The sequence below is a fragment of the Prionailurus viverrinus genome, chromosome C2 (assembly GCF_022837055.1).
Source record: "Prionailurus viverrinus isolate Anna chromosome C2, UM_Priviv_1.0, whole genome shotgun sequence".
Classification (NCBI taxonomy): domain Eukaryota; kingdom Metazoa; phylum Chordata; class Mammalia; order Carnivora; family Felidae; genus Prionailurus; species Prionailurus viverrinus.
Window position 1 is genome coordinate 70,783,848 of NC_062569.1, and position 144,179 is coordinate 70,928,026.

The following is a 144,179-nucleotide window of genomic DNA, read 5'->3' on the forward strand; positions in this document are numbered from 1 at the left end:
ACATTATAATTTTTTCAAAGTGTCACTAAGAATTTTTGTGAGATTGGTACTGTATGCATTTGAATATTCAGTATAGTCCAATATTTTACACAACATCTGTTGAAAATATCATTATGTAACATAGTGAAATTCTAATTGATAGCATATTTTTAAAAGTCAAATCTAAACTTAAAATTTCTTTTTTACATAATGGACAACACCAGCTTGACAACAAGGATTATGTTCAAGGAAAGTAGAGTACAGCACAAAGTAATAAACAAAATGTACCAAATATCAATATACTCCAAATTATTGATATTGGTCAAGATATTTGACTTATGAAACCCTGGAATCATGTTAACAAATTTGTAAAAATTAACATTAGAACATTAACAAATTTTAAGTGGGTGATGGGTACTTATTAAGGAGGGCACTTGTTGGGTGAGCACTGGGTGTCATATGTAAATGATAAATCACTGGGTTCTAACCATGGAACCAATACTACACTGTATGCTAACTAACTTGAATTTAAATAAATAAAGTAAAAAAAACATTAACAAATTTGTGTAAATTACAGAATGTCAAACTTGGACTTAATACATTCAGGTAAATGCTCTCATTTTATAAATGAAAAACTGAGGTTCACAGGCAAATTATCTCCGCTCCCAATGCTAGTTAGCAGTAATGTTGGGACAATGCTAATATCTTTGACTCAAAGCCTACTTCTTCTTGGGGATCACCATGCTATCAGCTTTGTATTTCATAGAAAATTAAAGGGGCACATGGGCGGCTCAGTCAGTTAAGCATCCGACTTTGGCTCATGAGTTTGAGCCCCGCGTCAGCCTTTGTGTTGACAGCACAGAGCCTGGAGCCTGCTTCAGATCTGTGTCTCCCTCTCTCTCTGCCCCTCCCCTGATCATGCTCGCTCCCTCTCTCTCTCTCTCTCAAAAACAAATAAACATTTAAAAAAAAGAAAATTAAAACTATTCCAAGCAGACTTTCAAATGATTTTTCTACCATTTTGAATGCATGTCTATGTTTGCCTACTTTGTGTATAAAGGTAGAAAAGATAACTTACAAGTAAAGAAAATTAAAATCATGTTGACCATTGCTTTTGATCTTTGTCGGTACTAGGATGGTTACTAAATAGTTTGCGAGTCATTGCAATGATACCTTATGATCCATCACTGAAGAATAGGAAATGGACAAAACTAATAGGAAGTAGAGTTATCAATGTTCTTAATTACTCTGTATCTATCTGTCCATCGATCCGCCTGCCCGCCTACTATAATGAGCAATATGCAAAGAAGCTGAAATTATTGTATTGCTATGTGTAGAGAAACAATTACTATAATTATCTAAATGGAGTAGTTAAGTCATTTCTGTTGATGGCTACCATTAGTGCCAGAGAATCTCAACTTTTTTGGGGGGTGATGGTGGTGCATACCACACGTTAGCAGGCTATTTGGTGTGTCTTTACTACTGCATGGAGTGAATAGACACAGCTCTAAATCAGATCACTTCAGTCCAGAAAGAGGAACACTCAGGATCTGTCCAAAGTATTGACCTGCAAGTTGTAACTGCTGTTAGACAAAGATCATCCTGAAAGTTGACCTGCAAAAAGTGAACAACAAAGAATTCAAGATAAAGTAGCAGAATAACTTGCATGCGGATGGGAAGAATCAATGGAGACGTCAGCTGGCAATACTGTTCTTAGAAGACCTTTCAGATAGGTGGGCAGAGCACTGTATTTGTAATAAGGATGCAGCAGAGGCCAGTCATCAGGCTGAAGGAGGGCAGTGTGCATGCCTGGGACAAAGACTTGGCTCATATCTAGCAGGGACTAGACATAGGAAGCTATAGAACAAGACATCAGATGATGAGTTATGAGACAGAAGTCCAGTTACTAGAACTACAGTACAAGAATAATAATTAAGGGGGAGGTGAGCTGAGGTTTAAGAAAACAGGAGAGTTCCTAACGATAAAACTGCCTGAACCAAGCCCCAGAGCAAAGTATAAACTCAGATAGGAGGGATTTAACTTCCTCTATCTACCTTTAAAACTTTGAGTCTAAGTCATAGTGCCCAATAATGTTGCCTGGTCCTAAATCTGTCTCCATTTTATATGCAAGTAAGTCATTTGGATATGTGTTTGTGTGTGTATTTGCACCTAGGATTATCTTTCACATAATCTCAATTTCTTTTGATTTTTATAAATCCCCTTTCTGTTTTATATTTGACCATAGTCACCATCTAAAAACATCAGTATGAAGATGGGTTCCAAAGCTATCCCGTAATTCATTTTGTGAATGGAATTTTCTTTACACCCACTAGTTATTTAGCAAATTAAATCTGGTAACTGGGATGATACAAAAAAAAATGACTGAATTCAGGATGACTACATATAAAATTACTCTCTGTTGTGTAATGTTTACTGACCACAGCCTAACAAATGCCTCAATGACATATGCCTTTAAGCAGATACCTTAATTGTAGTCTTTTTTCCCTAACATGAAAACTAGAAGCAAAACACACAGGAAATAGGAAAACGTTTTTGAGATTGAGTCATACCTTAATATGACTACATTATATTTTAAAATTTGTATGTGAGGTCAAGGGTACTAAATTGTAGAAGGAATTCCTACAGCAGGTTGGTCCAACAAAGTAATAACACATTTCTCCATAGAACACAAAACAATTTTTTTCACTGAACTAAGCCCTTTTTGAGAGATGTGGGAAATGAATATAAGCAATCTCATCAAATGAATAAAAAGATGAAACACACAGTGTTTATATAGTAAGAATTCCAAATCTAGATAAATGCATGAGCCTAAACCAATTTAAAATGTGACATTCATACTGCATTTTTAAACCTTTTATACCTAACTGATTTATAAACCACTGGATCACACTGCCAATTGTAGGGAAATGTGACATTTCTTTTCATGCTATCATTCAGACTCAATGGGAAGGATAAAAAGGAAGTATCCATTGCAGTGAAAGAAATATATGAAGTCAAATAAAGAGATATCATTTTTCCCATTGAATTAGCAAGATAGTTTTAAGTCATAATAACGTAAGAGCATGAGAAATATATTCAAATATAATCTTGACTAAAGTGTAATTAACATTTTTTTAAAAGAGCAAGATTCTTTACAAGCCCATAATGTTCAATTCAGTAATTTTATGTCAGGATGTAACCTTAGAAAATAATTAGACATATGGACCTGGATCTATATACAAAGATATTCACTGATGGGTTATTTAATATCTAACACTAGAGGTTTGGTTAAAAATTTTCTGAAACATCCATGTGATGGAATATCATTAAGACATTGAATGTTTGTTTTAAATGCTTATTTATTTTGAGAGAGAGGGAGAGAGGGAGAGGGAGAGGGAGAACTAGGGAGCAGCAGAGAGAGAGGGAGAGAGAGAATCCCAAGCAGGCTCCACACCATCGCCAGGGGCCTGACTTGGGGCTCAAGTTTCACTAACTGTGACATCATGACCTAATTCAAAACCACCTGAGTGTGGTTGAGAGTCCACACTCAACCAAGTGAGCCACCCAGGGGCCCCAGTGAACATTTTTAATACTATGTAATAAAATTATATAATAACAAAAACAGGATACAAAACAGCATATCCAGGAGTTATGGTTGGGTGAAAGTAACAGAAACAACAGTTAGCTAATTTAAACCAAAGGATATGGTGCAAGATATGGAAGATAAAGAGGAAGTTGAGAAGGAGAAGGAAGAAGGAGAAAGGGAAGAAGATGAAGGGGAGGGGGAAGGGAGCCGATGAATCAATCTCAGAGGAGACAGTTTTTGGGATACAGACAGTGGAAGCTAATTGTCAGCCTCATCTGCTTACCATTACATGATTCAAATCTTCTTTCCTTCTCCCCCCCCCAATCTTTGAATCACTGTATTCAAAGTGTCAGGAGAGATTTGGATTGGTACCACTTGAGTCAAGTAACTCTCACTTGGCTAAAAAACTTCACTGTAGTTCTATCAATCCAGTATATTGTAAACCAAAGATTTCTTTTTAAAAATGATTGAAAAAATAATTTAAAAATTAATGAGAATTAATATAATCGTTTTCTTTCTTTTTTTTCTGTTTCCAAGTTTTATACATCGAGAATTATTTTGTTTTCAGAAAGTAACCATCAATTTGTTTAAAAGAATGGTTCATGGAAAAGAGCTAAATAGGCCTAGGTAGGGACCTTGTTTTCCTTAAAACTCACCAATTTAAGCATACTAGTAGCTATGTCAACCAGTTTTCTATTCTTTAGTGATGGAATTTATTGTTTTGTCTAACATCAGTACTACATAAAATGTCTCACTTGTAAATGCTTTGCCCTTTCTCTTATGATTTCCCAGACTGTTCTTTTTTCCTTTTGTTTCTAATGTACAATAGAAGTAGGTTTTGTTTTACAACTAGCACTTTAGCCTTTCATTCAACAGTTTTACTACTAATCTGATATACACTAAAGTACAGTTTCTTTTATCTTTAAAATGTATCTTTTGTTAAATAGCAATTTATTAATAGAATATTTTATGGAAAATAAAGTTATCTTTAATTAACTGTGGGCAGTCTTTTAAATAATGCTACCTTTTTTTCAGTTTTAAGTTTAGGGCTGAATTTTGAGTTGACTTTGATACATTTTGATTCTGATACATTTTCTTTTTTCCATTAAACAAGGAACAGAGCAGTCAACTTGAAAACAAATTCCAAAAGAATCGAACAGGATTTGAAAACTGTTTTTGAGGTTTACTGGCAAGGAATCTCTTCATCCATGGTCATGGCCTTAGGTGATTGTGAAAAAAAAATGACTAGACCATAAGGAATCTAGCCAGGGTAGTAATAAAAAGGTTGTTTCTCTATCTTTTGAAGGATTGGAAGAAGGAAAAAAAATATTTACCAGGGACAAGTAATTAGAATCGATCTACAGGAACATTTTTAGTTATCTTTTTTTTTTTTTATCTTTTAGACTTATAAAATTTGCTCAAAGGCAGGAAAGTGATCATTAATAGTAGTCATGCTATCAGTTAAGATGTTTTTAAAATTATTTTTAGCTCTTATGCATTTTTAATCCTTTCATTTGTATAATTACAATTTTTAAACATTAAAATTCTTCATGGTATTAGGTAAGTGTTATGTTGGTAGAGGAGAGGAATCACAGACCAGAAGTCCAAATAATTTCATTTTTGTCCTTATTCTTTTATTTTCTGGCTTGTGTTGGATTACTTAATTTTGCTAAGTATAGTTTCCTTTAGTGAAGAAATAAATTCAATATCAGCTGTACCATTCACAACTCATAGGGTAATTTTGTGGATTAGATAAAATGTAAATATGAAGATTCACGGAAAGATGTAAGTTTTCATAGAAATGGAAGGTGATAATACTAATATTGCCGTCATTTTATTACAATAACTGAATTATCTTCAGTTTCTAAACTATTGATATTTTTAGTATAGACTCTAGCACATCAAAACCAAAGTAATTAAGCATCAATAATACTATTCTTGATATCAATAAAGGAAGCCATGGAAATCCTATAAGTTTTGACTTGAAACCATTATTTTTTAAATTGATTAAAAAGCTTTCTTTCAAAAATGTGTGATGTTTACAGCAGCTTCCGATGAATTCTTCATGATTTTAGTGCTTGTGAAAGGAGACAGACTGACAGCACCAGTCACTAAACTTCCAAAGGCCTTGGCAAGGTGCCGTGCCTCACAACACGAAAGGATGGTGGTCTGGTCTTCATGGGTTGTTTCATTCTGTAGGGACTCCTGGAAAGGGCCTCATCTGCACATGTGGTTTTCATGTCACCATCCATTAAGGGTTGAAATGGGGTCTACCAATTTGCATAATGGGCTGTGGGACGATGCCCGAGAGCACTACTTGAGAACACAACAAGCCTGGGAGGGGAGAGGCCTCTTTTTAGTCAGGCTGTGTGAGGCTGAGAAGTAAACCAGGCAATCCATACAGAGGTCTGTCTGACACACCAGGACATGGCAAACTTATTCTGTAAGGGCCAGAGAGCAACTATTTTAGGCTTTATAGGCAACATACAGCTTCTGTCTCATATAGTGTGTGTGTGTGTGTGTGTGTGTGTGTGTGTGTGTGTGTCTTACAACCCTTTAAAAATATAAAAATTATTCTTAACTAGAAGACCTTACACAAAGGCCATGAGTCAGATTTGGCCCACTGGCCTAGTTTGTGGATCCCTGTGGTAGACAAACAAGACATTTACTCATGTAAGGTATGATTCAGTGACTGCTAAAATAGGCTGTATCTCCCTCCGACCTTCTCAAGCCTCCTCAAGTTTCTGCTCACAGAGCCACATAATTAATTATTAGAGCTTTATACCTCAGGCTTAAATTTCCCGTTCTAAAATGAAAACTGTAAATCAGTGAAATTTTTAAAAACTTCAACTTTATCCATGATTTAAATACATCCATTTCATTCTTTTATTTTTTTAACATGTATTTTTTTTGAGAGACAGAGAGAAACAGGATGCAAGTAGGGGAGGGACAGGGAAAGAAGGAGACACAGAATCCTAATGTGGCGCTTGAACTTACAGACTGTGAGGTCATGACCTGAGCCAAAGTCAGAAGCTTAAGCGACTAAGCCACCCAGGCACCCCATCCATTCCATTCTTTTAAATTAAACCTACCTACATCTCATACTGTCTCATATTATGCTCCAGTTGGGACATAAAAGCAAAGCAAATCATATACACTTATTAATATTCTAGGCAGTTACCAAGAACTCTTTTCCTTTGCTCCCTACTGAAGCCTAGAGCATGCCCCCTTTCTACAGGTCCTGAAATCCTGAAACTTTTCTTCCCGTATCTGAAACTCCTTTGATTCAATTATTCTTTGTCTCCTATGTTTTGGCTTTTGGTCCTTGGCTCCTGAGCTATCTCATTGTGATCTATTTTGTCTTCTCTGGATTGGAATCCCCTAACATCCCAAGGAGATTCAAATAATAGAATCTACCTTACAGAATGAGGATTAAATGAGATAAACCAAGTTAGGGGGTCTAGCATATCGGTGCACAAAGATCAGTATTTAACAACAGGTAGAGGTAAAGGGAAAGAACTTCACAGTTCCCAATGTCTGATGAGATGGGGGTGAAGAGGTTGGGAACTTTTCTGCATTCACTCTTCCTTTGTTGGGTGCAAGAGCAGAGGAACATAGAAAACTTATTATCTCTACATTTTTCTCAGAGAGTCATCCCAGTCTCTGGCTTTGTTATCCAAATTAGCACCAGTAAGTTCTGTACAAAGACTATGAAATGTTTTGCCTAGTCATCTGAGGAATATAAATACATACTTGTAAGGCCCTACAGGAGCAGCAGCTATGATGTACTTTAGTTAAAAAGGTCTTTGTTATCTCTTCAAGATCCTGATTGCAATTATTTTGGATGTGTATCTGGAAGTGATATTGCTGGATTGTATGGTATTTCTATTTTTAATTTTTTGAGGAGCCTCTATACTGTTTTCCATAGTAGCTGCACTAGTTTACATTCCGAGAAACAGTGTATGAGGGTTCTAATTTCTATACATCCTGGAAAACACTTGTTACCTTTTGTTTTTTTTAATAATAGCCATTCTAGTAGTTGGGAGACAATATCTCATTGTGGTTTTGATTTGCATTTTGCTGATCATTAGTGATGTTGAATACCTTTCCATATACCTGTTGGCCATTTGTATGTCTTCTTAGGAGAAACATCTATTCAAATCCTTTGTCCATGTTTAAAATCAGGTTATGTATTTTTATTGCTATAGAGTCATAGGAGTTTCTTATATACTTTGGATAATAACTCTTTATCAAAAAATGATTTGGCAGTATTTTCCTCTTGTACCACCATGTTCATTGCAACATTATTTGCAATATCCAATATTAGGGAAATAACCTAAATGTCCATCAGTGGATGAGTGGATAAAGAAAATGTGGTACCTACATATAATGGAATATTACTTGGCCTTTAAAAAGAAGGAAATCCTCCCATATGCAACATGATGAACCTGAAATACATTATGCTAAGTGAAAGAAACCAATCAGAGAAAGACAAATACAGCACTATCCCACTTATATGAAGTAGCTAACATAGTCAAATTCATAGAAGCAGAAAGTGGAATTGTGGTTGTCAGAGGCTGGGGGTGGGGAAGAAATGGGAAGGTATTGTTCAATGGCTAATAGTTCCAGTTATGCAAGACGAACAAGTACTAGAGACCTACTATACACAGTATCTATAGTTAACAACAGTTACGTGTTTCAGTTAAAACATTTGTGAGGAGGGTAGGCTTAATGTTAAGGGTTCTTATCACAAAAGAAACAAAATCAAATGAAAAACCAAAGGGGTATGAGGAAGCTTAGAGATGGTTGATAGCTTTACCTGTGGTGATGGCTTCATGGGTATATGCATATATCCAAACTCATCAAATTATATACATTAAATACGTGCACAGTTTTTTTGTAGTAATTATATTTCAATAACCTGTTAATTAAATAAAAAAGATCTTTGGTGTTTCCCACACAGTCATAAGCTTCTTTCTTCCCTATCCTGACCCAAATGCCTTAGACTTGCATAAAACCCATCTCACAAGGTAGTCCTCATCACTTTTCTATATCCCCTGCCTTTTCCACATGGACCCTGTGGTCTTCTAGGAGTAATATATTAGTTCTTATTGCCAAGGGCCCCATGATCCTTCATGCTGCTATTCTCTTGAATGTTATCTTCACGTGAAATGCTTTTCCTCTCTTTTCACCCATTATGTGATATTTATCAGCAACTCTATGAATCCTTAACTAGCTGTTCCTTTTTCTGGATTCAAGTAACATTGTGCAAATCTACATTAGCATTTTATTCACTGTTTCTGGAATTATCTGCTTGCATATTTCTCTCTCTCTCCAGACTGGGAAAACATCCTAGACATGGATATTGTCCTATACATCTTAAACCATTAGGATCCAGTAGAGTATCTGGTATATGTTGAACAGATTAATGAGTTCTTTATTAATTTTTGAAAAATTTCTGACAATTATTTTTGAGATTTTTGTTAAACTTGTATTTAACTCTAGATGCAAATCCCAACTATATTTCTAGGATTCTATGTCTCTAACTATGTTTATAACGTTATTTCTGATCAGATGTGAAGAGTCTCTATATCGAATATTGTAACAGGGGCATGATGACTTCAAAGAGCTGGATTTCCAGAATTCTGATGTGGTGACAATATCTATCCATTTAGAAAATATTTAATGCCAATCAAATGTATGGCAAATGCTAGTGCCAAAGATAAATTGAGACATTTCTCACCTTCAAGGAGCTCTCAGAAGAGGGAAAGAGGCAGACAAGTCAACAATCCAATGTGATAAAAAGCCATTATACATGGGAGCACAGAAGCCCTGGGGGCAAACTGAAAGGGCCTATAACCCAGAATAAATAAATAAAACATAGGAAGACAGTGTTCTTTATTTTGGCACATGAATAACATTAGATGCTTTCCCATGGTTCCAGGAAATGATGGAAAAATCCCTCCAGGAAAAGGCACCAAACAGAATATCCTCTGGCAGGTTTTCTCCCATTCCCACGAGACTGTTGACCAAGGAACACTCCTTTAAAACCACTGGACAGAATCTTACTGCTAATTCCTCAGCGGCCATTTCTGAAAAATTTGTTCTTTAACATGAACAGGCTGTGTTGTTACAATTTAGAAAAACTTATGGGACAAGCTATACTCAAGTTAGCAGTTATAAGTACCCATGTGTATAGGTTTTATAATGATTGTTAATTCCCTTCTTACTTTTCTCTAGTACACATTCAAGGGCTATTTGGCTCAGAAATCAGGGTCTCTAAGGAAAGAAAGATCTATTCTTCATTTCTAAGTTAGAGATCATTTTCTTGAAGGTAGTTGATTCAAGCACCATTGGTACCTTTGTGGATTCTGTGCATGAAACCATCTGCCACCTGGCTGCACTTTTCCAGAGTCAGTGTCTGCTCTCTGAACTGCTTCTTTGAAATGACTTGGTCTTGAAGTGTCTCTGCCACTCAGCCTTATTCTCTGTGCTTTTAGGACTATATTTCCTTCTATTCCAGTAGGCTCTTCATTCTCTTTTGTTCTTTCTCTGAGAGATTCAAGCTTCTTCATTCATCTGCTTTTATAGCATCACCCTTCAGGGTTTTCCATTCTCATTAAATCAAAAACCTTGGAGTTAAAAAGGACAACTTCTCCCCAATCCCAGTAATTCCTCTTTCACCAGTCTCCAAAATCTTCTCTGAGCATGCCTGTGAAGAGCACTCCCACCTACAAAGTAGCCTACATGATTGGTCCCCACTGGTCCTACCCCAAATAAGCCATCCTCTTTCTTATGTGGTAGCTTTCAGATATTTTAAATCACCTGTCACATCCACACAACATAACCTAACTTACCTTAGCCATTTTTCGCATTAATTTTCCACTAATGACATCTATTTCTACTAGATCTCCAATGCTAGAGGCTTAGTTTGTTCCTCAGGAAATGTGATATCTTTGCACTATTCCCAAGAGATGGTTCGAGATGGAGTATGATTAGAACAGATATCAGATGGATTCTTATCACCCTTTATCTGGTCACTGTAATTCTATTCATCAGATGCCATATAATACATTCATATATTTGGCACCATTTGTTTCTCCAAAGATTAATCTCATTTTTCTTAACACTCTTTCATGGAGGCTATCATTGGGATTAATGATGAGGATCAGGGAACATGCTAAAACATACATATGTGGATTTTCATTTACTTCTATTAATTTGTATCTTATTAGTTTTGGTTTATACTCAGGTAACGAGATCTTCTCATTTTTTAAATTCTAGTGATTCTAACCTGTAACATAATAGCTACTGTACACTCTTAGATTTGAGAGTGATGTTTCTATATGTTCATTAATGAGGACTTCCCTCTTACCCCACTTTAATCACTCTGAAACCTGGGTCCAGGCCCCATACACACTCATTTTGAACAATCTATCTAAGCGTTGGTATCCTTTTTAATTCTTCTGGTACCTACATCTACATAAGTATTAGCACAACTGTTATTCTATTAACCATTAATCAAGCTCAGGGGATAAAGAGTTAGGGACATGTGCTTGATAGCTGGATATAAGCATCACTGTGGATCTCACCCTCAGTGTGGCAAACATACCCTAAGACAACCTCTTGTGTATACAGTCTTGTATTATTTCCTCCTCTTGAATGCAAGAGAAACCTGGGATTTTCATCTAGCCAATGGAATATTGTAAAAACAAACAAACAAACAAACAAACAAACAAACAAACAAAAAATGATAGAATAGTCACCTCCATGGTATGTGTCAACATATATAACTCCATTTTAGCATACTGGTGAAAGAGATTCTCTTCCTGGCTTTGAATGCGGAAGCTGCCGTATTGTGGGAAGACTTGTGAGAGAGACATGGCAAGACTTGGAAGTGTCCTCCAGCCGATGGCCAGTATGGCAATGGGTACTTCAGTCTTATAGCCATAAGGAACCCAGTTCTGCCAACAACCACATGACCTTAGAAGAGGATCCTCGGGGTGCCTGGGTGGCTCAGTCAACTAAGCATTTGATTCTTAATTTTGGCTCAGGTCATGATCTCATGGTTCGTGGGATCAAGCCTGGCATGGGACTCTGCACTGACAGTGTAGAGCTTGCTTGAGATTCTTTCTCTCCTGCTTTTTCTGCACTTCCCCTGCTCATGCTCTCTCTCTCTCAAAATAAATAAATAAACTTAAAAAAAAAAAAGAAAAAGGGGCGCCTGGGTGGCTCAGTCAGTTAAGCGTCCAACTTCAGCTCAGGTCATGATTTTGCGGTCCATGAGTTCGAGCCCCACGTCGGGCTCTGTGCTGACAGCTCAGAGCCTGGAGCCTGTTTCAGATTCTGTGTCTCTCTCTCTGCCCCTACCCTGCTCATGTTCTGTCTCTGTCTCAAAAATAAATAAACGTTAAAAAATTTTTTTAAAAAGAAGAAGGTTTCTTAAAAAAAAAAAAAAGAAAAGAAAAAGAAGAGGACACCAGATTCCTTAAAGGAACATTCTGGCTAATACTTCACTGGAGCCTTGTGAAATCCTAAGTAGAGGTCCCAGCTGAGCCATTCACAACTTCTGCCCCAGAGAAACAAGGAGATAATATATGTATGTTGCTTTAAGCCACTGGGTTTGTGGTAATTTGTTCTGTAGGATAGAAAACTAATAGAGTTACTGGTTTTGTACCCCTCAGCCTCACCCTCATTTGGGCCTGAGAGCTTGATGTGTTGTTCCTGTAATGTACCTTTAAAGTCATGTCAAGAGTCGAAAGATAGGTTCGAGATGACAGTATAGGAAGATTCTGAGCTTACCTTCTCCTGTGGATGCAACAAATCTATAACTATCTGTGGAATAATTCCTCTTGAAGGGGACCAAAGACTCCACAACAAAAGACAGCACCAAGACAGGTGGAAGAGGTAGAGATGCAGTACCCTCAAGGAACAAACCACATTCCATGTGTGGCAGTCTACAGTTGGGAGTGATCCCAAAGGTATGGGCTTTTCCCTGAGGAGTGAAAGATTTGAGCTCCATCAGGCACCCCAACCCTTAGATCCTACATAGGGAGATGAGCCCCCAGAACACCTGGCTTTGAAAAACAAAAGGGAATATGACCAGGAAAACTATAGAACTGTAGGGAAAGAAAATTCACTCTGAAAGGGCTCACACGCAGACTGTCTTGACCTGGAAACCAGTGTAAAATCACCGTATCCAAAAAAAATGTATAGACCATAGGTGAAGGAGTCCCACTTACTAATCTTGGGACACTCACATGAAAGGCAGGAAGTAACTGGTCCTCTCCCTGAGGACCGATGGCAACCATTTTTGCTATCTTTTTCTGCAGGCTGCTCCATATGCTGACAGGCATTTTGGAATCCTTCCTCCAGACTGCTAAGGTCAGAGGACATGTCCTGCTAAGAGATCCATGCAACTCTGTGTCTCAACTGGACCTCCCAGCAGACAAGACAATACCCCCACCCACCATCATGCCCAAAACAGTCATGGTGAGGCCTCACAGGCAGCCAAGTCAGGGACCAGCCCTCTGCACTAGCACACCTGCAGCAGTTGCAGCCAGGCCTTGTGGCTGGCCAGCTGGGTCAGAAGCCAGCCCCACCTACCAGTGCACTTGCAGTAGTCATAGCCCCACTACAACAGGAAGGCACAGACAGGCCACACAGGGGACACCTGTGGAGCACCTGGCTCTGGTGGTGAGGGAGGATTATGTTTCTGGGCCCCACAGGACATCTCCTACATAAGAACATTCCTTCAAGACTTGGAGATGTAGCTGAGCTACTGAATACAAAGAAATAAACACAAAGAGTTAAGCAAAATGAGGAGACAGAGGAATACATCACAAATGAAAGAAAAAGAGAAAAACCTCAGAGAAAGAGTTAAATGAAAGGGAGATAAGCAATCTATGTGATGGAGAGTTCAAAGTAATGGTTATAAAGATGCTTACCCAACTCAGTAGAAGAATGAACACAGTGAGAACTTGCAACAGAGAGAATATAAAAAAATACCAATCAGAGCTGAAGAATACATAACAAAAATGGAAACTATACTAGGGGGAATCAATAGCATTTTAGAGAATGCAGAAGAATGGATCAGCAATCTGAAAGACATGGTAGTGGAAATCCCCCAAACTGAACAGCAAAAAGAGAAAAGAATTTAAAATAATGAGGATAATTTAAGAGACCTCTGGATAACATCAATACTAACATTATGGTGGTCTCAGAAAGAGAAAAGAGAGATAAAGGGACAGAAAACTTACTTCAAGAAATAATAGCTGAAAACTTTCCTAACCTGAAGAAGGAAACAGTATCTGAGTCCAGAGAGCACAGAGGGTTCCAAAGATGAATCCAAAGAGATCCACACCAAGACAGACTACAATTAGGATGTCAAAAAACAGAGACTCATAAGAGCAGCAAGGGAAAAGAAATGGTGTGTGTAAGGGAACACCCATAAGACATTAACTAAGTGTTCAAGAGAAACTTTGCAGGCCAGGAGGGAGTGGAATGATACCGTTAAAATGCTGAAAGGGAAAAATTTACAACCAAGAATACTCCACCTGGCAAAGTTCTCATTCAGAAATTAAGGGATGATAGTTTCCCAGACAATCAAAAGCAAAAGGAATTCATTACCACTAAAATGTCCTTATAGAGGGCATTTATTACAGGGACTTCTTTAAATGGAAAAAAAAAGTTTGTAAGTAGAAATCAAAATATACATGAAAGAAAAAAACCTCACTGTGAAGGCAAACATGGTACAGGCAGTGGATCAACCACTTATAAAGCTAGTATGAAGTTTAAATGATAATAGTGAAATCAACTATGTCTATAATAATCAGCCAAAAATACTCAAAATAAAACTATATAAAATATGATATCAAGGGGCGCCTGGGTGGCTCAGTCAGTTGAGCGTCCAACTTCGGCTCAGGTCATGATTTTGCAGTTCGTGGGTTCGAGCCCCACATCAGGCTCTCTGCTGACAGCTCAGAGCCTGGAACCTGCTTCAGATTCTGTCTCCCTCTCTCTGCCCCTTCCCTGCTCATGCTCTGTCTCTCTCTGTCCCTCAAGATGAATAAACATTAAAAAAATATGACATCAAAAACATAAAATTTGGGGACAGAGAGTAGTAAAAATGTAGTACTTTTAGAGTGAGTTCAAACTTAAGTGACTACCAAACTTAAAATAGATTACTATACACATGGGTGTTACATATGAATCTCATGGTAACCACAAACCAAAAACCTATAATAGTACAAAGAGAGAGAGAGAGAGAGAGAGAGAGAGAGAGAGAAAGAAATCCAAACATAACACAACAGAAACTCATCAATCACAAAGAAAAATGTTCAATCTCACTAATCAGCAGGGAAATTAAAGTCAAAACCCGAATGAGGTATCACCTGACACCTGTCAGAATGGCTATTAAAAAAGACAAGAAATAACAATTATTAGCAAGGATGTAAAGAAAAGGGAACCCTTTTACACTGTTGTTAAGAATATAAATTGTTGCAACCACTTTGGAAAATAGTATAAGTGTCCCCCCAAAATTAATAAAACTAACATGTGATCCAGCAATTACATTTTTAGGTATTTACCAGAAGAAAATGAAAACATGAATTTTAAAAAGATATATGCACCCCTATGTTCATTGTGATGTTATTTACAATAGCTAAGATATGCAAGAAGGCTGTGTCCATCAACAGATGAATGGATAAAGAACATATTTTTTATACACACACACACACACACACACACACACACACACACTGAAATATTACTAAGTCATAAAAAAGAATGAGACCTTGCCACTTGTGACATTAATTGAAGGTATTGTGCTAAGTGAAATAATTCAGAAAGAGAAAGGTGCAGTATGGTTTCAGTTATATGTAGGATCTGAAAAACAAAACAAAAACAGACTCATAGATACAGATAACAAACTAATGGTTGCCAGAAGGGAGGGGATGGGTGGATGGGCAAACCAGGTGAAGGGAATTAAGAGGTACAATATTCCAGTAATAAGATATAGAGATACAATGTACAGTATAGGGAATATAGCCAATAATATTGTAATAACTTTGTATGGTGACAGATTGTAATTAGATTTATTGTGGTGACCATTTCATAATGTATATAAATATCAAATCACTATGTTTATATCTGAAACTAATAAAACATTGCATGTCAATAATTCTTCAGTTAAAAAACGGTCACGCTGAGAACTTTAAAGTTGGCATACTTAATGTGCCTAGTTAGGCATAATGAGCATTAGACGAAGTGGCTGCTCTCAAGTAGCTCACAGCCCTGCTGTAAAGTCAAGAAGCATCCAACAACAACAAATTAATCCTATTATATTAAACATATATAGTTTTTAAGAATGCATAAAGTTAGGGGTGCCTGAGTCACTCAGTCAGTTGAGCATCTGACTTCAGCTCAGATCATGATCTCACCTTTCATGAGTTCGAGCCCCACATCGGGCTCTGTGCTGACAGCTCAGAGCCCACTTTGGATCCTCTGTCTCCCTCTCTCTCCACCCTTCCCTGGCTCACTCTCTCACTCTCTCCCTCAAAAATAAATAAACATTTTAAAAAAAGAATGCATAAAGTTATAAGATCAGCATAATACCTAAAAATATTGGGTTTGTATAAATACTACATAGAAATCAGATAATATATGAAAATAACTACTACAATGCCTGGCATAGTAAGTATAATAAAAATGAACCAAATAAGATGAAATGTTAATTTATATTTACGATGTTACAGCCCTCTGTAGTAGAGGCTGCCCAAACAACCTCTGTAATATCTGCCCTTGGATCCTAATGAAGTCAGGAGAGAGTCACGTAATGTTATGGTACCTTGGTAGCTCTCCCATGTCTTCCACTCCAAAGGGTTGATTAAAGGTATTATCGAAGACTTCTGTGGCTCCCGACAACATGGTCTTTAAGCTGGAGGAGTGTGTGCTTGCTAAGGAGCAGCCATTCACTGTGAAGAGGGCCTCTTGTGATTTTAGTCATCACTTTAAATAGAACACAAGGGTCAAGGAAGAGCAATTCTGGTTCATGGTAAAGAATATGTCCTTCAAGAGACTCTTTTTTTTCCCCTCCACCCATATGAGCTGTATGAGAAGTCAAGTAAACTTTGTGTTGAAGGGTACTTGGAAAAGAGGAGCTCTTCCTTGCAAGAGATGTTAATTTGTGATCAATAAAGGTAAAAGGGCCTCTTCCAGAATATCTAAGTGGAACTCAGTAGGTAAATCTATATGCCACTTTCTCATTTCCTGTTACAAAATGGTGAACCCAAAATATTCAATACACTCACTACATTGTCTGCAAAGAATACTCTTTTATTTCCTATCCCTTTTTATTTACCTGGTAAAATATTCTTCTTTCAAGATTCCCATGTAAATGTCTCCAATGTCTGAGAAATCGTTCCTGGACTTCTAAGACAATAGTTACCCTCATTTGTATTCATACACTATCCTATTTATATCTTACCTTACATTTTAGTTGGTACTTAATGTCTATACTTCTTCAACATTATAAAGTCCTCTATGATAGAGACACTGTGCATAATAGAGATATTTATATTTGTGGGCTGGACTCAATATAGAAACTCGGTGTATATTGGCCAAGTGAAATATCTATATAAAATGTATCCAAATTGGAGAGGAATTCCCCCAAATCTCAGAGATTCAGTCCTCATTACAGAAATGGTAAACCTCAAAGATAATTATAGTTTGCTTGCAAAAGTTTACATTGGCCAGGGATTATCTTACCCCAACCACCAACTATGACCTTAAGATAAAAACATAGCACATTTCATGATAAAATAGCTCTTTTTAGGCATGTTTATTATATAATGGGATCTCTACTGGTATGATGGTTTAGAATTGTGTTCTTATAAAATAAAATAGGACAAGTAATAAGGAACTGCACTATTTCAACAATCCAAGTTAATGACCCAGATTCTTTTGATTACTAGATATGCAGAGCAGCACCACTCAGTGAGTGCTATGGAAAGAGAAACCTTAGCAGATTTTATGCCAAAACAGGTCAGCTGGTCAATGATGTTTCAGCATCAACTTTTCCCAGTATTCTTAATCAGTTCAGAGAGTCCATTAAGCACCTGGTGTCTCCAAAGCTCTTAAAAACACTAAGTGATGGATCATCTCCTAACTTCTTGCAAGATGGGGAAGAAATATCATTCTGCCTTTACAGATGGAATATTTGAAATGTAAAATAGCATATCCAAGGCCAGACAGGAACTCAGCACCATGATTAAATAAAAACTCTGAGTTCCCAACATCTAAGCCTTGGCAAAGGAATTTGTCACATTGCCTTTTTATAGAGAGAGCATGGAAACCCAGGGGGGATGCATAAAAAAGAACTATGAATTTTAAAGCAATATCGAAATCTATTTAATTTAGGCTAAAGTTAATAGGTAATCAGCTCAATTCCTCCCCCTCCTGCCCATACGTATCTGGCTGTCAGACTACATAGCTGGCAATTTAGGTGACTTGGAAGGACCAATACAGACTGAATAGAGACAGAGGTGGGCAAGAGAAAAATTAAGGGATGAAGCGGACTTATATGCTGTCATCTGTGCTCTCATAGAATTTAAAAAAAGAAGTATTAGCACCAGTAAGACATTTACCTACATGGGGTTATTCTGTATACTGAGAATAGAGTTTTATGACCCATAGCAGGATTTTATAACAGATTTAAAGAAGTTGTTCATCCAGGGAGGTCTTTTTTGCTCTGGGCTCCTTGATTCACATTCCTGGTAGCATGTGTTTATATCACTCTGACTCTGTTTAATGACTAATCAATGAAAAAGTAGGTGTGTCCCACAAATCACAAGACAAGGGTTTGCATCATGCTTGCCTCACAGAAGGCAAAGTTCATTTTATAAATTCATCATTGAGGGATCTGAGTGCTGACAGAAAGGACAGCTTATATCCCCAGAAAGTAATTTACCTTCCCACAGACACGCTCTGGCTTTAATAGCTGAGAACAGGGTTGTGGGATAAGGAGAGCACTGGCCATAAATGAAATGTTCTCTTCTGGTGCTTCTCATTTGGGCACTATTTGACCTTCAGTGGTTTCCGATTCCATGAAATGAGGCAGAATCACTGCCTGCTGAGGGGCAGAGTGGAGAGTCTGAGAGTGAGTCACAGTGGCTCTCTATTCAGGTGATTTGCAATATCAGAAGCCCGGAAGCCGGCTCTCTCAGAATCTCTCACCTGCCTGCCCCCTTGATACACCATTACAGTCATTGCAGGGGAAAAAGGCAGACAGGGAGCTGTTGCTTCCAGGTGGCTAGAGTAGGATGCTCAGGAGGCTATCTGACCCTCAGTGACAGATAAAATAGGGATGACAAAAATAGGACTATGCCTTCATGTCTAAAAGTGGTATCATTTGCATAGCATTTTCAGACTCAGTCCTGCTGAAGATCCTCCTTACAGCCCTGTGAGGGGAGCAGGGCAGGGCTTATTATCTCCATTTGTTAGGTGAAGAAACCGAGGCCCATTAGCATTCTATGACTTTACCAGAGTAGTACAGCTAGGAAGTGGTTGAGCCAGGATGGAACTCCAGAAACTTCCAAGGCCACCTCCATCTTGTTTCTTTGCCCAGGCATCTTTGCACAATTAGCTATTCATCCTGTCCTTCTCTTCAAATCAAAGCAACCTATGTTCAGCCCATGAGAGACAGAGAGAGAGAGAGAGATGAGAGAGACACCTAGAAAACTTCCCAGGATCCTTCCAGTGCCAGGTATCAGTCACTTCACTGGTAACTATAGCCTTCTGAGAACCAACTCAAAAATTTCAGAAATGTTTTCATATCTTTTGCTGATCACTTTGGAAGGTGCAATAATTAGGCCTTTTGATGGGGACCAGAACATCATACTCCATGAGAGATTGTGAATTGTCACAATGCTAAATATTTATGTACTTATTCAAGTATTATGCATCAGGAGTGAGGAGCTTACAATTCAACAGGGAAAACAGGCATGAAATGAATAAGTGCACAATGACTTCGCGGCAACAGTGATATTTACTAAATGGCAATATCCTGGATACTGACTAATATGTGATGAAATTTTTATCCATAAACAAGTTGTAAGAGAAAATCACAGAAGAAAATAAAGCCACTTTTGTAGACAATGTATTTGTGGAGTTTACAGGGGGAAAAAAGTACTTAGGAGAGGCTATAAGCTATAGAAAAAAAAAGCTGAATAAAAGACCCTGTGGTCTCCATGCCACTTGCCCCTTCAGAAAGTAAAGATTTTTCCAGACCCTTCTATCACTCTGGGCAGTTGACTGCCTTACAGCTCAGGTGTGCATTTGCCTGCTTAAATCTGCTGTTCCAAACAGCTTGCCATGCTCTATATATAGAGATGACTTCACCCTCTGTTGGAATGCAGCAGCTGTTCAGCAGTGCAGACTGATATGCTACAAAGACTTAGCCCATATCTAATTGAGCACTTCAATGCTGCAGAGATAGGCGCCTTAGAAATATTTAGATAAAATGCCTTTGGCCAGATGGAAGCTGGCCAGAACACCAAGATAAAATCTTCATCTCACAGGACTTACCGGGGAGTCCTGGTGGGGGGCATCCATGAAGGGAGGTGGGATTAAGAGAGATGCTCTGTCCCATTCACCTCCCACGCTGCATACGTGACATGAAGAATAACAGGGAATAGGAGAAATCAGCATTTTGCTGCTGCTTCCTTCTCCCATGGCAGACCAAACACAGCCCACCCTCTGTGAAAATAATCTGAATGGTAATGATGCCTACATGTCAGGAAGTCTCCCAGTTTTAAGACTCTCCCACAAAACTGTTTTCTCCCCTAACTCCCAGGATTCCAGCCCCGGAAACTGGTTGGCAGGTATAGATAAATTGGGTATTGCCATCCTACTATTTCTAAATGAACTGATTGCTCAAAATACTTTTATAAAATATATTTTTTAAAACTTCATAATATCAGAAAACATTTCAAAAAGTGAAGTTACAATTACTTTTAAAACGTGAAAGAAAACCCTTGAAAGTCGACAAAAAATTATTATTGATCATTTTACTACCCTAAGTCAAAAATAAAGTAGTAAAGTTTCCCAGTAACTTTTTCTCACATCTCATAAATCTCCTGGTAAGTTGTTTCTCAAAGAAACAAGGAAACACTACACAATGAAGAACATGAACAGAGGTAAATGTCATCTGTGAGTGAATGTTGAGAGTCACTCAGAAGAACAAAACCCACTGAACGTTGATAAAAGCACAATGGGCTTCATTATATTAAAAAGGTCTATCGCTATTGACACTAAAGAAAAGTAAACATTTATTTTTTAAAAATTTTTAACGTTTATTTATTTTTGAGAGACAGAGCACGAGTGGGGGAGGGGCAGAGAGAGAGGGAGACACAGAATCCATGGACCATGAGGTCATGACATGAGCTGAAGTTGGATGCTTAACTGACTGAGCTACCCAGGCACCCAGTAAACACTTATTCTATCAGGAATTACTATGATTTTAGGTAAGATAAAAATACCTAACATGTGGATTTTTCAATTAGTAGGAATATATTTTGTGTCCACATATCCTCATGTAGTATTTTTTAGTTCTCACCAAACCCTGTGTGTAATATCATTTCCATTTTAAAGTCAAGGAAAAAACTCAGAAAGGTTAAATGACGTATTCAAAGTCCTGACATTTATTACAGAGTCCAGTTTTCATGCCAGGCTAACTTATTCCAGTGCCCACCTGGCCACCCACTGCCTATTTTTGTATAGCCTATTAGGCTAAATTTCTTCTTTTTTTTTTTAAATTTTTTACATAGTTGAAAAATTCATAGCAGGAGTAGTATCTTATGACACAATTATATTATTTCAGTATTCATAGCTTTATTGAAACACAACCATATATATGTATATATATGTGTGTGTATATATGTATGTATATATGTATATATATAGTCAATGATTGCTTTTGCACCAGGAAAAACTGACCAGGTGTAATAGATAGTGAATAATACATGAAAAAAGCAAAGCAAATAACCATTTTTATGGCTGAAATGAATACTAGGTTCAATAAATATAACATTATTAGGTCTTTTAAGGAAAGAAGAGTAAATGATACTTAGAATTCTTGGAATGTGATAGTGACAAAAATTAATTCCATGCTCAAAACTTGGCCATATGTTATTATAGGAGGTAAGTTCCCCAAAGAAGGCCCATATGCCAAAATAAAGCATTTCCTATTTTAAGTGGATAGATTGGCATGATTCACTACAGCTATATTTTATTACCTTATATCAGCCAAACATTTAGAGACTTAATTTGTCCAAACAAAAATTGTGATTCATGGTCCAAGTTTGAATAGACACATGAAAACATTAAATTAGTGAAAACTCTAAAAATTTAAGAACTATATGCATTTATGTTTACATATTTTCCTTTTGCAAATATTTATAAATCTAGGCTCAAGGTACTGTGTTAGGCAAGGCATCTGATTATGGAATGCCTGCCATGCCATATCAAGAGGTTTGATTTTATGTGATGGTGATGGAGAGCCATTGAAGTCTTCTAAATATTGGGAGTGACTTGGGGATTCTAATAATGAAGCGGTCAGTGGATAAGAGCAGTCTGCAAAGACCGGAGGTATATATGTAAAAGAGAAGAATAAAATGTCACCAAAAATAAAAGACTAGAAAGTTCAAGGATATAATTTGCAATGTCAAATGCAAAGGAAAGTATACAAAGCAGGATTAAAAAATATCCATTGAATTGGTCAATTAGAAGGTCATTCAGTAAGGCCAGTTTGAGGAATGGTGAGGCCAAACATTATACTGTAGTGAATTAAATAGTGAATTTAGAAGAGATTATAGATTATTTTTACCAGAGATTTGGAGGACCAGATGGATAGTCAGTAAGCAAGATCAAAAGATAAAGGGTTTTTGGGTTCATTTTTCTTTCTTCTTCCTATTTTGGATAAGAAATGCTAAAAACAGAGAGGGGGGGTGCAAACCATATGAGAGTCTTAAATACAGAGAACAAACTGAAGGTTGCTGGAGGGGGGAGAAGATAAGTGGGTGATGAGCGTTAAGGAGGGCACCTGCTGGGATGAGCACTGGGTCTTATATGTAAGGGATGAATCACTAAGTTTGACTGCTGAAACCATTATTACACTATATACTAACTACCTTGGAATTAAATAAAATTTTTAAAAAAAGAAATGCTCAAACATGTTTATTGACTGAGGAAGATGAGCCAGGAAATTAAAATAAAATTAAAAATAGGGTTAAAGATATCCACTGAAGAAGCTGAATGTCTAATGGAGAATATCTTGGCAGAGCAGGGAGGAGATGGGGCCATAAACACTGAAAGAATTTAGATTTAAACAAAAAGTGGTGTATCCTGCCCTCTGATACTAGCAAGAAGAAGCAAGATTGATGACAGATATAAACTAGTCTGCAAGGCTGTATGTGAAAGTCTATCACAGCTATTGCCTTGGATTTCTAGACGGACAAGGAAGCAGGACCATGGGATGAGAATGAGAGGTAAGAGTTGAATGTGGCTTTTTGAAGACCAGTGATTTTTGTAAAATGTAGACCCTCCTAATGTGCATGCAGGTATTTCTTTCCTCTATTCTCTTGTCACTGTTATTTAAATATCATGTAGGCACCCTAGAATCTGCAAAGTGACTTTCTCAATATGATCTTCAATATCTGTTCCCACTCTATCTGATGCCTCTTCATGACTTTCTTTTGTTTAGTTTTCTCTTACATTATTTTCCACCTTCTGCTCATCATATGTTGTTCCCAAGATTATATAACTTTGAGGAAGTATTTTGTGCATGTAATTCAGTCACCAACCTCAATCACTGTTTAATTCCCTTTGGACATTCTGTTTGGGATTATCGTCATTTTACAAGTGTCTTTTTGTGGTTAGAGAGTTCTTTTTTCAGTTTTATGTGAGATTCAGATTTAAGGACCTTGTTTTTAAGATCTTATCATGAAAAAGTCTTCCATTTTTAACATTATAGTGACCTCTAGAGTAGAAAACTTGAATATCACCAACATAAGAAAATAGTGAGATCACTGTCATAAAGGCTTATTTTCGAAACTCCAATTATCCTCATTAAAGGAGTATGCATTTAGAAAAACACATTTTTACATAGATACAGAATTAAATAATTGAATTTTCATACATATTCACCAAAAGAATCTCTATCACAATATTTTTGGAATAAGATTGTCTTACAATTAAATAGTCCTAGCATTCTATTTCACATTTACAAAGTGTCTCTTCTCTAAAGGAAGCCAAAATCTTAAAAAACAAAACAAGGAAGAAAAATTGTCCATTTTTATAGAGATATAAACAAGGATAGAAAAATGAGGAGTTAGGACAGTCAAGTAGAATCAAGACTGAATAAAATAGACTCAGAGAGCTAAATTGTAGATTGGAGAACATTCTCTGCCTCCATTTCTTTCTAAGTCCCCATTTTCTAAGTAAGAAATTAGAGGCCCCATGAAGTTCTCTGTGGTTTGCAAACTCAGATCTCCAGGCTCCTAGTTCAGTGTCTTCATTGATTAATGCAACTTCTGTTGCTAAAAAGAGAATTGGTGGAAAAGCTACTGAGCTTTCTACTGACAACAAGAGGTGGTCCTAAGACACAGAGATGGTGTACAAGATGTCTAGCATAAGCTTCATGGTTCTCCATGAAAATGCCACTTAACGACAGAAGTAGGACCAATCTTATGCTTCCTAAACTCACTTGCCTGGAGCCCTTTTTCCAAGGAGTCCTCAGGTCGTGAGGAGATCACAGAATTGTCATATATACTTCTATGCCAGATGCCCCTGGAATAGATCAGAATACTTCAAGTGCCATTTAGCTAAAGGGCCAAAACATATCATTTTAATATACCAAATATATTCACTTATTCTTCTAATTTAGTCTTTTCAGCAATAAGAAAGATACATATTAATATTTCTGTTTAACAAATACAGGTTTAAAGGAATTAAACAAGGGGCGCCTAGGTGGCTCAGTTAGTTAAGCATCCAATTTCTGCTCAAGTCATGATCTCACAGTTTGTGGGTTTGGCCCTGCATCGGGCTCTGTGCAGACAGCTTAGAGTCTGGAGCTTGCTTCAGAGTCTGTGTCTCCCTCTCTCTCTCTCCCCCCCTCCCTCCCTCCCTCTTTCTCTCTCTCTCTCTTTCTTTCTCTCAGAAATAGAACATTAAACCAAATTTTAACAAATAAAAAAGAAAGGACTTAAACAATAGGTTCCACACCAATTTGAAATGGTGAAGCTGGTATTTGAACCCAAGTTGTCTCATGTTAAGACTCATTTACACACTCTTCCTTTAGCTGTGAATACCTCTCATTGAGATTACTTCCTCAGGCAAGGCTTATGACTAATGGTGATTTGTTTAGAGGTCAGTTTTGTTTCTTAACAATCTTTCACTTACTATACTTGAAATTGGTCACTAGAAGAATTTAAGCCACTGGGTCATTTGCTGGCCTTGATGGAATACAGGGATGACTATTAATATGAAGCCACTTCCCAAGGGTATACACCAAGGCTGTTCCAGCAGTTTGCCAATAGGAAGCCAGTCTTTCAAAATGATGTCAAACTCAAAGTAAGGCATATTTAAGTAAAGTCACAGAATCCTCCTCTTTCTTTCTCTACAGCCACCAAATACCACACAGGTCATATCCTTGCACCCAGACTGTTGTTTCTCCCCACACACATGTGTACCTTGAAATCGCTCATTACATAGGCTGTGTGGGCAATTAGGGATGCAGAAGCAACCCTGGGCATGACCAGAAGTGGGTGACATGTTTCAACACTCTACCACCTACATTTTTTCTTTTTTCCATATGGATATTATCCAAGGTCTCATAAACCGATGCATTCTGATCCTGACCCCCTACAAAGCCATCTCATAGAAGTTTCAATTAATGTTAAAATGTAAATGGCTGACAACAACATCAACTACTGCTCAACTCAGAAGAATCTATATTTGATAGGTATCAAGTCTTTTAGGCCAATATGTATATCCTAAAAGAGAGATAGAGATAGAGATAGAGATAGAGATAGAGATAGAGATATATAGACATATGTTATGATGATTGTGGCTTTTCTATGGAGATGATAAGACTTACTGACATTTCTGTAGGCAGACTGTCTCCCATCATCTTAATGGGGCACAAGGGTTATATCCCAATGTTCAGAAGGACAAAAGATCTTATTTCCTAAGCTGAAAGAAGACAGAGCAAATATGAGAATCCACTACTTTCCCTTATATACTTCAGGAAAGAAAGAGAGCAATCCAATGTTTACTGAGTGTCCATTTGTAGGTCATTCATTATAAAAACTTTGCATATATGCTGATTTATCTCATTTTTATCTCCTCTAAAATCCTGTGATAGAGGTATTTTATTCCCATTATAATTTTTTAGAATCAAGCAGGTTTTGAACGTCAGAGTTGGAAATGGAACTCAAAATAGTAATGTCAACTCTATTTTCATTAATGCCACTTACAAGTGAACTCTAAGTTCTCTGTTAATATTCTTACATCATGAAACCCTTTCTAAGAACTATTTCCAGGACACTGGTTCTCAATTCAAACTACCTGGATTCAGTTTCCAGCTATATTGGCATGACTATGGTCAAGGTACTTTGAGCCCCAGGCTTCACATTTGTAAGAAAGGAATGATAATCTTACCTCCCTTACAGGGTGTTGTAAGGATTAACTGAGATAAAGTATGTGAAATGCTTAGCATAGTGGCTCAATTATTTATCTTTTTTGTTTATTTATTTATTTTGAGAGAGAGAGCACAAGCAGGGAAGGGGGAGGCAGGAGAGGGGGACAGGGAGAGGGAGAGGGAGAGGGAGAGGGAGAGGGGTGGAGAGAGAGAGAGAGAGAGAGAGAGAGAGAGAGAGAGAGAGAGAGAATGAATCCCAAGCAGGCTCCACACTGTCAGCACAAAGCCCAATGTGAGGCTCTATCCCATGAACTGTAAGACCATCACCTGAGCTGAAATCAAGAGTCAGACACTCAACAGACTGAGACACCCAGGCACCCCATGGCTCAGTAATTTAAATATTATAATCTTTACCACTTAGGTGAGAGATGGTCAATAGTTTTGTTTTGTTTTTTTCTCACATGCCAACTCTGACGGAGTTGAGTAGCTGCAGGAGCACTATGCTAAGAATTCAGAGGAGGTCCTAGACAAAGAGTGCTGTGCCTGATTCTGCCATAGGAACACGATTAGTGCTAAAGGTACCAAGTGTGCAGCAAACAGGTCATTCTGAACCTAGGCGACGCCCAACTCCCCTAGCATTTTGCACAAAATGATACTTAAAAAATGAATGATTGAAGTAAATAGATAAATGAATTAAGGAGTCAATATAAAGCCAACCTAGTATGGATCCATATATTAGCTGAACCAAGTCTCATATTTTCTGACTCCTCTTTCTCAGCTTCTTATTCATAGCTCACAATAGACACTTTCTCTAAAACTTCAGTGGACGTCAGAAGAAAGCTGTTAAAAATATGTGATACCTTTCTTGATATATAGTATAATAGGCCAAGTGGACTCACAGCTCTAAAAATCCTATGACTCTAAGATTGGAACACGTTCTACTTCAATCAGATGCCGCAAGTGGAACCTGTTTGTGGAATGTGGGATGTGGCACCATGCATAGAAGCAGAACTATGTAGTTCACCCTTAGAACATCAAACACATGGCTTGTCTGCAGCAAGTTTAAGCCAGAGTATTGAGTTTTGAATACAAAAATGAAAAACATCTTTTCTACCCTTCAAGCTTTGTTCTCCACCTCTGAGAGGCGGCTACGTTAGTTTTAGAAGCAGGCATATATTTCTCAAAAGAGACAAAAGATCTTTACCCAGAAGATATAGAACCTCAAGATGCATAATGTAAAGACCTTAGATTGAAGGGACCTGGGAAAATAAAGGAAGTTAGACAAGTCTCTTATGAGCAACTTTAGAGAAAATGATTGAAAATGCTATATAAAAAAGGGGATCTAGCAATAAACTGGACTGTTAGGATAAAAAACAAATCAATAGACTACAGCTTTAGTTGCTCTTTTTACTTCTTTTTCCAAGACTAGGAAAAACCAAATTGCTATCCATATTGTCCCTTGTACTGTGTGCATACACTGGGAGGGGAAAGGGGTTATGGGAGGAGGCTAAGGTTCAAGAGAGCAGAATGCAAAAGAATCAATAGGGATGGAAGTGATCCATCCAGGAAAGACAATACATACACTTTTGAAACCGGATCTGGAGTACAAAGAGAAAGGAAAGCATATTGTGTGACCATGAGCCTCATAAAACAGAAAACCTAGAGCCACATTTCATTACCGACTGAATAGACAGACCATCTCCCAAGACTCAGAGGCTATTTTGCAATAAATAAATGTGCCCCCAATACTAAACATCCACTTTTTAGAGAACATCTGTAGCATTAAGTTTCCATGGAGCACACTTTGGGAACCATTGGTATCTTGTGATACAAATGTGGTATTGAATTTCTAGTGATATGTGAGTATAACTACTATTTGTATACTTTTTATGGCTTACCATCCATTATCATGTGCTTTTGCTCATTTAATTCTCAAAATTCTTATTCGATATTAAAATATTCATTTCAAATATGGAGAAACAAAAACTGAGAAAGGTTAAGTAATTTGCCCAAAGTTTCACAAGTAATTACAGGCAGAGCCAGGACTCAGGTCTAGAGCTTTAGATTTAAGTCCCATACTATTTCCAGCAGTGATGACAGTAACTAAGCAGGAAAAGGTTTAGGGCATATATAGCAGCTTTCTTCTAAGGAGCCTAATGATGTTATGGGTACAATCTCATTAATGTCTCAACATTTCAGAAGGGAGGCAAGAAATTATTGTATTTCCATTTTGCAGCAGCCATTCTTCTGTTTCTCTTCACATTAGACCCCAAACAGCATTTGCTGTTCCTTCAAGAATGCACAATCTACAGAACCAATTAAACTGAATGATGCTTTGGTCTACCACATATAGATTGAGCTGAAATCCCCTGAATGGCTGAAACAAGAAGTGGACGAATTTGTGACTCATGCTGATGTTATTGACAACATTCACCTACCGAAGGGACACAGCCCTGACCTGCTTTAATTAGCAGAGTAAGATCCTGCCTCTGTCGTCAAGGTTCTCCAGGAGGAGAAAGAGTTCAGTCAGCTACCTTTTAAATGATCTTAATAAGAACAACAGTTATAATTCTTTAAAGATCAGCAACAAAGATCCTTAGGAAAATAAAACCCAAACAGAATTGGTCCACCAACATTTGAGGATTGTGGACCTGATAACCACATGTGCAACAAAAGCCAATCAGATTCATCTGTGTATTTGGTCAAGCTGTTTCTCAGCCCTAGACCCACTCTCCCCCTCTTTAAAATAAGAATTCTAATAATTATTTACCTCATGGAGCTGTGAAGATTAAGTGGGAATATATATCGTATCCAGTAAATGTTAGGACCCCCTTTGTTTCATGTTTCTCCACACATGGGCTCAACATCTGAGATATCATCACTGAATTACAGCTAAATACCTCGATATGATGATGAGTTTTGCTTCCAACAGAGGCTGAATGAACTAAAACACTGCACGTTCTGGGTGGGGGGGACGGTTTACAGTGGTGGTGATGATACTTTTTCATTCTAATTTTTAGGAGAGACTGTGGCCTCTGAAAAGATTTTATAATCCCTCAGTGCTTTATGTCTAAGATTCTTTAGGTTTCTGAAAGCTATGAGTGTTTGTATCTAAATAAGAATCTGGGGGCGCCTGGGTGGCGCAGTCGGTCGAGCGTCCGACTTCAGCCAGGTCACGATCTCGCGGTCCGTGAGTTCGAGCCCCGCGTGGGGCTCTGGGCTGATGGCTCGGAGCCTGGAGCCTGTTCCCGATTCTGTGCTCCCTCTCTCTCTGCCCCTCCCCCGTTCATGCTCTGTCTCTCTCTGTTCCAAAAATAAATAAACGTTGAAAAAAATTAAAAAATAATAAATAAATAAATAAATAAATAAATAAATAAATAAATAAATAAGAATCTGAAGCTAGCCTAGAGATTCTGAACCTTAAGGAATCAGTTTTCTTCTGTTTAATCTCCATTGGGAACAGAGGAGCCCAGGAAACGTTTGCAGAATATTCTCTTTCCCTGATAGTGCAAAAAGAGACAGAAAAATCAGCAACATGATCTTGAAACCTGAAGAATGACCTTTAGGAAATGTCAAAGTGAGAGTGGCACAGTCACTGTGCAAAGATGGGTACTGTTTTGAGTAGGGCTATTTTCCCCCCAAAGCATACTTTGAAATATGAGTTAAAGCAAGGAGTTTGTGATCATAAAAATTTTATGCCAAGAGCATAGCATTCAAGGCTAAAAGTGCTGAGAATGATAGAAAGTTTAAAATAGAATTATGTGTTTCTTAGGTGTCAAGATACATAAGTTTCCATCTGATCACATAGATGGTATAGTTTCAAAATGTCTGTAAAATGGATTCTATACCATTTCCAAACTTCAGAATTTCATATTTTTATTAACCAGTGAGGTTGTATATGAAAAGAAAAAAACAAGTATGATTCTGGGTCTTTCTGTGACATATCGTATATATTTAACATACTTTTCTAAACAGCAATTGTCTCAATTCAAAGGAGTTAGGATCCTATACAGATGCTATAGCATCGTATCTTTTATTCCTTTGGTAATATTAGAAATTGATCAGTACTTAGAATTAATGTCTAAAGATTTTCTTTTACTTTTTATTTATATATTATTCAGCTTTCAAGAATAAAGAAAACATTGCTGTTTCTGCCTACCTTAGCCCCTACAAATGAAATTTTAAATATAAGGAAATATTTCAAAATATACAAATAGAGGTGATGTCAATTTGTGAGGTGATTGCTTCAGTGGGAATAGACTCTTCTTACACCTCAAGTCATGACGTGATACTTATTCCTGACTGAAGTCCCTGGAAATTAAATAGTGTCAATCTCTGAAGGTGAGGAACAAATACAAGGAAAGGGCCTTCAAACCCAGTAGGGAAGGGAGGAGAGTGTAAATTCCAAAATATCCCTTTTTTCATTTTTAATTCTGTTCCTGTTTGGTCAAAAGTCAAAGGCATTTTTCCTACATGTTTACAGTTTCTAAAATGAAGAAGAATGAGATCAATTCTCTTTCCTTTAATTATAACAGTGTAAAGCTGCACATTCACAGTGATCTTTATATGGTCAGAAGCCAGAGAAATCACTTCTGATGCAGGAGTATTTATCGTAAGCAAATTTTAAGTCTTATTTCTGTGAACGCTGAGGGTTAAAAGAATTTCAAACCAATAAGCATACAGATCCCTAATTAAAAGTTAATATTAATCAGAATAATGAACTGGGTGTCCATGGGCACAGCATGGACTTCTCTAATTCTCAGTTTCTCCACCCTTATTTTTATTTATTTTTATTTTTTACATTTGTTTATTTTGAGAGACAGAGCACAAGTGGGGAGGGGCAGAGAAAAGGAGACAAAATCCAAAGCAGGCTCCAGGCTTTGAGCTGTCATCACAGAGCCCAATGCAGGGCTTGAAGTCACAAACTGTGAGATTATGACCTGAGCCAAAGTCAGATGCTTAACCCACTTAGCCACCAGGTGCCCCTCAGTTTGTCCATCTTTAAAAAGAGTTCCCACTGGGTGGTTCTAAGTACTCAAGTGACTGTACCATTTCACATTACCACCAGCATCACATGAACGGCAGTCACTATGTGTCCTCACAGCACTTGGTAATGTCAAATTGTTTTGTTGTTGGTGTCAGCCATTCTAGTAGGCCGTGAGTGGTTTCTCATCGTGGTTTTAATTTGCACGTCCCTAATTAATGACAACGTTGGGCATCTTTTATGTACTTATTTGCCATACTTGCATCTTCATTGTTGAAGTGTCTGTTTAAATCTTTTGTCCATTTTTAAATTGGGTTACTTGTTTTCCTCTTATTGAATCTTCATCCTCCTCACATCTGCCGCCTCATATCTTCTGCTCAGTGTTCTATAATGTGGTTCTTTCTTTTTTTTTATTGACTACAAGGAATTCATTAGATATTCTAAGTACTAAAATCTTTAAATATCTTCTCATAGGCTCTGATTTTTTTTTCATGTTTGTAAGGTATATTTTGATACAGTTGAAAACATAATTGAATTTATCAGTCTTTTCCCTTGTGGTTTCTAGTTTTTATATAATATTTAAAAACTATTTTTTCTATGCCAAATCAAAAAAATATTTTCTTCTAGTAAGTGATGAATCACGGGAATCTACTCCCGAAGCCAAGAGCACACTGTATACACTGTATGTTAGCTAACTTGACAATAAATTATATAATAAACCATTAAAGCACTAAAAAAATATTTTCTTCTAAAAGTTTGAGCTCTTTGTTTTCACATTTTATTGTTTAAATCAGCTAGATATTTTTTATGTTGGAAGGTAGAAAATTAATCGTAATTTTTTCCACATAAATAACCAGTTGTCACAAGCTCTATTCATTTGGCTCCATTCACAACTGAACTACTATCCTTTCTCTGTCACATAGCATTTCTAGGTATCTCTCTCCTGATAAATTTTTCTATGACTATTTCAAAATTACATAGTCTCAATTGCTATGGCTTTCTATTCATCCTTACTTATATCTTTAAAATCACACTGACTTCATTGATCTTTAGACCATAAGGTTCCCTTGAAAATTTTATTATAGATGAAACTGCCTAAAGTTATATTGTTTATCTTGGATATTAATTTCTAAACTTTTAATTTTGAAATATCTTTATATTTACAAAAATGTTGCAAAATTAGTACAAAGAATTCTCATAAGTTCACCCATATTCTCCAAATGTTAACATTTACCATATTTTCTCTCGTCTGCTCTCTTTATGTGTGTGCACGTGTGTGTGTGTGTGTGTGTGTGTGTGTTTGTATATAATCTCCACAAATACACAGTGATTTCTCAACTGTTTGAGACATAATGTATATTTATACCTAAATATTTCAGCATTTCTTTCTAAAAAATGGTACTTTCTATTATGTGGCCACAGGATAATTGTCAAAATTAAAAATTGACATTAATATTGTATAATTACCTCAATTTCATACTTTGTTCAAATTTCAACAATTGTTCCACTAATATATTTTATGAAAAATGTATTAATGTATGGAATAGTTCCAGTTTTTTTGATCTGGTATCCAATGGATTTAGTTGCCATGTCTCCCTAATCTCTTCTAAGTTTATATATATTTTATATACATATTTTTTAAGTTACATATATGTTATATATATGTATATATATTTTATACATATAAGTTATATATATGTTATATATACATTATGTATATTATGTATCTTAAGTTATATATATTTTACATATTAAGTTATATATATGTATATATACATATACATTGGCCTTCTATATTTGGCCTTCTATAATTTCTCTCAGGAATATCCTATAATTATCAGTGAAAAGGTCATGCATGTTTTGTTAAAATTATTCCTAAGAATTTCTTGGGTGTTTTGATAGTATTTTAAGTAGACTTTTAAATATAATTTTTATTTTCTAATTGGTTGCTGTTAAATGTATTGTAATAATTTATTTTTATATGGCCTTGATAAGTTCACTTATTAGTTCTAGTAGTTGTTTCACAGATTCCTGAGAACTTTCTATTTAAATGTCCTGTCATCTCCAAGGGGACAGTTTCACTCATTCCTTCCTCATCTTTATGACCTTAAGTGTTCTGGTTGCCTTATTCAAACATCAAGCATCTCTAGCTCCATCTACATGAGAGGAGTGAAAACAGACATCCCTTCAGGTTCATGGTAATGTTGTATATTCAAATCTGGTGTGTCCTCACGTGTATTTAGCACAGGAATTATGGTTTTAATTGGATCCAAAAGCTAAAATTTCTGTGTAGGATATTTATTTAAAACCACATAAGAAATGCTATGCTCTATCAAATCCTTTGGGAAGAATTCTCAAGAGAATTACATTTCCTGCTGTGTGCTTTATCTCTTTCACCATATAAAAAATGGGACTTTTCCTTCTGGAGTGTTTTAAGATCTCTGACATCTAGTTTAGAAAGTGATGAACGTGCAACTTCAGTAATATCTTGCTTTAGTCGCGGGAAACATCAATTGACAGAGCTCTGCCTGTGATGTTCATACAAGCACACTCTATCATAGCCACATTTTTCTGTTAAAATTTGGATTTGGTCCTGTCACTTGACTTGTGGAGAATGGGCTATCTTGTTTCAAAAATATCTTTTCCAACAATCAGTCATCATTAGTGGAAACATCTTTTTTTTCTCCCTGCCTCATCCTGTGTAATAATTCAATAAGCATACTTTCTCAATCACATCTTTGTTGTCTTTTCCCCACTTATTCTGCTTTGCTCTGATTTTTCATTTTAGTATAGCTGCTCCCAATTCTGCTGCCTTTGAAAAATTGACATAAAGCTTCCTTCCTTCTATGCTTTCATTCTCTTCACTTGGCAAACCAAGGATCCTGAAATCTAGAACAGAAACTTTCATTTCCATTTGGAAAAAGGCTGCCTATGAATATCTATAGATGTGTCATGATAAACAAGAGAGGCATTTGGGGAAACGTCCATTAGCCAAGTTTCTCTTATAACACACTATGGAATACTACAGAAGTCTCGGGCTTCGACACAGGTGGACCTGGGTTTTCACACCAATTTGGCTATTTAAATATGTGGCTTTAAAGAAAGTTTCCTTTGAGTTCTGGGTATCAAGTTCCTTACATATTTAACAGTATTTACCTAAGATAATAAATGCTAAGTATTAGCCCCACCTCCTCCAAAAAGTTGGTTTCTAGACTATGCTGTTTCTAGACTATTACAGACTTTCCTTTAACAATGAGGTAGATTTTCTCCATTATTAAATATGTGAAAGAAGTTAGCCTACAAGACAGCCACATTTAGGGAATTATGCAGTCTTTTTAGCAGGGTTTACTTCAGACATTTGTGGACATGTAGGTGGCTGATAAATCATGTAATAATCATATATAATTAAAGGTGTATTCTATGTCAAGAACAGTATAATGCCCATTAGCTAGATAAGCAGATCTGGAGGTACATAGGTAGATACACAGGTAGGTGATTGGTTGGTCGGTCAGTCGGTAGATAGATAGATAGATAGATAGATAGATAGATAGATAGATAGGTGAAAGAAAGAAGAAAGAAAGAAAGAAAGAAAGAAAGAAAGAAAGAAAGAATAAGATCACAGAATTTGAAAACTGAAAAAGAACCTTAAATAATTTCTAATTCAACCCCTGATTGACAGATGAAGAGGGAAGAGATAAAGCTGAATTTGTAAGAACCCAGTTCTCCCAGATTTCACTCTTCTGCTATTTCCACTATACCACTAGGTACTCTGTAAATATTTCCATAGAATCCTGCAGTCAAATACCACTAAAGAATTTACAATCTTTTGCAACTATTTGTACAATACAGAACAGTGAAAGAATTTAAATTAGAAAGTCTCCTTATAGAAGATCATTGCAGATTCCTTGCTTTTTCGATAGAGCATAGCATTTTGCCTGTACTATGTACACACCTGCATTTGACTCCCTTTTTATAATTGTGAGTGGGACAATAAATGGTCTTTAGCTAAAAATTGGATTTCCTTCTTAAAATCATTCAAGCACACACAATCAACGTGTTGAAAGTAATAAGTACACTCACTTATCGAGTAAAATTCCCAAGGTATATAACCTTCTACAGGCCGGTATGTTAAGCCTTTCAACAAAGTTTATTAACATTCTTAAAATACTAGAAGGAGAAAAAAATCTCCCTTATTTCAGATTCTACTAAAATATACTTAATATCAACTATGTTTCAGGGATTGTAAAGGGCTCTTTCACATATATAGTCTTAACTAATTTATAACTCTGAAGGGCTAGTGGAATTTATATTTAACTGATGCTGAAATTAAGGTTCATAAAATTAGGTTACTTATCTACAGGCATATGTGTGTGTGTGTATATATGTATGATATACAAGCATATATATATGAGATATACAAGCATATATATGTGTATATATATGTATATATATGTATATATATGTATATATATATGTGTTGTGTGTATATATACATATCTGCATGTATGTATGTATGTATATATAAGATGGCGAGGCTTCCAGCCTGAATCTCAGTTCCAAGTGCAATGTGTTATACTATAAATGCCTCAGAAAGCCTCTTGGGTTCTTTGTTTATTCATTTGTTTTTTACCAAGAAAAAGTGATATTAAACAATGTTCAGCAAAATGGAAATAAATCAAATATAATGCTATTACTTTGGCATAACATTTCTATTTGTGTGTGTGTGCATGTGTATTCCCCAATAATATTTAACTAAAATTCACGATTTTATGCAGGCCTAATCCAAGTATCTGCTAATTTTTATTATCATTTTGACTTATTGAACATGTTACCTTGTTTTTGCAAATGCTTTTTGCTATTTTTATGGCCGCATAATATTTAATCACTTTGTTAGACAATGATTTATTCCATATTCCATTCATATTGGAAATTTAATACAGAGACAAATAATTTTAATAGCTTCTCTAGTTTTGTTTAAACATTTTTATAATACATTTCCACTAACTAGACTCCTGAGTTGAGAATGCATTTTTTTGTCTCTTTATATGTACTGATGTAATGTTCTCAAAAAGGATGATATAAATTTGCACTATATGATTGACTGATATTGCTCTAATATTTATAACACTGGAGGAATGCTTTAAAAAATAACCTAATATAAGAATAGCATTATGTTTTAATTTGAATAATTTTATTTATGATAAGTTTATATATTGCTTCTTGAGTAGATGTCTTCATCTGCTCTAGCATTAATTGAAACAGACTAAGCAATAGCAGAGATAGCAGAATGGTACCCAAATTGAGTATAGAAGACATTTGTGAGCAAATTATTGACATTCTTCTTTTTTACAATTAAATACGGCAATGGACCTGCCGTAACTCTGATTCAGGCAAGAGCTGAACTGTATTCAGTATATTTCATTTAATTATTAATACTAGCATGGGTAAACTATGGCATAAGTGCTCAAGAAAAACCTTTTTAACCTGGAAAATGTCTGGTAAAATGGAAAATACTTTACCAAACACTTTTGTTATAGGCATTAATTTTATTAATCAAATATTAATTCATGTAGGTCACAAAGTACAAGGCACTTTCCTTTTTAATAGGCTGTGACATACTACTAGTATTACAGTTATTTATGTACATGGTAGTTCCTCTATATGATTCTAGCATTTGTTAGACCAGAGACTCCATAATGCTCATTTTTAACCATAACTGAATTTGAATTTTTCACAAATCATAATGTCAAATTTATTAACAAGTTATTATGTATTGGTCTTGACCAGTTGCACATTGGAAAAGTCCATTTATGAATGTGCTTAATAACCATAAATCCTATCAGATGAAAAATAAGAGTCTATTGCAAATCACTCATTTCAGGTAAATATTTGTTTACAAACTAGAAATGATCCAAATTTCATATATGTCTTTAAAAAATATAATATTTAAAGGCAGAACTCATAAAATAGAAAGAAGTCTTCATAAAACATAACTTAAGATATTATCTTGAAAAAGAATATCAATACCAGATTCTGACATATAACAATTATAATATTATAATGCTATTTGTATTAGGGGATAAAAAGACACCAGAGGAAATGCCACAAAGTGATAATGCCTTTAAAGTATGAGAGTTCAAAACAATCCTAAAATTCATATGGAACCAGAAAAGACCCCGGATAGCCAAAGCAATCCTGAAAAAGAAAACCAAACCTGGAGGCAACACAGTCCCAGACTTCAGGCTGTATTACAAAGGTGTAATCATCAAGACGGTATGGTACTGAAACAGAAACAGACGCTCAGATCAATGGAACAGAATAGAGAACCCAGAAATGGACCAGCAAACATATGGCCAACTAATCTTTGACAAAGCAGAAAAGAATATCCAATGGAATAAAGACCGTCTCTTCAGCAAATGGTGCTGGGGAAACTGGACAGTGACATGCAGAAAAATGAACCTGGACCACTTTCTGATATCATACACAAAAATAAACTCAAATGGATGAAAGACCTAAACGTAAGACAGAAAGCCATCAAAATTGTAGGGGAGAAAGCAGGCAAAAATCTCTTTGACCTCGGGTGCAGCAAATTCTTACTCAACATGTCTCCAGAGGCAAAGGAAACAAAAGCAGAAATGAACTACTGGGACCTCATCAAAATAAAAAGCTTCTGCACAGCAGAGGAAACAATCAGCAAAACTAAAAGGCAACTGACGGAATGGGTTAGTATCCAAAATCTATAAAGAATTTACCAAAGTCAACACCTGAAAAACAAATAATCCAGTGAAGAAATGGGCAAAAGACATGAATAGATACTTCTCCAAAGAAGACATCCAGATGGCTAACAGGCACATGAAAAAATGACTCATCATCAGGGAAAAACAAATGAAAACCACAATGAGATACCACCCCATGCCAGTCAGAATGGCTAGAATTAATAACTCAGGCAATAACAGATGTTGGTGAGGATGCATAGAAAGATCTCTTTTGCACTGCTGGTAGGAATGCAAACTGGTGCAGCCACTCTGAAAAACAGTATGGAGGTTCCTCAAGAAATTAAAAATATAACTACCCTACAACCCGAGTAGCAATTGCACTACTAGGTATTTATCCAAGGGATACAGGTGTGCTGTTTCAAAGGAGCACATGCACCCCAATGTTTATAGCAACACTATCAACAATAGCCAAAGTATGGAAAGAGCCCAAATGTCCATCGATGGATGAATGGATAAAGAAGATGTGGTATATATATACAATGGAGTATTACTCAGCAATCAAAAAGAATGAAATCTTGCCATTTGCAACTACGTGGATGGAACTAGAATGTATTAGACTAAGCGAAATTAGCCAGTCAGAGAAAGACAAATACCATATGACTTCACTCATATGAGGAATTTAAGATACAAAACAGATGAACATAAGTGAAAGGAAGCAAAAATAATATAAAAACAGAGAGGGGGACAAAACATGAGAGACTCTTAAATACAGAGAACAAACTGAGGATTACTGGAGGGGTTGTGGGAGGGGGGATGGGGCAAATGGGTAAGGGGCATTAGGGAGGACACTTTTGGGGATGGGCACTGGGTGTTATACATAGGAGATAAATCACTGGAATTTACTTCTGAAATCAGCATATCATTATATGTTAACTAATTTGGATGTAAATTTTTTAAAAAGTGTGAGCGTTCAGAGGATTTACAATATTCTACATCTGTACATTTGAAATTCTTTTAGTCAACGTGTTATTTTATGATTAGGAAATAAAAACATGCAAATTTAGAAGAAGAGATGAACAAAAACTAGCATGTATCTTGAGGATTTTAACAAAATATTTTGTCACAGTCAATAAAAGCATTAGTTTTATATTTATGCTTGGTGATACTATTTTTCCTACCTAAATCCAAGGTCTTAAAACTGTATTATAACACCTTATTATTAAGAATTTTGTTTTAAGAGGTAGCATATTTACTACTTTTTAAAAGTACCAACTGTCTGGGGCACGTGGGTGGTTCAGTCGGTTAAGTGTCTGACTCTTGGTTTTGGCTCAGATCATGATCTCACAGCTTCTTGACAGTGTAGAGCCTTCTTGGGATTCTCGGTCTCCCTCTCTCTCTGCCCCTTCCCTGCTCATGCTGTCTCTGTCCCTCTTAAAATAAATAAACTTTAAAAAATAGGTCTCTAAAAAAAGTGCCAACGGTCTGATTTTTATAAAAAAGTCATGTCACATTCGTTGATCTATTAGGTAAGAGGCTCTCTCTTTTTGGTTTCAGAACCCCTTGACACTCTTAAAAATTGAGAGTCCCAGAGAGCAATATCTTATATAAATTTTTTCTACTGGGTATTTTCTAGTCCAAGTCACAATAGAAATTATTAAATTTTTAATTATAAATTAATTTGAAAATAACAGTCCAAGCCTAGTTCATGTTAGCCAACATAGGATAATTTAAAAATATAAATATTTTGCAAAAAAAAATCAATACAAACAGTGAAATTATTCCGTAATTTTGCAAGTCTTTTTAATGAAGTCTGGCATAATAGAAAAATATCTGGATTCTCTTATCTGCTTCTGCAATCAATGTACTGTGATATGTTTTTGTTTTAAGTATGAAGAAAGTCTAGCTGCACACAGATATGTAGTTGAAAAAAGGAAAAAAAAATATCACAGTTTTTTCAGGTAACTGTGAATATTTTTCTTTGGTCCTGCACCCAAATCAATGAGTGATAGTTTATTAAAAATTAGTTGCTATGTAGAATCTGAAACCATAGCAATGAATTCTTTGTTTTCCATTGACATTAAAATACATTGGCCTATTTTGCACTTGGAGTGGATATTTTACCCATTCATAATTATGCATTGGTCATTTGGAAAATATCAGTTCACAGCTTTATGCAAATCTCCCAAATGTTGACACATTGCATTATACAATATAAACAATTCGCATTAGTATCATCACTAATCTCATAAACGTCTTTAAGCAGAATCAGCCTTGTGCGAGTGTAGGATGCACAGAGGTAGAGGGCCCCACACTCAGAAACTTCCTGGGTTTGATTTAATAGTGTCCTGCTATTGCTATCTTGAAATTTTTAATAATTTTATCTTTGAACTTGTGTTTTATAAGTGAAGCCCAATTAGATAACAAAAGCAGAAGGGATACATGCAATATATAATATGTCAGCCATTCCTTGTTGCCTCATATACATACATTGCATACAATGCTCAAAATTCACAAAGCTCTGGGGTGCCCACAGCATGGGAATTCAGCAAGATTCAAAGTGCAAAGTAAGCTTGTAAGCCTATGATGAAGTTGGGGTGCTAACGGCCCTGAGAAACCACACTCTACAATCAAATCAGAATTTGCTTTGAATGCAGAAAGAAGGTAGTGCTTTCTAAGAAAGATGAAGCACCTAGGAACTCTATCATATCCTTTGTCATTGGTGTTCCTTTCTTGTGATAGCCAACCATTTTCCCTGAAAATGATGACAGTAAGAAAATGAAAGATCAAGCAGCCCATAGTCCCTTTTCTTTTCAGTCCTTTGTTGGTCACAAATAAGCTGAAGACTGTGTTCACAGAACATACAAATGCCTCAGAGTTTTACATCATTTCTACTCTTCTGTAATGACAAAAATATGCCCATATCAACCATGAAATACAAATTGTGCAATTTTTGTGATTTTGCATATGAATCAAATGTTCTCAGATTTGTATATAAACCTGCCATTGTACAATATAAAGGGTAAAATTCATGTTAATAACCTAAAATTTCACTTCCTTTACTTAGAACAACATTAAGTAGCAAATAAAAAATATCATGACAAGCAAAAAATAAGAGAAACTATGGAAGAAGGAAAAAAGCTTTCTATGTTAGTACCCTTAGGGGCACTTTTTTTTTTGCTCTTTCAACAAGGACCCCACATTTTCATTTTGCACTGGGGCCTATATTGAAAAGCTATCAAGTTTGTGGTGGCAGATACATGTTTTCAAAATTCTGATTTGTAACTTGAAAGCTCAAATTTTATCATTGGCCAAAAATACTGTCAGTTGTTTTCCTTCAAGTGGCAGGCTCACTTCATTCTTTCTCAAGAAAATGTCTGCCAAATACTCAAGTCTGGATAACCATAATTTCTTTCAAGCAAAAAATAGTATTTCATTAAAAAAAAAGTTCTCAACATTGGGCAATGAGTCATCCACTGCCCTTTGGTATGTAGCAGAAATGCTTTATGCACACTTTGTCACATACAGTGTTAAAAAAAAATGCGTACTCAAGAATTGAGATTAAACAAAATTAAAATTCTTGTGACACCTGGGTGACTCAGGCGGTTAAGCATCTGACTCTTGATTTCAGCTCAGGTCATGATCTCAGGGTTGTGAGATCAAGTCCCACATCAGGCTCCCCGCTGACAGCATGGGGACTGCTTGGAATTCACTCTCTGCCCCTCTCTCACTCACATGCACATGTGCCCTCTCACTTTCAAAACAAATAAAATTTTAAAAAAAATTGTTACTGCTCCATCCAAGGCATCTGTAAGTGAAACTTCCCCCTTTCCTGTACCTGCATTGCAATGAACAATACAGTGTCTACCAGAACAGTTTATTGCCACTACTTTGGTTCATGCTAAGACTCCACTTAGCATGGTTTGCCTGCTATGGCATATGCATCACCTGTGCAAAGGCAGACATAGTTTAAAAAATGGTAAATAATTTCTTATTATTAGAAAAATAATTTTGAACATGTGGACCTCTAAAAAGGGTCTCTGGATCCCCAGGTGTTCATTTACTACACTTTGAGAATCACTCCACTATCTGATTTATTGCGATGAGGAAAATGGCATATGTTCTCTGAAATGCAATTTGTATTTAAAACAAGAAATAAAGCTTTACTAAATCTTTAATATACTATTGAACACCAGTACCCTCATTTTGGCATGTCAAATGATTATGTATCATACATTATACGTTATATCCTAAGGGAGGAAAAAGCGTTCCTCAACCCAAAGGGGTTTACTGTGGTGACCTTACTCCCTTATTCGCTTATATTTTGATTTATGATATCAAGTGGATTTGCCAATTATATTATGCGTTTTAACGAGGCTAATCCCCACAAAAAGGGTCAAATGACTTTTAAATATTTCTGCCAAGAAACAAGAGGCTAAAAATAATACAGAAAACACAAGCAAACCTAAAATGACACAGCTGGCACTTGTACTCCCAAAGTGAGCTCATCATCGGTCATGCTATTAGATTAAAATCAGCGATGAACTGATCAAATGTGACAAGAAATCAGTCAAAAATGTTCAAAAGTATCAAAAAGGCAACTGGATAATGAATGATGAATCCAACCCTAAAAATGTATATTATATTTGAGATTTTAAAGATAGTAACACCTGTATATACATGCATTAGTGAATATTATTAAAAATTAAATTATGTAAATGAAGATAAAGGATGTCAATGATGACAGTGCATTAAGAACTATAAATTATTATTAATCCAGTTCTATACACATGAGATTCATAAAGAAGAAAGGAGCGTACTCCAAACTAATAATAACTAAAAAAAAAAAAACATAAAAGGCTGGTATATCAATACTAATATTAGACAAGACAGAATTTAAAGAAATTAGTAGAAATAAAGAGGAAAATAAAATCATGATAAAAGAGAAGTCCACCAAGAAGTTATAATAATCATAACTGTGCATCACTGAACATTTAGTCCTGAAATGCATGAAGCAAAATTAATACTATGGAGAAACTGACAAATCCACAATGTGGGAAATTTTTTTCTTCCTTTTTTTTTGAAACTGATAGAGAAGCTAAAAATAATTAAGGACATGGGGAAAGTGATCAATTCTATTAATAAGCAAATGTTAATAAATTAAATTAGACATATTTTTCTACTCAGCATTCTTAATTATGGGTATTCTTTTACATATAATCAAGAAAAAATAGGGGTGCCTGGATGGCTCAGTCAGCTAAGCATGTGACTTCAGCTAAGGTCATGATCTCATGGTCTGTGAGTTCAAGTTCCACATTGGGTGCACTGCTTAAGGTGAACACGAGCCCCACTTCATGTGAGCTCTGCTTCTCTCTCTCTCTCTCCCCCTTGCTCACTTTTGCCATCTCTCTTTCACAAAAAAAAAAATAGAAACCTAAAAGAACAAAAAAGCATACAGGCAACTATTAAAAATAGATTTATATTCTTACAATATTCTTAAGAAAAAATAAAGATAGGACAATGCTTATACCTTAATATGTATATGCAAAAACTCATACCCATACATATCAATTAAATGTGTTTAAAAATTGATTTATAAAGGATGTGCTAACTAAACTATTGGGAGTAGTTACCTGGAGAAAAAATAAAGAAAAATATTTACATTTTACTTACATGCATGTATACTGTTTGAATTTTTTCAAGACAAGAAGGTATTTAAATATTACTTCATAATAGAGATACAGAAAGAGAGAGAACATAGACCAATCCTGATGTAGCAGCAGGCTGCTACAGCAGAAACAGATAGGAAGCTCTATATCAGTGAGAGTGTGGGGAAAGGTGTTTTCATCAGCTGTGGAAATGTAATGATGTAATAGAAAAAAATCTGTTAGTACTGATGATGACTTATGATCTAAAAGTTTTCTGGTCAATGATCATAACTTATGATCATAAGTTAGTACTGACTTATGATCTAAAAGTTTTCTGGTCAATGCTGCATATCAAGCTGTGTTAAACTCATTTGTTATACACACAAAAGTAAAACTCAATTAATAAAAGACCACAATTGATGTGAGTCATACAAAGAGAGTTTGTACAATTGTTAAGCGTATATAGTTCTACCATAAATGCATTTTGAGAGTGTAGAGTAGGGAAGGGTTCTCCTGAGAAATGGAATGCCTCAGATATCATAATACATAAACATGATGAAATTTGGACTGATGCTGCTTTTCTTCCCAATAAATATTCCTTTAGCAGGAATTACTCATTGCTCTGAAGATGCGTAATGAGATTCTAAAAATATAGGGTTTTACTCTCAGTTGATTAAATGTACATGAATCATTTTGAAAGAATTTGAATGGTTAATATAAGAAAAGACTATTAATGGTAAAACCTTCAATGAATATTTACTAGGCCAAGAAGAAATGTCTCCAGTACCAGTGGTATAGGATGGTTGGTATTAGATTCAAAATACCTTGTAAAGAAACACACTTTTGCCTGAAGCATGAAAACAATCATCAGGAAACCTGCCACAAAGAGTGATCCAGAAAAGAGAAATTTGTAATATCACTTAGAATATTTACTTGGCTTCAATTCAGTATTGTCTAATTTAAAATGTAATAAACCAGCAGCAAAGAGCTAGGTAATTATTTTATTAATATTATTATACCAAAATAACTATTTATAATTGCTTATATTATGAGGACTATCTAGAGAATAATCTTGAATAAAACATCAAAGATATTTTACAGAAAGAATTGAAGAATGTGAGAAAATGAAATAATTGTTTTCTTCAATATGCAGAACAGGAAAAAACATTAATGAAAACTCCAGAAGAAAAAGAAAATAAGTTTTAGTACATTAGTATAAGCAAAAGTCATTCTTCAAAGTACATTCATAGACCAATTATCAGTGTTAGTAAGGACAATAAACCATAATGACAACTAGCATGTGAAGAAAGAAACACTATCTTATAAACAGAAACAATGTCAGTGTATAACCCCAATATATAGGGTTTTTAATGTTTATTTTTTAATTTTTTAATATGAAATTTACTGTCAAATTGGTTTCCATACAACACCCAGTGCTCATCCCAAAAGGTGCCCTCCTCAATGCCCATCACCTGCCCTCCCCTCCCTCCCACCCCCCATCAACCCTCAGTTTATTCTCAGTTTTTAAGAGTCTCTTATGGTTTGGCTCCCTCCCTCTCTCTCTTTTTTTTTCCTTCCCCTCCCCCATGGTCTTCTGTTAAATTTCTCAGGATCCACATAAGAGTGAAAACATATGATATCTGTCTTTCTCTGTATGACTTACTTCACTTAGCATAACACTCTCCAGTTCCATCCACGTTGCTACAAAAGGCCATATTTCATTCTTTCTCACTGCCAAGTAGTATTCTAACCACAATTTCTTTATGCATTCATCAGTTGATGGACATTTAGGCTCTTTACTTTGGCTATTGTTGAAAGTGCTGCTATAAATATTCAGGTACAAGTGCCCGTATGCATCAGCACTCCTCTATCCCTTGGGTTAATTCCTTGCAGTGCTATTGCTGGGTCATAGGGTAGGTCTATTTTTAATTTTCTGAGGAACCTCCACATTGTTTTCCAGAGTGGCTGCATCAGTTTGCATTCCTACCAACAGTGCAAGAGGGTTCCCGTTTCTCCACATCCTCACCAACATCTATAGTCTCCTGATTTGTTCATTTTAGCCACTCTGACTGGCGTGAGGTGATATCTGAGTGTGGTTTTGATTTGTATTTCCCTGATGAGGAGTGACGTTGAGCATCTTCTCATGTGCCTGTTGGCCATCTGGATGTCTTCTTTAGAGAAGTGTTTATTCATGTTTTCTGCCCATTTCTTCACTGGATTATTTGTTTTTCAGGTGTGGAGTTTGGTGAGTTCTTTATAGATTTTGGATACTAGCCCTTTGTCTGATATGTCATTTGCAAATATCTTTTCCCATTCTGTCGGTTGCCTTTTAGTTTTGTTGATTGTTTCCTTTGCAGTGCAGAAGCTTTTTATCTTCATGAGGTCCCAATAGTTCATTTTTGCTTTTAATTCCCTTGCCTTTGGAGATGTGTCAAGTAAGAAATTGCTGCAGCTGAGGTCAGAGAGGTCTTTTCCTGCTTTCTCCTCTAGGGTTTTGATGGTTTCCTGTCTCACATTCAAGTCCTTTATCCATATTGAGTTTATTTTTGTGAGTGGTATAAGAAAGTGGTTTAGTTTCATTCTTCTGCATGTTGCTGTCCAGTTCTCCCAGCACCATTTGTTAAAGAGGCTGTCTTTTTTCCATTGGATGTTCTTTCCTGCTTTGTCAAAGATTAGTTGGCCATACTTTTGTGGGTCCAATTCTGGAGTCTCTATTCTATTCCACCAGTATGTGTCTCTTTTGGTGCCAATACCATGCTGTCTTGATGATGACAGCTTTGTAGTAGAGGCTAAAGTCTGGGATTGTGATGCCTCCCGCTTTGGTCTTCTTCTTCAAAATTACTTTGGCTATTCGGGGCCTTTTGTGGTTCCATACAAATTTTAGGATTGCTTGTTCTAGCTTCGAGAAGAATGCTGGTGCAATTTTCATTGGGATTGCATTGAATGTGTAGATAGCTTTGGGTAGTATTGACATTTTAACAATATTTACTCTTCTAATCCATGAGCATGGAATGTTTTTCTGTTTCTTTATATCTTCTTCAATTTCTTTCACAAGCTTTCTATTGTTTTCAGCATACAGATCTTTCACATCTTTGGTTAGGTTTATTCCTAGGTATTTTATGCTTCTTGGTGCAATTGTGAATGGGAACGGTTTCTTTATTTGTCTTTCTCTTGCTTCATTATTAGTGTATAAGAATGCAACTGATGTCTGTACATTGATTTTGTATCCTGCAACTTTGCTGAATTCATGTATCAGTTCTAGAGGACCCAATATATAGATTTAGGAAACAAAACGTGAGCTTTTAAAATAAAGATATGAAAAAGAAAATCTTAAATAGTTGTTGGGAAAATGTATTTGCTATTTCTGACAGGAGATGCTATATAAAAACTCCATTTCTAGGAAACAGATTCTGATTTCATGCATGAATGCTTTGGAAAAATTGATAGGTCACAAATGGTTACTTAACTAAATTAGCTCTTTCTTTAATTGAACTAAGTGATTCAACTCATAAAAGTAGTCCAACTAGGTTTTGCCTACTGCAAAAGAGGACCCTCAATAAATGAATAAATAAATGAAAGACTGCAGGGATGGATGCATGGGATGGTTGAATGGATGGGATGGAGGTTGATATATCTTCAGATTCAGCCAGAAATATAAATGTAGTCATTAAAATAATGAAATTCTTTAAAATAAAATGGGAAATAATAATGAGTAATAAAAACAAAGCTGTTTCTCTAAAATAATCCCCAGATAAGAACCAAAATATAATTTGTAACATACAGATGATACAGGGCACTGAGGAAGGAAGCAAATAATTAGGGCAAAGGAAAGAACTGATTTAAATATAAGGGGAAAGTAATAGGTATTATGCAAAATAAAGAGAGCCAAGTCTGTAGTTAACCCAGACCCATTTTGTCTTATTTAAACTGATTTGAACTAACAGAGAGTTAGGACTTCTGATGCAATAACTGATCAACACAGATCAAACAAGTCATGTAAGTAATAGAACAGGGGCTGACAGCTAAGATGGTGGCCAAATATGACAGAGATGTCAGAGAGGACGAGATCAAATTTTTTGTATCTCTAAAACATTGAAATGGCTGGATGTTTCCTTCTCAGCATGAATGTGTTTAGACTGTCTGATAATTTATTTCACAGATAGAAACATTACTCTGTTTTCTCAGTCAGCATTACACTGGAGAGAATCTTTCATGTAGAGCCAATTCTGATTTTTTTTTAATCTCGAGGCAATGAGTCTTAATTATTTCCTGTAAATTAACTATTTTTTTAAGTATCATGTAATAGTGTGTGGCACAGTGAGCTAGAAGCTGAGAAGAGTGGAAGGGCCGCTGGCATGTTACCAATGAAAGAGGAAAGCACGTGGCTCCAAGTCCTTAGACTTTATCTAGCTTACTAGTGAGATCCTGTTTCTAAAAACATCACAGAAACATAGAAGCCATATAGCGTATGCAGGGAGAATATTCACAATACAATGCTGTTTTTAAATTTTCATAGGGAAAAAATAGCATGCACACTATGATTACAGAAGTGCAGAGCACATAAATGTGAAAAAAAGACTAGAAGGAAATACAGGAAATTGTTAACAGATGGGTATCATTAGTGACATCGTGTTAATTTTTTCTTTTCAGAACTTATCAAACTTTTTGATGGTATAATATAATTATTAATTTTTAAGTTACCTATAAAAGACATTTTAGATCTAGAATCATTTAAATTGAAGGAGACTATGTTCATTAAATATACACACACATACATGCACACACACCAGTATGCAGTTTGAATTCTCCTAAAAGGCTTCACATTTAAAGATAAACAAAACTAACATGTATGTGTTTCCAATTATTTAATGATGGAATCTTTAATTTCTAACTTTTGTTCATGTTACCTATAATACAACTTAGTCAATAGAGTTATAGATGTTTTGGTTTTTCTCTATGAAACTAGATATGCTAGACAAACTGGGAAACATGATTTCTCTTCGTATGGAGATATTAGGGAGAATGCAATTCATCAAATAATAGTAAGCAGTATACTAACTTTTGCAGTACCAATAGAAGATAAAACAGTAGCAATGCTTCTTTCTCAGACTTTCTGCCTATAAACTTCCACAGACAGCAGAGATCTGAGTGCCAGGGCAACTGTGTCCATCACCAACAGATTCCTATGCCTTTGTGCCTAATTGCTGTCATCTCCCTACTCATTTTCCTAATGGCCCACATGCTTGCTGTGTTTGAGCTCATTTTGGAGAACATGTTACAAACATTATTAAGTTTCTTATAAATAGTAAGTTGTTTTTTTTTAAGGCAATAAAAATCTTTTGAATTGGAGGAAGCAGAAGATTACTAAGACTTATGATTTCATAAATGGAGTTCTGAATATAGTCTTTCAGACAACCACCTACTTATAATAGGAGGACCCAGTTGTGTAATCAGTTACTCAGTGCAAAAAAGAGTTAGAGAAAAGTAAGATACAGTCTGGGGAGAATGGAAGATATGAGATATAGAAAATAAAACTAGGAAGCTGTTAAGTTCACACATGAGTGTGAAGTCCTCGCATAGGGTAATGACAGGAGGACAATAAAACGGGGAGAACATTGGGCTTTGTCATTAGAAGTACTGGTGGCATGATCTGAAATGCAGATGATGACAAATGGAGCCTTCTTAAGGACAAAAATAACAAGTTTTCTTATAGTCACTCTAAAGTTTTCAGGCGTTTTTTTTTTTTTTTTTTTTTTTTAAGTTTTCAGTTTGGAGGAAACTTCCAAAGAAGATTTCCTGTAGGATGTTTTAACTGAAGGGCTGCACCACAAAGGAGAGACTGGGTAAAAGACTAGGATATAGGAAAAATTAACTTACAGGTGAAGATTTAAAACAGAAAAAAAAAGAGGATAGTAGCCTCCAAAAAATAAAGTTTAAGAAGAACTAGAAAAAAAAGTTTGGGGACTTCCCATGGTTGAGATACTATAGGAGAAAGAGGAGCTGGTGACTGAAGGGAAAAGACACATAAGACAGTGGGAGGAAGGGCAAAGTGGAGTCTGAGAAGAGATTGAAGTTACCAATAGAACATCTATCACTGAGGTATAAAGTAATAAGAGGTCTAGGAAGCTTTTAAATCTGATCAAGAAGGGCATCTTAGTGCCATTGAAAAAACTGGGTCTAATTTAATGGTAGATGCAGAAGCAGAGGGGCCAGGTGGTCAGACACTGGATTGGGGCCTTCCAAGAGAATAATATAAGGTCAATCAATGACTACAAAGCATATCCCAGGTAGTCTTTATTTTTATATAGATGGGGGAGTTGGATTTTTAATATATAAGCATTGAGGACAGGAAACAACAAAGAAAGACTGATGATTATAAAGAGAGGAAGGTAAGTATGAGCATAATGTCCTTGAGAGAGAGAGAGATAGATGGGGTCAGGAGAAAGACCATGAACCAAATGGTTAGCTTCAGAGGGGTAAGGGCATAGAAAACAGACATGAAGACATATAAGGGAGCTTGGGAAAGGACTATTTTTTTTTAAGTCAGGAGAAGTTATCCAACATGATTTATTTATTTTGAAAGAGGGAGTGTGGGTACAAGCAGGGGAGGAACAAGGAAGGAGGGAGGGAGGGAGGGAGGGAGGGAGGGAGGGAGAGGGAAAGAGAGAGAGAGAGAGAGAGAGAGAGAGAGAGAGAGAGAGAGAGAGAATTCTAAGCAGGTTCCTTGCTGTCAGCGCAGAGCCTAATATGTGGCTTGAACTGACAAACCATGAGATCATGACTTGAGTCCAAATCAAGAGTCAAAAACTTAACCGACTGAGCCACCCAGGTGCCCGTAAATTGACTCTTCAAAGACCAAATTTATATCTTGTTTCAACTAGAAGGAAATAAAAAGTAGGATAGGGGACAGGTATGTACAAAGGCATAAAGTGTGACCAGGCCTGTGTTTGGGGTGAAATAAGAAGTTCAGTGTGGCTGGAGAATAAGGTGTGTGTCAGAATATGATGTATGTAGGGAAGAAGCACAAGACACCTTTCTTTAAAAAGATTCTAGGCTAGGGGGTTCCTGGGTGGCTCAGTCTCAGTCAAGCATCCAACTCTTGTTATCAACTCATGTCATGATCTTACAATTTGTGAGTTCAAGCCCCTCGTCAGGTTTTGCTCAGTCAGTGCAGAGCCTACTTGGGATTCTCTGTTTCCCTCTGTCTCTGCCCGTCCCTCTCTCTCCCTCTATCTCTCAAAAATAGATGAACGTTAAAAAAAAAAAAGATTCCCGGATAATGATGGGAGTCACTTTTATCACTCATCCTAGTAAACAGCTTCTTGAGAGCTAAGTCACCTCATGTGCCCCAAGACATAGCCTCACATTCCTCACCAGGCAACCCCTTGCTGTCTACTGCATGCATTTGATGTGTGTGCTCACAGTAAATAAGTAAAATTGAATCTTGGCACAGCTGGTTGGGTATCAGAGCACTTTCCATTATGCAAACTTCTCCCATTATGCTGATATTTGCCTATCCAATGTAAATTGAAGAGCTGGTTAAGCACTTATGTGATCAGTAGAAAAAGTCTACCCATGCAATTCTAAGTCTTTTTTGAAAAATATGTTTTTTAAAAAAACCAACTGAGATGGCTATATTATAATGGTTTTGAGAAACTTTCTTCCTTACATCTTCCTTTTAAATATAAAGCATCAAAGAGTCTTCTTTTGAAGGCAAAATTACTGCTTCTAGTTATAAGATATTAAAGGTAAGTTCATTTTATTTTCTGTGAATACATTTGAAATTACTGATAATTGGTAGAAATTTTTAGTTCAAGTCTTTTGTGGATTCAGGTATATATTTATTCAACAATATTTTACTATGTACATTTTACTATGTACTATTTTAAGTACCAGGAAACATGATATGTGCCTGAGATAACAGTGAAAACAGACACAATTCCTAGTCTCATTGAGTTTACAGTCATATAACGCAAATAAAATTGATAAAATCTGAAGTGTTACATAGGAAAGAAAATATCATGATTCCATAAAAGTATAATACTCAAAAAACCTGAATTGGAGACGAGTGAAGGCTTTTCTGAAAAAGTAACACAAATTAAAATCTAAACATTGAGTATGCATTTAACCAGAAAAATAAATAAGATGACTCTTTAATGAAGGAATACAGGGAATATGCCAGGAGAGTAGATTTCAGGTGCTCTGACCACACACACAAAAATGGTAACTGTAACTCACTGGGTTCAAACTATATTACAAAGCTATATTAATCAAAACAGTATGATATTGGGACAAAAACAGACATACAGATTGATGGACCAGAATAGACAGCCCAGATATAAGCCCATGCATATACAGAAAACTAATTTATAAGAAAGGAAGCAAGAACATACAATGGGGAAAAGGACAGTCTCTTCAATATATAGTGTTGGGAAAACTGGACAGTCACATGCAAAAGAATGAAACTGAACTGCTATCTACAACATACACAAAAATTAACTTAAAATGGATTAAAGACTTGAAAGGAAAACCTGAAGCCATAAAACTCCTAGAAGAAAATACAGGCAGTAAGCTTCTTGACATCAGTCTTGGTGATGATTTTTGGCTCTGACACCAAAAGCAAAAAAACAAAAGCAAAAGTAAATAATTGGGACTAAATCAAACTAAAAATCTTCTGCACAGCAAAGTAAACCATCAACAAAATGAAAAGGCAACCTATCAAATGAGAGAAAATATTTACAAATCACATATCTGATAAGAGGTTATATCCAAAATATATTTAAAAATTCATACAGCTTAGTAAAAATAAAACAAAAACAAAAAATAACCAATCTCGGGGTACCTAGGTGACTCATTCACTTAAGTGTGTGACTTTAGCTCCAGTCATGATCTCGCGGTTTGCGGGTTCAAACTCTGCATCAGGGTCTGTACTGACAGCTCAGAGCCTGGAGCCTGCTTTGGATTCTGTGTCTCCTTCACTCTCTGCCCCTCCCCCACTCACAATCTGTCTCTCTCTCTCTCAAAAATAAAACATTAAAAAAGTAAAAATTAAAAAAATAACCTATCTGATTTAAAAATGGACACAAGATATGAGTAAATTTTTTTTTCCTAAAGAAGACATATAGATGGCCAATGGTATATGAAAAGTTGTTCAGCGTCACTAATCATCCGGTAAATATAAATTACAACCCCAATGAGGGGTGCCTGGGTGGCTCAGTCAGTTGAGCCTCCAACTTCGGCTCAGGTCATGATCTCACAGTTCGTGAGTTCGAGCCCTGAGTCGGGCTCTGTGCTGACAGCTCAGAGCCTGGAGCCTGCTTCTGATTCTGTGTCTCCCTCTCTCTCTGCCCCTCCCCCACTCATGCGCGCTCTCTCTCTCTCTCTCTCTCTCTCTCTCTCTCTGCCAAAAATGAATAAACATTAAAAAAAAATTAAAACCCCAATGAAATATCACCTCACACCTGATAGAATGGCTATTATCAAAAGTAAGAAATAAAAAGTTTAGGAAATATGAAGGGAAAAGTGAACCCTTATATTGTTGGGAATGTAAATTGATGCAGCCAGTATGGAAAACAGTATAGAAGTTTCTCAAAAAATTAAAAATAGAACTATCATATGATCCAGCAGTTATTTCATAGATAAAAGGTTCAAATATTTATATATATACACAAAGAAATATTATTCAGCAATAATAAAGTGAAATCTTGCCATTTGTGACAAAATGGATGGGCCTTGAGGGCACTGCACTAAGTGAAATAAGTCAGAGAAAGACAAATACAATGGGCTCTCACTTATATGTGGCATCTAAAGAAAGAAGCAAAACAAACAAGCACATATATACAGAAAACAGAGTGGAGGTTGCAGGGGCAGGGGTTGCAAATGAATATAGTGGGTCAAAAGGTAAAATTCTAGTTAGAAAATAAGGAAGTCATGGACATATAATGTACAGCATCATGACTGTGCTTATTAATATTGTATCTTATAGAGTAAATCTTAAAAGTTCTCATCACAAGAAAACAAAAAAATTTTTGCAATTGTACGTGGTGACAGATGTTAACTGGACTTACTGTAGTGATCATTTTGCAATGTATACAAATACCAAACTATTATATTGTACACCTGAAACTAATATATTTTGTGACGTCAATTACACCTCACTTTAAATAATGGTAACTATTTGAGAAAATGATATATTAATTAGCATGATGGGAGTAGTCATTTCACTGTGTACGTGTATATCCAACATCATGTTGTGTACTTTACATATACAGTTGACTCTTGAACAGCATAGGGATGGCACAAAAACAGACACATAGACCAATGGAATAGAATAGAAACCCCAGAACTAGACCCACAAACGTATGGCCAACTCATCTTTGACAAAACAGGAAAGAACATCCAATGGAAAAAAGACAGTCTCTTTAACAAATGGTGCTGGGAGAACTGGACAGCAACATGCAGAAGGTTGAAACTAAACCACTTTCTCACACCATTCACAAAAATAAACTCAAAATGGATAAAGGACCTGAATGTGAGACAGGAAACCATCAAAACCCTAGAGGAGAAAGCAGGAAAAGACCTCTCTGACCTCAGCCGTAGCAATCTCTTACTCGACACATCCCCAAAGGCAAGGGAATTAAAAGCAAAAGTGAATTACTGGGACCTTATGAAGATAAAAAGCTTCTGCACAGCCAAGGAAACAACCAACAAAACTAAAAGGCAACCAACGGAATGGGAAAAGATATTTGCAAATGACATATCAGACAAAGGGCTAGTATCCAAAATCTATAAAGAGCTCACCAAACTCCACACCCGAAAAACAAATAACCCAGTGAAGAAATGGGCAGAAAACATGAATAGACACTTCTCTAAAGAAGACATCCGGATGGCCAACAGGCACATGAAAAGATGTTCAGCGTCGCTCCTTATCAGGGAAATACAAATCAAAACCACACTCAGGTATCACCTCACGCCAGTCAGAGTGGCCAAAATGAACAAATCAGGAGACTATAGATGCTGGAGAGGATGTGGAGAAAGGGGAACCCTCTTGCACTGTTGGTGGGAATGCAAACTGGTGCAGCCACTCTGGAAAGCAGTGTGGAGGTTCCTCAGAAAATTAAAAATAGACCTACCCTATGACCCAGGAATAGCACTGCTAGGAATTTATCCAAGGGATACAGGAGTACTGATGCATAGGGCCACTTGTACCCCAATGTTCATAGCAGCACTCTCAACAATAGCCAAATTATGGAAAGAGCCTAAATGTCCATCAACTGATGAATGGATAAAGAAATTGTGGTTTATATACACAATGGAGTACTACGTGGCAATGAGAAAAAATGAAATATGGCCTTTTGTAGCAATGTGGATGGAACTGGAGAGTGTGATGCTAAGTGAAATAAGCCATACAGAGAAAGACAGATACCATATGGTTTCACTCTTATGTGGATCCTGAGAAACTCAACAGAAACCCATGGAGGAGGGGAAGGGAAAAAAAAAAAAGAGGTTAGAGTGGGAGACAGCCAAAGCATAAGAGACTGTTAAAAACTGAGAACTGAGGGTTGATGGGGGTGGGAGGGAGGGGAGGGTGGGTGATGGGTATTGAGGAGGGCACCTTTTGGGATGAGCACTGGGTGTTGTATGGAAACCAATTTGTCAATAAATTTCATATAAAAAAATAGTAACAAATAAAAAAAAATAAATAAATAATAAAAACAGAAGAGAGAGAGAAAAAAAAAAAGAACAGCATAGGGATTAGGGGCACTGACACCTGCATAGTTGAAAATCCATGTATAACTTTTAAGTCCCCCAGAATGTAACTACTAATAGCCTACTGTTGACCAGAAGCCTTAGTGATAACATAGTCAATTAACACATATTCTGTATGTTATATGTATTATATACTGTATCCTGACAATAAAGGAAGCTAGAGAAAAGAAAATGTTAAGAAAATCTAAGGAAGAGAAAATACATTTACAGTACTGTAACTGTAAAAAGGCAGGATATAAGTGGACCCACACAGTTCAAGCCCGTATATATACACATAATTTGTGTGGAAAAAAAGAAGTGGGACAACCTTGTGGCAACAGGGAGCCAGCAGAGTGATCTTAACATGCTTAATCTCATTATATGCCCATGTAATTGGAGTGCAGAAGGATGTGCTAGAGCCCCCGCACCATGGTCTTCTAAGAAGCGTTATAAAACAGAGGTAACAGGATAAATAGTTTTCACCTTGAGCAAAGAGTCAAATCCCTTTCTGACAGGAGATCAAGGGTGAGTTATCTTTCTTTAAGGAATACCATAGTGAATGATACTCTGCCTACTTGGTTCCTTCGAGGTCTTCATTTTTTTTTTTTTTTAAGTTTTGTTTATTTAAGTAATCTTTACACCCAACGTGGGACTCAAACTCATGACCCTGAGAACAAGAGTTGCATGCTTCTCTGACCAAGTCAGTCAGGTGCCCCTCAGGTCTTCATTCTTGATAAAGGATTTAATACAGTAAAGTTTTCCAAGCAGGACATGGAAAGCAGGAAGATTTCTTTGACGTTTCCCAAAAAGGAAACTGCTAGATTGTTAGTAAGGGACCACATCAAATCACCGGTTTTAAGCATTTTAAAAAATTCTGTGTCCTAGAATAAGTAAGAATGAGGCAATGTAAGGCAGTAAACATACCTAACTGTCTCAGGTTTATGAATGAGGCCTCAGAGGAAGAAAAATAATGAATAGCACAAAGATGTATTCTAGGTCTTTTTAATGCCAAGAGGAGTCTGGCACAAAGAAACACATTACCCTTTCCTTCAGAGAGTGACAGAGAATGATATTTCCTGACGTTGCATTGAATTTATTTCACTTTCTTAATGTAGCGTCTCTCAGTATGTGGTTTCACATTTGTTTATGCTCATGTAGCCAACTGTGCATTGCTACAAAAAGGAATCTGAGGTCTAAAAGAGAAGCAACATTTTCTTCACCAAATGTAAATTCCTGAAGAAATCACTCTTCCCTGAAATATAAAATTTGAATAACAATTTTTAACGTTTTGTAAAAGTCTTGTAATAGTTATCTCTCAAGCAGCCAAACAAAACGGAGTTCTGTGTGCAGATCAAATCACTTTGATGAGCTGAGCAGAGCAGCAGCAATGTCGGTAGTCACTGTACTTCATCTCCAGTTCTGTTTTGATGGGTTCAAGAAACAGTATATCAAAGTAGGCTACAAAATCTCATCAAAGAAAATCAATCGAATATGGTAGTCAAGATCGTATTATAGAACCCATTTTTGGCAATTTTCTTAAAGTTTTACATAAAGCTGTTCAGAATCCAGACTTACTGTTACCTAAACTCTAAATTGTACAAATGCTACTGTATGTAAGAGCATGTCTGCATACAGATGGGCAGCCTAAAAGACCCCTATTTCCTATGACAAGCAGTACTATGAATTCTTAAATGAATGCAAACAAGGATTTATGTTGATATATCTGTGGTCCCAAGCCCTATTGCATCAGTACCCCATAGATTTGAAGGGTGTAGCAATCGATTCAGCTAGTAGACCAGAGTAAAACACGGTATTATTTCTCAGAGTCTTCTTCTCTTTCATACTTTTTTTAGGCTATTGTTTGGTAGTGCGAGATTTCCCTTCATTAAAAGCTCCCATTTAATTCTAGTGCCATAGTGGTAAAGATCCTCTGGCAGCAAAGCTGTTAAAAGAGGGTATAGCATGCACCAGGCAATGCTCGCTTCATTCCCTGTGAGCATCAAACAGCTGTCATTCAACTAAATGAGTTGTCATTAGCAAGCAGATTTTCACTCCAGCCTTCTGGAGCCATGCAAAGAAATCTAACTGAAGTAATAACTGTTGGAGGAGCCCCAATAGAGTTTGGAGGCGTAGGGGTCCCCTTCCCCCATTCTCTCTCCTAGTGCATTAAGCAGTCTTTCTCAAGTGTGGATATTTGGCTTGGATCTGGTGACCTAAAATTACCTCTGAAATCTGGCACAGTATCTCAGCTCTAGCATGAATGTTCTCGCCTGTCAGCCAGCATTACTGGTAGGCATCCCAAGCATTGCCAAGTATTCACCAGAGGTAGGGATAATGGATAGGCTACAGTGACTTGCAAAGAGGAATGGTTTCCTTTCTTCAGTTTAGAATTTCTGCAAGAAACTATTGCCTCAGCTTTCTTGGTCTACGTTTTTAGTTTTACTATGGTGATTTCAATACTTACCCCAAATTCAGACCTCATCATACTAATGGATTTTCAACCCCAGACTCAGTCTTTCTTTCCCATAAATGGCACATCTTCATGTGCCCTATACACCATTTTGTCATGCCAGGATGTGTCTTTTTGTGATTTAATGTTTTTCCATCGTACTCCTAAATTCAGACTAAATAAAGAAATAGTCACACTTGTGAAGCTATTGGGCTTATTTAGAGATAAAAGGAAATTGTTTCATTGATTCAAAAAACATTAAGTGGATCCCTATGAGAGTAGTTGTCCCCAGTGTGAAATCCCTCGCTACTTGGGGGCTCTAAAAGATATTAATAAAAATCTTCAAGTTGCTTTAAATATTTCAAAAATTAAAATAGTAATCAGGTATTTGCCCCAAATGAGATTATATAGGCTAACTAAAATGTCAGGTTTCTTTGCTTTGGTTGGAGTTATATTATACCTATGGCATTCCCAAGGTGATTCTTCCAAACTGTGGATATATTACATTATATAATATCTCATGACATGATGTACATTATAACCAAAGATACTGCCTTAGATATCCTTAATTTTTGAACACTTGATTATAGCTATCAGCATAAATTCCCACACATCCCCCAATAATTCTAAACTTCATTGCAAAGCATAGTCAGGATTATAACATTAACCTTGAGTATAGATGGTTTTGTGACAAAACGAAGTGTGTAATCCCTTTAGAAGATTCATCAGCTGGCTAATGAAGAGCAGGGAGCAGCAGGGTCGCCTGGAGAGGAGGAGCCGGGCAGTCACCCAGCACCCCCTACCAGCCCCTTCATCAAGAGCCTCACAACATTCACGCAAGTACAAATCTGGGCAAAATGACCATCACCATGTCATGTGCCTCTCCGAATGTTTATTTCAGGATAAGCTCGTATTGGCATTTACATTTTTGAAAGAGAAGGAGGGGCAGAGAAAGAGGGGGACAGAGGATCCGAAGGAGGTTCTGCATTGACAGGAGTGAGCCAAAGCAGGGCTCAAACTCACGAACCATGAGATCATGACCTGAACCGAAGTAGGACACTTAACTGACTGAATCACCCAGGTGCCCTAGCTTTTACATTTGTTTCTTAAGTGAGGATATGAATTATGCTAAATAAATACAACTTGTCAAACAAAATCTTTCAGACTATAAAGTCCATTGATGAGGGACGGAGAATAACAAAAGTGGTCTTAGAAGGTAGAAAGTGTGAGATTTTACATTCTAATCTATTCCTTAATGATCATTTTTATCTTTAACTTTTATTCTTGATAGGATGGAAAAAATACAGAAAACTACAGAGAAAAAGATAACAATGTACACGTAAGCCCTCACTGAATGAGTAAATGCTCATATTTTTTTAATGTTTACTTATTTTTGAGACAGAGAGAGAGAGAGAGAGAGAGAGAGAGAGAGAGAGAGACAGTGTGTGAGTGGGGGAGGGGAAGAGAGAGAGGGAGACACAGAATCCAAGCCGTCAGCACAGAGCCCAATGCAGGGCTCAAACCCACAAACTATGAGATCATGACCTGAGCTCAAGTTGGATGCTTAACTGATTGAGCCATCCAGGCACCCTGTAAATGCTCATATTTTGTCTTTTTTTTTTTTACTTAATTTTACAAAAGAAATAAAATATTTTGGTTAACACTGAGCCTTCCTGGAGGCTTTCCCCAATCCCAGTTGCCACATCCCCTTCCCAGACACAACCATTCCCATGAATTTGATCTCTATCTTCCTAATCCATGTTTTAATGCTTTTATTTATAACTCCATAAATAGCATAGATTATTGTTTTGTGGGAATTTGCAAATTTATACAAATGCTTAATACTCTAGACATGACTTGATACCTTGCTTTCTAAACTTTAACACTGTTTTTTAAATCACGTAGATTTAGCTTTATTTTACTATTGAGTAGTTTTCTATTCTGTAACTGTACCACAATTTATCTTAATGTCTTTACTTATGGACATTAAGGTTATTTCCTATCTTTTGTGATTACAAATGATAACAGACTGAACATAGTTATGCATGTTTCCTGACACATAGGTATTGGAGGCAAGATTCTTGGGTAAGAATGCAACAAATTGAAGGCTTTCAGATGGTTTTAGGGAAGGTCTATAGGATTTAAAAGATAAAAAGAGCTCATTAAAACAAGCACGGGAAAGGTACAGCAGGATCACTTTGGGATGTTAACAGAACACTTTGTTGAGGAGGAGGAGGCTAATTTGTTTTAAGTGGCATTTTTCCAAAATACATTTAAACAGAACTAAGAAAAATATCAGACTTAATTCCTGATTACAGAGCGACACTACTTTCCTAGAAAGAAAACTCTTCAAAGCAGGTAAAGTGATAACAGACACGTTTTGTTTCTGACAAGATAATGTCCTAACATCAGCCCCCCAAGCAGGATCCCACCACTCTACCCAAGCCTCCCTACTTAGCACACTGTGAACAGAATTTATATATTTCCACCTTTCCCAGGCCTCTGCTTCCGCTGGGCCCAGCCTAGAAGGACTCGGCTCTGGTTCACAGAGTTCTTTCCCTCTTCTTAATCCCTGTCATACTTAGCCAGAGCATCTCACTCAGACTTCATCACTGACATCCTTGGTGCAAGTGACAAGGGTTGTGATACGATGCCAACCTAGGTGTTTAAGATCAAGCAATTTTCACATGCTGCTGCCTCCAAGTTCCAAGCTTTCTTTAACAATGACAGAAGAATCTAGAAACAGCCTAGTTTCTTTTCTTGAGTGGCAGCTTTTCTTTCAAGTGAGTCATAACAATAATGCCCATGTTAATGAGACTATTAGAATAAAAATAGCCAACACTTATTCTAATAGTCTTGATATGTACCATCATACTTAATACACAAGTATACATACTTGATATGTATCATAACACTTAATATGTATCATCTCATTTAATCCTTACAATGACTGTGAAGAAATGAAAGGCCAGAGAGATTAAGTCACACAGTTCGTAGACAGCTGAGTCAGGCTTCAAACTAGGTCTGTCTCATTCCTCAGCTGATCATGTTAAATTGTCTTCTATATTAATAACTAGAGAAACATGTTCCTTTTGTGTATAAGAAATTAATAGAAACCACCCTGTTTTCACCCATGGGAGAAAGGAAAGGCAGTATGGCAGGGTGTAAAATGTGTCGATTTTGAACCCACTTCAACTTGAGTTCAAATCCCACCTCTATTATTTATTAGAAGTGTGGTGAGTTATTAATTGCTTACATCCCTACTTTAAAATAGAAAGTCCCCTGGGTTCCTTGTCTATTGATATACAAATGATACTTAGTCTGCAATTTTTCTTATTCTGTATTACACAGTGTTTGGTGCATGTTTCAGTTTCAGCAGCTATGTTATATTAATATTATGCTTTTATGTATTTATTCATAAAATCCATTCATTAGGCACCTGCTTGATGTACCAAGCTCTATTCCAGATGCAGGAACACAGTTGTGAAATTCACACAATAGCACTTGCTCTCATGACATTTAGATTCCAATAGAGAAAGAGAATCAATAAAATATAAGTAAGTATCTATACATAAACATCTTTATATTGTGACATAAAGCTAGATAAAGCTATACAAAGAGCTGAGATTGGGTGATAGAGAGCAACTTGGTAGCTATTTTAGATTGAGGAATTAAGAAAGGCTTCTCTGACAGAATGAAGTTTAAGCGGCTAAATGAATCACAATAAAGAGCCAGCCTTGCAAACACTATGGGAAAAGAGGTCCCAGGCAGATGAAAGAGCTAGACCAAAGAACCCATATTCTCACCTTACTAGACCATGAGCTACCCAGAACCATTTTAAAGCGTTTCCGATTACTTTCCTGTGGATGATTTTAACATGTTACTCTGTTCCTTACATATTGATGAGCCATTACTGCAACGATACTATGTAACAAATCAGACAATTTATCTGCTTAAATTCCTTCGATGACTTCTTCTCCTTGGACTTGGAATAAAATCCAAACTGTAAAGTGAAAACTTCACAAAGAAGAGAATCACGATTTATACATCTGGTTCGCCACAATGTCTCCTGTACTTGTTTTGGTGCCTGACAAGAAGTAAATGCTGTACTGGTAGAATAACGATGAAGGAATGCATGCATGAAGAACCTGGGTTCTGTGTCCTAGCCCTTCATTCCCTTCAAGGGATTGTGACTCACCTTCTCATTTATATTTTAAACCATTCTCTTACCAGTACTGGCCCTTTGGCATTCAACACATGCCTTTTTTTTTTTTTACCTGAAGAACAAAAACAACTTAGAGCAACAACAGAAAACCCTTTCTTTGATCCCTTTAGCTACCAACCTTTTTCCCTCTTAAGTGGCACACTTGTCATTCACACTTGGAAGGTCACTTCTACCTACTATAAAGTTGTAAATTGCCCATGACATATATAATTGTCAAAGTCAATGGGCATATTTTTCCTCACCTGACTAGGTGACTGCAATTCCTTTGGTGGGTAAAACTCATTTTCTTTTAAGTATTCCACACAGCACTGCTTCTGATCAAGGAACTCACTTCACATAAAAGAAGTGAGGCAAATGGGACCATGATCATGGAATTCACTGGTCTTACTATGCTCTCCATCACCCTGAAACAGTTGACTTCATAGAATGGTGAAATGACCTTTTGAAGACTCAGTTATAGGGCCAGCTAGATGGCAGTTCCTTGCAGAGCTGGAGAAAGGTTCTCCAGAGGCTCTTTATACTTTGAATCAGCATCCAATATGTGGTGTGGATTCTCCAATAGCCAGGATTCAGGGGTCCGGGAATCAAGAAGTAGAAATGGAAATGGCACCATTCACCATTACCTCTGGTAACCAATCAGTGAAATTTTTGTTTCCTGTGTTTGTTGCTTTATGTTCTGCTGGTGTACAGATGTCAGTTCCAGAGGAAGTAATAGTTCTACCAAGGGACATAATGATTCTACTGAAATGCCACCTAGCCAGTCTGGGCTTTGGATCAATGGCAAAGAAGGTAACTGTGGTGTTGGCTGGGGAGACTGATCCTGACTACCCAGGAGAAATTGAACTACTACTCCACGATGGAAATAGAGAAGAGTATGTCTGGAATACAGGCCATCTCTTGTTATTACCATGCCCTGTGATTAAGGTCAATAGAACCTACAATAACTCAATCCAGGCAAGACTACTAATGATTCAGACCCTTCATGAATTAAGATATGAATCACCCTGTCAGGTGAAAAACTGTGACTAGTTAAGGTGCTTGCTAAAGACAAAGGGAATACAGACAGAATGGATGGTAGAAAAAGGTTGTTAAAACACCAGCTAAGACTATTTGACCAGTTACAGAATTGAGAACTATAGTTGCCATTAATATTTCTTCCTTATTTTGTTCTGAATACATCACACACACACACATTTATATATGATATATATAAAAGCAGTCTTTGTTTTGTTTATGATGTAACATAAGATGTATTGATGTTATATCAGTATTTAAGTATTGTTAATTCTACATCAAAGTATTTAAGTTATGGAATATCAGGAGAAGAGTAAACACCACTAAAGGACTTTACCTCCTTTCTGAGGAAAGGATTAGTGCATTTTCAGTTGTATGCAGGATAGTTGTCTCGTGTTAGGCAGAATTATGACCTTGTTAATTATCTTTATTTGGAGATTAAGTATGGTTTAAGGTGACCTATGTGGGTGCCAAGTTGATAAGGGGTGGACTCAGGAAGGTTAATTTTGTGTGTCAACTTGACTGGGCTAAGGGATAGCTGGTAAAACATGATTTCTGGGTGTGTCTATCAGGGTGTTTCCAGATGAGATTAGCTTCTGAATCAGATTAAGTAAAGAGGATCATCCTCATCCACCAGGGCAGGCATCATCCAATCCACTGAGGACTGAGGGCCTGAATAGAACAAAAAGGCAGAGGAAGGGCTAATTTGTTCTTTTGGCTTGTCTCATCCTGGTCTTGGACATCAGCATTTCTAATTTTCAAGCCTTCAGACTCAAACCCATATTTTACACCATCATCCCTGAGATTCTTGGGCCTTTGGAATCGGAAGCATGATATTGGCTCCCCAGTTTCTCAGGTCTTTGAGCTCAGATTGAATGACACCACCAGCTTTCCTGGTTTTTCAGCTTGCAGAGGGCAGATTATGAGGCTTTCTGGCCTCCAGAATCACATGAGCCTATAATAAATTCCTATAATAAATACCCTCATATATATTTGGTTCTTCAATACCCTAATACACTCCCTCTTGCCTAATTTTCTTTCTATTTCTCCAGCCATCCCTTAATCTTCCTCACAGCCTATTTCCTCCTCATTGTTCCACCCTAAATGGTTCATTCTCACCCCTGTGTTTTCACTTTATGAATAACTCCTGAAGAAATAAACCTAAACTCATGGCAACAACTAATATCTACATGACTATAATACTCATGCCTGAACATTATTCTAAATATCCCCCAAGCATCACAGTAAGTAATAATGGGTTACTTACTGGTTGCTTACTATATAATACAGGAACTGAGCTTAGAACTTTACAAACTTTTGAAGCAGATATATAATTATTTTCATTATACTGAGGAATAAACAAGGGCTTAGACAGGTTAAGTGAATTATCCAAGGCCACAAAACAGTGACAAATCTAGGATGTGAATCTGCGTTTCCTGACTCTGGAGTCCATGATATGCAATATTATGTTATACTGCTTCATACTCAATGATTATTATAGCTAATTACTTTCAAGTATCTTAATTGCAAATTATGTTGGATATAATTCATCAGAATCCAAACTGAATTTAATGTATTAAACAGAAAATGTTTTCCTAAAAATATTCTTTCTGCCTAGAAAACTTTATGCCTTACTGTTCTGTTTGTTTAAAATTGCGTATCTTTACCTCTCTTCCTGAAGATTCTTTTGGAAAAAGAAACTTCAGGATAAAAAAATATATATTAAAAAACAGAATGCATCTGCTTTGATCAGTTCATGGTTAAAAATGTCCAGCCTCATTTTTTGTTTTGTTTAGCTTTGTTTTTGGTAATGCTCTAGTGGGCTATTTATACCAGGAAATGGTAGACAGCCAGTGTCTTAATGGTTGGATTTCTTTTCTCTGAGGGATTAGGTGAAACAGGCATATTAAGAAGAGATGCTATTAGAAAAATGGATCAAAAATTTAAATGTCTAAAGGACAGGGACAAAGAGTTGAAATAGGTGATGGTTAAGTACATGGATCTGCAGCCAGATGATTGATGTTCTATACCCACCTTGCAACTTGGCCATACAAAAAATCATTGAAATCAACTAGCCTCCTATTTCTCACTTGTAAAATAGAAATCATAGCACTACCTACCACCTGAGCTTCTTATTGGTGCTGATAAGATCTGCTGTGGGAAGGACAGTGCCTTATACACAGTAAATATTCAACCCAAGTTGGCCAAGTTATTATTGCCTATATTTTCTTCCATGTCCACTGGCTCCATATGGTCCACTAGAAGGTCACATGTCAGACACTCAGGGTTGCAGCACATAGCATTGCAGCACATTCTACCAGGCATGCTCATCTAATTTAGATAGACATTGATATATGTTTCTAATCCCAGAAGACACAAAGAAGCATGTGAGTGAGCCATGACTACTTAAGGAAAGGAAAACCACCTGAAATTCCTACACACTTGGCTAGGTGTGGCAACATCTACCAGTTTGTGTGGAGCAGAGAGAAACTGGATTTAACTACCCCTGGTGTCAGTCTCACAGGTGACTTAATCAAACTGCCTGAATACACAAAGAGTATGAAGATTGAAAGGTAAACCCAGGGGAACCCAGAAGAATAGTTTTTATTTTTACATAGAACATTTAAGGCTTTGGGGAAATTGGATGAGACAGATCCTACTTGTTTTAGAATGTGTTATAGGTAGAATACATTATGGAAATTAATTAGAAGCTTAGGGGAGATGCACTTTTAGATTCTAATTTAGTGGGGCATGGTGGCACAGCAATTCAAATTCACCTAAATAATACTATATCACGATTGTATTTTCTATGCACGGAGATTTTTATACATAGATAACTTGATCCCCCCAAAAAATCTGTTGATTACAGAAGCTGTTATTTATCTACCATCATCTTATATATTCTAAATATTGTCACTTTTTAAAGGTTGGTGTGACTTTTCTGACTCCGTAGCATACCACAAATAGCACTAACCCAAAGCTGCCTCATTTAAGAAACTAGGACTTTCTCTCAGAGGATATTCATGTTCTATTAAACTCCTAATGTACGAATCTATCCATTTACGTATAAGAGTGAAGACAATGTGATGTTGTACAAATCCTAGATCTGCACATTATGGGGAGTGAGGACCTATCTTTCCATGGTGTTTATACTCTATAGCCCCAAAGCAAATTTGGCTATGAGCTTCATTATTATAATTTGGTCTTCTAGAAAGAAGGAAGGGGTAACTGCTGGCTCAGGGAAAAATTATCTAATGTCCCCCATTTCTCCTCTTGTGCTATTATTTCTCATTTTGTACATATTTTTCCCCAGAGAGGACTTCACCTGGAAGCATTATGGCCCCTCTCCTAGACCTCATCCTCATTTAGCTGAAATATAAGATGCCCCTGAGTAAACATCACTGATGTGTACCCAGTTCTATGAAGACAGCTGACTAGGGACCATTTGACAAAATTGTTAAGGGTTCCCTCAGCAACATGTTTAGTGTCTTGCCTCTGAACCCATAGACAGATCTCTCTGGCATGTGACATCCCCTCTGGAATGCAACTACAGTTTTGTCTGTCACCTCATGCGAGAAGATTCCTCATGACCATCTGTTCATTCAGTGCTTCCCAGACCTGGTCCCTACAGATCAATGAACCCATCTTGTATCCCTGATCATATCCAAGTTCCTCGGCCACCTGCACTCAGTCATGATGGGAACTCTTCTTTCACATATTTTGAGAAAAAGTAAAACATTCAACTTGTACATAGTAAAAATAGCAAATCTTCAACTCCAATAAATGCAAATATTTCTCAATCTAACATACCTATATTTGAGAGAAGTAAATTCATCCAAATGGAAGTTTCTTTTAGAATCATTTAATGCATGGGGCACCTGGGTGGCTCAGTTAGTTGAGCATCCAACTTCAGCTCAGGTCATGATCTTACGGTTCATAGGTTCAAACACCATGTTGTGCTCTGGGCTAACAGCTCAGAGCCTGGAGCCTGCTTTAGATTCAGTGTCTCCCTCTCTCGCGCCACCCCCCAACCCACTCCTGCTCTGTCTCTTTCTATCTCAAAAATAAACAAAGGTTAAAATTTAAAAAAAATAATAAATCACTTAATGCATATGTAAAGCTACTTTTTCCCCACACACACTCTAATAAATGCCATCTATATTAATATTATCAATGTCACTTTGAGTTCCAGTTTACTAATCTACTCTTTTACATGAAAACTCACAGAGCCCCATTCTGACAAGGTAAAGGTGGGAAGTACTTCTTCTACAGAATAACCATATTTACATAAAGAAAAAGAAAACATCAGAATGACATTTTCCTCCTACTTGAAACATCACTTTTCATATCCTTGTATGTGTCTGCTTCTAGAGGTCAGTGCAAGATTTCAGATGACTCACACACAAAAGAAGTGTAGCATGCTTCAATTAAGATGTGTTAAAATAAACACATTTAAAAAATCTTATTCCATGTGATAAGATACTAATGAGTGACCTTGAGGGCTTTTTAAGGAAGCTTCCTATTTCTGGTAGTGTTTCTGCTATCACTATTGCATTCACTATGTAAGTATGGAAGTAAATGGAAGGGAAAATTTTCAATAGGGAGAAGATGTTCTCCCTCTGGCTTCCAGGACAAGTACCTACAGGACATCAACTTTTGATTCCCCAATAGGGCCATCATGGTCTCTGCCTTTGGGAACGTAATGCTGGCTTATCACACAAGAAGATCCCCACCCCAACCTTAATTAATAAAAGTAGCACATGTATAGCACTCTTATTTACAAATCTCTTTCAGCTATATTATTTGAAATGTGTCCCAAACTCTACAAGGTAGATACTTGGAAAATTAAAAATCTCTTACTTTACAGTCAAGAAAGTGAACTCAGGAAGATAATTTATCAGGTCAGATAGAACATTAGTGGTGGAGATGGAATTCAAAACCAGACATTCAGCTAGAGGAAAGCTCATCTTGCTAAGGTCCTGGCCCTTCTTTAGAGTAGCATATGCCTGAATACAGCCTATCATATTACTCAGTGTACTCATGTATTACCACCTATGTGCACACCTGTGAGATAATAAGTCATCAGGTCTTTATATAGAGAAAAAAACATAGAAATACACACACACACACACACACACACACACACACACACACGTGTGCGCACAATTTGGGTAGAAGAAATGATGTCCCCTGAATGGATACAACACACACATGCATGCACACCACACAAAACTCCATCACAGAATGTACTTCCTAGCAAGCAGTTTACTTACAAATTATTAATTGTATTATTATGAAATGTTTTTATTGAATTTTGAACGTACAATCCTTTATGTCAAGTTAATGCTAAGGAACCACCATCTATAAGTCTGGATCCCTCTCCACACACCACTTTTCCATTAGCTATATCAACCCAGTTAAAGAGTATATTGAATGGAACTGAATTAAATGCAACTAGAGAGGGGAGAATGTTCTTTATATTTCTCACATTGCTACATAATTTCTACTGTTTCCTTGGGGAAAGAGGAGAGATAGTGTTTGTTCAACATTTCTAATACAAATAGTACACAAAACCTGGTTCAATCTTCCCACTCACCAATAAAATTAAAATGTAGGTTTTTTTTTATTTATCCCCCTTTCTCTAATTAAGTTACCTGAAGCTCAAGGATGCCAAATAACTTGCCCAGTTGCCTCACATTCATAGATGCCACAGCTAGAATCCCAATGTGGGCATCAACTTGGGCCAACATGATTTCTCTCTTACCACACCGCATGCCCAGGAGCACCCGTCCAAAGGAGAGTGAGAGTAGGAAGCCAGGCTAAAGGAATTGGGGAAGGCAGGCTTGAATCTTGAAAATATGGAGCTGAGGTGGAAACTAGATTCCTGAATTCTCCATTCCATCAATGAGCTGTCTTTGTCCTTCCCAGCTTTGTCATAAAACTGGAGGAAAGCAGATCCTGGAGAAGGAATAAATGGAAGGGAGGTGGCAAGCATTTAAGAGGGTTCTCTCCCAGACCATTTAATACCAAGTGAAGGCATAGGAGTGGTGCAGAGGGCTAGCTAAGGTAATTCTGATCATGTCCTCGCCTCAATAAAGATACAATCAGTTCTAAGTAGAAAGTTTGCTTTAATGCAAACACAGCTTCAACACAACCGTCCAGACATACTCTTCCTCCAATTCTTTCAACCAGATTATCACCCCCAAACTTCTCCCTATAGACATTTTGAAACTATCATTGTTCCTTTATATTGCAGCTAATTCTTCTTCACTTCCTAGGGAAGGGTCTCATCCTACCCTGGAACAGTCCACAATATGCTACTTGGGTAGTTATGAGACAGTGTAAGGTAGAGATCCAATTCTCAGTTTTGGACAAAGGAAACCTTATACAAAAATTAGAGCAAGAAGCTGAGGTGGGAAAAAGGGCAGAGGAGAATGGGAGAAGTCACGGAGTATTAATAGAAAGCACTCCTAATAAAACTCAAGCACAAATGTACAAGGTCAGATTCCAGGAGGAAAAAAAAACTCACTAGGAAAAATAAATCATTTGAGGGAAAAAAAATTTAAAAATGGCCTCATTACAGTGACAATTTGGGGCCAAAATAAAAATCAGAAATGGCAAGAACTAGCAGGACTTCATACACTACAAAGCCTAAATTAGCTTTCGGTTTTGGAGAAAGTACACTAACAGATGCCAGGTTCAACAGATACGCCTCTGGCAATAGCAGAAACACTAACAAAAGCAACGTGCAGCTGAGAAACAAACTGCCAGGTCATGAAACAAAGAGGCGCACATCCTCTAGCACCAGCACATTTAAAAAGACCAATGTCTGTGCACTGGGACATTACAGGAACTTTCCACATGAAATGATCCTTTATGAGATACGTGGAGCTGCCACGAACCAAACCTCTGCTCTGCGTCCTAGAACTATAAACAGAATAAAAATCAAATCAAATCTGTAACACTTGAAGCTACCTAAGCAAAATCGAAGCAGGTTAAATTTATTTAACCTGTTCTAGTACGATTTTTCTCTACACATTTCAAGGAATATGGGCATATGTGCATAAGAATTGCATTCTGTTCAGAAAACACAACCTATTTTTTGTTAAAATGATCATGAAAAGGATCTAAAGTGTCCCATTGATTCATTTAGACATTCAAATATTTAATAAGCACCTATTATATACTTGTTGAGCTCTGTGCTACACACTGGGGATACAAAGAGAAATATATCCGATTTTTAAAATGATTCATTTCACTATACTCTATGTTGATTGACTCTGACTCAGAATTTTCATTTGATCTGGAGCTCCAGATTCTGATACATCAGAGAGGAAACATGCAAGTTCAGAGAATAGCACCACAGGAGGACCAGGGGCAGCCTGGAGATCCTGCAGACATTTAGTCCTTTCAAACATTTAAAGAGCTAACTTATCAAAGAGAGGGTAGGTATGTGTTGTTGGGTCTCCAGAAAATAGAATCGCAGAAGTTATAGGAAAAGCTATTTTGATCTAATAAAACTAAGGAGCAGAGAATGGGCTACCTTAGAAAAATATGAGTTTCCTGACTCTGCAAATATTCAAATAGAGACTGAATGACCGATTAGAGTTGGTTAGAGTTCTCCTAAAGGTCTTCAGCTCTTGTATAAAGTTAGATTGAATCTATTAATCTGAGGTAGTGAAGACCGTGGTTTCAGAAGAATCGATCTTATTGACTGCTTTTATATTGAAAACTCCTAAAGTTAGCATTTTATAACTTTAAAATTAGGCTATGTTATCTATACTTGGAATTGTTTTTAATAGTAAGGTTATGAGAAGGTGAATCCATAGTAAGCAATAAATATGCCCACCTTTGGGATTAGGGTGATAGGTCTCTTTAGTTCCTTAAGCTCCTAGTAGAGTCTTGGTCTCAGATATTTTTTTTAAAGTCCATTTCTCCAACCTGTGCCAAAGATTTTACTCTGATCCAATAGCAAGGGCATCGATGGCAGATCCCCAAGTACAGGCCTGGGCTTCCTTCAATATCAGGTACCATATGGTCACTAGAGGTACATTGCTTTTTTAAATGGAAATAGTTCACTACCACTGGTTGATCATAAAATATAAGGTTGAGTACCTTATGTCTGACTGCATCATTTGTATCAATGCTACCTATTTTAATTGAATATCTTGCCAGCCGTAGTTATTTTGGTCCTGGGTATTACAAGGCAGCTTTATAGAGGCTATCAAATTGCCTTCCAAATCTGTTGAAGTGGCAGTTGTTACAGGATTAACTGGATCAACAGTCTAGAGAATCTGAAGTTGAATCAGAATTGGATTCCTCTGCTAGATAAGCTTTATTCTTTTTGAAATCATCCAAAAAATCTCTGATACTTCATCTTCTCCTTCTGACAAGAGATAGTTCTTTAACACTAGGACCTTTAGATTTTTATTTTCTGACATCTTAGTTTCTTCCTGTAATTGGATAAAAATTACTGTAAAACACATAAAAATGAGTGATAGGGTGGGGATAATATCTATCATATATTAGTGTAGTTTAGAATTATAATATCTGAACGCTGTGGTAATAAGTGTAAGAACAGACAAGTCTGAAACAGAAGCACACAGAAAAACCTAGAATGTAATAAAGAAGATATCCCAATGAGTGGTATTGGGAAAACTGACTAACATTTGGAGAGAAAAAGTTAGATTCCAACTTTTTTTTTTTTTTACCATTATAAATGTCATCAGGTTGAAAGAATCATATATGAAGAGTAAGCCATACTGATAGTAGGAGAAAATATGTGTTTACTTTAAATGCCATCAAGGTGGAAAAATCTTTCTAGGCATGACACCAATAGCAGAAATGAAAATAAAAGACTAATAAATTCGGGGACTCAGTCAGTTGAGTATCTGACTTCGGCTCAGGTCATGATCTTGCAGTTTGTGGGTTCAAGCCCCACATCTGGAGCCTGTTTCAGATTCTGTGTCTCCCCCTCTCTCTCTGTTCCTCCCCTGCTCGTGCTCTGTCTCTCTCTCTCTCTCTCTCCAAAAACTAAATTAAAAACATTAAAAATTTTTTAAAAAGGTATTTGCAACACATATGATGTGAATACATAAATACTTCTTAAAAAGAACATGAAAAAGACAAAAAAGCATATCCTAAAATGGCTTTAGGACATGAAGAAGTAACCTGTAAAGAGAAATAAAAATGGCCAGCGAGCCAGTAATGGCCAGAGCCATTAATAATCAAAGAAATAAAAATGATAAGACCAAGAAAATTCAACATTTACCTATTAGGCTGGAAGGGAAAAATACCTAATGTCTAAAAGATGAAGAAATAAGACCTTCATACTCTGCTGGTGGGGATATAAATTATTCAAACATCACTCAAACCATCAATTTAAATGTTTCAAGGCATTCCTGGCATGCAGATTACAAAATATATTGAATCAATTAATATGTGTATATCCTTTGACACAGTACTTCTCTTTTAAGAAGTTTATCCTAAGGAAAAAATCTTAGACACACGTAAAAGCATAAAATGAAATAGCATCCATTAAGGATTATAATGTAGTTATACGTTATTTTCATGGAAGATATGTATGTGCTTTCCAACAATCTCCTGTTTTAAAAGATACTGTAATGAATTTGTTTCTAGATAAATTGGTATATTTCTGCTTCTATATATACTAGTATATTTATTCACGAATATTGAGTTTCATCCTTAGGTAAGATTAGTCATTTTATGCCCTAGCCTTATCTATATATAGATGTCTCATTTGCCTCACAAATTCCAGATATTCTTCCGTTTGATGTGTTGCTGAGAACTTCTTTTCTTTTTCTTCTCCTTTCCTCTCCTGTCTATCCTCTATCTATCTTAATCTGGAATTAATGGTATAATTAGTGTGCTAACCAGTGTCCACCCTGAGCCACAACAATCAGATGAAGAGCCAGCAGAATGATACTAGCATCTGGACCAACAAACCAGTTCAACCACATGTGCAGATAGAGGAGGAATACCTCTACCATTACGTCTGCCAACACTCAGGACCATTTAAAGGGCACGTTAAGAACACAGATCCATTTCCCCATCTAAATAATCAGCAATTAGAGCCATCCAGATGACTTCTGCAGTTCCTTGTTTAACGCACCATCCCTTAAGATTTTACAATAGCAGTCCCTTAATGCTTTACATTCAGATATAATTCTTAGCCAAGAATTATTTTCAGCTGTCACTGGAGGAGGGACTTGGGGGATTGGAGGAAAGTTTAGTGAGGAACAGTGACAAAAAGTTTATTCACCTTCCCACAGTATCCATAAAATATCTTGGTACCTAGGATTTGGGTTAATGACTGACCCCCTTCCTTCACTTCTAATCTCTGCTTTACTTCACTTGAGTCTACTTGTACACTGGTAATGAGAATTTTTATACATTCAGTGCCTCTCCTCTTCTCATTAATCTTCTCTTTTATCACCTCTGTCAAATCCCCAATTCCCTTAATCATCCTGTGTATTCTTTGATGACAGAGCCCTGTTTCTTAGTGCTGCCTTACTAGCTGGCCCAAGAATGCTCCTTCTATATCCTACCATTATGAAGAAACTTCAGTAAAGCCAAGTTTAAGGGTAAGGAGACACCTAAGATACCCAATAATCTGAACTATCCTATTATTGATAATGAGTTTCACAATGGGAAAACAAAGTGTGAGGACAAAATGGAATGTCTTTGAGATGTCCTCTTTCAAAGAGGGTCAGGATAAAAGAAACAAGTGAGGTACAAATATATCTGAATCTTAAAGCTCAGCACCTAGGGTTTATCTTTCTGTGAAAGATAAATTTCACCCAGTTGAAATTCTCCTTCTCTGAGTTTCTCTTTCTCTGAAATCTTTATTCTAGTCTTCAAAGACAGAATTCTTGTCAAATCTGTCAGGTAAGTCCAGTCCCTATACAGAGCCTTGGAAGGCAACATGCACTCAACAGTGTTTCATGAATGAATTAATGTGAAGGAATAAGCTAAGCTTCCTCTTTTCTTTTGGGTCTTCATAAGAAGATCAAGATCCAATTTTGTAAAGATAATTATAAAATTTGTACAATTACTAAGGAGCGCGGTTGAATCTAGACTCCATCTTCCTTTCCATGAAGGTGCAAGGATATACATCAGAGCAAGACCCATGTGTCTAAGTACATTGGACCCTGAAGATAGTCTCAAAGATAACAAAAAGTACAGGCTGTGTTGAGGAGGAGATAAGACGCAAGCAATTTACAAACACATACATGACACAGACAAAATAAAAGAAGAATACACAGAAATAGGTGTGTTCAGTTTTAAAAGGAGGTTGTTAGAATGATTAGGGAAGTTGATAACTAACAGGCGAGGGAGACAATCCACACTGTGCACTACTCTGGGCCCTGCTTCTTGGCTGTTTTCCACTGTAATTAGTTATCTGGCAACCTTGCAAGATCTTAATAAAAATAACTCATAAGGTTTAGTCACATCAGAAAGGCCATCAAAATGAGTGATCACAAATGTTTGGAAAGGGTCACAAGCCAAGTCAGCATTTAGGACATGCTTTTTAAAAATTACCTTATCTCTTTCATCTCCAAAGAAAACATCAGAAGGATGTTGTCACAAGTCCGACAATCTCACTCCATCCCCCTTATCTGCTAACATCACATTGTAAAGTTTGTGCCGCTGTCAGGGGTCCAATAAAATCCCACAGTATTTCTTGTTTTCCTTTCTCAGAGGTATAACTTTCTTCTAATCTGCTTATACACATTTCCATGCTTTGTAACAGAGTTCATACTAGACATATTTTTACCTGCAATTACTTTAGTTTTCATGACCAGAAAGACTTTAAAAGGAAATAATTACACTATGTATACAAATAATTGCACTCAAGGGATCATGTAAAGCATCTCACAGTTCACACAATCCATTTACACTTAATTGTCATTTTAAACTTAAAACCACCCTATGACTTGTTTGGACAGATTATGGTGGTGTTTTGTTTTGTTTTGTTTTCCATTGTGAGGAGGAGAAAATTGAAGTTTAGAAAGGTTAAGGGAAATTCTCAAAGTGAACAGCACATAGTGGTAAAACAATTCTTGAAAACCATGTGGCTGCCTCTAAAACCATGATAACCCTGTACCTATATAAGGGATCCACAGCTGGGAAAAAGGGAGAGAGGCAACAGTCTTTCCTAACACCCATGGAATGGAGGGAAAATGATTTACTAAACTCAACATATCATCATACCAAGAATTCCATTAATTACCTCTCCCTTGTAATTCTACTTTTTCTCGCTAGAAAATGGCACTTCTCAGGTAAAACTGGCTACATAATTTTCAGGAACCAATGCCCTGTTCTCAGTGTCTTCTGATACAAAATTAAAGAGGAGATAAAACATGTTCTCCTGGGGCACCTGGGTGGCTCAGTCCATTAAGCATCTTGATTTCAGCTTGGGTCATGATCTCATAGTCACAGGATCAAGCCCCACATTGGGTTCCTCACTGAGTGTGGAGTCTGCTTGGGATTCTCTTTCCTTCTCTCTGCCCCTCCTATGCTTGTGCACATTCTCTCTTTCTCTCTTTCCCTCTCTCTCAAAAACAATGAATCAACTTTTAAAAAATAATGTTCTCCTAAGATTTTATTATTAACACTTCAGGTATCCTTGTTAATTTTGGATACTTCTGTTTAACTCATACCCCCCACTTCCAGGGCTCCCTTATACTATCACTATCCAGGGCAATCCACCTGACCTACCTTCTCTGGGAAGAACCCTACACACTTGGTTTCTACCATCTTACCCATGACATTAGAAAGAGGCAAAGAAATGAGTTCACAGTAAGACATTAATGATAGTGATTTGATAAAGGGATTTCTCCTCTGATGGCAAAGGCATTTCTCTTGTGAATCTCTAATGGGGCCATTTCAGACATCAGTGATAAGTTGCAAGAAGAAAAAGGGGATTTCTTTGGGAACAGTTTTGCTAGCCACTGCTAGCCCTAAACCTCACCATAAATATTAATCTGGATATTTTCAAGTCTAAAACCCTAGGTTTACATAAATAATCCATCTATACTGCTTTTAAAATAAAGAATTACATTTCTAGGATGTTTAGACTATTATACTGAAATACTGTCTTGCTGAAAATGATAAAGAGTTATTCACAAATAATCACTTTTACTTTCAAGACGTTGGAAGAGGAAACTGTCAAAGATGGAGTAAAGGGATTGGATTCTGGGGAAGTTCCCTGGAGATCTTCCAAGGGAAATAAAATGGCTCCCTTCTCTGAGCCATTTTAAGCCTTGATTACATTAACTTTTAGAAAATGCACAGAGGAAACACTATTTCAGAGAAGACCCTGAAATTAGCATATTTCTTGGAACTCTGGTACCTCACAGATGACAGCATATGTCACTGTTAACCTTGTGTTATGTTTCCTAACCAGTGTCCAGCACAGCCTCTGAGGCCATCTGCTTTCTGTGGTTGTCAGCTCTGAAAATAACCTAGGACGCTGAATCCCTGGAACACATTTTTCCTACTGTTTTGATTAGAAAAGCATTTCCAGCCTAATCAATCTTTCTGTTTAACTCAGGCATGTATTTGACAAACTTCCTGGTTTTAATTTTCTAGTAAACATGATAGATCTTAAATTCCCAGGTGATATTTGACATTGGGGAAGTTTCAACGCACATGCAGCAGAACCACTATAAAGTAACATTTGCTTTGCTCCTTGCTCCTGGAGAAAAAAACATGTACTGAATAAAACCACAAGGACAGGATACCAGGAAGCCCTTGTGCTGGTGTTTTCCTTGAATTAATGCTTTCAGCATTCTCCTTACTCATTTAGATACTTCTGCTTATATAATTTTCCTATATCCCATCTATTATGTTTCCTTGCCTCTTTAGATAGCTCTTTGTGGCTCTGCTAATTATCTGTGTCTGATGGTTGAGGCACATCATCTAAAATGTGCTCAAATGGTGGAAAAATAGAACATCTAAAAACACAGAACTATTCCACACAGATTTATGATTCAAATAGGGTCATCTTTGTCCAATTAAGCAAGCCTACTTGAAGAAAGATGGCTGAAACATTGTTTTCTTAAAGAGACTTTTTTTTAATGTCCCAAAGCTAAAAGAAAAAGAACATAGGGGAGATACAGGAAGAACATTACTTACTAAGTCACTGCATTTAGAAGTCTTGGAGACACATATTGAATTGCTTTGTTTCTGAACTGGATGGTGCTCTGCCAAAATCCTCCTGTGACTTCTTTCATTGCCTTCATTCAATTTTATATTGTTTTGAAGGTCCAGGCAGAGAGGATATGTAATTGGACATTTGGTGAATTCAGAGGAGTAAAATTGTGTCCAAAGTTATTAGCTTATCTTCGTGTGAAGAGCAAGGAGAACATTTTATTTCATCTAACTTTTTATAGCAATCAATTAATCCTTTGCTTTAAGGATGACAACAGAATGCCTTTACTCATTCTCATGGAAACATTGACATCTAGTGGGTCACTGCATTAATGCAGGGCAGCTGAAAGGCTGGAAAAAAATGCCCAAATTTGGGGGCTATTCAATATGGCATGTTCTCTTTGATTATTTAATTTGGCCCATTGATCTTTCTAGCTAACCTCTGCCTGTAATTGTGGATAAGAAATAATAATTTCTTATTCAGAAAAGGCAGTTGTAGAAAAAAAACGTAGCATACCTTACCAATAGCTTTCACATACCCTATAGATAGATTCTTAATGATTATTTTACTTGAAGATTTGTTATTTATAGGAACCCAAATCATGTAGTAATGATAGAAACTAACTCTTAGTGTTTGGAGACCTATACAGTGTGGCACAGTGGTTCTTAAACATTTTCATTTCAGAGATGACTTTGATGAACAGTATGAGCACTCTGCCAAGAAATTTTATATATAAGCAGCCACATTAGATTCTGTATACAATTTCAAGGGAGTTCACAGAGCCAGTAAAACTTGAGAAGATAAAGAACTTCTCCCTACTGATAATGACAGGAAACTTACAACACTTACTATGTGCCAGACACTGTTTCAAACATTGTTCATGTATCAACTCATTTAATTATCCCAACTCTTCTATGTAGACATATTATTAACCCATTTCACCGAATGAAGCTGAAACGCAGAGAGATGAAAATATTTGTCCAAAGTCACAAAGGCACTAGCAGGTGGAATTAAGATCAAAACCCAGGTAGGCTGACCGGAAAGCCCATGCTCTGCTAGAATTGCCTGGTGCCTCTCACAGAAGAAATACTGCATAGATGGCTAGACTGGCAGATAGAGCCCTTACACATTGCTCTCAGCATGGCCAATTTCCCTAAGCAATCTCTTTAGACTAGTTGCTGTCTATGCCTCAGTTGTCCAGAATTGTATTGCAACAGACCAATGGGCACTACCTATTCGGGAAAGAAGGAGACAGGTGTAAAGTTAAGGCAACATGCTTTGGAGCCTTTAAATGGGAGCTTTAATGCATGTCTGAATGACCAGGACCTTCAAGTCCCGTAGTATTGGGCTGATAGCCATTGGGAGTACAAAAGACTAGTAAAAAAAAAAAAACAAAAAACATTGAACTTGAGCAAATGTCAGTTCTATGGAGCAAGAGATGTGACAGATCTTCTCTGTTCTATAGGACCTTTAGTCTTTAACCTCGTACTTCATGAAGCAAAGCAAACTGCTTGGATTAACTCTCCTATGGTTATGCTAGGAGAGAAAAGCTATAACATCTGTTCCCTGGCATGCAATTCTCCTGGAGAACAATGGTATAAGGTTAGGAAACAGGATGCATAAACTGGGTTACTACCTCGCAAAGATGTCCCTGAGTCCAGCACTGGACTCTCTTCCCTACATCCCTCCCAGAGGCTGCTGGGGAATGAGGGAGAAGAGGTTGTTGAACAGCAGTAATCCTTCCTCAGAGGCGCCTTTCCCCAAAACCCAAAGCCATGGATATGAGACAACAACGTCTTTTGGAATCTATTTCTAGCTGGAAAAAAAGACAGTGGGAGAAAAGGTCTGCTGATTTCCAATGCATCCTCTATAAATACGAGTCTTCTGGTTCTTTGACCTTGCCATGCATCTTTCCCTCTAAATGGATACAGTGAAGACTTTAAAAGCATTATCTCTTTTCTAGGGATTTTTCCTGTCTTCACTCTCAGCCCAAACACTTAAGCAAGCTAGAAATAGTGATTGCTGTCAACCAAATGCGGCTGACTTTGTTTTAACATACAACTTCTGATGCAGGTAAAAAGGAACAGACGTGAACATCTATGGATGCTAAAATGATTTCTCCGGAGTATCCTGGTGACTCTAAAAGGGGCACACATGTTTTCCAATTAAGAAAATGCCCGCCGAGCAATGGGTAATGCCATATGTCTGAGCCTCTTAAATGGAAATGAGCAGCCAAAAGGTTTTGCTAAAAAAGAAAACAATTATTTGTGCTTGTGGCCTGGTAGTCTGCACTTCCAAAATATCATCATTGCGCTCCCATTATCTCTACAATTATCTTAGTTATACTTGGACTATTTGACGTTGACCCTGTAATTCTAGAATTAATCTAGGAAAATTTACCTTTCTCTACCTGGTCTTCAAAAACACCATTTTCTCATGTAAGAAGAGAACCCAATGGATTCCCCAAATAGTTTTAAGTGATTTGTGATATTCAGTGATGAAGGTCTGCGCTTCATACTTCAACACTTTGTAATGAATTTCACCTCAAAAACCCTTAAGGGATAAAATCAAAACCCTTCACAAAATCAGAATAAATTCCATATCCTGCCTCACCTTTTCCTTATTCACTTCTGAGCAATGTCAAAGACTTGCTTAATAAATGTTAAATGAATAATAAAGGTGAGAGAGAGGTATAATTTCTTTTGAAAGAGGTACATTTTCTTAAGCTCATCAAACTAGAATTTTCTAACTACCGGGGAAGTATGTAGCCCTCTGAAGAGGGAATACTGTGGGGCGCCTGGGTGGCTCAGTTGGTTCGGCTCAGGTCATGATCTCGCAGTTTGTGAGTTTGAGCCCTGCATCAGGCTCTGTGCTTACAGCTCAGACAGAGCCTGGAGCCTGCCTCGGATTCTGTGTATCCCTCTCTCTCTGCCCCTCCCCTGCTCATGCACTGTCTCATGCTCTGTCTCTCTCTCTCTCTGTCAAATATAAATAAACATTAAAAGAGAGAGAGAGAGAGAGAGAGAGAGGGAATGCTGCTTTCATTTTTATTTTTTTTATTTTCTTTAATGTTTATTCATTTTTGAGAGACAGAGAGACAGAGCATGAGTGGGGAAGGGGCAGAGAGAAGAGGGAGACACAGAATCTGAAGCAGGCTCCAGCCTCGGAGCCGTCAACACAGAGCCTGATGCTGGGCTCGAACTCATAAACCATGAGATCTTGACCTGAGCCAAAGTCAGAGGCTCAACCAACTGAGCCACCCAGGTGGCTTTTATTTTTCTACTCAGAGTACAGAATTGTATCCTCCCAATATAGATATCTATACAGAACCAGATTAAAAGGTTTCTTCGACTTAGTACTTTGTAAAAATGGTAAAATTCATTGCCAAGAGCTAAATCTTGCAATATGAGAACTAGGCATAGTTTATAACACATAAAACTTGACAACTAAAGAATATTAGGCTGGTTCTGAGCTTGTAGAACTCTTTGCTAAGGACCAGTGAAGGTTTTGTTTTTTTTTTTTTTTTACCAGTGAGATTGAAGGGCTGAGGTCTGCTCCTGTCTTATTCCAACTTTGTGGGCGCCACATGTCTGCTGCTCTGCCAGGCCTTGTGCCAAGTGCTTTAAAATTCAGACGTGAATCTTGCTCAGGTACTTGCTAAAATAATCAAAATCATCTATAATGCTATAGTATACATATATAATTTTATAATAAATGTAATGTGAATAATATCCATTATTCAGGGTTTACTGTGCTAAATGTCCTAGCAAACACGGCATCATTTTTATTTCATTTCGTTTTCCCCTATTGAAACATAAAATCCATGGAGGCAGGAATATTTCTTTCTTATTTACCACGGTATCCCCAGTGACTAGAACAGTGCCTGATATGTAATTTGTTGAATGAATGGGTGAATGTTGGAAGTATTGTAATAAATATTTGACATAAGAAAAAACAAAGGCTTGGTGATCTTGCCTTGCCCCAAAGTTATGAAAGAACAGGTCCTTCATTGAAGGTTAAACAGTTAAGATTTGGGGCTGAAGTAAAGCCCAGTTTTATCTGACTTCAAAAGTCAAAGGATATATTTCAGAATAATTTTTTACAGTTAATATAAAAATTTATAAAGATATTTTACATTGTCTTTCATACTATGTCATTGAAACTCAGTATTTTATACTTACAGCACAACTCAATTTGGGCTTGCCACATTTCAAGTACTCAGTAGCCACATGTGGCTGGTGGCTTCAGTATTGCCCTATGTATCTCACAAGATTGCTGTTATTCAGATAATTTATGTGAACATATGTTAGGGGCACTGAATGTTGCCATTTTTAGTGAACTCATTTTATTTTTTTTTAATTTTTTTAATGTTTATTTAATTATGAGAGACACAGAGACAGAATGCGAGTGGGTTAGGGGCAGAGAGAGAGGGAGACACAGAATCTGAAGCAGGCTCCAAGCTCTGAGCTGTCAGCACAGAGCCCGACATGGGACTCGAACTCATGAGCTGTGAAACCATGACCTGAGCTGAAGTAGGATGCTCAACCTACTGAGCCACCCAGGCACCCCAAGCGAACTCATATTTTAATATCACTTGGGTCTATCTTTAGTTATGCCAACTATCATGGACCCTAGTTTACTTTTATCCCTGAGGATGAGCCATGAACTAAACACATTGTCATGTGTAGCTGTATTTGATACCACAGTTGTAGTCTTGTGGAAAAAGCACAGAATGTGTAGTCAGGATGCAGACGACTGTGTTTTTGACTACATCCTAGCTATATGACTTTGGCCAAGCCCAGTTTCACTTTTCAGCCTCATTCCCTTTTTTCTTTATTTTTTTTTAATGGTTTATAATTTAGTGATCCATCACTTACACATAACAGCCAGTGCTCATCCCATCAAGTACCCTCCTTAGTACCCATCACCCACTTAGCCCATCCCCCCACCCACCTCTCTGCCAGAAACCCTTAGTTTGTTCTCTGATGAATGGATAAAGAAGATGTGATACACACACACACACACACACACACACACACACACACACACACACACACTGGAATATTACTTGATCAAAAAGAATGAAATCTTACCATTTGCAACAATGTGGATGGAACAAGAATGTATTATGCTAAGTGAAATAAGTCAGAGAAAGACAAATACCATATGATTTCGCTCATATGTGGAATTTAAGAAACACAACAGATGAGGGGTGCTTTGGTGGCTCAGTTTGTTAAGCATCCAACTCTTTTTTTTTAATGTTTATTTATTTTTGAGAGAGAGAGACAGAGCATGAGCAGGGGAGGGGCAGAGAGAGAGGGAGACACAGAATCTAAAGCAGGCTCCAGGCTCCAAGCTGTCAGCACAGAGCCCGATGCGGGGCTCGAACTCACAAGCTGTGAGATCATGACCTGAGCCAAAGTCAGACGCTCAACCAACTGAGCCACCCAGGCACGCTGAAGCATCCAACTCTTGATTTCAGTTCATGTCATGATCTCATGGTTCCTGAGATCATCCCCACATTGGGCTCTGCACTTACAGTGTGGAGCCTGCTTGGGATTCTCTGTCTCCCTCTCTCTCTGCCCCTTGCATGTGCTCTCTCTCTAAATAAATAAATAATTTTTTAAAACAATAAATAAAACAGATGAACATAGGGGAAGGGAAGGAAAAGTGAGATAAAAACAGAGAGGGAGGCAAACAATAAGAGGCTCTTAAATACGGAGTGGTCAAGTCTACCACTATGAAAAACATTGCTTTTCTCCAAATGCAATGTGTGAATTGTCAGCCTTGCCCCTCTTATCTGAGTGGGATGCTTGATTTCTCAGTGTTCTGTATAGGGGACTCCATTTTTTCCTGTGCTATCAAGATAGGAAGCACTAATGCCCTTTGTTGAGACACTCTTCCTACTTGGTACTCAGCAGAAACATAGTTGCTTATATGTGTAAGGTGACACTTCCTATATACCACCATTACAAACCACTTCACATCAACAGTTCAGGGCACTACAGAACTTTTCATGGGTTATATCCCTCTGTGTTCTCAGGCATTTACCTTCTTTACACTGGGTCTCTTCAACTCTCCTGCTCCTCTTCAAACTAACTTCCTATCCTCACTTTTTAAAGATACAAGTTACCTTCAGAAACTGAATGATAAACTAAAAATTTTATGTCTAAGATGACTCAAGCAAAAACTAGGAAGCATAAGAAAAAAAAAGGGTTTCCTGGACTACGGTTGCTTGTGGGTTCTCTGTTTGCCTCCATCCTTGAGTGAACTATGCATGGAATGCTCTGGCATCCATTCAGAGAGTCCTGGCCACATCATTCACTAGTCACATGGTTTGGGGCAAGCGCTTTAACCTTGCAGCTTTAATTCTTTCAATGTGTAAACCTCAAAATAATTTTAAAACCACCTACAAGGCTGTTACTTGATGACTGAAAATTTTGAATTTGTTTTCTTCAGCATAATATCAAATTTGAAAGTACAGAAGAATGTTTAATGAAAAGTAAACTTCCCAGTCATCCCTGTCTTCCAATCCTGAAACTAAGAAGTGTTTATGTGTCCTTCCAGAGAAAACTTTCTCATATTCAAGCAAATGCAATTTTTATTCGTTTTTAACACCAAAAATAGTTTACTCTATATGGTTATTTATCTTGTTTTTGTTTTTACCTATTACTTTTTCTTTTTCAGATAGAAGAGCTCACCAGAAGCTTACTCATGTTTTTGAAAAGCTGTGTGGGATTATTTCTATACTTTAAAACATTATCTTTAAATTAATATGGAGGAAAAATGCATGGAAACATTCAACACATTTTGAAAACAGAATAATAGTGAAGAGAGAATTGGCGTAGCCTGCTACCTGTCTAAACACATTTTAAGCAATAAGTGAAACAGTACAATAGTGAAAAGCAGAACACAAACAAAAAGAACATCTTTTTTTTTTAATTTTTTTTTCAAACGTTTATTTTTGGGACAGAGAGAGACAGAGCATGAATGGGGGAGGGGCAGAGAGAGAGGGAGACACAGAATCGGAAACAGGCTCCAGGCTCTGAGCCATCAGCCCAGAGCCTGACGCGGGGCTCGACTCACGGACCGCGAGATCGTGACCTGGCTGAAGTCGGACGCTTAACCGACTGCGCCACCCAGGCACCCCAGAAAGAACATCTTTTAATGACCTGCTATACATAAAAATTTGCTAATAAAAGCTGTGTAATAAATTATATATTTAGAAAAAGTTAAATTAGATAATTATCATACCTCATACACATTTTAAATGGATTGAAGAACTAAATATAAAAATATTAAATAATAAAAGAAATAAAAGAAAATGTAGATAAACATCTATTTGATCTTGGAGTCGGTAAGACCTTTTTAAACAAAGGAGGAAGCTACAGAAAAATCAACAATAGCAAAGAAACGATAGCAAAGAAACTATAAGAAGAAACCATAAAGAATTTAATAGCTTTCTATGGTTTCTGTTTCTATGATAGGTTTGGATGATGTGACTAGTAAAAAAATGTTATTACATCAGAAAAATTAATAGGCAAATTATAAACAGAAATATTTTGGAACATACATGACAGATATATGGCTAACAATCTTTATATTAAAAGAGGTCTCATTAATCTTAAGAAAAATAAAACTGCCAATTATAACTGTAAGCAAAGTATGTAAAGTGACAATTCAATAAAGAACAGCTTACACAAATGGCCAGTGAACATTAACAGTTACCTAAATTCCCAGTCTTGCCAAATGGTAAATAATGCTAAAAGAACAAAGAAATAACTCTTTTTTTTTTCCAACTGTGAAGCTGGGAAAGATAATTAAATGCACAATTTTCAGTACTGGCAAATTCTCAGTGAAATATATGCTTTAATACACTCACTTCTATCCTGAAAAGTAATTTGATACCATGATTCAAGAGCCTTAAAATTATGAATTTGTTGTCTTATACTTCTTTTTGTAAGAAATTATTCTAACAGAATGATTAGATGTGTACAGAAAGATTCATATACAAGAATGTTCTTAGAACATGGTAAAAAGTTTCAAACGACTTATATGTTCATCAAAAGTGTACTAGCATATACATTTGCTACACTATACACCTGTTAAAATCACATTTTACACAAAATGTAATAGAAAGGGAAATTTCTCAAAATATATAGTTAAATGAAAAAATTCAGTTTATAAAAGATAATATATAATATAAATCCAGTTTAAAAATCTATATACATATATAAAAACATGTATGTGTGTGTGTGTGTATATATATATATATATACACATATATGTATATGTGTATATATATGTGTATATATATACATATATATATATATACGGGTGTATATATATATATACGTGTATATATATATAGGATATAAAAATATAAGGTTTTACATAGACTAACACTTCTCTGGGTGAAATGATAAATAATCATTTCTTTAAAGTTTTGCACAGAAAAGCATTATCTTTATAATCAGAAAAAGTCAATAAATCTTATTTTTAAAATTAGAATCAGAGAAAACTTACATATTTACACTCACATACCTCACACTTACATATTTAACTATTATTATTTGTGTCACATTATTTGTACCCGATCATAGTGAGTGATACTTGGATATGAATTTTCTTTAAAAACCTGTGTCTGTTTTTGAAACATTATTTGAGATCATCTTTAGGAAATCTCTTGGCTCAAGAATAAAATCCAAAACTATCCCCTGGGAGGGCTTAACTATTACTAAAATATTATTAAGACTTCAGCTTTGTGTTGAGGCAGTTGTTTAGATAAAAAAGTAACTGTACACAAACATTGCTGAAACCTAAATAAGAAGTTAAAATACCAGTAAGAGTGACAATGTAGTTAAAAAGACTGAGATTGTTCATGTTGTTATCCACAGGCATCAGCCATGTGATTTGCCAGTATGAGTCCGCCTTAGCCCTAGATAGCTATGACATCATAGGTTCAAGCTCCACCCTTGGCATAAATACAGGAATCAGGCTGGCAATCTAGGTCAGAAATTCATTTCAGAACAAATCGCAATTTTCTATGTGCAATGTGCCAAGTAATTTTTCAGTTTCTTTCCGTGGTTTTCTGAGAAAAGTCCCAAAGCCATGATTTAGTTACATTACTTGAATTGGCAACAAAGCTAGTCATGCACGAGAAAAATCACTACTAATGTGTTTAAACACCCTTAAATCTGTTTCTGTTTCACTTCTCCCATGTGATTAGGGCAATCAGCTCCACTCTAGTTTCCCAGTGCTTCTAAGAAGGGTTCAGTTCCCAAAAGCAAATAAAGATGAGGTCTTCCTCTCTCAAGAGTCTTCCTCTTCAGGTCTCCCGATGCCCACTTACCCCAAAATGTGTCAGCCTCAAGAAGAGTAATATCTGCAAGTCCATTTTACATAAAATATTTCTTAATTGACATGTCTGTTTTTAATTTTAAGTTTTTTAAAAATCGAGAGAGAGAGAGAGAGAGAGAGAGAGAGAGAGAGAGAGAGAATGAGCAGGGGAGTGGGAGAGAGAGAATCCCAAGCAGGCTGACAGCACAGAGCCTGACACAAAGCTCAAACTCATGAACCATAAGAACATGACAGGAGCCCTAATCAAGAGTCGGATGCTTAATTGATTGAGCCACCCAGGCCTCCCACTTAGCTGATGTTTCTTGATTGATTGGTAGTTGATAAATTATCAGTATCTATCAATCCAAAATATACTGTGGTAGATTGCTGCTTAAAAAATAAATGGGAAGGAGTGGATTTTGGCAGACCAATGCTGCCACTGAGAACAAAAAGGAAAACCAAGATAAAACATGTTAATCAGAGAATTGGAAGGGCCATACTTCAGAGAGAAGGAATGTAGCAAAAGTGAACAAATTTCTGCAATCACTTTTATCCAAGGTTCATTGTAACTTCTGTGAATGTGCATAAGGATGAGAATTTAAATTTAGATCCCAGAAAGGGATGCTAATGGAGGACAGAGAAAGAAAAAAACTAAGCTTTTGATAGATACAGGAGGAGCCTCAGGCTTACTGCTGGTTTTATCTCACAACAGTTACCAATTTCTGGAAGAGTAGCAATCAGGATACTAAAACCTAAACAGAAAGTTTAAAAGACTGTGGAAAGTTTTAGTAGTCTTGTAAATAGATACCATTGAGAAAAGGTAACCCACAAAGTGAGAGAAAATATTTGCAATGTATCCAACAAAGATTTATAACTAGAATATACAAAGAACTTCTACAAATCAAGAAGAATACATGATATAATCCAATTGAAAACAAATTAATAAAAGATATGAACAAGTGCTTCACAAAGTAACATACCATTTGGCCAAAAATACTAAAGAAAGGTGCTCCGCTTCATTAATCATCAAGAATGTCGGAATTTAAATCACAAACCAACTACCACTACACATACCAAAACAGCTAAAATTTAACAATGTAACGATTTCAAGTACTGAGGACAACGTAGAGCAACTGGAACTCTCGTACGCTGCCCTTAGAACGATAAACTGGAAAAATGCCTGGCCATATCTACTAAAGCTAAGAATATGCATATTTTGATGCAGCTATTTTACTCCTTAGTAAAAACTGGCACACCTGGGTGACTCAGTCAGTTAGGTGTCTGACTCTTGATTTCGGCTCAGGTCATGATCTCACTATCGTGGGATTGAGCCCTACGTTGAGATTGAGCCCTGTGCTGACAGTGCAGACCCTGCTTGGGATTCTCTCTCTCTCTGCTTCTCCCCCCCCCACACACACAACACACACACCTCAAAATAAATAAACTTTTGAAAATGGGTGATAGGCATCGAGAAGGGCACTTGTAGGGATGAGCACCAAGTGTTGTATCTAAGTGACGAATCACAGGAATCTACCCTCAAAACCAAGAGCACACTATATATACTGTATGATAGCTAACTTTACAATAAATTATATTTTTAAAAAAATTTTAATTAAACCGTATATAAATATATCAATATATACCCCACAAGACATGTACAAGTGTTTATAATGACACTGTTCATAATATCTCCAAATTGGAAGCTACCCAACTATATAACAATAGTAGACTAGATAAATAGTATTTATGTAACAAATAAATACTATTCAGCATTGAGAATGAACAAACTATAATTATATATAACAACGTGGGTAAATCTGATGAAGAGGAAAAGAAGCTAGACCCGAAAGAGTGCATATGTTACGATTTTATTGATAAAAGTTTCAAAAGCAGACAAAATTAGCCTAAGGTGTTAAAAGTCAGGAAACTGGTTATTCTTAGAGGCCTGGCACTAAATTGTAAGGGGACAGAAGAGGATTTTGGGGATCTGGGTGGTATTCTGCTGGTATTACTTTGTGAAATTTATTCTGCTACATTTTATTTCTATGCGTTTTGAAGATGTATTAAAAGGTTGCACTGGAAGGTTTATGTATTGAGAGAGAGAAGCTGCCATTAGCGAGCCCAAGATAACTGTCAGACTAAGTTCAGTATCAAAATCTCAGTGTGCAGTCAATTTATCTGTTGGACAGATACAATTGATTTCTACATTTGTGTCTCTCAAACTACTGAACAAACATTAATTAAATACCTAATTGCTATGCTAGTGGAAAAAACTTAAGTAGAAGATATGATCTCCAATTTCGTGGTATTTACAAAGTATTTACAATCTGTTTGGGGAAATGAGATTAGAGACAAAATTAGCAAATAGAACTTGGAGTCGAAGTCTGAACTCCTCCCTTGACTCTTAGGGGTTTCAAGCTGATTGAGGTTGGAAAATTGCTCCAGACACCAAGATCTCCTTTGAGAATATTTTCTGCTCACAAAATATGCTATTTATTCTCAAGGGGGGTTTTTTTGCACCTATGCTCATGAGGAATATTGAATATTGTAGTTTTCTTTTTTTGTCATGTCTTTGGGTAGCACTGGCCTCATAAATTTGGAAGTATTCCTCCTTCAGTTATCTAGAGAACTGTTTTGTAGCCTATAACCATTTGTTAGAATTCATCAGTGAAGCCATCTCACTTAGAATTTTCTTTGTGCACAGGTTATCTTAAATAGAAGACCATTTAAGTTATCTAATTCTTGTTGGGTTTTTTTTTTTTCATTTTATTTATTTTAGAGAGAGAGAAAGCATGAGCAGAGGAGAGGGACAGTGGGAGAGAGTGAGAATCTCAAGCAGGCTCCACACCCAGTGCAGAGTTGATGCCAGCCTCCATCCCACAACCCCAGGATCATTACCGGAGCAGAAACCAAGAGTCAGATGCTCAGCCGTGTGAGCCAATCAGGCACCCCTTAAGCTACCTAGTTCTTGAATTAACTTTGGTAGGTTGTGACCTTTTAGAAATTTGTCCTTTTAATCTATGCCATCAAATGGATTTAAACAAATGTGTTAATAATTTTTTTTAATAACCTCAAGGTCTGTGATCTATACTGATGTTCTTTTTTTTTTCCCTGATATTTGTCATCTGTATCTGGAAGTTTATCAATTTGATCTCTTCAAAGAACCAGCATTTGGTTTCACTGATTTTCTCTATTTTCTTGTTTTTAATTACTTTTACTTCAACTTTTAAGTTTATTACATGTTTTCTTTTGCTTGCTTTCGATTTAGTTTGCTTTTGTTTTGCTGTTATCTTAAGGTGAAACTTTAGATTTTTCAGTTCAAATCTTTCTTCTTTTCTAATATTTATTTTCTATTGTTTATATTATTTCTATTTTTTATATAGAGAAAACTCTGGACAGTGCATTAGCTGTATACCCTAAAGTTTGATATGTTGTGCTTTTTCATGAAATTAAACTATTTTCAAATGACTCTGAACATTCCCTCTTTGATACAAAAGTTATTTCAAAATATATAGTTTACTTTTCAAATATGTGAGAATTTTTATATTTTTTGTTATTTGTCTCTGGTATAAGCCTATTATTGAGATTTATCATACTTTGATAACCAAAAATATGTTCGATCTCAGTAAATGTTTTGCAAGCACTTGAATGGAATGTGTGTGGTGATGTTATGAAATGGGTTGCTAAGAGTCCATTAAACTAGGCAGTTGATGAACTTTTCAGATCTCTACAGTCTTACTACAGATTTCGGATACTTACCATAATTTTTCTGATTTTCTGTCTATTTTTCTGTTAATTATTGACAGAGGAGTGTTGACATCTTTGACTATCTTTATAGATTGGTCTATTTTTTATTTTGAGAGTTCTATCAGGTTTTAAAAATATATTTGAAGCTCTGTAATTGAGTACATGAACACTTAAGATGGTTATATCTTCTGGATGAATTGACCCTCCTCATGGCTTCAGACTTCTTTTGTTTCAGATGAAGGATCTTGTGAAGTAAGTACTGTTTTTTGCCTGTCAATCAGTGGCATCTAGTCACCTCCTGCACATCTACCCTATCACAGGTCAAGAGGTAGGGAGGGGCTCTTTTGCCCTGAACCTACTCTGTGTGAGCACTTGATGACACTCGTGGAGAAGAGTTTGTGAGTGAGGCCAAACTCCCCTGTGCCTGTGGCTCTCAGTTTCTCTAAACTGAAATCTTTATCCACTCTTGGCCTTTTAAGTATGTACAATATGGGGCACCTGGGTGGCTCGTCAGTTAAGCATCCAACTCTTCATTTCGGCTCAGGTCATGATCTTGGAGTTCAAGCCCTGCATCAAATTCTGCACTGGCAGTGAGGAGCCTTCTTGGGATTCTCTCCCTCTCTCCTTCTTGCTCTCCCTCCCTCTCCCTCTCTTTTACTCTCTTTCCCTCTTTCTCTCTCCTTCTATGTCCCTCCCCTGCTCTCTTTCTCAAAACAAATAAATAAAGTTTAAAAAAAAGTATTTACAGTATCAACTGACTTTTTTTCTTATATACTTCTATGGTAGCCGCATATTCTTCCTGTGCTTTGGCCAAGGTTGAAAGGTCTGTGTCTGTCCTCCTCATGCCAAGGGATCTGTCACTTTTCAGAAGTCAGGTTTCTTTTTTGTCTTGTGACCTCAGCACTCTGATGGCTTTGAGTTAAATGATAAATTTGTAAACCACTGGCTTTCTCTTACTGCTAGGATGGGAGCAACATTCCTTTGCAGCTTTCAGAAGCAGAACTTACCTGCCAGAATTTTGATTGGAATTAAAGTCTAAAGATCAATTTTGGAAGAATTTTCATCTATATGAGTCTTCAAATCCGCATATAATTTCTTATCAATTTTTGGAGTGATCAGTTTAAGAATGATTACTGCTTTTATAGTTGTTATAATATTGTTAAGTATACATATTGACTAATGTTGGAGAAAACTGCCTTAATTAAGTCTAGATTTCTTCTGGGGCAATAAGCTGGCAGAAGTAGGGAGCAAATGCAGGGGGAGAAAACACGATACCCTCTTTTTTCTCATTTAATATGACATCATAATACCTGTTCAAAGTCAAATAGCATCTGGTTAACTGCAGATACTGGACTTTATAACACAGGTTGTGTTCCCCACCCCACCCCCAACCCCGTTGGGGTCTATCCACTACACATTTCATATATTGATTTACCTTGAAAAGATCCCTTGGGTTTTCTTTTTTAATGTTTATTAATTTGAAAGAGAGGGAGAACACTAGTGGGAGAGGGACAGAGAGAGAGGAGAGAGAGAATCCCAAGATGGCTCCATACTGTCATCACAGAGCCTGATGCAGATCACACCAACCATGAGACCATGAATTGTCAAAATCAATAGTTGGACACTTAACTGAGCCATTCAGGCACCCCTCTCTCTTTCACTTTTTTTTAAGTTTACTTATTTATTTTGAGAGGGAAAAGAGTGAGTGCACATGAGCAGGCTCCTCAATGTCAGCACAGAGCCCAACATGGGGCTCGAACTCATGAACTGTAAGATCATGACCTGAGCCAAAATCAAGAGTTGGATGCTTAACCCAATTCTTATTTTAACATTTTTTAATGTTTATTTATTTTAATTATTTATTTTTGAGACAGAGGGCAAGTGAGAGAGGGGCAGAGAGAGAGACACACACACAGAATCTGAAGCAGGCTCCAGGCTCTTAGCAGTCAGCAAAGGGCTTGATGAGGGGCTCAAACTCACAGACCGGAGATCATGACCTGAGCCAAAGTTGGATGCCTAATCAACTGAGCCACCCAGGTGTTCCCCACTTCTTATTTAAAAAAATATAATCATACAATTTTTTCAGAATGCCAAGCATGTCAATGAGTTCATGATTTTTCAAATTTCTAATTTCTCTATTGCTGAACTTTCAACTCTGGATATTTGTGTTGAATCCTTTGCTGAAAAGGAGGTCTTTACTTCTATAGAGTTTATTCATATTCACCTTTGTCAGCATTTTCACTGGCACTACCATTCTTTGTCATTTTTTTCTTATATATGTTTGTATTCAAGATTGTTTTTGAGATCTTACCACTAGAGGAATTGTTCTTTCTTGTATCAAAGTGAGTAAGAAGCCTTTAAAATTAAGTAGTCTAGCAGACGGTCTTTGCCATTCTCTACTTGCATTTGAAGTCACTGAAATTGGAAGACTAAGGCTAGGTTTTAAGTTAGTTAGCTGGGCATCTTATAACTCAAGTAAATATAACCAGTGTCACAGAGGAAGCTCAATAGCATAAGCTGGAAATTAGGATACAGATGTGCAGGAAAGGGGACATTAGAACTAATGAGGGGACAAATTTCTCTATGGAAGGACAAATCCCTGGGAGTTAACATTCAATGCAATGAAATAAAGTAGCTGTTGTCTCAATATCTTCCCAGAGTTAGTGCTTTCTTTCAACATAGCAAATGAAGTTTGTCCACTCTTCATTTAAGATATTTATGGATTTCTGATGGATTTTTTTGAAGGAAAAGAAGTGAACAGAAAATAGTAAAAAAAAATAGCAATTTGCAAAAAAAAATATTTATGGGACAAGATTTCAATCAAGCTGACTCTACAGCAGGGTTTAGCAAATGAAAGCCCAAAGGCTAAATCTGATCTGCCACTATTTTTGTAAATAAAGTCATTGAGGCACAGCCATGTCTATTCTATCCTCCATGTGTATCAACAGAGATGTTTTAAACTTGAAATTTAATTTTGTCCTTGCTTATTAAAAGCCTTCCAGAAGCTTTCTGTTGCTCCAAAATCTTTATATGGCACATAAAGCTATTCAAAATATGGTCCCTGCACAATTAGGCAGACCATACATTTATCACTGTTTTTTTTTATTTTGTATTTATTTCTTATATTCTGTATTTCAGTCATTCATTTATTATATTTATTCTCTTGTTTCTGGGCCTTCACACATACCCTTCTTTTTGGTCCCAACAGACTTATCCTTTCAGTCCTATCATGTAACTCATCCCTTGGGAAAGACTCAGATACCCAAGAGTTCTACATGCTCCCATAAAACCCAGAAAATCTAGTGCCAACAATGATCATGCTATTGTTTATTTTGTTTGTGGTATATATCAGTGGTTGGTAAACTATAGCCCATAGGCCAAATCTATACTGCTGTTTGAATGGTCTATGACCTAAGAATAGTTTTTACATTTTTAAAGTGTCTTAAGTCAAAAGAAAAGCGATATTTCAGGGCACCTGGGTGGCTCAGTTGGTTAAGCATCTGATTCTTAATTTTGGCTCAGGTCATGATCTCATAGTTTGGGATTCTATCTCTCCCTCTCTCTGCCCTTCCCTTGCTTGTGCTCTCTCTCTCTCTCTCTCTCTCTCAAAATAAATAAATAAACTTAAAAAAAAGAAAAGTGGTATTTCATGACATACAGAAAATTGTATGAAAATCAAATTTTATGGTTCATAAATATAATGTTATCGGAGCCTGGCCACACTCATTTGCTTATATAATTATCATACATTGGGGAAGGTGTCATAGGAACAAAGGGAAAATACTATCCCACGCCCCATAGACTTCGGTATTCACAATACCTTCCTCAGTGTGTGGCCCATAAAAAACACTCACTAGTTATTTATAAGTGAAACTATTTTGCCCCCAAATCAATTGCAGTTAAGCAGAGAATCCAGTCAGAATTTCCAGTTCCTAGCCAAGCACTCTTTGCTCCTAGATTAGGCTTCCTTCCCTATGATTATAGAACAATATTATTCTTAGAGTAATCATCGAATTAAAATTCCTTCCAGTTTCTTCTAGTCTTGGATGGTACCTAGGCTGCAAGCTCTAAAATGCTGAACTGTTCATAAGCAACCTCCCTTGTTATGGCCACAAAGGGTAAATAATGATAGACAAGCACTTCTGCTCAAAGCTCGGCTTTAAAATAGCATTTTGATAAGTTCAGGCACACCTCAAAAGTGCAGCTTATGGAAAAAGTATATCAAAGCAAGCACCATGATTAACCATATCCAGATGAGAGAAAAATGTGTTGACATTTCAGCAAGAATGGTTTCAATTCAAGCCCCCCCCCAAAAAAATCCCCATTTATACTTTCTAGTCAGCCAAAATTTCCAGCTGCATGGATTCTCTAGTGAATGAACAGGCCAGCACGTAGAATAAGGTCACTAAAGAATGTGCCAGTAATCACAAACTGTAATTAAGCGGTAATGGCCTCAACCTGAAGCTTTCTTCAGGATTAATGAATACCTGAGAAGCTAGTGGCCTGAGGCAGCACTCATTCTGTCCAGGATGCCCTGGGATAATGTGAGTGCTATAAACAAATGTGTTTCCAGGTTAAATCACCCCCTAAAGTTACCTTTTCCATTTCTATGTCACAGAGTTAGATTTTTTTTATGACATTCATTGTGGAAAAAAAAAACACAAGTTTAATCAAGAAAAGAGAAAGAAAGGATTGAAATTCAAAACCAGTAGAGATTTCTTTTGGGTAGTGGGGGGTGGTGAGTATGAACTATATTTAGAATACTCAGACTTCATTTTCAGCTTTGCTATGAAACATAGGGGTAAGAATATTTATTACATGCCAGATTATACACATAAATTTATCACTTAGTAAATATGAATAAATTATAATTATCAATAACTGTTATAATCATCATTACTATGACTTTTAATGCCTTAGCTTAACTAATGAGAAGAGAGTCTGGAGCAAGTAGAACATCGGGTTAGTAAGTAAGGCAACTATCAAAATATGAGCCATCATTTATTTGCTGCTTACTCTAAGACAGGTAGCGTCGTTTCCTCTGTGGGCTGAGCATCATTATCTCCCTTTTATAGGTAAGGAATCTGAGAATCGTGGAGATTAAGTAACTTGTCCTAGGTCATTCTAATTAGTGTAGAGGTTAGTATTGAAGCCTAGGTTCTTCTGACTTTAAGACCCAAACCCAAACCACTAAGCACTCTGACCTCACTGATATGAAAGGTCTCGATCAATCATTTGGAAATGATGAGATAGATTTGTCAGGGTGACATTTCCAATAGAGAAATGAAGCTAGTGGTGAATGATTGAAGTCATTAACATGATTTTAAGGGAAACTGCTATGTGTATCAGAGGTCTTAGCTGGGAAAAATTCAGGAGTGACAGAGATATTTAATGTAGAAATCTGCTCTGATATCATATCATATCATATCATATCTCTTGGTATGAATGTAGAAGCCCTAATACAACCAGTTTCCAAAGCATATCCCACAGTCCCACTAGCCACACCAGAGTCCACCATGTCTGAAATTTCTTTTTTTTTTAATTTTTTTTAATGTTTATTTTTGACAGAGAGAGAGAGACAGAGCATGAGCAGGGGAGGGGCAGAGAGAGAGGGAGACACAGAATCAGAAGTAGGCTCCAGGCTCTGAGCTGCCAGCACAGAGCCCGATGCAGGGCTCGAACTCACAGACCGCGAGATCATGACCTGAGCTGAAGTCGGACGCTCAACCGACTGAGCCACCCAGGTGCCCCTGAAATTTCTTTAATAAAAGACTGAGCTTCTATTTTTTTAAATGAGAGGTTTAATATGTAAACATGACTAAGAAAAATACCAAGTAAACATATCCAGAAAAGTACCATTTCCTGAAATGGGAAAAACTGCTATTAAGCACTTTTCTTAAAGGAAAAGTGCAGGAGGCTATTTTACCACTTGAGGAATTAAGTACTGGATTATAAAAAAAAAAATCCTATGTATTCTAAAATAAGGAGGGGAGTGGTAAGGAAGGGGCTATTTATTTCTCTGCCACAGAAAAACATGGAACAGATAAAGTAACCAGATACCTGCTTCCCTATTTTCATCTCACTGGTCCCAGAGTGGGTGGCTGGGCATTCCTCCTTCCTCAGGATGGATGGTCTAGATGACAGAGGGGACACAAACTTTGACGAACTAGTTGACTTCACTGGGCCTGTATTTTCAGGTGTGTCTTGTCCTTTTAGGGGAAGTGACAGGTTATAGTAGGGTCTCAGAGCCTCCTCCAAAGACACAAAATGTGAGGAGTCCATTTCACCTCCAAACTTCCTCTGACCCTGTGTAATAAGCATATCTGATCCAAATGTTCCTTTCTCCCAGGGATGTTACATTACTATCTCAACTGATGTAGCTTACCTAGGAAGACAACCTTTGGCAAAATTCAAGCAAACAAAACCTTTTCTAGAGAGGTCTCAAATACTAGAGCATAATTAGGTTTGGACTATGCTATGTTTTATGAGACAAAACATACTCATGTTCTAAACTAAACTTGATGTGACCTCTGCCATTCTTTTTCCAAGGAGAGAAAACTTAAGAGGAAATTATCAGTAAAGCTGAGCCTGCTTTATCTTCCTTCTTTTTCAAAGTCAGATAACCACAAACACAACTAGAAAAATCTACTCAGGCAGGAATTACCAAATTAGGAGAGTAAAGCATAGTGAACAGAGAGAAAAGAGTGAAGTCACGGACACAGGTGACTAATTTTACCTACTTTGTAATAAATAGGGAGTCTTGCATAGTTTTAGAAGCATATTATTATCTTACTTTTCAAGCACAATGGCCAAGATGGCAGGACAGAAGAGTGGCAAATGTTTGTAATGAGTAAAGCCTGTTTGGAAAACTGACATTGAGGCAATAATGAGAAAAGAAAAGAGGGGGGACAGGGGGATAAAGAGAGAAAAAGAGAGTTATTAAATACTTTTAATAAGAGTCACTGAATTTCATATCTTTGCTGAATTATGAACCACATACAAACTAAGGTCAGGCCCTATCTAAGCCCCACTGATAGTTCAGATTCATCCCACCCCCATCCCCCAAGGCCTGGGCTCCCCTGGTGCAAGATGAATGTTCAAGGAGGGAGAGAAAGGAAAGAAGAAAATCCATTCTCAGCATCTGGTTGCAGAACATAGGAGAAAACAGCACAGTGATTCTGTGCCAGCAATATCCATCGCAGCCAGCCCACTCAAATGACACAGTTACCTAAAGAGCATGGCCACAACGCTTAGCTGTCAGTTCTGGAATTAGCAAAAGACCCTAGATGGGAATTCACTAACTGGTTTCCCAGGAGGTTCAGGGAGTAAAACTCTGTCATCTCTACAATTGTAGACAGTCCTATCCCTCTTAACTTTCTTCTCTAAGTTATTTCTAATTTGATGATTCTCAGTCAGAGGTATACATTTGAATTGTCTGTAAAACTTTGGGGAGGGGCAGGGGGGTAATGCATATCTGCTCCCTATTCCAGATCTAAAGAGTAAGAATGCTTAGGAGGAGGGGTATCTGTATGTGTATTAAAAATAAAAGATTCAAATGACTCTGAAGTACATGCCAAGTTAAGAACCAGTGTCTTAATTTCCTTGGTCTTTCTTCAACTGATAAAATCCAAAATATTCTCTCCATCTCAGCTACTCTTTGGGATATATTGGTTTCAATCTTGCTTTTAAGACAATGACACCTAGTAAGGAACATAAAATTCCAAACTGAACTACCACCTCCCTATTCTATTAATGCAGCCTAAGATACTATTTCTCCTCCTCTCAACATTAGCAAAAACTTCTAGGCTTTTACATATCTCTTTCACTTGTTTGATCCTGTGCTGCTGTATGGGATGAGGTTCTTTCAGAGAGGTCCTGCAGTACTCTCTTCAATAGCCCTTAAGACTATATTGCAGAAGACCAAACTGCCTAATGCAGCATCCTATCTACTCCCCTTCTTGTTCATGCCTTATAGCTTCTGGTCTGCCACAAGCTCTTGTTTCCAAGTCAGGCTATGTAATTTATGGCTTCTTCTTCTATCTTCTCTCGACCTTCGATGAAAAAGGAAGAAACTGCATCACAATTCCATCTGCTGAGATCAATTTGAATCAAGATTCCAGTGTTCACAGTATATTCCAAATCCATTCTATTTGCATATTGATCAGCCTCTCAGAAATCTCTTGATCCATAATCTTGATTAAGATGTTGAGGGCATGTTATTATCAAGCCTATTTCAGATCAATAATTGCCTAACACTTCCCTCCTTCCAAAGGGTGAAATCAATAAAAGAATTCACAAGGAAAAATATCCATCAATAACTTGGATGCTCCACAGGTCAGACTCACAGAATCGAATCACCTTATCCTCTAGGATACAGCCTCTTGATGTATAATGTTTCTCCTTTGTAAAAAGTCATGCTAGAAAGATTTTATAGCTCTTGAAGGAAATAGTTATGAGATACTATCATAAACTAGTTTATATCAGAGCCCTGCTGAAACCACAGGTAAATAATTTATTACTGAATTAAAATAAAAATGATGCCACACACCTTAACATCCATCCATCCATCCATTCATTCAATTAATGGATACTTCTAGAACACTATGCATCAGACAGGCATTACACTAAGCATGGAAAACAGAATGAGGGCCAAGACAGAGCTATTCCCTTACATCAAAGAGCTAAAAGTCCAACAGGGGAAGAGAGACATCAAAGGAGAAATAATAAAAAATTATCCTATCTAGACTAATGAGGAGTCCTTCTACATTAGACTCCATCACTATGACACCATATAATGAGAAGTATATATGTTGTTGAATTTTAAAATGCTTGTGGATACACACATTTGAAAGGAATATAGAGAAACTAGAATGGTTGCAAGAGAGCACCTCCTGGATGCTGACGTGACTTGAAATAATGCTATATGAAAAGCAACTATAGGAATGGAGATGATTAGTCTAAAGAGGAATGAACATTTTAGTCACCAGACCTCTGATGGTTGGAAAGTGGCAAAGGGAGATGACCTTGTTTATAGGGTCTTAGGGAGTTGAACAGAGAACAATGATTAGGAAGCCAGATTCCATCTCAAAAGAAGAAATGTTTTTATATCAGGATTGTATCCAGATTGAGTGCGCTTCTCAAGAAACAATGAGATTTCCATTAGTGGATTATTTCATCACACATTGTCTCCTCTCTTACAAGGATATTTCAAAAGATTTACAATTAAAAAATGGGCAGCTGGATTAGAGGGTTAAAAACCCTCCCAGACCGGAAGCCCTCTATGCCGGAGTCCAGCTCCAGCAGGTGCAGGGGTTCCCGAAGGATGAATGGCATCAGCGAAAAAGTGAAAAAATAAAATAAAAAATAAAAATAAAAGTGGACACAGACAACAGCAGTGTGTTGAACTGGCCGCTTTATTGTGGCAAATGTGGCATTATATTTGTTAGCAATTTCCTTGTAGCATGCATCATCTATGTGTTCTGGCATTACCTAATTCTAAAAATGTTCCTATATGTAATCACCCTTTAAGGAATAACACGGTTATTTTCTCATAATGCTCCCTCCTGCCCTTTGCTTATTGATTAATTTCTTACATTACTTTCATTATGTATCTATGTTTATCTATAATCTATAAAGCATTTGTTTTGCTGTTTTCATGAAAGGTCATCTATCTCTCAACACCTCAAGTGGAACAGTTACAGGGACAAGACCTCTTAGTTGTTTCCCTGAACCATTTGTGGCTTGAGGAACAAAAGTATTCGCCTCAGTCCGAGGTGCCAGGAGGGGGCCAAGAGGGCCTTGGGAACCCACGCCTTATGCATTCTCAGAAAGACAATGCACCTAGGAACTAATGAAACATTCTGTACCTTAACCTACTAGGTTCAATCATCATCTGGAACGCCTTCTGGGGGCCAAGTGGGTCTAGGGATGGAGTAACTTGTGCCCATAGATACACTCCTTTGTTGCCGGAGTAGGGCTTTTAAATCCATATCCCTCCTTTGCTGGCAAACGTATGAGGCTACCCTTCCTTTAGGTAGAGGAGTCTTTATAGGGGGTGGCAAGGGCTAAACGTAGGGCTGTACAATTTCCTTGCGGAACCTTATTTCCTTCCCCAATGGTTCTTTTCCCAGGGGTCTGTCGAGGGCAATTCCCCAACAGACAATTCCCCAGGTACTTTTATTAAGGCCAAATTACATAAAAGCAGGAGTACAAGAAGCTTCACTGTCGGTGGGCCGCCTGCAGTCCCGATCCATCCACCGCCCAGGCCCTGCCATCAGGCTGGTTGGATAGCTCGGCTTCCAGCACCTATAAGTCATATTTTATATATTTTAAACTGTTGGATATATACAGAATAAAACCCTGACTTCTTAAACATGTTAACTATCTCTTAATTATAATGCCAAATTTCTGTTATTTCCTTTTAATGGACTATTCAACCTTATGTTATTTTATACTATGGGGATACGTTTTAAATTATAAATGAAGCCCTAATAATTCACTTTAACATGAAGTTTTGTGACTATTTTAAACACATTTTAAAAATAGGAAAAAGCTTAGTGACAACACTTCTGCTAATGAGAAGGAGGTGAAGGCCAAATTTCTCAGATTATTGTTTTCCAGCAATAATGCAACTGGTTTACCTTGGAGAAAGTAGTGGAGTTTGAAGGAAGGTCCTGTGACTGGACAGAAGAAAATCTGAAGAAAGACATATTTAAATGTCTATTAGAGTCTTTAACATTGTTCTGTGAAGATGACAGCCAGGCCCAGGAAATCATTAAGAAGCTGGAGAAGAATATAATGTTCCTTAGCCAGTGTACAGCATGAGAAGCCAGGAGGGCTTAGATATTGGGAGCTATTAATCAGGCAAGCCAGGTTAGTAAAGCAGTTGAAATGATGACTCAGCAGGGAGAAAATCTGGAAAATAATGCATGCCAAAAAGCATGCTGAACTAGAAGAACCAAAATGGGTTCTTTTGCAAAATGAAAGGTCTTTTAACTTTCTTGTCAATGAAGATGACTGCCAAGTTCAAAAAAAAAGTTCAACTTTTTTAAACATCAAGCCATTTTCTCTTTGAAGAGTGACCATCATCTCTTTACCCAGAAATATTGGAAATTCAGGAATGGTGACTGGGATGGTCAAACAGTTGGCATTTTGGGGGATCATAACAAAGAGAGCACCATCCCTCATTACAAGGATTTATAAGCACCTATTCCCGGGCAGATGCTGAAGAAGAAAAATGTGAACTAAAAACTAAAGGTGACTTGGAACCATCTGAAGAAGAAACAGTAGAAAGGACAAGAATGCCACATTAAGTCTTTCTGCAAAGAGAAATAATCCATCAAAATGGTCTATCTCATGTTTTTATGACATGATAGCTCCCTGAACAACAAATCTCAAGACTTCCACCAGAAAGACTACTAAGGAGTGCCTGGGTGGCTCAGTAAGTTAAGCGACTCACTCTTGATTTAGGCTCAGGTCATGATCTCATGGTTTGTGAGTTTAAACTCCACATAGGGTTCCTTGCTGACAGCGTGGAGCCTGCTTGGCATTCTCCTCTCCCTCTCTGTCTCTCTTTGCCCCTCCCCTGCTTGTGCTCACTCTCTCTCTGAAAAATAAACTTAAAAAACAAAACAAAACAAAAAGACTACTAAGGCACTTTGACTTTTGTTGTATTCATTGCACTGTTTGCAGCTTTGATGGGCTTCCTCATAGTCCAGTTTCCCCAAATGTCTCTGGATGCTGCTCCCACAGAGGATGGGGACTCCTGGATGTCTGTAGAACATATCGTGCATCCATTTCTCAGACTTTGACACAATGAGCCACCACCAGTGCACCTACAGCACATCCTAATATGCATATCTTGATTTGTAAAGTTTCAGTATAGGAACTTCGTAAATTAGTAACTTTCAGCTGGGAAATTATAGCATGGAACCAGAGGTCCTCAGAATTGTTATAAGATTTTTACATTTCCTTTTTATGAGATAACTTCCCCAATTAAAATACAATGGGGGGGCTTATTATTTTAATAAGCTTTTTGAGAAAGAGATACATAAGATATATATTATTTGTTAAAATTTATCAAAATAAATAAGCATTAAAATCTTAAAAAGAAAGAAAGAAAAGAAAAAGCTCTTTTGAAACCTGTGTCAGATCTCTACAAGTAAACCCTAGCCTCTTTAAGAAACTACACAAAGTTGCCATCACTCAATTTCTGAAACTCCTATTTAGAAATTACCTTCAATAGCCCATTCTATTGAATAGCTTCACTGGTAGTAAATTATAACCCTCTGAGGTGCATGTTTTGAAGTAGCCAAAAGTCATTTAAAGTTAACTTCTGAGAAATAATATTATGATACCAAGATTAATAAATTATTACCTATTTTCCCAGCCTTAAATTTCATTTCTTCTTTCTGTGGAATTTGCATGTAATTCCCTTCCTATGGCTATATTTTCACCCTCTCCAAGGACAAGTGTCCTTGTCTTTCTATACAATATAATTGAAATATTTTGTTAATACTTCATTTCAGGAATTGCTTAACCCTATTCCATAGGATGTATCTAAGTCACCCTGGAGCCTTTAAAAAACCATTGAGGATTCACTCGATCTTAGTAGATCCTGGAAATCTCTATTTTGAAAAAGCTACTTCTAATCACTCTGATACTTGACCGAGTGAGGGACTCTATGTTCTGTCATCTTATTCCAACCACATTTTTGCCTTCATCCCACCACTTTTTGAACAATAGATTCCTGTAGGGAAAAAGCAAAGAATTTCAAATCCTGAACACATGGATTTAAACCCCACACGCATGGTTAACTAGCTGACTATAGGCAAGGACAACTCTTCTGAACAGGGATATATTAATAGTTAATCTGAAGAACTACTGTAAGAGTCAAATTAGATCATGTATGTAAAGCACCCAGCATAGTCAGTGGCATATAGGAGTTTAATAAAAAGCAGCAATAATTGTCAATTTCTCATCCCTACTCAACTCTACATGTTAAACTCCATTTCTCTAATAATTTATTAAATTACAAATGAACTTGAAGGTACCACAGGTATCCATAGAGACTTCAAGCTCTTGTCATCATTCTCAAAAACACTGGCTCCCATCTAAGTGAACTTGGTCCCTTGAAAACAATGAGATATTATTGGGAAATACGAGAATATTAGTGCTTACATAAGAAAAATAGAAACTTTAGCAGAGAAATAATTTACTTTAACTTATAAAAACCATAAGAAAAGTTGAGCATTGAATTAATATATAACAATTTCACAATCTAACTTCAATCTTATTCCTTCTGAATATGACCTTTGAGTTCCAAAAATATCCATTTTTGTGGGAAAGGGTACAGTTAATACTGTGCACCCTAAATTTGGAACTTCCATTCCTTTAATCCTGGGGGGGGGGGGTAAATGTTTCAAAAGGAAGCTTACTGCTTAAGTTTCTGACTCTTCTCAAATAAATATTAGGAGTGAGTACCAGAGTTCAGAAACTGCTAATTTGGGTTTGCTTTTAAAAACTTCAACTTACTCAAATAGGCTTTTGTTTGTCTACCTCTGCCAGCAATCTAAATGCAGGAAAAACCAGAATGTATATGCTTGGTCATAATTCTTGCCATAGTTTTCTTGCCGGTCACCTGCAATCCCATTTCTTATACAGTTGCTCCTATTAAGGCTTCTGGTTAACACCCAACCTAGAACATAGTGCTTAATAAATATCTATTGACTCTATAAATGAGTAAATGGGTGCTATGGACCTATGGAACAGGTATTTAAAACAACCTCTAAAGGGAAAGAAGAGTTTTGGGAAGAGATTAAACAAGAGTTGAGTCTTGAGAATGAATGGAAGTTTACTGGGAGGATGTGAAACATTGTGAGAAAATAGCCAGGCAGAGAGAACTACATGAGTTCAAAAAGAAGAAAGAGCATCTTTATTGTGAGGACCCACAAGCAATTATTCAAAGCATGAGTTGGAGATAAACCTGAAGAAGTATGCGGGACCCAGATGATGAATGATTTTGATGTCACATTAAGAAATTTAAACTTCACCCTCTAGGTAATGGTTAGTTACTTAATATAGTAGAAATATTTTTTAAATTTTTTTAATGTTTATTTTTGAGAGAGAGAAAGAGAGAGAGAATGGGGGAGGGGCAGAGAGAGAAGGACACAGAGAATCCAAAGCAGGCTCCAGGCTCAAAGCTGTCAGCACAGAGCCCAGTGCGGGACTCCAACTCACGAACCATGAGATCATGATCTGAGCCGAAGTCGGACGCTTAACCAACAGAGCCACCCAGGCACCCCTAGAAATATTTTAAGGAATGAAATAATTTGATCAAATAAATGCTTGGTTTTTTATGGATCACTCTAGTAGATATATGTTGGATGGATTTGAGGAGAACAGGGAATGAGACTTGAGTATGGTAAAATGTTCAATAAAGATTTGTTGAAATAATGAAGGTGAAATGAGGACAGTAGTGATATTAACAATTACCAGCATAATATAAAATTACACGAGTCAACATAGAAAAACAAACAAATAAATATAATCCAATTAAAAATGGGCAGAACATGTGAACACACATTTCTCCAAAGAGGACATCCAGATGGCCACAGACACATGAAAACATGCTCAACATCACTCATCAGGTAAATGGAAATCAAAACCCTAATGAGATATCACTTCACACCTGTCAGAAAGGCTAAAATCAAAAACACAGGAAACAACAGGTGTTGGTGAGGATATGGAGAAAAAGGAACCGTGGGTGGAAATGCAAACTGATGTAGTCACTGTGGAAAACAGTATGGAAGTTCTTCAAAGAACTGAAAATAGAATTATCATATGATCCAGTAATTCCACCGCCACACATTTACCCAAAGAATACAAAAACACTAATTCAAAAAGATATATGGACCCCTATGTTTTCTGTAGCATTATTTATGACAACCAAAGTATGGAAGCAGCTCAAGTGTCCACTGATAGATTAATGGATAGAGAAGAGGTGGTACATATACAACGGAATATTATCAGTGATCAAAAAATGAAATCTTACCATTTACAACAATATGAATGGAACTAGAGGGTGTAATGCTGGGTGAAATAAGTCAGAGGAAGACAAATGCCATATGTTTCACTTGAATTGAAGAAACAAAATAAAGAACAAAGAAAAAAAAGACAAACGAAAAGATAAATATAGAGAACAGACTGGTGTTCATCAGAGGAGAGTTGGGGGGTGGGTGAAATAGGTAGAGAGGATGAAGAGTACACATATCACAGTGAGCACTGACTCATGTATAGAATTGCTGAACCACTATGTTGTATACCCGAAACTAATATAACACAGTATGTTAACTATACTGAAAATTTTTAAAAAGATGTTCACCCCAAAATTAAAAGAAATCCCTAAATAAATTAGGATATTAATATTAAAACAAAGATTAAAATTCAGTGAAAGTATATTATAAGGTATCAAGTTTACAACACAAATTATGCAGAATTAAAAAATACAAAAGCCATGGGTAATGGGTTCATAACTTATTTTTAATCTGCAACAAAAGATTGATTTTTCTAACAACAAACTTAGAAAGTGATTGAATATATTTTCATTCTATAATGTCATCATTATTGGGGTATTAAAAAAGCTTTTGTTTCTAAAGTGTGTGTGTTTCAGTTTATGGATTCTCACTTGCTTTTTCAAAAGCTAAAAACAGCAGCTGAGGGAAAAAATTTTTAATTAAAAAATTACCAACTTAAGTATGATGATGATGATGATGATTATATACCTAACATCAAAAACTTTATATGCATCAAGTCTTATGCTGGGCAGTTTATTTTATTGTCTCTTTAATTATCACATCAGATCTATGAGGAAAGTCCTTGTATCATTACATTTTGCAGACAAGGAGTCTGAAGTTGAGAGGTGTTAAAAAATGTGCCTGATCACCCCTGCAGTATTTTTTCCCAAGATACACAGTTTAAGAACAGAATATATCAGATAAAACCATACTGAGGATAGTACCTGACTAGTACTTTTTAAAAGTGTCACATTCATGATAGATAAGAAAAGGTGGAAGAAATATCTATTTTGCTTTGATATTGTATTATGGTTCTATAAGATGTGAACATTAGGAAAAGCTGGGTGCAGGCTTTATAGGAACTTTCTATTATGTTTGCAAATCTTTTGTAAGCATAAAAACAGTTCAAAGTAAAAAAGCTTTTAAAATTTGTATGTGTCTATAGAACATGATAGGGAAAATATAAGACAAGCCTGAAGTATTTTGTAGTGTTAGAAAGCAAGGTAGCAAACACACACACACACACACACACACACACACACACACACACAGGAGACCATCTGAAAGAACTCCCAACAGCCTGAAACAATTTGAGCAAAACATAAATAACAATAATGATGGATTAAAGCCAAATATTAAAATAAGTATCTATGAGTCCACACTAATATAAAGAAATGATTGAATAAATAGCTAAATGGGGTTCAAGAGATAAATCTTCCTTATAGAAGAATTCCAAATAATAAATGTAGATGCAATGAGGGAAATAGAAAATTACTGTTGGAATACCATGTGACAATTGCTGCAGGCAAGTGCTAAAATTAGTGGGCAGAACTTTAAGGATAAACAATATTTTCATATCAGCAAAAATATTTCTATAAATTGTTTTCTTTTTTTTAAAGTTTATTTATTTATTAGAGAGAGAGTGCACATGTATGCAAATAGGGGAGGGGAGAGAGAAAGGAAGAGAGAATCCTAAGCAGGCTCTGTGTTGTCAGCATGGAGCCTGACATGGGGCTTGATCCTAAGAACTGTGATACCATGACCTGACCCAAAATCAAGAGTCAATGCTGAACCAACTGAGCCACCCAAGCACTCCTATACAAATATTTTTTAAGTCCTGTGGTGGTTTTAACATATATCCACTAACTCTTGTATACTTTTCCTCCAAAAGGTGGAACATAATTCTCCTTCCCTTGGGTGTGGACTGAACTCAGTTACTCACTTTTAATATATGACAGGGGAGGGGAGTAATTTTATTGTAAGCAGACCTGGCAAAAACTGCCTTAGCCAAGTGATCAGGGTTAACATCATCAGTTATAAGGCATATTGATATCACATACCTCAGATATGATGCAATGAGAAGGCATTTCAGCTCTGCAATATTTTTTCCAAAAATTTATAATCCACTCTAATCATGAGAAAATATCAGAAAAACCCACAACAAGAGACTTCCTACAAAACACCAAACCAGTACTCTTCAAAAGTGTCAAGGTCATGAAAAAGAAGGAAAAATTCAAAAACAGTTACAGATCAGAAGAGATTAAGAAGACATGACAACTAAATGCAATGTCATATCCTGGATTGGATCTTCAAACAGAATATAACACTATTAGTGGGAACACTGGCAAACTCCAGATAAAGTCTATAATTCAGTGAATAGTATTATACCAAGGTTAAATTCTTAGTTTCAGTCAATGCACCATGGTAATTTAAAATGCTAATGTGGGGGCGCCTGGGTGGCGCAGTCGGTTAAGCGTCCGACTTCAGCCAGGTCACGATCTCGCGGTCCGGGAGTTCGAGCCCCGCGTCAGGCTCTGGGCTGATGGCTCAGAGCCTGGAGCCAGTTTCCGATTCTGTGTCTCCCTCTCTCTCTGCCCCTCCCCCGTTCATGCTCTGTCTCTCTCTGTCCCAAAAATAAATAAACGTTGAAAAAAATTTAAAAAAGAAAAAATAAAAATAAATAAATAAATAAAATGCTAATGTGTAGGAAGCTAAGTGAAGTGTGCATGGAAACTCTCTGCACTATACTTACAACTTTTCTGTGTATCTATAGTTTTACAAAAATAAAAAATAATTTCAAGTACTTGGAGTTGAAAGACATTAAAAATCTGTTCATAGAAAATGAACAAAAAAGTCAAATAGTCCTTAAAGGATTAACATCACTCATAATATCAGAGACTCAAAATTACACAGAGATATCATTAGTTAACTAACAGGCAGAAATCAAGAGTTTGAAAAACACTTCATTGGTGAGGTTATAGAGAAACAGGACTTCTTATACATCAGCAGTAAATATAACTCCACAAAGACTAACAACATAGGCATAAGGTCCCATTTGTAATAAAATTTTACTTAATTCTAATTAATAAGGAATATTAAAAAGGGATATGTTGAATAAACAGTGGTGCAATAATAGATCTATGCTACAGAGTCATGAAAAAGAACACAGAAAATTTCTATGCACTAAGATGGAGTGACTTACAGGAAATACTGAGTGGGGAAAAACAGCAAGACACATTGGTTTATTCTTACACAAGATTTAGTATACTCTGAGTTTTATGTAGCATACTAAGTTTTGTATAAGAATAAAGGTGAAATAAGAGTTAATCTGTCTATGGGGTGCCTGGGTAGCTTAGTCGGTTAAATTTCTGACTCTTGGTTTGGGCTCAGGTCATGATCTCACACTTTATGAGTTTGAGCCCCCATGTCAGGCTCTGCATTGCCAGTGCGGAGTCTGTTTGGGATTAACTCTCTCTGCCTCTCCCTTGCTCATGAGCTCACATACACTCTCTCTCTCAAAATAAATAAACTTAAAAAAAAGAATTAATCTATCTGTATGCATATTTGCCCAGTTTATCTAAAAAACACAGGAAAGAAATGCAAATCGGAGGGGGATCCAACATGGTGGAGAAGTAGGGGGATCCGAGGTTCCCTCATCCCTCAAACACAGCAGTGTTGAGGCCAAAGGACTTTGAACTGTAAGAGTCAGGGTGGCAAAGTGACAGAGATGCCTCCAGGGACCCATTGGGACAACCTGGGGGGCCATTGGTGGGTGATTACGAACTGGGAGAGATAAAATGGACCATGTAGGCATGGAGGGAAGGGATCCCCTTCTGCAGACAGACAAAGGGAAGAGAAAGAGCAGCTGGGGAAGCATAGGACTGTCCCTAGACAAGAGAAAAACCTCAGACCGGGATGGAGAAAGATCCAATCTCTAACAGTGGGGTTTGCTCTGAATGGGGCTTGCTGCCTAGATCAAGCACCTGGGGAGGAGGGGATCCAGCCCCCCATTCAGTGGCTACGTCAGGGGCACAGTCCTCAAAGTACAGTAAAAGCAAGAAATCCCCTCCCTGGGGTGCTGTGGGAAGGACAAAGCCTACCTGCATCCACCAGCCAGAGACCACATTTCCAGCAGCATGGACTGCCACTTCCCCAAAACCAGGGCAGATGGAGTGGGAACCTTTAAGACATCAGGGTTTAAGTCCCATCGGAGTGCCAGGGAGGTATCGAAGTCAGCAGAGCATGACAAATAGCACCCATGGCACTGTGAGGCAGCAGGGGAGCTCTTCCCCCATCAGGGTGCACAGAGCAGAACTCTTTAAGACATCAGGGTTTAAATTACAACCAAGTGCCAGGGAGGCACGGGAGCTGGCAGAGAGGACAAACCACCTAGTTCACGCCCCAGCACAGTGAGAATGTCCTGAACAGAGTAGTTTGGGACACCTGGTCTGTGGAGGAGAGACTGGGGTGTCACCATTTTTCTCTGCATCACCAACAAGGTGGGTCTTCAGGGAAGAAACAGTGGGCCCACAGGGGAGGCAGGACCCGCCTACACCAAACCACTCTCCTAAGCACCTGCTAACTGCAAATCTACTTCAGTGGGATAGACCCTGATGAACCGGATGGCTCCTCCTCCAGACCACCGCTGCCACCCACACCCTGCAGTTTTGCATTGCCTGATTTAATTCTTGGCAAATTTTATTATATATTGATTTTTTTCCCCTTCCTTTTCTCCTTCTTATCTCTCTCCTCCTCTAGTCTGGTTATTCTGGTTGTTGGTTTGTTTAAGCAGACATTTTTAATCTATTCTCTTTATACCTGTTCTACATCTCCTTATTTTCCTTTCTGTCTGGATTAAGCCATATGGTTTCTCTGTCTGGTCAATTTTCTTTTCTTTTTTCCCTTCCCCCTGTCATTTCTCTCTTTGTATGGTATAAGATCTCTTCCATCAGCACCACCTCCACCCTGTTGTTTACTTGTAGCTGGTGTTTCTGGTTTTCTGTTTTGGGATTTTTTGTGTATTTGTTTGTTTTTGTTTTTGTTTGTTTGTTTGTGTTCCTTTCCAGGGATACTTCAAGGAACAAATCAAAGCACACCTAGTGGAGGGTCCAAAACATCACACTGAGTAGGGAGATAAAGTACTGAAAGTCACAACAACAGAAATCAAGTAACGCACTCAAGAAAACACCTCCTGAAGGGCCAGACCCTGGACAGTGTATGACCCTCTTTAATATAGTAGTGCTCACAGGTTCAGGGCACATAACAAGTTTTTAAAACACAAAAGGGACAGTAAACTAGTCAAAATGATGAAACAGAAGAATTCTCCTCAAACGAAATTCCAAGAAGAAAGGACAGCTAGAGAATTGATCAAAACAGATATAAACAACATAACTAAACAAAAATTTAGGATAATAGTCATAATAATGACTGGACTTGAAAAAAGCATAGAAGACAGTAGATAATCTATTGCTACAGAGATCAAGGAACTAAAAAATAGTCATGATGAATTAAAAAATGCTGTAAATGAGGTGCAAAATAAACTAGAGGCATTGACAGCAGGATTGAAGGGGCAGAGGGGAGAATAAGTGAAATACAAGATAAAATTATGAAAAAAGATGAAGCTGAGAAAAAGAGAGATAAAAAAATTCTGGACCACAAGGGGAGAATTAGAGAACTATTCAATGAAATGGAATAATATCCATATCATAGGAGTTGCAGTAGAAGAAGGGAGAGAGAAAGGGGCCAAAGGTGTAGTTGAACAAATCGTAGCTGGGAACTTCCCCACTCTGTGGGAAGAAACAGACATTGAAATCCAGGAGGCACAGAGAACTCCCTTTAGATGTAACTTGAATTGATCTTCTGCATGACATATCATAGTGAAACTCGCAAAATACAAGGATAAAGAGAAAATTCTGAAAGCAGCTAGGGATAAACAGGCTCTAACTTACAAAAATAGATCCATAAGACTGGTCACAGACCTATCTACTGAAACTTGGCAGGCATAAAGGAATGGCAGGAAATCTTCAATGTGATGAACAGAAAAAATATGCAGCCAAGAATCCTTTATCCAGAAAATATGTCATTCAGAAAAGGAGAGATAAAGGTTTTCCCAAACAAACAAAAACTGAAGGAATTCATCACCACTAAACCAGCCCTACAAGAGATCCAGAGGGGGATTCTGTGAGTGAAATGTTGCAAGGACCACAAAGTACCAGAGACATCACTACAAGCATGAAACCTACAGACATCACAATGACTCTAAACCCATATCTTTCTATAATAATACTGAATGTAAATGGACTAAATGCTCCAACCAAAAGACATCGGGTATCAGAATGGATAAAAAAACAACACCCATCTATTTGCTGTCTATAAGAGGCCCATTTTAGGCCTGAGGACACCTTCAGATTTAAAGTGAGGGGATGGAGAACTATCTATGATGCTACTGAAAGTCAAAAGAAAGCTGGAGTAGCCATACTTATAATCAGAAAAACTAGATTTTAAACTAAAGGCTGTAACAAGAGATTAAGAAGAACATAATTGTGGGGTCTATCCATCAAGAAAAGCTAACAATTATAAATGTTTATGCACCAGATTTGAAAGCACCCACATATATAAAACAATTGATCACAAACATAAGCAATCTTATTGGTAAGAATGTGGTAACTGCCGGGGACTTTAATACTCTACTTACTGCAATGGATATATCATCTAAACAGAAAATCAATAAAGAAGCAATGGCCCTGAATGATACACTGGACCAGATGGACTTGACAGATATATCCAGAACTTTTCATCCTAAAGCAGCAGAGTACACATTTTTCTTGAGTGCACATAGAACATTCTCCAAGATAGATCACATACTGGGTCACAAAACAGCCTTAAAAAAGTATAAAAGAATTGAGATCATACCATGCACACTTTCAGATCACAATGGTATGAAACTTGAAATCAACCACAGGAAAAAGTTTGGAAAACCTCCAAATGCATGGAGGTTAAAGAACACCATACTAAAGAATGAATGGGTCAACTAGGCAATTAAAGAAGAAATTAAAAAAATATATGGAAACAAATGAAAATGAAAACACAACAGTCCAAACACATTGGGATGCAGCAAAGGTAGTCCTAAGAGGAAAATACATTGCAATCCAGGTCTATGTCAAGAAACAAGAAAAATCCCAAATACAAAATCTAATAGCACACCTCAAAGGAACTAGAAGCAGAACAACAAAGAAACCCCAAGGCCAGAAGAAGAGAAATAATAAAGACTGGAGCAGAAATAAACAATATAGAATCCACTCCCTCCCCCCCCAAAAAAACAAACAGATCAATGACACTAAGAGCTAGTTGTTTGAAAAAATAAACAAAATTGATAAGCGCCTAGCTAGACTTCTGAAAAAGAAAAGAGAGAGGACCCAAATAGATCATGAATGAAAATGGATTTATCACAACCAATCCCTCAGAAATATAAGCAATTATCAGAGAATACTATGAAAAATTATATGCCAACAAACTGGACGACCTGGAAGAAATGGACAAATTCCTAGATACCCACAAACTACCAAAACTCAAATGGGAAGAAATAGAACATTTGAACAGACCCATAACTAGTGAAGAAATTGAATCAGTTATCAAAAATCTCCCAACAAATAAGAGTCCAGTGCCAGATGGCTTCCCAGGGGAATTCTACCAGACATTTAAAGAAGAGTTAATATCTATCCTTCTCAAGCTGTTACAAAAAATAGAAACAGAAAGAAAACTTCTGGACTTATTCTATGATGCCAGCATTACCTTGGTTCCCAAAGCATACAGAGATCCCACAAAAAAGGAGAATTACAGGACAATATCCCTGATGAATATGGATGCAATATTCTCAACAAAATACTAGCAAATTGAATTCAACAGCACATAAAAAGAATTATTCACCATGATCAAGTGGGATTCATTCCTGGGCTGCAGGGCTGACACAATATTTGCAAATCAATCAATGTGATACATCACATTAATAAAAGAGAAGAGCCATATAATCCTGTCAATAGATGCAGAAAAAGAATTTGACAAAATACAGTATCATTTCTTAATAAAAACCCTCAAGGAAGTTGGACTAAAAGAAACATACCTAAATATCATAAAAGTCATATATGAAAAAGCCACAGCTAATATCATCCTCAATGGGGAAAAACAGAGCTTTCCCCCTGAGATCAGGAACACAACAGGGATGTCCACTCTCACCACTGTTGTGTAACATAGTGTTGGAAGTCGTAGAAGCAGCAATCAGACAACAAAATGAAATAAAAGGCATCGAAATTGGCAAAGAAGTCAAACTTTCACTCTTTGCAGACGACATGATACTCTACATGGAAAACCCAAAAGACTCCACCAAAAGACTGCTAGAACTGATACATGAATTCAGCAAAGTTGCAGGGTACAAAATCAATGTACAGAAATCAGTTGCATTTCTATACACCAATAATGAAGCAACAAAAAGAGAAATCAAGCAACTGATCCCAGGGGAGGAGCCAAGATGGCAAAACAGCATGGAAGTTTTTTGTGTGTCTTGTTCCAATGAAATACAGCCAGACCAATATTAAACCATCCTACACACCTAGAAAACTGACTGGAGGATTAACACAACAATCTGCACAACCTGAACCACAGAATTCACCAGGTACATGGTGCGGAGAGATGAATTTGGGGAGTGAGAAGCTGCAAAAGGTAGGGAATCGCTTTTCCGGGCAGAGAGAAGACAGAGACTGGGTGGGGGGAGAATACAGGAAAAGCACCCCTCCCCAAAAACAACTGGAGAGAAAGTAGAAAATTGGAAACAGCCACAGGGACTAAACTAAAAAGGGATAAAGGAGAAAGGGAAAGGTTTAAATTCCATTAAGACTGTAAACAAGGGGAGTGCAAAGGCTGCAACTCTTCAGCTCAATACCTGGCGGTGCTCTGGTAGGAAGGGCAAATCCTCAGGAAGAGAGTGGGGTCCAGGAGGTTCTCAGGGCACACGGGGAAAAGCGGTTCCACTGCTGGAAGGACATTTGGTAGAGACTGTTGAGGCCACCAGGTCCCAGCAGGCCCCAGAAAATGGCCACATTCGCTGGTGCTGGAACAAGGTCTTTAAGGGTGAAGCCTGGTGCCAGATGTGTGTTGTGATTTTCCATAATCCCTGAAACATTGCTGCTACACTGTCTCACAAACTGTTTCTGGGGCAGCTGGCACCTGGCCACAGTCTCAGGGCACCGGCAGCAGGAGGGTCCAGTGGGTGCTCCTGAGTGCAGCCAATATTCGGCCATTGCTTGGTGAGACCTTCCCACAGAGGGGTGTAACGGGCAAAGCCACAGTCCTTCAGAAGTAAGGGGAGGGGGAAAACAGCCACATCTGAGACAAAACTTGGGAGAGAGGTACTGCCTGGGACCTCGTCACAGAGAGTGGAAAAGCGGGGAGTGGATGAGAGCTGAAGACAGAGGACGGGTGCGCGATTGCTGATCTGGGAGAACAGACTGGGTAGCTGGGTGGCTCCATTTTCACCACTCCTGCCCATGCGCATACACACCTATGAGCACCGCAACAATCCACCTCAGTAGGCTAGCAGTGCCATCTAGTGGAGAGCAGAGTTGTTACACGGAACCCTGCCCAACTGGGCCAACTTTCCTCTTCAAGAACACAAGTGTCACTGCTGGCTTAATTTATGGACTATAAAAAGCTACATAGACTGACTTCTAGGGGAAAAAGAAGCAATTTTAGTCCTACTTCAATCTGTTAGCAGGTTCATCTATTCAATTTTCTTTCTTTTTTTTCTTTTTCGCTTTTACAATTCTTTTTCTTGAATACAGAAAAATTCATTTTTAATTTCAATTTTTATTAAAAATATTTTTCTTTAATTTTTATTACTACATTTTTATCTTTGTGTAAATTTTTTCAAATTCTATATTACTTTCATCATTTTATTTTAACCTACTTCAGTCTATTCACCTTTTCAAATTTTCAAACAATTTCCTCTTTTTCTTTAGTTTTCTTTTTTTATCTTTTTCATTTCTTTTCTTTTCCTTGAATGCAGAAATAGAAAAACTTCATTTTTACTTTCAATTTATATTAAAAATATTATTTAATTTTTATTACTATATTTTTTGTTTTTAGGTAAATTTTTTCAAATTCTATATTACTTCCATCATTCTATCTTAGTCTACTACAGTGTATCCACTTTTTCAGATTTTCAAACGATTTCTTTTTTCTTTTCTATTTTATCTTTTTTCTCTTTTTCCTTTCTTTTCTTCTTAATTAGATAAAAAGAAAAATTTCATATTTATTTTTAATTTTTATTAAAAATATTTTTATTTAATATTTTTCTACTATATTCTTTACTTGTGTATATACTTTTTCAAATTCTATTTTACCCCCATCATCTTATTTTAGTCTACTTCAGTGTATTCATTTTTTCAAATTCTCAAATGATTTCCTTTTTTTTCTCTTCCTCCCCCCCCCTTTTTTTTCTCTACTCTGTCAAACCACTTTCAACACCCAGACAAAAACACACCTAGGATCTAGCATCATCTATTCAATTTGTGTGTGTGTGTGTGTGTGTGTGTAATGTTTAATTTTCCTTTTTTTTTAATTTTGATTTTTTTCAATTTCAATATTTCTACCTCATTAATTCCTTTTCTCCCTTCAAAATGACAAAAGGAAGGAATTCACCCCAAAAGAAAGAACACGAAGAAATGACAGCCAGGGACTTAACCAACACAGATACATGCAAGATGTTTGACCCAGAATTTAGAATCATGATAATAAGAATACTAGCTGGAGTCAAAAGTAGATTAGAATCACTTTCTGCAGAGATAAAAGAAGTAAAAAATAGCCAGAATGAAATTTAAAATGTTATAAATGAGCTGCAATCACGGATGGATGCAGTGGCACCAAGGATGGATGAGGCAGAACAGAGAATCAGTGATATAGAGGACAAACTTATAGAGAATAACGAGCAGAAAAAAGGGAGATTAAGGCAAAAGAGCACTGTTTAAGAATTAGAGAAATCAGTGACTCATTAAAAAGGAACAACATCAGAATCATAGGGGTCCCAGAAAAAGAAGAGAGAGAAATAGGGGTAGAAGGGTTATGTGAGCAAATCATAGTGGAAAACGTTCCTAACCTGGTGAAAGACACAGACATTAAAATCCAGGAAGCACAGAGGACCCCATTAGATTCAACAAAACCAACCATCAACAAGGCATATCATAGTCAAATTCACAAAAGACTCAGGCAAGGAGAGAATCATGAAAGCAGCAAGGGAAAAAAAGTCCCTAACCTACAAGGGAAGACAGATCAGGTTTTCAGCAGCCCTATCCACAGAAACTTGGCAGGCCAGAAAGGAGTGGTGGGATATATTCAGTGTGCTTAATCAGAAAAATATGCAGCCAAGAATTCTTTATCCAGCAAGGCTCTCATTCAAAATAGAAGGAGAGATAAAAAGTTTCCCAGACAAACAAAAATTAAAGGAGTTTGTGACCACTAAACCAGCCGTGCAAGAAATTTTAAGGGGGACTTTCTGAGGGGAGAAAAGATGAAAAAAAATACACACACACACACACACACACACACACACACAGATAAATAAATACCAAAAGCAACAAAGATTAGAAAGGACCAGAGAACACCACCAGAAACTCCAATTCTACAAGTATCATAATGGCAATAAATTCATATCTTTCAGCACTCACTCTAAATGTCAATGGACTCAACGCTCCAATCAAAAGACATAGGGTAACAGAATGGATAAGAAAACAAGACCCATCTATATGCTGTTTACAAGAGACCCACTTTAGACCTAAAGACACCTTCAGATTAAAAGTAAGGGGATGGAGAACCATCTATCATGCTAATGGTCAACAAAAGAAAGGCAGAGTAGCCTTACTTATATCAGACAATCTAGACTTTAAAATAAAAACTGTATCAAGAGATGCAGAAGGGCATTATATCATAATCAAGGCATCTATCCACCAAGAAGACCTAACAATTGTAAACATTTATGTGCCAAATGTGACAGCACCCAATATATGAATCAATTAATCACAAACATAAAGAAACTCATCAATAGTAATACCATAATAGTAGGAGACTTCAACACCCCACTCACAACAATGGACAGATCATCTAATAAAAAAATCAACAAGGAAATGATGGCTTTGAATGACACACTGGACCAGATGGACTTAACAGATATATTCAGAACATTTCATCCTAAAGCAGCAGAATATACATTTTTCTCCAGTGCACATGGAACGTTCTCCAGAATACACCATATACTGGGACACAAATCAGCGCTAAGTAAGTACAAAAAGATCGAGATCATTCTGTGCATATTTTCAGACCACAATGCTATGAAACTTGAAATCAACCACAAGAAAAAATGTCGAAAGGTAACAAATATTTGGAGACTGAAGAACATCCTACTAAAGAATGAATGGGCTAACCAAGCAGTTAAAGAGGAAATTAAAAAGTATATGGAAGGGGCGCCTGGGTGGCTCGGTCGGTTAAGCATCCGACTTCAGCTCAGGTCATGATCTCATGGTCCGTGGGTTCGAGCCCCGCGTCAGGCTCTGTGCTGACAGCTCAGAGCCTGGAGCCTGTTTCAGATTCTGTGTCTCCCTCTCTCTGTGACCCTCCCCCGTTCATGCTTTGTCTCTCTCTGTCTCAAAAATAAACAAACGTTAAAAAAATTTTTTTTAAAAAGTATATGGAAGTCAATGAAAATGATAACACCACAACCCAAAACCTCTGGGACGCAGCAAAGGCACTCATATGAGGAAAGTATATAGCAATCCAGGCCTTCCTAAAGAAGGAAGAAAGATTTCAGATACACAACCTAACCTTACACCTTAAGGAGCTCGAAAAAGAACAACAAATAAAACCCCAAACCAGCAGAAGACAGGAAATAATAAAGATTAGAGCAGAAATTAATGCTGTCAAAACCAAAAAAACAGTAGAACAGATCAATGAAACCAGAAGCTGGTTCTTTGAAACCATTAACAAAATTGATAAATCACTAGCCAGTTTGATCCAAAAGAAAAAGGACCCAAATAAAACCAAGAATGAAAGAGGAGAGATCACAACCAACACAACAGAAATAAAAACCATAATAACAGAATATTATGAGCAATTATATGCCAATAAAATGGGTAATCTGGAAGAAGTGGACAAATTCCTAGAAACATATACACTATCAAAACTGAAGCAGGAAGAAATAGAAAATTTGAACAGACCCATACCAGTAAGGAAATTGAATTAGTAATAAAAAACTGCCAAAGCACAAGAGTCCAGGGCCAGATGGCTTTCCAGGGGAATTCTCCCAAACATTTAAGGAAGAGTTAACACCTATTCCCTTGAAACTGTTCCAAAAAATACAAATGGAAAGAAAACTTCCAAATTCTTTCTATGAAGCCAGCATTATCCTGATTCCAAAACTGGAGACCCCACTAAAAAGGAGAACTATAGACCAATTTTCCTGATGAACATGTATGCAAAAATCTTCAATAAGATATTAGCCAACAGGATCCAACAATACATTAAAAAAATTATTCACCACGACCAAGTGGGATTTATACCTGGGATGCAGGGCTGGTTCAATACCTGCAAAACAATTAACATGATTCATCACATCAATAAAAGAAAGGGCAAGAACCATATGATCCTCTCAATAGATGCAGAGAAAGCATTTGACAAAATACAGCATCCTTTCTTGATAAAAACCCTTAAGCAAGTAGGGATAGAAGAGGCATACCTCGAGATCATAAAAGCCATATATGAGCGACCTGATGCCAATATCCTCAATGGGGAAAAGCTGAGAGCTTTCCCCCTAAGGTCAGGAACAAGACAGGGATATCCACTCTTCCCACTGTTATTCAACATAGTATTGGAAGTCTTAGCCTCTGCAATCAGACAACACAAAGAAATAAAAGGCATCCAAATTGGCCAGAAGGAGGTCAAAATTTCACTCTTCACAGATGACGTGATATTCTATATGGAAAACCCAAAAGATTCCACCCAAAAACTGCTAGAATTGATTCATGAATTCAGCAAAGTTGCAGGATATAAAATCAATGCACAGAAATCAGTTGCATTCCTATACACCAACAATGAAGCGACAGAAAGAGAAACCAAGGAATTGATCCCATTTACAGTTGCACCAAAAACCATAAAATACCTATGAATAAATCTAACCAAAGAGGTGAAAAATCTATACACTAAAAACTATAGAAAGCTTATGAAAGAAATTGAAGAAGACACACACAAAAAAGGAAAAAGATTCCATGCTCCTGGATAGGAAGAACAAATATTGTTAAAATGTCGATACTACCCAAAGCAATCTACATATTCCATGCAATCCCTATCAAAGTAACACCAGCATTCTTCACAGAGCTAGAACAAATCATCCTAAAATTTGTGTGGAACCAGAAAAGACCCTGAATAGCCAAAGCGATCTTGAAAAAGAAAACCAAAGCAGGAGGCATCACAATCCCAGACTTCATCCTGTACTAAAAAGTTGTAATCATCAAGACAGTATGGTACTGGGACAAGAACAGACACTCAGATCAATGGAACAGAACAGAGAACCCAGAAATGGACCCACAAACGTATGGGCAACTAATCTTTGACAAAGAGGAAAGAATATCCAATGGAATAAAGACAGTCTCTTCAGCAAGTGGTGCTGGGAATACTGGACAGCTACATGCAGAAGAATGAACCTGGGCCACTTTCTTACAACATACACAAAAATAAACTCAACATGGATGAAAGACCTCAGTGTAATCAGGAAGCCATCAAAATCCTCAAGGAGAAAGCAAGCAAAACCTCTTTGCTCTTGCCCGCAGCAATTTCTTACTCAACACGTCTCTGGAGGCAAGGGAAACAAAAACAAAAATGAACTACTGGGACCTCATCAAAATAAAAGCCTTCTGCACAGCAAAGGAAACAATCAGCAAAACTAAAAGGCAATCAACAGAATGGGAGAAGGTATTTGCAAATGACATATCAGACAGAAGGTTAGTATCCAAATCTATAAAGAACTTCTCAAACTCAACACCCAAAAAACAAACAATCCAGTGAAGAAATGGGCAAAAGACATAGACACTTCTCCAAGGAAGATACCCAGATGGCCAACCGACACATGAAGAAATGCTCAACATCACTCATCATCAGGGAAACACAAATCAAAACCAAAATGAGATACCACCTTACACCTGTCAGAATGGCTAACATTAACAACTGAGGCAATGACAGATGTTGGCGAGGATGCAGAAAAAGAGGAACTCTTTTGCATTGTTGGTGGTAATGCAAGCTGGTGCAGCCACTCTGGAAAATAGTATGGAGTTTCCTCAAAAAACTAAAAATAGAACTACCCTACAACCCAGCAATTGCACTACTAGACATTTATCCATAGCATACAGGTGTGCTGTTTCAAAGGGACACAGGCACTCCCATGTTTATAGCAGCACTATCAACAATAGCCAAAGTATGGAAAGAGCCCAAATGTCCACTGATGGACGATTGGATAAAGAAGATGTGGTGTATATATGTATATGTATGTATGTATATGTATACACACACACACACACACACACACACACACACACACACAATGGAGTATTACTCAGCAAACAAAAAGAATGAAATCTTGCCATTTGCAACTACTTGGATGGAGCTGGAGGGTATTATGCTAAGTGAAATTAGTCAGAGAAAGACAAAAATCATATGACTTCACTCATATGAGGACTTTAAGAGACAACATAGATGAACATAAGGGAAGGGAAACAAAAATAATATAAAAACAGGGAGAGGGACAAAACAGAAGAGACTCATAAATATGGAGAACAAACTGAGGGTTGCTGGAGGGGTTGTGGGAGGGGGGATGGGCTAAATGGGTAAGGGGCATTAAGGAATCTACTGAAATCATGGCTTCACTATATACTAATTTGGATGTAAATTAAAAAAAAAAACACATAAAGCGAGTGACTGACTTAGAAGATCACCATTGATAGCTCCACTGTAATAAGTATTTCAGCCAAGAGTCATCTATGGTTGCAAAATCATCAGTAAAGGTTTTGAAGAACAAGACATTCATAGGGTGTCATTTTAATGAATACATTATTTTGATTTTATTTTCATTTATTTCCAGTGTAACATTTTGAGAGTCTTTCTGTTTAAAATGACATGCACAGTGTTAAAGAAACAAACAAATAAACAAACACAAACACACAAAACCACAGGCTGAAAACAGTAGCACTTAGGCCAAGTCATTAAACCAAGGCTTAATACCTAATCTAATTACCTTTTAACCTGTGGCAGAAATGTAGTCTTAACTGGTCAGTGAGGAATTTTCTGTTTGGCACCCATGAGGTCATCTGTCACACAGGCTCTCCAACACCCAAAGGAAGATGAGGTAATGCACCTAATAAGACCCTCTGCGCTCCCCACTAAAAGAAGGAGACCTTGTTTGAAACAATCTTTTCTTTTTGTTTGCTAATACTGCTTGCCCTCATCACCTTCCTATAAAAATCTTCCATTTTGTACAATTCCTTGGGGCATCCCTCCACTTGCTAGATGGAATGCTGCCCAATTCATGAATTGCTTACTAAACCCCATTAGATCTTCAGATTTACTCAGCTGAATTTTGTTTTTTAACAACAGGAATAAATCTACGACAAAAACACCTTTTCCTCTTTTGAAGTTAAAACATTGCCTTTTCACCTTATTACACATGGATGTAGACATCAAAGATGTCAATAATTTCAAAGCAGTGAAACTAGTTCATGTTTTCCTGACTGGGTAACTTATTCTCAGAACCAACCACTTTGCCTATATGATCTTTTTTTCCAGGCCTTACAGCCAGAAATTGCCATAAAAGTGGGCTTTTAAAACAGTAGGTCTGTTTTATGACTTGAGTTGAAGACCAAATGAAACCATTTCCAACAGTTACTAAAACAAGCAGCAGGTGACATTTGCATGCTCCTTATATCACTCTATGCAATTCAGAGATGTCAATAAGCTATTACCTTAGCACACTGCGTGCTATGTTGGTGTACGAATGTGCGATGTGCCTTATTTAGGAAGGGGCAAAAACGTGATTTCATCTAAAAAGTGTGTCTGCCTGTGAGCCCTTTATGCTAACACAGACTGTAAATCAGGAGAAAGTGCCAGAGGAGCAGCCCTGTCCCTGCCCTCTCTCCGTTGCTACTAGCACAGGTCTTCAGGGCACATCTTTTCTCCTGGGTTTGTATGTTTGTTTTACTCACTGCTTTCCTGTTCTTCTACCGAACACAGTTTTATGAACAAGCCAGAAAATGCTCAGCACAGAAGCCTCCCTACTACCAGAAAAAAATCAACTTTAACTTTGAACCTCACACCGATACAGTTAGGTAAGTAATTTTTTTTTAATGATTAGTAGAATAACTTTGAAAGGAGTAGTGTTACTGTATTATAAGGTATGCCTATTGGATATCAGTCTAACTCTTCTCACTTCCAAAAGGAAAACATGACTTCACTGTAATAGCAAAACAAAAAAAAATGGTATATGAGCATTTGATAAAGTGTTTTCCCCCTTGATTTATGTAGAAGAGTAAAAAGTATAAGAAAACTTAAAGGCAATCAAATCCGTTAATTATTTACACCCCAACTTACAAGTGAGCCATCTAAACTTTTACTTACTGTTCTCTCTGGTGAAATTGCACTTGATAAGAAAAAAAAGTTGACTTTTTATTCCAAGGTCTTGCTTGGAAGGTATTCCATTAATATCAGGAATAATCAGGTGCTAGAAGAAAAGAATGAACCCATGCTATTAAGGAAGTGCTACGTATTTTAGTGAACAATGTCAAAATATGACAAATAAATTTCAGAATAGGTGTACTTGAGCTATCTTGCTTTAAAATTACTGTATGATTTATCTTGAATAATATTTGAAACAGTATTGAGACATTAATAAAACAAATGAATTTGGTTAGAACTCACCATGAAAATTTAGATAAATTATGTCTTACTTTTAAGCCTCATAACAAAATGAACTTAAAGTAAGAGCCTGGAGGGGGACCTGAGTGGCTCAGTCAGTTAAGCCTCCAACTTCATTCAGCTCAGGTCATGCTCTCAAGGCTTATGAGTTTGAATTGCATCAGGCTCTGTGCTGACAGCTCAGATCCTGGAGCCTGCTTCAGATTCTGTGTCTTCCTCTCTCTCTGACCCTCCCCTGCTCGCACTCTGTCTCTGTCTCTCTCTCTCTCTCTCTTAAAAATAAATAAACATTAAATTTTTTTTTTAAAGTAAGAGCCTGGCTGAGAACATATGAAACACTTTTCTTCAAGTAGTGCAGGGCAACAGAGAAGAATACCTCTGTTATAAACCTCACCATAAAAGGAAGCAGATGAACAGACAGAATGGCCATAGTGCAAGAGCAAATGCTACATGAAAATGAATATTGATGAAATGTATATGCAGATTGAACATGAAAATTTATATTTAGGAGTTGCCTCTAGTTTCCTGATCATTCATAGCCAATACACTGCTGACAATATTGGCAGAAGTTTTCTTGTGAAATGAGGTGATGTGATGGGTCACACTTCTAGACCTCACTACGTGTAATGGTATAATTTGGGTCCTCTGTTGTTTAGTGCGTATAAAAGGAGCAAATGTTATAACCCATATACAAAGCAATTTCTTGACATGTGGATTATGTCATAATATGATACGGAGTAAAACTAGGTAACCATCTACTCCAATTTTACAAACATTTTTTCTTTTCTGCAACTTGGAGCTGTTTTTTTTAAATAACCTAGAAATGTTTTGTATAGTTTTTTTTCTATAATAATTTAAAAGTGCTAGATGAGCTTTTCAATCTGTTTCTTAACTCTACTAAGAAGTCTATGAAAGAAATCATTTATAAATTTAAATCCCCAATGGGCAACCAGTATAAATACATTCTAGTTTTATTAGTTTAAATTTTGCTAGTGTTCCCCCATAATGGATCTTGAGATACAACTGCTTGTAGAGACAAATTCATACAGTCAATGCCTTTAAAGTATTGTGCAAAATTTGCTTCAGTTTTATCTTATGAGTTCCTTCCTGAAAAAAGCAAAGTAATTGCCCAATACTAACACTTAAAGTAATACTGGATTCACATTTTTTGAATTACAGGATGGTTATTAAACTGAGCATTGAATCCAGAAAATCCAAATTCAGACAGACTGAATTTGTTTAGATTGAATTTTCCCTAAATTGCAAATTGAGTCAATTTTGAATAGTTAATTTATTTTCGGGCATGCACACTTCCTCTGCTATAAAGCTGCCCACTTTTGTTCAGTCTCATCTATATCTTTTGTTTTAAATAAGTAAAACAAAAATAGTCATCGTTCATGCTTTCCTCAAGTACTTAGGGAAGAATGAAAAAGGGTACATCATGGTGCAGTCTGGTAATCACTGATGAAAAGCATCAGGAAAGAGCAGTCAGCTGTATTTGCTTAAGGAAACTTGATACTGGTAAGCAATATGAAATTCTTTATAGACCTGAAATCCTACTCAAGGACTGAAAAAATCAATATACATTCTACCCAGCATGTTTGTTGCAATAACATTGCATACATTTTTTTTAAATTTTTTTTAACGTTTATTTATTTTTGAGACAGAGAGAGACAGAGCATGAATGGTGGAAGGGCAGGGAAAGAGGGAGACACAGAATCGGAAGCAGGTTCCAGGCTCTGAGCCATCAGCCCAGAGCCTGACGCGGGGCTTGAACTCATGGACCGCGAGATCATGCCCCGGGTGAAGTTGGACGCTTAACCGACTGAGCCACCCAGGCGCCCCAACATACATTTTTGACAACATGGCATCACTTTGTCTTTCCTACAGTACTTGTTTTAAATATGTGTACATTTCTCCCTGAGCACTAAGTAACAGAGTCATCACTATCATAATAATCAGCTTAAGATTTTCTATGCATAACCTGAATTATTTGATGATACATTCCACTAGAAATTATAATTGTGCTTTCAGAGTATACTCTTCCCTCTGAAAAATTCATTTTTATCATTATAGCTTGTAGTCACTATTGTGTGACTGCAAGTTAATCATGGAAATTAATATGTACATAAAGGATCAGAAGAAATCCTCTAATAAACATGGATTTAGTTTCTGTGTCTGGAGATGGATATTAGGGAGTATAAAACATGATCTGTAGTGTTTAAGAGTTTGTGACTTATTTGGAGGAACTGAGGAAAGTACACAGAGAACAGTGAAATAACAGGCGATGATCAATGCCAAAACAAGAGATAAAGACAGTAATTTCCAAGAGAGTTATGGGAGTTGATAAATGCAGGCTGACACCTCAACGGAGGCCTCAGGCATTTGAGAGGCATAGCACCATTGGATGGAAGCCTGAACAGGATCTGGAAAGATTGAGGAGAAGCAGAAGACCAGTTCAAATGTCATCTCCACTTTCTAGCCTTTCCTGCCTGTCTTGAACACATTTTATGTGTCCCCATTGAACACTTTACAAGCAGTGGCATTTGGTGCAATTCATTATAATTAATCACTTATTTGTCCCCCCTCCTTACTTCCCTCTGAGCTACTAAGGGCAAAGGATCTTTTTCATTTTTATATTCCTCTTGCCTTGAAAGTGCTCAATAAATGTTTGTTGAATGCAATTTTAAGTGATCAGAAAGCAACATAAGCAAAGGTACAGAGTTAAATAAGCACAGTGGGTCCAAGTTTTATTCAAAGAACTGAGTGTGTAGAAAAAAGAGTTTTATGTTGAGGAAAATAACAGATCAGTTTAAATAATTAGGGAGAAGACCTACGAGAGCCTTGTCTGTCTAGACTGGTATTATTTTCTCTTGGCTAGATTCATGATCCTGGTTTCTCTTGGTCAACTAGGCCCATAATTGCCGATCCTACTATGATCAAATGATAGCACTCCTCAGACTTGAGATCTTTCAGTGTTAGTCAACTTAGTCTTCATTATACCCAATCCTGAGCCACTGGAGATTTCTGTGCTACATGCAAAATGAGTATTATAAAGGTTGACCCAGTTCAGTACAAGGTGAACTGAAAAACTAAGAGACTATTGCAAAAGTCCCATCTAGAAAAATGTAGCAGTGGAGGCTGAAGCAAAGGACACTAGGAGAAATAATGGAAAGAGATTGCTGTATAAGTTGTGAGAGAAAATGTTGGCAAAACAGGAAGGGTTAAATGGGACTCTACATTTCTGTGAGAGGATAATTGTACAGGTGAAAGAAGTAAACTGTAATGGGTTCGTTACAAGGAAAACACAATTGTTTCATAAAAGACATGATGGGACTGATGACACAATACATAGTGGAATGTCATAGAAATAGGAGAGAGGACTTCCCTATGTACAAATGGCAACCTAAAAGCAGAGTGTATGCTATGGGTGTGGGTAAGATTAAAAGGCAGAAAAGAGCTCTGGACCAGGAATTACCAAAGTATCTGAGTGTCTTTGATTAAGTTACTAGATCTCTTTTCTTCTAGGAAAGGAAGATAATACCTTTATGTTTATCTCAGAATATGTAAGGAGTCTTACCTACAAAGAAGGAAATCCAAAAATAAGTAATAATCTATGAAAATGACTCTGGAACACAACAGGAAATAAAGACCTAGCATCTAAGGTGACCAACTGTAAAAGAAAGGAAACTAAGCACCTAGATGTCCTGAATAAACATAGTAATGACCCTGGCAGCAATAAAAGCACTTTAAATCTCCAATGTTGGAACACACCCCAGAAGATTAAATTAGTCTCCATAAAAATAGACCAATTATGATGCCACTAAGAGGAAAAACAAATTTTAAAGGAGAAAAAGAGGCAAGCCAGATAAATAACTATTAAAAGAATAAAATAAAAGGAAGCAGGATAATACTAATGAGGAAAACAGTACCTTAGAACTCCCTCTTCAAAAATAATAAGAAACATAATTTTGGACAGATTCATACTAGTTATTGACTATAGCTTCGTAACACTGCAGGTGAGCAGTGTCCTAATTGGCCATGAAAAATGTAACTCTCATGTGCAACTTGCAATGAGAGCTTTTGTTACAGATGTCTGAGTCTTAAAATTAGGGCCACTTGGCAGTGAAACTATTCTGTAAGATACTGCAATGTTCAATACATGTCATTATAGATTTGTCAAAATTCACAGAATGTACACCAGGAGTAAACCTCACTATAAATTATAGATTTAGTTAATAATACTATAATAATATTGGCTCACCAATTGTAATGAATGTAAATGCAAGGTGTTAATAATACAAGAAAGCAATGTTGGGGAGGGGTAGAGAAGAACTCTGTACTTTCCATTCATTTTTCTGTTAATGTAAAACTGCTCTCAGAAATAACGTCTGTTAATTAAAACTTAAAAATTAGGGCCATTTTAAGGTTGCTGTAAGCCCCAAGGCTATATCTCACATTATATCAAATCTATTAAAATGTCCCCACATCCCACAGTAAATATTATTTTTGCTATAAGGTATTTTTATAAAATATTTTATAATTTATATATTTCCATAATTTGTTTTTTAAATTACTTGAGCATGACTAACTCTTTTAATTATGATCACCAGTTATCTAGCAATCATGGCACATCCTCAAGAATTCTTGTGATGTGAAGAAATTTAACCCACAAATTATTCAAATATAATAAAATGTTTATGAATATTAATTAACTACAGACCAAGTTTATATAGTGTTATGTTTTGAGACAAGTAGATATTTTTAAGTTTAATTTTACCATGATTTTTCATATTTGAGGGCAAGTGTATTTTATCTTTCAACTCCCAACCATTTTTGCAGATCCTAAAAAGCTATTGATGCCTGGCATTTTATCTATTTATCCATACTTCTGTATAAAATGGGCCTACTTAAAAGATATATTATCTGTAGGTACCTATGTATATATGGTATGTAGATTTAAAATAGTAAGGCCAAGTTACAGGAGCTGGTACACAAACATATTTACTTTTATATTACATTTCATATTTATATTTATCATCTTTCATTTTAATACTTTACCTGGGCTCAGTAACAAATCTCTCATCTTAGGATAAATGAAACCCAGGCCTATCACTGAAGTTTCTTTCCCTATGGTATGCAACATTTTCAAACACAGACTTGGTTTTTGTCATCTATATAACTCTATGTAGGGATAATACGAAACATACAATGAGACTTTTCATACTGCTGCTTTCCTACACAAACTTTCAGGAATTAGATGGTTTTAAAGTGCTCTTTAAAAAAAATACTAAATAAGATGAAATGAAGTGGAATAAAATAAGAAAGGCAACTGTTTTATATTTGCCACAAAATACAATGCCAGTAATCTTGCGTCCAGCCTTCCCCAATAGCTTTCTTTCAGAATCCTAGGAAGAAGACTTTAATGAGAAGAGAATTTGATCTAACTATAAATGAGGCTGGGTCACATCTCATTACACATCAGAGCAGATTTTTTGTGAAGAAGGAGCTTTTCTCAAGGAAACACCTTATTTAAAGTATGAAGACACTCAAGTTTGAATACTTTAAAATAGTGTTTTCAATTTAACCTGAAAAGCCAATTCTCATAAAACTCCCAGAAAATCAGTGTGGAGACGCATCAAAATCAAGCCATCAACCTTTTTTCTCTTATCAGTTATTTCATTTTGCTTCTAACTCTGAGAAAAAATGGAATAAAAAAAATGATGGCTTTTATGGGTAAATCTTTCCATCAGGTTTATAATAAAGCCCTGTAAGGTGACATAGGAATAAAGACTAAGTATGCAAGTATTCAGGGTGCTTGGGTGGCTCAGTCAGTTAAGCATGTGACTTCAGCTCAGGTCATGATCTCAAGGTTCATGGGTTCCAGCCCCATGTCAGGCTCTGTGCTGACAGCTCAGAGCCTGGAGCCTGCTTCAGATTCAGTGTCTCCCTCTTTCTCTGCCCCTTCCCCACTCGTTCTCTCTCTCTCAAATAAATAAACATTAAAAAAGACTTAAGCATTCAACATAGACAAGTGATACTAACTCAATTAATAGATATTCATCCACTTATTGCACATGGACGGTAAGAACACCCTCTGCTCTTGACTCTCGGGATACAGAGACGATAAATGAACACCTGCCCTTTAGAAGCCCTAACTCAAGTATAAAGCTATGAAGAAACCATTTATAAATGCAAATCAATATATTACAATAGAGAGTTATAAATATCAAGCAGAAGCATGTGCAAAGTAGAGTGGTAGAACAAAGGAGAGATTCAGAGAGATTAATCCCATTTGCAGAGTCAAGGGAGAATTGCTGGAAAAGGTGGTATTTGTGCTGGGTGTTTAAACACAAATAAAGGTTTGCCACATTGGAGAAAGTTCAGTGCAGGCAAAAATAAAGATGAGCACGTACAAAGGCATGAACATTGAAGCCAAATCCATGTATTTGAGCAATTTATATGTAGCTTAGAACTCCTAGAGCTAGGGATACATGTGTCTGTTGAACACCTGAAATGTGTACAGTGCCAAGTGTTAAAATGATAATATTCTGGGTCACCTCTTGTTGTTTGAGGATAGTTTGCTTGGTTTATTTGTTTTTCCCATTTTAACGTGGCTACTACAAAGTTTAAAATTACATACTTCTATTGGATAATGCTGTCCTAGAGTGTTGGAAACAAAAGAATTAATTGTGATAATTAAGGCTGGATAAATCATCAGGAGCTAAATCATAAAGAATCTTTTGTGACCCAGAAAATATTCTCAACTTGCTCTTTAAAAAATCCCCATGTAGTAATCAAAGAGCAGTCATGGGAGGTGATGTGGTATTGACTGTAGGTCCATTGCAGGGATAGGAAAAAGTAGGGATAGGAAAAGGGATAGGAAGCCTCCTGGAGAGGAGAAAGGGAACACTGAGATGAGACATCAAAGCTAACTGGAATCCATAGCTGAGAAAAAGCCATTTCACAAGTAGAGCAACATGGCCAAAGCATAGAGCTGGACCAAAGATGCAGGTGGTCAGATCTGCGTTGGTAAGAGGAGGAAGACAGCCTGGACAGAACCACCAGCAGCCCAGAGCACAGCACACAGTTTACAGTGGTTTGCGTCACAAGCTCCCATCAACCAATTATTAGAACCAACTGGTGTTTCCCAAAGGAGGCAGGAAATAGTGCCTGACTGCACTCAACATTGTAAATAACGGGCTACTTTGGGCCTGGCAATTTGGCAGTGTGACTTCACTTAATGAGCACCTTTCTATCATTTAATACTCAACCTGGAGCAAATCCTACTTGGGCTTTTATCTGTTCATGTTCTCCGGAAAGAAGCAGGAAATTGCAGGAAGTAATGTTTTCAAGGCAGCAGATGGCACTCTCTCCTATGCATCAGAACAAAAGGTTTTATCATAGGAGAGGCTGTCTTTCACAGAGAATCAAAGATTGTAAAGAAGACAGCACTTTGCAGGAAAGGCAGGGGTACTTAATTCTAAAGTCCAAACTACATTAAAATGTTCATGTCCGATTCTAGAAATTTATTGTAGGGAAAAAGCTTAAGAGAAAGTGGAAGTAAAATATATATGTATAAAGATGCACACTGCATGATTTATAAAATTAGAAGCAACCTAATGTTCTTATATAGCAGAATGAAAACATTTTTGTCCATCCCATCTACAGAATATAATTCAACCATCAAAATGACAGATGTGGAAAAATATTTCTTAGCTAAGATCCAGTGTAAATAGTTTAACAAAAAGTATTTCTGTAATACAATCTTGCTCTGTAAAATATATAAATGCACACACATGAACATTAGACTGAAAGTTTTTGCACAAAGAATGAAGATACTTGTTTGGGGGGTGCTAGGGTTATTAATGCCTTTACTTGTTTTTCACATTTTAAGTAATATTGTAATTGCCTAAGTATGATATGATAGCTTCTCCTCGTAAGACAGCCTTTCCCAGAAAGCACATGGATAGCCTGTACTTTGGGCAATTTTAAAATAGGGAAAGGGGGTTAAAGTGACTTAAGACTCCCCGAAGTTCTGGTTGATGGTCTGGCTTCAAAAAATTTTACCTCTTCCAATCTTTAGAGCCTGATTTTCCTAGCATTTCCCTCTAGAGTTGCTGTTGGGGCTGACATAGCATTTCTTACCTTCCTGGTGGGACCTCGAAAGTAAAGTACTGGCTGGTGTTCGAATTCAGGGGCTTGCATCAAAATCACTTGATGTCGTAATGATGGGCAGCTTCTGGAATAACTGGAATAAACTTTTCTCTCTATGGGCCCTATGGAAGGAGCTGGGCTCTGTAATAGGGACAGAGGTGGGTTTCTTTTTGCTCCCCATGTCTGCAGTGTGACTCAGAGGAGAGAACTGACTGCAACAGAAAGAAGGATATGACATAGTCTCCAAGATGCCATCAAAGCATTTCTGCAAGACTCAGCCATCCCCCTTAGGAGAGGCAAGGCAAGGCTGAATGCACAATGTGTAAACTACCTTTTACTGAACTCCTGTCATCAAGTGACCTTTGTGCTGGGTGCTCTATGCATGTTCTCTCCCTTACATTAGAACTCAAGGCAGATGCTATAGCCCCATCTCACACAGAGAAAACTGAGGCCCAGAGGGATAGGGTATTGTATCCTAGGTTTCTCAGTATGAAAATGGCTGAGTTGGAATCAAATCCAGTCATCTAACTCCAATCTATTTCCACTATGCTGCTTCAATGTGAATGGTATCCTCTTCTAGACCTGGTACACAGTGGCTGCTGGAGAAACTTCTCCATAATTCTAGACTGTGAGGGGGTAGAGAAAGGCTAGCACAACAGAACCCAATAGTTGGGAGGTTCTCAGAACTCCCAGAGGAAAGCACCTTTATTTTACAAGTGTGGAACGTGAAACTCAAGGAGATACGGTACAGTTTTAAAAGGATGTTTGTACAGTGCTTTAAGCACAACTGTTATGGGCCAAATTGTGTCTCCTCAAAATTCTTATATTCAAGCCCTAATTCCCAGTATCTCAGAATGTGACTACATTTGGACTGAGGGATTGTTAAAATGAAACCATTAGGGTGAGCCTTAATCCTATATGACTGGTATCCTCATAAGAAGAAGAAATTTGGACACAGATATAGAGGAAAGACCATATGAAGACACAGAAGCAGCCATCTACCTGTTGAAAAGATATGCCTCAGAAGGAACCAACCCTGCGGATACTTGTGTAAGCCACCCAGTCTGGAGTACTTATGGCAGTTCTAGCAAACGAATACAATATATCCTTAAAATAGTTCTATAAGGGAAGTTTGGCGGCATCATCACCATCATCATCATCATCATTTTACTGATATAGAAATTGTGGCCTGGAAAGAAAAGGCAAAAGTACTTTGGAGTCCCAAAAACATTTAGGTTAGTTTTTATATAACAGGAGGATTACATGATGTCAGACAACAGACCTTTATCTTAAGTGTGATTCTTTCTCTTTTTTGAGGCTAACCCAAGCACATACTATTGTATCCAGTAGGTGGCACCACTTTAAGCATACAAGGCAAGAGAACCCTGAAAAGGCTATGTTGCTTGTGACAGGGATCAGTGGTTCTCAAATCTCAGTTTCCAGACTAACAGCATCAGCATCACCTGGGAATGTGTCAGAAATGCAGATATTTGGGACCTACCCAAGACCAGCTGAATCATAATCTCTAGGGGCCGGGCCCAGTAATCTGGGTTTTAACAAGTCATCCAGGTAATGCTGTCGCATCCTAAAATGTGAAAAACACCAACAAGGATTATTCATAGAAAACCAGGTTTGCATGAAAATCAGACAGTAACTTTCTACAGAGGCAACACTAAAATGTACAACGTTACAACTGTTACATCCTAATAAACACAAAGCTTGCTGTCTTTTCAGAATGGATAGTGTGGGCAAACCTTATCAGTTCTCATTGCCGTGGGCTTTATTATTAGTGGCCAACTAGGAACCCAGCACTTTCTATGCACCAACGCACTTAGTCCTCACAACAGCCCCTGATGGCAAGTGCTCTCCTCCCTCCCTCCCTCCCTCCCTCCCTCCCTCTCTCTCTCTCTCTCTCTTATTGAAGATAGACAAGGAAAGAGAGGTCCTGAAGTCCTAAGACTGCCTCATTTACACAGTGAGTAATTGACAAGCCAGGACTCAATCTTTATTGTCAGCTCAATCTTTATGCCAAAGCCCATCCTTTTTTTTTTCTTTACTTCCCAGTTAGAGTTGTCAGATTTAGTCAAAGTACAGGATACCCCATTAAATTCAAACTTCTGCTTAAACAACAGGGTTTGGTTTTGGTTTTGGTTTTAGTGTAAGAATGACCATGAAATATTTGAAACATACCTCTACCTACAAATTGTTTGTTTTTTATCTGAAATTTGATTTATCTTTGTGTCCTGTATTTCATCTGGCAACCCTATCCCAGTCTGTTTTGGTGTGCATTCCTCTCAGTTGAAGAAAAAGGGGCTGGGAAGGGGTCTTCCCTGAGCATCATTAAGAATATACTTGAACTTAGGTTTCACATGAGGAGGTGCATTTTAACACCATCCCCAGGAGATTTATATGAACATTATTAATGAAGAAGCAATGGGCTAAAATAGTTACTGTCCAGAATGACTTCAGTCTCAAGGTGGGACCACATTCAGAGCCCATTCTAGGCCTGAGATTCTATGATTTTATGAGGGAAGATAATGTGAGACAGGTTATCAGGGTTTTTGTTTGTTTTTGCTCTCTCTTGAAATACTGATATAAATCTGTATGGGGCATTGAGATATATTGAAAAATCAATAAATATTTAATTTACACAAGAATAATTGTGAGGTTTTTGGGGATAGGAGTGTCATTGAACAGAATTTTATAGTTAGTAAAGTATCACAAAAAATGCCTTTAATACTGGATTTCGAATCCCTTATGCAAGTCACCAACAGAATATTCACAGCAGAAGCAAGACTACGCATTTACAAATAAGAATATGTTTTTTTAGCCATAACATCAAATATGAGACACAGAGGGAAGAAAATATTTCCCAAATGACACATGAACTTACTTATTCAGTGTTTAACCTGGGAGAAGTACAAGTCCTTCTCCCACCCATCATGACAGACAGAACAACAACCTGTGTGAGATGTCATAACATCCCTTTATGCAAAACTTTAGATGACCTTTTGGGGGAGACAGCCTCAAGCTTGCTGAGACAAGAATGTCATCCAATTGTTCCTCGTACTGTGCCTATAAAAATCATTATAGCTCAAAAAATATATGAATCAGTTCATTCAGCACACATGTATTTATTTCCTACTTTGTGCCAGGCTTGAGGGATGGGCTTATACATTAGAAAAGACAAGGAAATCCAGGCATGTGCAATGACTCAGAAGAATAGGAGTGATAGCACTGTGTAGACTAGGTCCTTAAAACGGAGACACAGAGTATGGGGGTGTGCATGAGGGTGAAAGTGATTTGCTCTAAGGCCAGAAAGGCAGGCTGGAGGACCTTTCAGAAAATCTCTGCAGTCTGCAACCTTGAACTTATCATCATCGACCTGCGTCCATTCTCAATTACACAAAATGTATTAAACAATACATTTCCATCGGTCTAGTTTCATGTTACTCAAAAGTCATTCTGCTATAATATTTATCTGCAATATTATTTTACTGACATTAATTTACACCTGCCTTAGAAGAATGTACTTCATTAAATATTAACTTAAGAAGTTTGTGATTTCTGAATCATTAATAATATTAAACAAATATATACCACCCTCTCTTCATATTTGGCCCACAGGAGTTCACATTATGAAAAGAGTTTTAGTGATTTATTTGGTCTCAGATCCCCAGGTGCTATTTTTCATAAATTTCTATGAACAGTCTACACTTTAGATAATGAACAAATGCATGTTATATTATTTCACCAAATACACAGGGTTATTAAAACGTGTATTTATTCCCCAAACATTAATCTAAATTCAAGCACTTGAATAAGAACCCCTCAGGGACCTCTCTTTCCTTCAAGCAGTGGGAAGCACCTGCAAGTGGGGGAGGGGGGAGAGTCAGCATGGGTGCATGGCTAGAACGAATGGACATTAGCTTATGCTAAGTCATGAGGGATTTCTGCCTGGACTTTTCCTTTCTTGAGAGGGAGAGAGAGGGAAAGAGACAGAGAGTAAGAGAAAATTCCAAGCAGGCTCCATGCTCAATGAGGAGCACAATGCAGGGCTTGATCCTACAACCATGGGATCATGACCTGAGCTGAAATCAAGAGTCAGAGGCTCAACTGAGCCTCTGGTGCCCCTGGACTTTTCAACATCAGTGGAATCTCTGTGTCTTAACCATTATATGAAAAAATTCAACACTATCCTAAGAAACATGAAGGGGGAGGGGAGCATCTAGGGGCCAAACACACGATCTGACTCTCCTTCCTCTACCACATTATTAACAATAATAGTATCCCACTCTGGGCTAAGCTCTGGACTAGATACTTAATATTTTGTCATTTTATCCTTACAAATACTACATAAAATATATGTGATGATCTCTGTTTGTCAAAGGAAAACAAAACCCAAGGTGAATGAGCTAATGAATTGTAAGGGATATCAAACTCAGATTCGTCTCAGCTGAAGCCAGTTTTGGGTTCACTAAGATGCACTACTTTCCCAAGTCCATTTAAAACATGGTGGAAAAAAATAGCAAAATCACACTTTGAAGGCAAAGGAGAGGACTGTGGCATAGGGACAACTTTAGGCCTGAATGTGGAGCAGGGCAAAACTCAGCATGAAGTCAGACAGCCAGGCTCACCTACAAATTATATACATATTAAACATATTCATGCCAGTGCTGGTTGATCTCCATTTGCACCAGATGGGAGGCAATTCTCCACGGCACTTCTGAGTCTTGTGACAGATTTTGTTCAGAATCATCTTTTCAAAGATGTGTGCACAGCAAACAGGCTTGGAAAACAGAGGTAGTGTCTCCCCCTCCAGGGTTGATAGATTTGTTTTCTTACCAGGATAAGTGTAGACTTTGTCCACAAGGGACAAAAGTTGGGTGTGTTCGCTTAGAGGGAAACATCCCTCTAAGGGGGTTTCCTAAACTCACTATTCATCAGCAGTGGCACAACTCCCTGTGTGCACAGTATCTACATGGACTCCTCCACATTGCCCTTATGGACCCTGGGGAGCCATGGGAGCTGAGGCAGACGTGCAGCTCATACTGCCCACTGCACCAAGCAATCGACTGTCTAAATCTATCTGGGCTTGTTGCATCCTCACCAACTGAATCTATACAATTGTCAAGAGCCAACCTAACAGCTATCTACTGCTGCCTAGGGGCTGCTGGACAGCACCACCTACTCCTGCACCCCATCCATTCTCCACACTTAGCTCCTGTGCTGAGCCCTACTTCTAACAACGGCACCCTTGACCTTCCTTGCCTCTGACTTTGTGGCTAGCATTGGACAATGGGAGGTGCTAGGGGAGGTTGGAGAGAGAGAATCAGAGTATTTATTCCTCTTGCTCCTTCTCTGTCTTTGTGGCAACGGATTCTGTTGACAGTCCCTCTTTCACAGCCACTTGGGCTCTCACCTCTGTCCCTCAGACCCAGGGAGGAAAAGTGCATGTCATTCTTGCTAGACCTTGAGTATGTCATCATCCCTTATTGGATCCTTTGAGTCTGTCCAAATCTCTGTAAACAGTCGTCAGGAAGACTGCAGTGAAACTCTTGAATGTGTCACCTTGCTTCGAAAAATAATTCAAGGCACTCTTCTATGTATATGGAACACACGCTATACACATAAACAGGGAAGACAACTTTAAAAACCTTAAATTATCTCTTCCACATGTTACCAACTAATTTCAACCATGTTGGACTTACCACAGCACAGGGGCCTCCATAAAGTAAAATCTTTGTCTTGATTTCCAGTACCCTCAGGATGGCTTCAGCAGAACTGTGTTACAAATATGTTTTCCCCTGCTTCTAACTACACTGTTTTGATTATACAAAGTGCTGTGGATGGACATGTGGGTGAACACTACAAAGATGACTTCCCTGCCAGTATGCAGCTCACTGCCCCTCTTCTGGCACTTGTTATAATTCCCAGCGTGCAAATAATACACTCTAAGCCGTGGCTTAAATAAATAGAGAAAATTAAATAAAGACCACAGCATAAAACCATTCTACATAAAATCAGACCATTTGGGGAACTTAGAATTGTAGTTTCTAGTTAGAAGGGATCCTTAAAGACCTTTAATGAAACTCTTCATTTTATAGTTCATTCAATTCGAGAAAAATTAATATTACATAAATTCATTTTAGTCTCTATCAAAATAATTTCATTTTCCCTTTCTTATTATTCCTACAACTCACCAGAAAAAAAATGTTGCAAGAACAGTTCTAAAATTTCAAACTATGGAAAAGCATATTATCCCAGTACTGCGTAAGGAAAAACTTAAGTGAGATGTTCCCTTTTCTTAATGATGATGACAATGAGTGAAGTAGGAGATGATGTTTGTGCTTTCTCTTAAAGGATGGGCAGGCATTAGCCAGGAGGAGGGGACTCAGGAGGATGGGACCATGCAAGGGCAACTAAAGCAGAGGAGACAACCAGGCAGAGGCCTAGAGGTGAGAAAGAAAATAATATGCCCTGGGAGCTCTAGACAGTTTAGAATTATAGGGGCATAAAGGGCAAGGAGAATTAAGGAAAACAGAGGAAAGAAAGGTGAATGCCCCTAATACCCACCATTTGAAAGTATCTGCTTCTAACCACACAGCCCAGCTCTTCTCACTGCAAATGCCTGCTAGCTTGGGCTGGAGAAGAGCCATTATCAAAGACATCCAGGTTCTCAACTGACCAAACAATCATGCTGAACCATCTGGGTATCCTTATCTCCACTGGGTCAACAGTTACTTAGCATTTGTCATCCTCTAAGCACAATGATAAGTGATCCTATCAAAATCCTAAGTAATTTGAACTTGAACAAAATGATCATTATGAACCATCATCAATGCATCTATTGAACAGTCTCCACCTGCTTGTCCCCTTCAAGAACTGGTTTTCGATTCTCTTTCAGGAAGTCTGAATCCACCTATCATTTAGATCAATGTGGTTCAAGGAAAAACCTGGTCTCTACACTGATGAATGTAAATCTTAAAAAAGCATAGTTTGTAGATAATTTAGCCCCTCCATAATCTACATCAGTAAGGCCCCCACAATGTTCTGCCCCAAGCAATCATACAAATATAAAATAAAATGCTTGTTATACTAATGCAGCTTCAAGACAGGTCACTTATAACTTAACACTTCCCCCAGAGCCAGATTGCCTTCTCTAAACTTTATCTGTATAGAAATGTGATGGAAAAGGAACTTCTTCTTAAAATTTTCCTTTACTTTTTTAATGTTTTAAATGTATTTACTGTTAAAGTATCATCTTTATTATTGTTATTAGTATTACCATATATCTCTACCTCATGCAAGAGGAAGTTGTAGTAAAAAAAAAAAAAAAGGAAGTCACAGTAAGTTTGAGGTTGAGGAGCAGTGAATAATAAAATAATCTATTCTCTTTTTTATTTCATCTATTTTTAATTTAAATTTTAGTTAACATACAGTGCAATATTGGTTTCAGAAATAGAATCTAGTGATTCATCACTTACATACAACACCCAGTGTTCATCACAAGCGCTCTCCTTAATACCCGTCACCCATCTAGCCCATCTTCCACCCCACTCCCTCCATCAACCTTCAGCTTGCTCTCTATTGTTAAAAGTCTCTTGTGGTTTATTTCCCTCTCTTCTCTTTCCCCCCACATTCCTACATGTTCATCTTTTTTGTCTCTTAAATTCCATATATGAGTAAAATCATATGGTGTCTTTCTCTGATTTAGCTTAGCATAATACATTCTACCTCCATCCACGTTGTTGAAAATGGCAATATTTCATTCTTTTTGATAGCTAAGTAATATTCCATTGTATATATAGACCACATCCTCGTTATCCATTCATCAGTTGATGGACATTTGGGCTCTCTCCATAGTTTGGCTAATGCTGATAATGCTGCTATAAACGTTGGGGTGCATGTACTACTCTGAATCTGTATTTTTGCATCATTTGGGTAAATATCTAATAATGCAATTGCTGGATCCTTTATTTCTAATGCGGAAGTTTTGAGGAAGGAAAATTGTCTCAGAAATTAAGATAAAAGAAAAAACATATTTTGTTTCTGCTAGTCAATAATTATATTCCATCTATAGATAGATCATAATTTTTTAAAGTGCTTAATAAAAGACAGAGGGCCCATGTTTAGAAGGGCCCTGCTCTTGGTTTAATGCTCTGCTATTGCCATTTTGAAATTCTTAATGATTTTTGAACAAAAGGTTCAATTCGTTTCTACTGGGCCCTACAAATTATATACCTGCTTTTGCCTGTAAGTGACACAGAATTTCTCATGTGGGTTGTCATTGAGTGACAGGAAGTCAGGGGAAGTAAATGGAAAGAAAGACAGATATCAGACTTTGAATAATATTTAGGAATTGGATAATTTAAGCAAAGGTGGGGGGCTTAAAATTCTGCAATAATGTATTTTCTGGGAAAACACTAAATAAATAACTAAATAATATGAAAATTTTTTAATTAATTTCAGAAATAATCTCCCAAAATGACTCCAAAAATTAATTTATTTTTACTCTGTCCATTATTATTACCTAAGTAAATAGAATATTCCCCTCAATGTGCATCTCTGCTTCAGCCTCCAGAAAAGATTTACTAACATATACAAACCAGCAAGTAAGTTCTTACTTGTCAGAGAATTCCACAAGGTGTCAGCCTTGGGCTAAAATGATAAATCCAACACTGGGAGATAGTTTTAATTTAAAACAATTAAAGATTCCAAGCCTCCATTTTGAAACCTATAGGTCTGGATTTATAGTCATATAGAAGGTCCCATTTGTTGAATGCCTCATATGTGCTAGACATTTAACATAAATTATTTGTAATCCTTAGAATAGCCCTCTATAAATTTAAATTCTTATTTTACAATTGAAAAAGTCAAGATTCAAAGAAGCCAAGTCAATTTCCCAAGGCAGCCAATAAGAGCCAGAGTTAGTATTCAAAGACAGAACTATATGACATCAAATTTTGGGCAATTTCTATTTTGCCATACATTCTGAAGACATCAAACAAAATAAATAGGCAAGAGTTGAAAAACAGACACAAAAACTCCAGGATCTCTCTCCTGTCCAGGCTCTACTCTATGCCAGCTAAGGGTGGCCAGAGTGCCATACTAGGTCCAATAAGCATCAACCTAGCATCTGCCCTGAGTTTGTGAGAACAGGGATACCCACTAAGGCCACTCCCAAGGATATCGAAGTCCTCAAAAGGACGTTCCAATAAAACTCTATGGGTTTTGATCATCATCTATGATTACTGTTATATAGTATTAGTGTCAAAGGTAAAGTCCAGAATAAATCATGGGCATTAATCCTTCTTAACATCAGATGTTCTTGACTAGGAAATGACTGGTAAGGCTTCCTGCTGTCAGGAACCTCTCTGTACCTGTAATTTCTAAAGCAGACCTACAAACTCAGCTCCCTTCCCTCTAAGGCTCTGGAGCCATTCTTCACTCTTTTAGGTGATTCAACATACGTTCACTTTCTTGGCTGTTCTGGTCAATATTGTAGCTGAGCCTTATTTCCTCAAGACAAAATCTCCCTTTGTCATAGGTACTTGTCATTTGGATTCATTGTCTTGTTGTCCTGAACTTGAACTTCTGCCTTGGAAAGGCAGTAAAAATCAGGAGAATTAATATATCAGGCTCTGAGCTTGACTGTGGGTACCATCACTTTTAGGGTAATCAACCCATCCTGGTTTGCCTGGGGCTGTTCTGGTTTCAGCACTGAAAGTCTACAGTCACAGGAAATCCACAAGTTGAGGGAAAACTCAGATAGTCACCCTGAATTTACCTAACTCTGCAACCATGAACAATGCCTGATGTGTAAAATGGGCAAAATATTATTATTTACCCTATTAGATCATTTTGAAGATTAAATGAGGTGTGTGCACAGTGTTTAGCATACGATAAGCACACACTATACTTTAGCTAATATTATTACTCTGGACCCACTCAGCCCGTAATTCTTTTAGTGCAACCAAGACTGGAGGACAACTTTGTTTTTACCAATCCTTTCCCCGGGAGAGAAATCCCACCCCCAAATCCTAAGATGGAGTCCTTCTAGACCTCTACTTTTCCTTGTTTTTCTCATATTGTTTGTTTCCATGCCATCAGCCTTCCTTCTTAAGAAACCTTTGAGATATCTGTGCTTTTAAACGTCAGTAAGCATTCTGAGAGCGCACACTCCCAAAAGCCTCAGTGACTATGTTTGAGAACATCCCTTTCAAGGAGGCATGGCCAGTGATCATGAGGAACAGTAAGGAAGGTGTACCCTGATGGTACCTAAAATCTGAGTGTGGCTGAAAATGTACATCTTGATTTCATTCACTGGTACAACATGGATGTAGCCTCAAAAATAATTTTGTTGACTTGGCCAATAATCCTTCTCAATCCAACTGTATCTAATGTCCTGTGTAATTAAAGATCTTTCTCCAACCAAGCATTTAATGGCTGTCATGTTTGACTACACTTTGACACATATATCTTCATCATAATTGCAAATATTGCTTTTCACTACTTTGTAGAAACACAATGTAAAATTATATTCTGTTTCATCTTATAAAATATAATTACTTTTCTTTGCAACAAGAAATAGGAAAATATGGCTAAAAGTGGTGTCTGCTTTATTTTCTTTTTCTGTCTAATGTACACTCATATTTATGTTCAAACACATTAGAAATTTATGTACATATTGCCTCACTTAAGAAATCTTGCCAAGATATTTTGGCTATATATTATCTAGTATTCATGAAATAACAACCAAGAGTTTGAAAATAATATGCTTTATTTCTATCTTCTAAAGAAATACTCAGAGGTTATATTTCCTTTTCATAGGATACCATCTTCTACTAGATTTTTAGACTTTGTCATTTTAAGTAAAATCAATACCTTGGAATAGTAATATCTATATTTCATCCTTTGTCACCTCATCCAAAATGTCTTAGTCATGAGCTGGATGCCTGATTTGCACACAAAAGTTAGCATTGATGATTTTCCATGCAGATTTCTGTGTAGCCCAAGTCCACCTTGTTGATCACACAGTAGACTTCATTCTCCACACTCCAGCCCAATCTCTAATCTGTCTCTGAGAGAGGAATACAAGGCAGCTCCTCTGAGATCTGGAGTTCCCACCGACTCTTGGGGAGAGACTCAGCTATTAGGCCTGTTCTACCAGCTAGCTGCATGAACCCAGTCCAAGGGAGCATCTGGGGGCGGGGGGGGGGGGGGGAGCTTTTGTTGGTTCAGCTGAAGAGGATTTAACTTAAGTATGTGCTTCTGTTGAGACATCTGACTCTGGATCCCTGATCCATATACCACACGATTTAACAGAAACTATCAGAGAATTAGGCATCACAATAAATCTGTCTACTGATTTCCAACCTTCAGATTTTATGACACTGTGATTTAAATTAAGTAGACCTAGGAGCACCTGGATGGCTCAGTCAGTTAAGCGTCTGACTTTTGCTAAGGTCATGATTTATGGTTTGTGGGTTCAAGCCCCGCATTGGGCTCTCTGCTATCCACTTGGAGCTGGCTTCAGATCCTCTGTCTCCCAATATCTCTGCCCCTTCCCCTCTGAAAAATAAGTAAACATTAAAAAAATATTAAACTAAGTGGACCTAAACTACTGAAGTCACACTGTATATATAATGAAGAATAGATTTTTAATATTACAATCTTTTGACAAGTAGGCTCCGGTTTCTGAAAGAGTCAATCAGGAAACTGCATAGTGGAGATAATGATGGCAGGGGCTTGAGGGTGGGGCGAGAGAAAGATAATTTCAAGGTACTTTCCTATGACATGTTCCAAGCTAACTGTGTCAGCATTACTCAAGCATCAAGATTGTCAATATACTGTCAGGAGCACCAGAGGCAACAGAAGCACTTACTTAATGGAGGGATGTAGTCTTTATAGTTGTATTTTAAGTCAATCAACCAGAGATTCCTTGGTCCTATAAAGGTGAATATGTCACCGTCATGCCAATGCAGATCTTCCTTGTTGTAAACATGTGTTCTTTGGATATCCCTGGAAATGGAGCTTCATGGGACACAGAATCCTAGACCTTTCGAATATCAGGGCTAAGAACATTAGGTAATCATCTGTCCAGCTCTCTTATTTTACAGATGAGAAAACTGTCCAAATTGCAAAGCACAGGTTTATCCAGGTAGGCCTTAACCTCTCCAGCAGGGTTTCAGGAATATGAGTTTTCATTATCAGGAAAAAAAGAGGCAGGAATGTACTCTTAAATGTACTCATCATTGGGGCGCCTGGGTGGCGCAGTCGGTTGAGCGTCCGACTTCAGCCAGGTCACGATCTCGCGTTCCGTGAGTTCGAGCCCCGCGTCAGACTCAGGGCTGATGGCTCAGAGCCTGGAGCCTGTTTCTGATCCTGTGTCTCCCTCTCTCTCTGCCCCTCCCCTGTTCATGCTCTGTCTCTCTCTGTCCCAAAAATAAATAAACGTTGAAAAAAAAATTTAAAAATAAAATAAAATAAAATAAATGTACTCATCATCAGTAAGAAATACCCATTGCTCTTGATCTCTGAATTACTGGGCCAGTTCTAATTAACAAAGTGGCCATTAAGTTTGAACTTAAGCCCAAAAGAGACAAAGAAAGCTATATGATCTCAGAAAGAGAAATACATGGAATATT

General features: G+C 37.1%; 1 pseudogene; it reads left to right on the plus strand.

Annotated features, from left to right (window-relative positions):
- The first annotated feature begins 12,865 nt into the window (after positions 1–12,865).
- On the plus strand, positions 12,866–102,168 carry LOC125174468 (inositol 1,4,5-triphosphate receptor associated 2-like; annotated as a pseudogene).
- The last annotated feature ends 42,011 nt before the right edge of the window (positions 102,169–144,179 follow it).